Source organism: Tachypleus tridentatus, chromosome 1 (genome assembly GCF_004210375.1).
Source record: "Tachypleus tridentatus isolate NWPU-2018 chromosome 1, ASM421037v1, whole genome shotgun sequence".
In the NCBI taxonomy this organism is placed as follows: Eukaryota; Metazoa; Arthropoda; class Merostomata; order Xiphosura; family Limulidae; genus Tachypleus; species Tachypleus tridentatus.
The window spans coordinates 23,733,129-23,877,307 of record NC_134825.1 but is presented as its reverse complement, the minus strand read 5'-3'; the positions used below and the strand labels follow the sequence as shown (position 1 = coordinate 23,877,307).

The 144,179-nt window shown below is 35.2% G+C and overlaps 2 protein-coding genes across 3 annotated transcripts; both read right to left on the bottom strand.

Moving 5' to 3' along the window:
* Window positions 1-27,159: 27,159 nt before the first annotated feature.
* LOC143244543 (uncharacterized) lies at window positions 27,160-117,169 on the bottom strand. Of its 2 annotated transcripts, XM_076489431.1 has the most exons (17): window positions 116,552-117,169; window positions 71,188-71,259; window positions 60,858-60,929; window positions 59,041-59,112; window positions 57,994-58,137; window positions 57,197-57,268; window positions 56,643-56,714; window positions 52,942-53,010; window positions 52,489-52,632; window positions 50,593-50,733; window positions 45,098-45,163; window positions 44,410-44,553; window positions 43,085-43,156; window positions 39,592-39,884; window positions 36,086-36,268; window positions 34,768-35,006; window positions 27,160-32,941 (listed from the first exon to the last, which is right to left on the bottom strand). In XM_076489431.1, the coding sequence occupies exons 1-17, from the start codon at window positions 116,782-116,784 to the stop codon at window positions 31,172-31,174; spliced, it is 3,858 nt and encodes a 1,285-aa protein (XP_076345546.1). In that variant the 5' UTR covers window positions 116,785-117,169; the 3' UTR covers window positions 27,160-31,171. The 2 variants fall into 2 exon arrangements, with proteins under 2 accessions (XP_076345546.1, XP_076345557.1); XM_076489442.1 differs by lacking the exon at window positions 59,041-59,112.
* LOC143244546 (uncharacterized) lies at window positions 30,573-31,046 on the bottom strand. Its single transcript, XM_076489455.1, has one exon. The coding sequence runs from the start codon at window positions 31,044-31,046 to the stop codon at window positions 30,573-30,575; it is 474 nt and encodes a 157-aa protein (XP_076345570.1).
* Window positions 117,170-144,179: the final 27,010 nt, after the last annotated feature.

Sequence of the window (144,179 nt, the reverse complement as noted above, 5' to 3'; positions counted from 1 at the left end):
CTATAAACTGAAATCGCACATACATTAAACATGCAATATAAAAAATGGTATTTATGGTATAATAGATTGATTATGATGCACAGGTCTGAGTTCTTTGTTAAATTTATTTATGTAGTGACAACATCAGATCACAGTGTTTGTTTTCACACAATGTTATGGTGCCACAAAATTGTTGGCCCGGCATGGCCAGTTGGGTTGGGCACTCGACTTGTAATCCAAGGGTCGCGGGTTCGAGTCTCCGTTACACTAAACATGCTCGCCCTTTCAGCCATGGGGGCGTTATAATGTAACGGTCAATCCCACTATTCCTTGGTAAAACAGTAGCCCAAGAGTTGGTGGTGGGTATTTATGACTAGCTCTCTTCTGTCTAATCTTATAAGTAAAATTAATAATACTAATCATAGTTTTGTTCATAAATCTTTTAATTATTAGCAGAAAAAGTAAACAAAAAGTAAACTTGAAATGTAAATAAGAGTCCTTTTCAGGACTAACAGATGTTATACAATATATTAATTAGAGAAATGGAACTATAGAATAAGTTAATTAGCGATATTAATAAGTATTTTACATACAAAACGTCAGAAAATTTAAAATTGTGTCCTACAAGTTAAATATTGAAACTAAAACTACAGAACTAATGTATGAACAAAGTGTTTTATGCATAAAATGACGGATAATTGTTAAAGTAGATAAAGTAAATTTTTGGTTATGCTATAATATTTGCTTCGTTCAAATAATGGATAAATTAGGATAGTATGTGTAATAAAACCGACCTTTCGTAACACATTATACCAGGGGTCTCTAAACATTTTAGGACAAAGACCATGAGCTAGATCTTTTTAGGTTTCTCGGGTCAGAGAGGTCGTTGTTTAATTAAGTAAGGATGCATACATGATAAGAATACAACACTGCTAATTTATTTCTCATAGAGCACATATTGGAAATATTTAAGATGCACAATCGTCTTTTTTAGCATTAGTGACAAACATGAAACTGGTGTTTTTCTGACAAAATTACACTTAATTGAGGTTCAAAGTCAGCGCTTCCTATCATCAAAAGTGATTATAAACGCTCATCAGATAAGGATGATCTGTAACCGGATTTCATGTAATTCATCTTTGAAAATGTTTTTTCACAGAAATAGTTAGCGTCAAAAACTGAAATAAATCCACGAGTAAAGTTTTTAAATGAGCATATTGATCACTTGGAAGGTATTTATACAACTTTATCAGTTTTCCTTCTATGTATTTATTTGTCCTTCATAACCATAGAAAACACTCAAATACTAAATAAAGAAACAAACATAAACAAACGCAAAATTAAAGAAGCCTTACTTATACAACAACTTAAACCCAAAATAAATAAATTATATATTCAAACATCTAACACCGCCCTCTACATTCCGACACTCAGTTACACAACCCCTTCCAAACATGTGGTCAGCTTCCGGTCAGTTACCTCTTTCTTTGTGAACCTGACGATGACCAAAGAAGGTCGAAACGTTGTTCGCTCTTCTATATAAAATATTTTCTCAACCCAAACGAGCTGTTTTTGTATATAAATTTCTCTACAAGTGGGTTTTCTCGACATCACTGATTATTAGATCAATCACTTCCATTTGAACTTCGAATGGTAGTTCATCAATAACACGACCAAATGGGTTTTGGAAGATCCTTATTTCTGTTGCATTCGCATCAAGATCAGAAAAACGCTTCTTGAACTGTAGCTAAAGGTGTACATATCGCAGATAAGAGCAGTTTTGCCTTGTAATATAAGATTTAATTAATTCAAGCACATGGTCAAGTCTATAGAAAAAGCTAATTTTCAAAGCCATTCACTGTTTGTAAGCAACGGTTGAGGGCAGTAATTTTCATTTAAGAAAATTTCAATCTCATTTCTGAGCTCAAAAAATCGCGACCTAACCTTTTCACAGCTTGTTTGTTTGTTTGTTTAAATTTTGCGCAAAGTTACTCGAGGGCTATCTGCGCTAGCCATTCCTAATTCAGCAGTGTAAGACTAGAGAGGAAGGCAGCTAGTCATCACCACCCATCGCCAACTCTTGGACTACTCTTTTACCAACGAATAGTAGGATTGATCGTAACATTATAACACCCCACGGCTGAAAGGGCGAGCATGCTTGGTGCGATCGAGATTCGAACCCGCGACCTCAGATTACGAGTCGAACTCCTTTACTCACCTGGCCGTGGCGGGCCCTTTTCATAGCTAAGCCATCGAAATGAAGTGTGGTAGGGCAAGTTGGGATATGTTGCTTCTCTTTCCCGCCAAACATTCACGGTATTGACTATGGTTGAGTCCAAGAGAGCGAATGAAGCTCACTTTTGAAACTTCACATTTCAAGACACATGACGGATCCAGACAATTTCCACATAATACATGTAGATGCTGATGAATAATGTAGTGAATAAACATAGACTTGGAACAATCCACACTTTTAACAGCTTTGTAAATTCACCCAACTGAACCTTTTCTTTCACCACGCATATTTTTACCACCATCTGTTGCAACGCACTTCAACCATTTCCATTCCAGGTTGTACTGAGTTAGTGATTTTTTGACATCTTTGAAAATGTCCTCACCCATGGTTGTTCCATGCATACTATGCACAGAAGCTAATTCTTCAATCACTTTAAAATTAATATTGACTCCTTAAATAAACAACAGCAATTGTGAAGTGTCCACAATCAAGAATCAAGAGCGATGGTAAAGCATTGGAACTCTTTGGACTTGTCTTACAGCTGAGACACAATATTGTTTTCAATGTCCTCGAATCTATGAGGAACTGTATTCGGCGAAAAACTAATAGTCTTCAATAAGTCTATTTTTTTCTGAGCACATTTCTTTGACTACTTCAGTCATACGTAACTGAATTAGCTCATCATCAGTAAATGGTTTTCCTTTCTTGTTGCATCTTCATTCTCGGATTTTTTCCTCTTAAATACAAACCGTTGTGACAGTATGTTACGTTTCAAGGTTACGAATTTATCTGAACGTCGATATCCCGTGGACTGAGAATAGTTTGTTGAGTGCTTGGTTTGGTAATGTTTACGAATGTTGTACTCTTTTAGCACTGCGATAGTTTAGTTGCATACTAAGCACAACGCTTTGTTACATGACTTAAAAACGAATTAGTCCACATTTAACTGTTCATTAAAAATGCGACATTCAAGTTAACTTTTCTCCTCTTCCCTTTTCCTGACATAATAACTATGAATAATTGTGAACTGGAATATAAAGTAAACAGCAGCATTTACTGACACACACTGAGGTACACTGGGCAGTCCTGAGAAGAAACACTCTTCTTCAAGCCACTTGGATCGACAAGTGAGATGACGTAATGCAAAGTAATATGACGTTTTCAAGCAAAGAGAAAAGTGTATCGCACCTAGATTACTCTTGCTCAATTACGTTTTGTTTGTTTTTTATATCATTAAAAGTGAAATTGGTAATGATACCATTACATCATTTTGTTATTTTGATGAACTGTTGGTGGGCCGTATCACAACTAGACTGGCATTTACTCAATTACGTTTTATTTTTGTTTTTTATAATATTAAAAATTATATTATTTCTTTAATAAATTGTTGGCTGGCCTGATAAACCGAAGTCGCGGTCCGTAATTTGGAGACCTCTACATTATACAGTGTCATTAAAATAATGATTTTACTTGTAACTTTTTTAGGAGATTTTATTAAATCTAGACTCCAATGTTTATGATGTGATGATATGTTGGGACACTTTAGACACCCTACAATGAGATCGTAATCCTAATGAAGTATCCGTTTATAAAACCACCACCTTCTCCAGCAGCACTAATCTCAGTAACACAGTTTGCTAAACACATGTAATAAAGTTATATATATAAATAAAACCTATAAACATGAGCTGAGATAATTTGAAATTTGTATTCTATGCAAGCATTTAGGAGTGTAGTAACAGTGGCTGCATATACAGACATCGTCTGCCTTTGTAAACACACTCAATATGTCTAGTAAGACCATCCGACTAGTAACACCACCAATTTATACAAACACTAACCTCAGTAACACAATTCACGTTTAGAACCTGGCCAGGTGGTTAGGGCACTCGACTCGTAATCTTAGGGTCCCCGGTTCGAATTCCCGTTACACCAAATATGCTCGCCCTTTCAACCGTGGGCGCGTTATAATGTGTCAGTCAGTCCCACTATTCGTTGGTAAAAGAGTAGCCCAAGAGTTGGTGGTGAGTGGAGATGACTAGCTGCCTTTCCTCTGTTTTTGCACTGCTAAATTAGGAACGGCTAGCGCAGATAACCCTTGAGTAGCTTTGCGCGAAATTCAAAACAAACTAAACCTTTAGAACCTTACTTACACTGTCCGCCTTGAGAATCTTGGCAACACTGTGCACCTAAATAACTTTTTTAACACCATCCGCCTTGAGAATCTTGGCAACACTTTGCACCTAAATAACCTTTTTAACACCATCAGCCTTCGTAAAACATACGTAATACAATTAAATGTAAAAATGGAAACTATAAACATATGCTGAGACAAGCTGTAATGTAATCAGTATGCCGTCCTATCTGGACTTTAGTAACACCATCTGCCTATGGAAACACTTTCCACCTTTATAAAGCACGCACACAACACACCTAGTGAGTCCATACCTTTATATAACCTTAGTAATTCCATTCATTTCCAGATCCTTGATAAACGACCTTCCTCATGAACTTTGATAGCAGAATCCCAGATTTGGTATTTTACTTGTAAACTGAAACTATAATTATAATAACAACTTTTTAGTACTGATAACTGTAAACGCAAAATTATGCAAATTAATTAAATTATTCATTTTCAGACTTTGAGGTTACTGGTTATTTGGCCATGTGACTACAACTCCTGCCTCATTATATAACTGGTATGTAACGCTCAGTTAGATATATATATATTACGTAATAGTTATTATGTAATCCCGGGTGTCGAGATAACTTGCATGTTAAGCAGTAGTTACATAACTTCAGGCAGCGTCCTCTGACCTCTTCTCATCTGGTGAAGCCCCTCTGAGATGCCATCCTATGGGTGCCATCATCTCACGGTAACTAATATATTTCTAACATATAACACCACCCACATTTCTGAAACAAATGAGTAATAATCAAGTAATAAAAAGAAAATTCTATGATTATTCTTTCGATTCCTAGAGTGAAACCACACTGAGCTATCTGATGTAATTTCTGACGGTATTCAAAACCTAAGATTTTAGCGTTGTAAGTCCGTTGTAAGAGTTGCTGCTGTCCCACCAGGGGATGAAACATTGTATTAAAATTTCAGTATAAATATTACCGGATCTTACTATTACTCGGTAACTGTAAATACATTTAAATTCAGTGACTGGATATTTTCCACCATACGTGTAGAATCCCAGACAATACACGGTCCGCCATTAGACAAGATATTTATAATTTAAAGATAACTTGTGATAAACAGTTTGATTTATTAATGTAAAAGACAGTTATAAGAACATTGAAAGGTTTGTTTAATTTTCTTACGTTTTTTAACCCAAAAAAAAACAGTAGTTTTCTGTTATTATGTCAAATTATATTCACCTTGCCTTCCGAGATTCGTAATTTTGTAACCATGTTAAGTGGCAAATAATTGTACATTAATATAATACGAAAACATAAGAATATAATGTTTTAAAATATTTTATGGACTTGGGGTGGCAATACTGTTTATCCTACCGGATAGTGAATCAAAGGGTTGAGGTCTGCTTTCCGTTGATACAGATTTACGCTCCCCACTTCGAAACTGTTGGTGCGTTATATGAGTGACTGTTGATTAGGGTAGTTCGAGAGCTGACTGGTTGTCCTCCTTCTTGTCTATCAGTTGAAAATTTTACGAAACAAATAAATATTATGTTACTTCGTAGTTAAAAACAACAACAACTGCAGGTAACACAGCAAAATAGGATACTGTAATTTAGCATTACGTTTTTACTATCAGAAAAACACCTCTGAAAAAGTGATTATATCTTCACCATGTTTTTCTTACAAAACACAACACTGGTAGCGAAAACCGGTTCTTAATGTCATAAGAGCAGTGATTTATAGCTGAGTCAGTAGTGGGCTGTCGGCCCAGAAGGAATTTTCCAGAAACAATAAGTAAAACATAAATAACAAATAATCCTTTACTATTTATTTCTTGTGGTTTTAAAGGCCCGGCATGGCCTAGCGCGTAAGGCGTGCGATTCGTAATCCGAGGGTCGCGGGTTCGCGCCCCCGTCGCGCTAAACATGCTCGCCCTCCCAGCCGTGGGGGTGTATAATGTGACGGTCAATCCCATTACTCGTTGGTAAAAGAGTAGCCCAAGAGTTGGCGGTGGGTGGTGTTGACTAGCTGCCTTCCCTCTAGTTTTACACTGCTAAATTAGGGACGGCTAGCACAGATAGCCCTCGAGTAGCTTTGTGCGAAATTCCCAAACAAACAAATTCTTGTGGTTTTAAATCGCTTTTGCAATTTTCGTCTTAAATCATGTATAAATATTTCTTTACATATTCTGAGATACAAGTTTAAAGTGTGAGCTTTTAGTGTCTTATGGTTTTTACAAAGTTTTACACTCATGAAATTTCACGTTGGTGTCTAAATCCTTCAAAGTGTTTTGTTATAGTTTTAAGAATTTTATTGTCACAACTAAACGAAAATAAAAAGAAGTGAAGGAAGTGATTTGATTAAATTATATAAAAAATTCCGGAGGGAAAATTTACAACAGATTTTATGTACTTTTTATTGCTATTTCTTTTAGATATGCAACCATCCACAAGAATCAAAACCAAGGAATGTAGAAAACAAGAATTATCTTTAACGATCGAAAGCAGTTGTTATATTGGGAAATATAAAATAGCTAAGATGCTGGTGTTTTTTAACTGTGAAGTTATGGCCTACTTGTGTTCTTTTTGCTGAAGGAAATCAAGTTCTGGATTTTTAGCGTTGTTCTAAATTCGAAGGCTTATTACTGGTTTTATGAAGAACAATTGTTTGTTTGTTTGTTTTCGAATATCGCGCTAAGCAACACGGAGGCTATCTGCCCTAGCCGTCCCTAATTTAGCAGTGTCAGACTAGAGGGAAGGCAGCTATTTAACATCACCCACCACCAACTCTTTGGCTACTATTTTACCAATGAGTGGTGGAATTGACCTTCACTTCATAACGTGCCCACGGCTGAAAGGGCGAGCATATTTAGTGCGATGGGGAGTCAAGCGTCTTAACCACCTAGCCATGCTGGGCCTCAAGAAAACGTGTTAGCTTTCAAACCGTTATAGACTTGCTGTTGTTATAGGTCAAATTATTATATATATATATATATACTGAGAAGGCACCGAAAACGCAACAACGTACATAAAGTTGAACAATTTTAATACGTTAGGTTAAACATAAGTTTTGTATGTACAGATCATGAAATCATCATGTCTTTGCCCTACACAATATTTGATTATAAACTGCACACAAACAGGTTAATCAGGATTGCAACGTCCAGAACACTAGTAATGGATATGTCCTCCATTCGCCGCCAGAAGAACCTGGATCCTGCGTGGCATAGATGTCACCAGATTGTCAGTTTGCCTCTGAGGGATGATGTCCCACATAGCTAGAAGTGCTGCACATAGTTCAGCGACAGAGCTGGGGTGAGGATCCTGATAATGGATGCCCTGATCCAGAATGTCCCAGAAATGCTCAATGAAATTCATATAGGGTGAATGTGGAGGCCAGTCTAGAACATTCACATTGTTCTCATTCAAATAATTTGTACACACCTTTACCGTGTGCGGACATGCATTGTCATGCATGAGGGTGCACCCGAAAGTGTGCCGCGACCCTGACTGGTGTCATTCTTGTCATTAGCATCCCGTCCGCCTGATCTCTGCTTTCTCGAGTCAGCCGTGGCATCTTTCTTTATGGTGAAATTAAACATTTAAAACCCGCCAGCATTTTACAGGTTGAAGGAATAGTGTGTACTGCATACAAAGGTTTTTCCATACTTTCAGATTATGTACAATAGCAAGGGATGGGCAAGTTTTGACCGGTTTAAATACTGACACGTGATTACGCTGATTAAAATGATCTGAACTACTGAAATGTTTTCAGAAAATACTCATGATTAAAACTCAGGCGTGTTTACACCGTTATTGCTCAACCTGTTTAAAACAACTCATTTTATTACTTGTTGCGTTTTTAATGTCGCTTAGTATATATATATATATATATCATAGTTTTTTGATACCAAAAACTATCTCTTTCTAATGGGAACAAAAGGAGTTAGGCACAGTTAAAAGACATTCTTTAACCACTGTAGTTATGTTGTTTAGACGTTATGCGTAACTTTTTGAATCTTGTGAGCTATTTTTCTTGTCGGATTTTACAAGTTATGAATTCTGTGTAGATCTTGAGAATTATGTCACTTCTTTGAATATAAGCTATGTCTTCTTGCAGTCAGTGCAGTATGTATGTTAATTCTTAGTGTAACAAATACGTCTTCTTGGAGTCAGTGCAGTATGTATGTTAATTCTTAGTGTAACAAATGCGTTATTTTATTTTTACATTCGAATGTGTTTGCGCTCCATATGATCTTCATATCTATCGTGTCTTGTCTGATCTAAATGTCGTGCAAAGCTACACGAGGGCTATCTTCGCTAGCCGTCTCTAATTTCGCAGTGTAAAACTGGAGGGAAGACATCTAGTTATCACCACCCACCGCCAACTCTTTTACCAACGAATAGTGAGATTAAGAGTAACATTATAACGTCCCTACGTCTGAAAGGGAGAGCATGTTTGGTACGATGGGGATTCGAAACCGCGACCCTCAGATTTCGTGTCAAGCGCCCTAACTTACTGGCCATGCCAAGCCGCTCATTTATGTATCACAAACATGAAATGTATTGTTTGTTAGTTTTAAAACAGCCATATCGCGCTGTCTTGTGTATTCACTGTGTGTCTCGGCATGGCCAAGCGTGTTAAGGCGTGCGACTCGTAATCTGAGGGTCGCGGGTTCGCATCCAGGTCGCGCCAAACGTGCTCGCCCTTTCAGCCATGGGGGCGTTATAATGTTACGGTTAATCCCACTATTCGTTGGGAAAAAAAGAGTAGCCCAAGAGTTGGCGGTGGGTGGTGATGACTAGCTGCCTTCCCTCTAGTCTTACACTGTTAAATTAGAGACGTCTAGCACAGATAGCCCTTGAGTAGCTTTGTGCGAAATTCCAAAACAAACAAAACTGTATTCACCGCAAGGAATCGAATCCTTAATTTTAGCCGTGTAACTCTGTAGATTTACCGCTGTTTTCCGGGTGATATGAAATGTGTCAACGCTTAGATTTTCGTCAAAACAAACGATATCGAAATAATTTATTTTCCTTAAGCATTGTTATTATTCATTGAATATTTCCAGATAAACCGTCGTCAAAATATCTCATTTGATATAACCTGATAAAACCACTTGTTTTTGTAAAGTTACATACCCTTACTTCTCTTATTATCAAATAAAAGTAAAACGTTCATTTCAATTAAGCTATTCTTTTCAGTCAAGCCATCTAAAAGATGGCGTATTTTAATGGATAAATACGTTATTTTTCTGCTTCCTTTTTAAAGTTAATTCGATGTTTCTTTGTTTTGAATTTCGCGCAAAGAAACTCGAAGGCTATCTGCGCTAGCCGTCCCTAATTTAGCAATGTAAGACTAGAGGGAAGGCAACTAGTCATCACCACTCACCGCCAACGCATGGGCTACTCTTTTACAAATTAATAGTGGGATTGCCCGCGCCTAATACCGCCCCCACGGCTGAAAGGGCGACCGGGATTCGAATCCACGACCCGCGGATTACGAGTCGAACGCCTTAACACGCTTGGCCATGGCGGGCCTAAGTTAATTTGAATTAAATAGAAGACTAAATAACATATGTATAGGAATCTGAGTTGATTTTGTTTGTTGTTTTTTTTCAATTAAAGCGAAACCACTTACAGGCTATTTGAAAAAATTTAACGAACACTTAAGACTGCAATTACTATTGTGGTAAACATGTTGAGAAATAAATTGTGCCAGTCCATCCTTGGAATGTAATGGTCTACGTCATCTTTCATTGAATCTTTATTTTTGTATAATGATGTTGGCGCCAGAGAGTCGACTTTGTATGTTGAAAGGATTTATATAATATTCATTACCGTATCTTTCCCTTTAAATGTTCAACAGTAATGAAAATGGTAAATTCAAAATGCATATGAATGGTTTCCTGAAGAATAATTGCGCATCGCATTTCGTACGGTTTATTTGTATTGTTTGTTTGCTTGTCTTCGAATTTTCTTGCAAGCTAAGCATTGGTTGTCTAAGCATATCCATTACTAATGTTGTACTGTACAGGGAAGTCAGTTACAAAATAGCATTCACCGTCTACTCTTGTATCATCAGACAGTGGGATATTATAGTCACTCTGACAGCGCACACAAAGCTTCAAACCATGAAGGCCCAAAGTAGCTAGGGCGTTCGACTCATGATCTGAAAGTTGCGGGTTCGAATCCTCGTCACACCAAACATGCTCGCCCTCTCAGAAGTGGGGACGTTATAACGTACGGTCAATTCCACTATTCGTTGGTAAAAGAGTAGCCCAAGAGTTGGCGGTGGATAGTGATGACTGGCTGCCTTCCCTCTACTCTTACACTGCTAAATAGCCCTCGTGTAGTTTTGTACGAAATTCAATAACAATCAAACAAACAATGAAAAACGAGGTTTTGAGGCGATAGGACTCAAACACTTAACTTCATGTGTCTGTCCGGGCCTATTAATTTCTATATATTTTGTAATATATTTTTGAACGTATTGTATTAATGTGGAATGATCTTCATTAAATAAAAGAAGGAAATTGGCTTTAAATGTATCTCAGAACGGCTGGTATGGGTATTAACACTTTTATTTATAAGCAGAGAACAGCGTTTCGACCTTCCTAGGTCATTTTCAGGTTGAGAAAGAGAGAGTATTTGAATGTGACCGTGGAGTGGCACATGTTTTAGGGACGAGAGTATAAACGGGTAGGGGTTGTAGGGGACGTTGCAGTTGGATGGTAGATTTCTAACTGGTATAGGTATAAAGGTGTTCATTTATATTGGTTTAATTTTGGTTTTAGTTGTATAAGTAGGGCTTATTTGATTTTACGTTTGTTACAATTGTTTCCCAACTTAGTATCTGAGTGTTTACTATGATTATGTCGTGTTTATTTGATTTGCAGTGTTGAAAAACGTGTGAAGGTGTCTTTTTGTGTTCTATGGATCTAGTTTCCATTGTTCTGCTTGTTTCTGCAATATAAAAGCCGTGGCAGTTGTTGCATTATATTTTATAAATTATGTTGTTATGTTTGTCAGTGTAATTTTTACATAATATGGACTTTAGTTGTGTACTTGGTTTTTGAATAAATTTGATGTTTACTGGAATGTTGTGTTTTGTGATAAGTTTTCTCCAAATGTTGGTTATTTTTTCGCTGATGTCAGGAACATATGGTATGTAGCAGTGTAAGGTTTTGTGGTTTGTTGTATCTTGGGGTTTATTGTTATTTGTTTGTTGTTATTCTAGGTGTGTGCGTATAATATTTTGCACAGTTTTTGGAGGAAATTTGTTGATGTTAATGAAATGTTGTTTTATTTTGTTAATTCATTGTTAATTTTATCAGGTGAGCATAGTTTTGTGGTTGTGTTTATTTGGTTTATTAATATGTTGAGTTTTTGTTTTGTTTCATGTGCTGAGTCTCATGAAATGTATAATCCAGTATGTCTGATTTTTCTGTGGATTTCTGTTTTGAATTGTGTATCGATTCTTGTGATCTTGAGGTTAAGAAATGCTGTTTGGTTAGTTTTATCCTGTTCACAAGTGAACTTAATGTTGGGCTGTATTGAGTTAACATGATTGAAAAAAACTAAGTGTGTGTTCTGTTGATGTGAATCCAGCAATTGTATCATCAACATACCTGTACCAGTATAGTGGTTGGTGTAAGGTTCAATTGACCGCTTGTGTTTTAATCTGTGTCATAAAAATATTGGCTAGAACTGGTAACACGGGATTGCCCACACTTAAGCCAATTATGTGTAGGTTGTTTTGGTTTTTGAACATGAAGATGGTGGTGAATCCTATCAGGACTGATAATTGGTTTCTGGGGTTGTGTATCAATGGGATGGGTCTTGGATATAAAGTTCTAAAGCTGTCTTGCAGACTTGAGTCGTTCGAACTTCTGTGAAGAGGGAGATTACATCAAAACTGCCATTAATGCTTTATGATTTAGTTGATTAAGAATATATTTAAAATTAAAAAAGTCTTTGAAAACGGAGCCGGCTGATGTCAGATATTTTGAAAATGCTAATGCTATATATTTACCAAAGTAGTAGTTAAATGATTCATAGATCGCCATTATGGGTCGTAGTGGACAATGGAGTTTGCGAGGTTTGGGGGTGCCTTATTGTTATGGTGTGCGTGAATCTGTCTTTCGAAGGTAAGAATAAATGTTTTCTGAGACTGTGTTGGTTTTTTTTTCCATTTGTAGTACTATTTTGTTTAGTTGGTTTTCTTAAATTTGTTTGTACCTGACAAGATATTCATTTTTTGAAAGTATTTATTTGTGTTCATCACAACTATAATATTGCCTTTTTCTGCTTTTATAATTTTGATGTTGTTGTCTTGTTTAAAGTTGTTTATATAATTAATAGCTTTTCTTTTGACAACGTTTTAGTTTTCTTTTCTATGAAATTATGTTGATGGTTTTGCGTGAAATTTTTTTGAAAACGTTGTTTAAGATACCGTTTTGAGGTGTTTCGGCGAAATAGATGTTTTCAGTTCTACTTGGAAAGATAGGTTGTTGGTTGTCGGTGAAATTGTTGTTGAAATTGTCTTCTTTCTGGTGATTGTTTTCCGTTGTTTTGTTGGTGTTTTCAGCTTGTGTAGAGTGAATCACCAGGCGCTTAGCTGGGTCTTCCAGGAAAGCTTTCATTTCAATAGATAAAATATTTATAGGTGTTATTGTGAAGTCCTTTGTTGAGTAGATTTATCTTTTCATTGCTTAATTTTCGGTCAGGTCTGTGAATTACGAGATTTGTTGGGGATTCATCGTGTTGGCGTCGAAATTTTGTTGTTGGCACCTCATCAATATCAATAAATTTCCTCAATAAACCGTACAAAAATTATATGCAAACACCTAGACCAATAACAAACAAATAACAATAATTCCCGAGTTAAACCAAACTACAAAACCTTACGCCGCTGTACACCCCACATCAGTGAAAAAATAACTAATATTTAGAAAATTTATCATAAAATACAACATTCCAGTAAACACCAAATTTATTCAAATACCACGTACAAAAGTCCATACTATATAAAAATTACACTGACAAACACAACACCAACACAATTAATAAAATACTACATAACAACTGCCACGACTTGTATATTGGAGAAACAAGCAGAAAATGGAAACTAGATTCAAAGAACAAATAAAAACCTTCACACGTTTTTTGAACAGTTCAAATCAAATAAGTATAACATAACCATAGAAAACACCTAGATACTAAGTAGGGAAAGAACTATAAACAAACGCAAAATCAAAGAGGCCCTCTTATTCAACAACTGGCCCGGCATGGCCAGGTGGGTTAAGGCATTCGACTCGTAATCTGAGGATCGCGGGTTCGGATCCCAGTCGCACCAAACAACCGTGCCCTTTCAGCTGTGTGGATGTCATGATGTGCGGTCAATCTCACTATTCGTTGGTAAAAGGAGTAGCCTAAGAGTTGGTGGTGAGTGGTGATAGCTAGTTGCCTTTTGCTAGTCATACACTGCAAAATTAGGGACTGCTAGCGCAGATAACCCACGAGTAGCTTTGCGCGAAAATAAAAAAAACAAAGCAAATACAACAACTAAAACCAAAATTAAACCAATATAAAGGAATACCTTTATAAATTAATAACGTCACATCCAACTGCAACGCCCCTACAATCCCTACCTGTTTTTACTCTCTACCTTAATATTACGTCCGGCAACGGTCAGTTGCAAACTCTCTCTTTGTGTGTGTGTTTTTTGTAGTAAATCCACATCGGGCTATCTGCTGAGTCCACCGAGGGGAATCGAATCCCTGATTTTAGCGTTGTAAATCCTTAGACTTACCGTTGTATCAGCGGGGGAACCTCTCTTTTTAATAATCTGAAAATGACCTAGGAAGTTCGAAGCGTTGTTCTCTTCTTATCAATAAAAGTGTTAATACTCATACCAGCCGTTCTGAGATATATTTTTATTTGAAATGGTTTTTCGTCATCAAGAATCAAGAAATTAGCTTAATCAATTGTGTTACAGAAGATGTCTAGATTTTACTTAAAATATTAGCCCAAGGCTGAAATTATCTTTGGTGAAAAACTTAAGTTATTTTAATTTTACACTCTGGAAAAGAAAGCTGATTAAAATAGTCGCTTTGGTTACATTTCAAGATTAAACAAGAAGGAATTCTAATTAGCTGCCACACTTTAAATTCTTTTAGGCAGGATTTGACTAAATTAATTTATGATACCTTATTTTTGTCTATTTTATTATTTATAATTTTGGCCTCGCATGGCCAAGCGTGTTAAGGCGTGCGACTCATTATCTGAGGATCGCGGGTTCGGATCCCAGTCGCACCAAACAACCTTGCCCTTTCAGCCGTGGGGGCGTTATAATCCTACGGTCAGTCCCACTATTCGTTGGTAAAAGAGTAGCCCAAGAATTGGTGGTGAGTGGTGATGACTAGCTGCCTTCTCTCTAGTCTTACACTGCTAAATTAGGGACGGCTAGCACAGATGGCCCTCTAGTAGCTTTGTACGAAATTCAAAAAACAAACAAACAATTTATAATTTTGTACGTTAACAACACCAAGTGTGTGGCTCATGTACATCCGATTTTATTACTTTCTACCAGACTCCCCTAAAATTGAAATTAATTTAGGCAGGACTAGAGTAAATTAATTTTTAAAACCTTAGGCGTAGTCAAGCACATCAATCGAAAGGGTGTGATCTCCTGAATCTAAAATTGTAGTTAGATCTCAAATCGGTCAAGAGATGATGGAGTTATGAGCTACAAGTTTGAGCTTGAAAACAAACAACAACTTTGAGGCGTCTGTGAACCGTTTTGTCTAGTCGAAAAAAGAAACAATTAACTATGCCCACGGTTAGCCACCGAGGCCCGGCATGGCCAAGCGTATTAAGGCATTCGACTCGTAAACCGAGGGTCGAGGGTTCGAATTCCGGTCGCACCAAACATGCACGCCCTTTCAGCCGTGGAGGCGTTATAATGTTACGATCAATCCCACTATTCGTTGGTAAAAAGAGTAGCCCTAGAGTTGGCGGTGGGTGGTGATGACTAGCTGCCTTCCCTCTAGTTTTACACTGCTAAATTAGGGACGGCTAGCACAGATAACCCTTGCGTAGCTTTGCACGAAATTCAACACAAACAAACAAACAAAGTTAGCCACCGAGTTAACTCTTCAAGCCAGAACTTTGTTCCCGGTGGAAGAGTGCCAAGTTTATGAATTTACAACGTTAAAATGTGGGGTTCGATTCTTCGTGGTGAAAACAGCAACTAGCCCAACATAGTTTTGTTCTAACACAAACAAACAAAGACACCAAGATTAAAGTTTATTTAAAGAAATGAACTTTTTTACAGCCATTAAATATCTCGTGAAGAAGAGATGCTTTTTTAAAATATGAACTCTTTGATTATAGATTAAGTCTAACTTCAAATGGAAAATTTTTAATTATTAATTTTGTTACGAAAATAATATCTCAAGAATGTCAAAGACTGAATTTTTTTGGCCAATTCTGTGTAACATCCTTTTTAAATTCCTAGATAAAACTAATCGGTGGAGGTCTATTCTGGAATGAAGAAGTGTCCAGGTATTCAAGTACATAGAGAAATTCGTTCAATTTTCGGCAAAAGGCGAACTTTGTTACAATTACTATACAATACAGAAAGATAATGTTCACTTGTGTTAAAAAATAGGGAAATAGGGAGTATTGTGAAATAATAATTATCTTCGAGATTTTTAAACAATAGAGAAATGTGTAATGTAGTTTTAGTGAAACTCGCATTCAATGCACATTCATGTAGATCAATTTATTTTCTTTTTTTTTGAGGTTTTCAGTCCTGGTGGTTCGGTGGTGAGTCCACAGCTTACACCGTTATATTTCGTGTTTCGATACCCGCAGTGGTGAAAGCACCGCTCGATCTGTAGGTTTGGGCTTTATAACAAACAAACAAAGTTTGTTTGTTTTGAATTTCGCACAAAGCTACTAGAGGGCTATCTGTGCTAGCCGTCCCTAATTTAGCAGTGTAAGACTAGAAGGAAGGCAGCTAGTCATCACCACCCACCGCCAACTCTTGGGCTACTCTTTTACCAAAGACTAGTGGGATTGACTGTTACATTATAACACCCCCACGGCTGAAAGGACGAGCATGTTTGGTGCGACCGTGATTCGAACCCGCGAACCCTCAGATTACGAGTCGAACGCCTTAACAAACAAAGTCTGTTATTTGTTGAGTGCAGAAAAATTACAATTGTTTGCAGAAAGATTCATTTTGATCTGATAGCTTTTAAAAACTATTAATGATTCTGAAGCGCTATTTATAAAAGTAATGAAATGTAAAACTTCAAATGAGTAATGCAGTTTTTCAACAGTTTCTAGTTACTTGGTTAGATTAGATTAGTGAATAGTAGTGCTGATACAGTTAACAGCTGTTTATTTACATTAGGATTAACATTATCTTGATGTTTTTAACCTGTTCACTGCCGTAGACGAGATAACTCGTCCAAGCCGATCGGTAATACAGTGCCACGGACGAGTTAATTCGTTCTAAATAATACCTAATTTCAACGCTAGATGTCAGCACCATACACGCATTTGACCTACTTATAAATTGTTTTACTTTCGATCGAAAAATGGCGTCACGAAAAAAGTTACAAAATGAAGAAGCATTAGAGTTGTATTGTAGCAGCTGAAATACTTGGCAGTCAACAGGTTAATGCATAAGAAATTCCGTATGACACAACCATAAAGTTTTTCTCAGCTAAACATTCTTGTTTCAATCGATTATCTAACTTGCTGACCTTCTCTTCCAGTAATTGCATGTAATGCAAGTACCCTGTAATATTTATTAACTAGGAATACACGTGTTTCATTTAAAATATCCCAGCTTTTAATTACGGTATTATTGTTTCGCCTCTAAATTTTGTAAACATAAAATACCAGCAATATCCGTTAGATGCCGCCACATAAGAAACACAACCTTTTTATTCATATGAATATAATAGTACTGTGTGTTGTATATTCATGTAATTACGTCGAAGAGGGTAGACGGATTTTCACCAAATTGTTTAGGGAGGTCCATTAGCACCATGCAAGGGTATATAAACATTTTCCGTTTCGAATTTTCGTGCTTTTTTTTTGTGTTTTGTTTTACCACTGCTTCAGTCCCGGTTGATTGACATTCGTCAAATTTATCACGAATTCGTGTTTGGTCCATGCGAATATATATCCAAATTTAGCACTTTTTTTGTTTTTGTTATAATTGGACACAAGGAGAAATAGCTTTTCATGTGCTAAGATAATATATCCAAATTCAGCACTTTTGTTTTTTTTTTTATAATTACACACAAGAAGAAATAGCTTTTCATGTGCTAAGATAATTTTTCATTAATTATAAATTTACATAATTTCCGTCAAAAAACAGGTTCAGTTTGTTTGTTTTTTAACTTCGCGCAAAGCTAAACGAGGGCTTTCTACGCTAGTCGTTCCTAATTTAGCAGTGTAAGACTAAAAGGAAGGCAGCTATTTAACATCACCCACCGCCAACTCTTTGGCTACTCTTTTACCAACGAATAGTGGAATTGACCTTCACTTTATAACGTGCCCATGGCTGAAAGAGCGAGGATGTTTGGTGTGACAGGGATTCGAACCCGCACCTTCAGATTACGAGTCGAGTGCCTTAATTCATCTGGCTATGCCGGGCCAAAAATTGAGAGAAAAGACATCTTAATAAGTTCGTGAAAACACTTTTTAGTGTTGTGTTTTGGTATCAATACTTATAACTGTTACGCAGTTCTTAAAATACTAAATTGAAATTGGAATAATAACAATAATTTCATTCAAGGATATGAAAATTAATATTGCATTCTATTTGAAAATGACTAGCAGTGCTATTATTTTCTTTTTTTTTCCAGAGATTCATACATTTGAAATGTCCACTACAATCTCTCAATTTCTATTACACTCAAAATTAACACTTTTATAATAGCCTCATAAAACACTGTAAGGCAATCAAAGCTAAACTTCAGAAATTAAAATGTTAAAGTTAACGTAGTTAAGTGGAACAAATAGTTAAAAGCTTATAGATAAGATAGTTATAAAAATATACTGTCGTGCAGTGGTTCACAATCACTTTTCGTCTGAGGTTCCCTTGATGTAAATAAAAACGTTTGAGGCTCTCTGACTCCCGTAACTTTAACGTGGAGATTTAAAAATGGTGCACTAGTAAAAAAACAAACAAACAATAGCATCTCCTTTCAATGTACTATATAATTCAAAATATTATTTTTCGGCTTATTCTTTACTATTTAGAATTAAAATTAATTTAACATCTTTATTTTTGGGCCCCTTTGGCCCGGTATGGCCAAGCGTGTTAAGACGTTCGACTCCTAATCCGAGGGTTGCGGGATGGAGTCCCGGTCGCACCAAACATGCTCGCCCTTTCAGCCGTGAGGGCGTTATAATGTGACGGTCAATCCCACTATTCGTTGGTAAAAGAGTAGCCCAATAGGTGGCGGTGGGTGTTATAATGTGACGGTCAATTCCACTATTCGTTGGTAAAAGAGCAGCTCGTCATCACCACCCACTTTCCCTCTAAATTAGAGGCAGCACAGACAGCCCTTGAGTAGCTCTGCGCGAAATTCAAAACAATTCGGCCACCTTTCGGCAGTCCCCCAGAAAAAAAATTACGCACCATGAAATCCTCGACTGTTACTTTGGAAAACACTGATCTTGTGGATACAAGAACTAACAGGGCATCGGTTATTCTATACGGTATTAAACAAATTAAAGATTTATTTATTTATTTTATTTTATTTTACTTTTGATAAGTCGAAATTCGATTCCTTTGTGTTGTATTATTCTCCAACAACAGTGTACTTGTGTCCAAATTCAACTTGATTTTTCAAATGAAATTCTTTTCAGTGTGATAACATTAAATATACGTAGCTGCTGCACTCAAGTAAAACTGTCTCATTATTGGTGTACAGATATAAAATGGCTCGTGCCTTATACACCAATAATGAAACAGAAGACATTGACAACTTCGTGTTCAGAATTTTGCAGTGTTACGTACTGACTCAAAGGACTTTGAATAAAGTTGATCCTCTACGGAGAATTCATGTAAACCAATGATATTCTATTGATTTCTCTCATATCGATTGGACCAGCAAGGGAATAGTGGTTTAGTGAGGTTAACGGCCTATTAGCAGTTCTTGTTGTTGTCAATAAATCTTTTTTATTCCCAATTTCAAGTAAAATACATTTATGTTGCTACTTCTGTCATACAGCAATTTCTTTTTTCGCGTTTGTAAGAATAACTTGAGTTATAATTTCTTGTATGTGGTTCAGGCTATCATCGGTTAACACGAGCTGAGGTCTTTTCTATCGTATGTTTTTAACTCGAACAGTGCATAGTTTATAGTTAATTGAAAATCATACAAATTGGTTAATCTTGGTTGAAATAACTGTTTATTAATCATAATATATTGTCATATTAGTAGAGATATAATTCGTAAAAATACCATTTTATATTAGTAAAAACATTTTTGAAAAATCTGGAAGAAATGTTTTCTTTCATAATAGCTCGAATTTTCCATTGCAAACTTTTTAACCTGCTGTGGTTAACACTTGGTATCAAAATAACAGTTTAAAACGTTCAGTTAATGAGTTTCTTTGAGGTTTAGTATTTTTGTAGTGTATAATGAACTTACATTTAATCTATATTTCTTCATTCTTTCTTAATACTTTTTGTAACTGACACTTTCCTTTAATAGGAGACCAAAGACATTACCTTGGTTGTTTTGGAATTTCGCGCAAAGCTACACGAGGACTATCTGCGCTAGCAGTCTCTAATTTAACAGTGTAAGACTAGAGGGAAGGTAGGTGCTTATCACCACCCACCGCTAACTTTTAGGCTACTCTTTTACCAACGAATAGTGGGATTGACCGTAACTTTGTAACGCCCCGACCGCTGAAAGGGCAAGCATGTTTGTTATGAAAGGGATTTGAATCCGCGACCCTCAGATTACGAGTCGAGTGCCTTGATCACGTAATACAACAGTGGTCTTAAGGCCGATTAATACAAGTATTACCGACTTATATGTATCTAAACTTTCGTTTGTTGACTTAAGCTTCATGTCTTGAGACGTAAACTTGTTTTATTTGGTAAAATTCTATTCAAAGCCCATATGTACATTATTTGGAATCTTTGAAATGGGTAGAAAAATAGGTTTTCTAGCACCTATAGACGCAGTCTATTATCAAATGGCTATTTTTTTTACAACACTTAAAAGCAGATACCAATCATATTCTAAACGTATAGAAATTATTTCGAAGAAGAAAAGCGAGAAATGGACATCAGTGTTGACCGAGTTTGTGTTTTACTTACAGCAAAGTCACATCGGTCGATCTGCTAAGTCCACTGAGAGGAATCAAACCCTTGATTTTAGCCTTGTAAATCTGTAGAGTTTGCCGCTGTACTAATGGGGAACGACTAGATTGCGAACCATTATTTAAATAAATGCAAACCAGAATACTTGATATGATTTTTACTAGCAACAACATCTACTGATACAGGACAACAACATCTATTGATATACAGTCATACCTTTTAATATAAGTTTCGATCATCATGTTTATTACCATCAACGTCATCAATAATGCAGTGCAATTATTGTTAAATTCTCGATTCTATTCACCATGAATTCTAAATAGATGTTAGTGTATCCAAAATGTTTTACGGAATAACAGTAGGGTTTATAAATAATATTTATTGAAACTAATGGTATTTTATTTATGAAACACAAATTCATGTTACCCTTTTACAGTTTCTCAGTTATTTTAATTTCTTTATAGTTTAACATTAATTTCGGTTTTTTCTGTTCACAATTTGTCAATGACGTCGGTATTTTCAATTTCGCACAAAGCTACTCGAGGGCTATTTGCACTAGCCGTCTCTAATTTAGCAGTGTAAGACTAGAGAGAAGGCAGCTTGTTGTCAACACCCACCGCCAACTCTTGGGCTTCTAATTTACCAAAGAATAGTGGGATTGACCGTCAAATTATAACGACTCCACGGCTGAAAATGGGGGACATGTTTGGTGCGATGGGGATTCGAACCCGCGATCCTCAGATTACGAGTCACGCGCCCTAATCACCTGGCCATGGCTTTGTGAAACTATTTTCTGGTAATTTTTATTATAATTCCTAACTTACCACCAGGGGTATCTTCACGAAATGTGAAATAACTTAATAAGCATTACAAGTACGTTGTACTTAAAAACATCAGAATATGTAATTAAGTATTTTTAATAAAGATTTATCTATGAACTCACTAAAGCAAATTGACTCAAATTCTGTCTAGTTTTAATACAATTTAAGAATAAAAATATATTTCTCAGACATACGAAAATCAACAGAAAGATGCGTCATGTGCTTGACACGTTTGTTTATTATATATATATTATATTTAATTATTTCCTTTCAAAATTATGTAATTAAACCTTAGATAACATAAGACTTCATTTCATAAACTACCTTTTTACAACAAATTACAGTTTAGATAAATACGCACTCTGACCCCTCTATGTACATGATTTAATTGAAATCTGATACCTTCATAACCCATACAATGTGTAACAATGAGCTAATTGTTGCATAAAGCCACAAAAAATAATTTTGTTAAAGCCATGAAGAAACACCTAAATAATTGAGACTCGTAAGAGGAAATACCCAGAATTTTACATCAAACATGGACCGTATACATCTTATAGTTTACACATCTAGGAACTGTACGGTGTAAATTTTATTCAATGATTTTTTGCGTTTAGAATAATATTACTTTCAAGAGACGTTGAAATAACCTCAGTGGCTCAGCGGTACGTCTGCGGATTTATAACGCTAAAAACCGGGTTTCGATACCAGTGGTGGGCGGAGCACAGATAGCCCATTGTGTAGCTTTGTGCTTAATTTAAAACAACAACAAGAGACGTTAATATAATTATTAGCAAATATTATGCTTTTACTATTCTTTTCAAAAATCTAGCTCAGAATCTTCGTATATTATGAGCAGAATTTTATAAAACAAGGCTGTAGCCTATACCCGAAAGGTTATAAGCTGAAAACTATTATCTGAGAGAGAAAAAAACGTTTGTGTGTGGATGCTTGTAACTAGCGAACCTAATGAGTCGATTTTTTACTAAACCTAAGATACGTTTTTAAGGTCTTATAGAAGTAACATAGAATAGGAGTTGGCAGTAGAATCTGACTCCTGTTCCACTCCTTTGGAGCTTTCGCGTGCGTTTAACGTGTATGTCAGCTAGGACGTTTTTATTATGAAGGGTTTGGTAATTATATATTTTTTATAAAATTACACCTGAAAGTTATCTTACAAAAATTCCAGAAATATAGACCTAACTTAGTCTAATGGAGGCCCGGCATGACCAAGTGTGTTAAGGCGTTCAACTCGTAATCTATGGGTCGCGGGTTCGGATCCCGGTCACACCAAACATGCTCGCCCTTTCAACCGTGGAAGCGTTATAATGTGACGGTCAATCCCACTATTCGTTGGTAAAATAGTAGCCCAAGAGTTGGCGGCGGGTGGTGATGACTAGTTGGTTTCCCTCTAGTCTTACACTGCTAAATTAGGGACGGCTAGCGCAGATAGTCCTCGAGTAGTTTTGCGCAAAATTCAAAACAAACAAACTTAGCCTAATGGTTCGTATCCCGTTGCAACAAAATCGCACTCAACTCTTTGCATGAGCGGTGATCAAATCCAACTTTTCAATTTGAATAGCCTAATAGATAGTAGTAAATGTTATTGACGAGCTGTCTTCCGTATAAAATATAAGTACATAATTATAAAGTGTTGTGCCCAAACAACTCTTGTGAATATCTGAATGAAATAAGCAAAACCAAAAATAAAAGTTAACACATTTAGGTCCACATACCCACTGCCCACATTACAATTTATCCATACACCACACACACATATATGTATATATTTACGTGAAATTTTATACAATAAAATGGGTTATTTGTACTATGAATTATTTCTGAAACTTAAATAAACGCTTTGAAAGTAGAAAAACTACGAGATCTCTCAGTATTTTGCCAAGAAATCTGAAGACTTATAACACTAAAGATCAAATTTCGATACTTTTGATAGGTAGAGTACAGGTTGCACATCGTATAGCTTTGCGCTTAAACAACAAACAAGTAAAAACAAAGAAACTGTAGGAAAATTCGTATTTATAATAAGCTCTTTTTTCCGGAAGAAAAATATTGATTCAAACGTGTAAACAGCTTTAAGACTTTTTGATCTGCAATGTTACAAAAATGAAGGTTATTTTATTTTAACCTCTGTTACAAGGACGAAAGGTTATTTTAACCTCTGTTACAAGAACGAAAGGTTACTTTATTTTTACCTCTGTTACAAGAACTAATGGTTATTTTAATCTCTGTTACAAGAACAAAATGTTATTTTATTTTAACCTCTGTTACAAGAAGTAATGGTTATTTTATCCTTTGTTACAAGGACGAAAGGTTATTTTATTTTAACCTCTGTTACAAGAAGTAAAGGTTATTTTAACACCTGTTACAAGAAGTAATGATTATTTTAACCTCTGTTACAAAGAAGAAAGATTATTTTATTTTAACTTTACCCTGTTACAAGAAATAATGGTTATATTATTTGAAATTCTGGTATCGTTTCAGTGTCATTGATTACGGAATTATGATCCCAGATAAACCTTTCAGATGGAATTCTTATATCATTCAAAATCAACGTTCATATTTTTATTTTCTATATAACTTTGATATATTACTTGGCTGACTGCAGAAGAAGCTTGACAGAGTTATATTAATCACTGGCTGCAGCTGTTCATTTTTCACCAGAAAAATGTGTTTTTTTTATTTGTATGTTTTTTTTAAGACAATAATTTATTGGGTTCTCATGAGGAAATTTCACCTTATGTCTTTATTCGTAAAAACTTTTGATGGTAGAGTTAACAATTCGGTTTTCTTTTTGTCTTTCAGACTCTCAGGAATGAACGGGTTTTGCGACAATTGCAGTCAAGTCGAAGCTCATCAAGAAACGTTAACTAAATCCGCTAGGGGAAAATTAAAGCACGCGCGCACACACCCAAAAGTAATGATTGTTGGTATATAGTTAATTTATTTTTACTTCCATTTGCATTATTGTAAGCTTCTTTAAAATGAATATATCATTGTTGTTTTCAATATCCTTCCATTTAGCATGTATCTATTAAAATGTAGTTTTTTAAAGAAATGAGCATTCTTTATATCCCGTATAGAAGGCAGAGAGTTTATTTTGAATTTCGTTCAAAGCTACTCGAGGGCTATCTGCGCTAACCGTCCCTAATTTAGCAGTGTAAGACGAGAGGAAAGGCAGCTAGTTATCACCACCCACTGCCAACTCTTGGGCTATTTTTTTACCGACGAATAGTGGGATTGACCGTCAAATTATAACGCCCCCATGGCTGAAAGGGCGAGCATTACGAGTCGAACGCCTTAACATGCTTGGCCATGCCGGGCCCGAAGGCAGAGAGAGAAAAATTAATGTTTGTTAGTAACAAATATAATTAAATACAGTTTCTAAGTTTTTGAATGTCGAGAGTTTTAAACTTTGAGTGTGTTATTAAATTGCATTTGAATCACGTACATATTAAAACATACTATGTAATTGCTAGAAATGACATAATGAAAGTTTCAGATCAGTCAGAAATACTGACCTTATTTGTTTAATTATATATTAAGTTGTGCTGTAACGTACCTTCTGTGGTACTACAGGGTTTGAATCTTGAATTTTTTCGTAATAAGCCTTTAAACTTATCGCTGAACCACTAGGAGCTTAAATTACGTGACGTGCATAAAATAATGAAAATTGAGCTGAGAGTCATCCAATAGCTAGTGACTTTTGTTATAATTAAAACTTGCTTATATCTGTTAATGTTTGTTCCTTATAAAACGACCTTGCATGGCCAGGTGGTTAAGGCACTCGACTCGTTATCTGACGGTCGCGGGTTAGAACCTCCGTCACACCAAATATGCTCGCCCTTTCAGCTGTGCGGGCATTATAATATGACGGTCAATCCCACTATTCGTTGGTAAAAGAGTAGCTTAAGAGTTGACGATGGGTGGTGATCGCTAGCTGCCTTCCCTCTAATCCTACACTACTAAATTAAGGGCACCTAGCGCAGATAGCCCTCGTGTAGCTTTGCACGAAATTAAAAACAAACAAACAAACAAGTGTTATTTCTAAACTGAAAGGCAGGGACATTCACAGGAAAACAAGTCTATCCATAGGAAATGCTGTTAAGAATTTAAAAGATATGTCTTCGTCAATTTCTCTAGAGTTTTTCTTCAAGCTATCATAATATTCGCCAATATATTTCGAAATCTTTGTAAAATATACTTTGAATCAATAGATTAATATTTGTAATTTCTCTAATTCGTACTTTGGCTTTATAATGTTTTTTTTTATTCAATAAAATATATAATTATATATATATACAAAATAAAATAATAAATATTTTACTCTTAAAGTTATTATGAGTAAAATTTCTTTTCTATTTGTATGGTGGTTGTTATGTGAGATTCTGTAAAATTTAATTATAATGCTTGACCTTCATTAAGTTTTGTATATATCTTTAATTATTAGAACTGAAACAGAAACTTTTATAAGGGTTACAAGGGTTTCTATTTCAGTTTATTAAGACTTTTTGGACCTACGTGTTTTTAGCACATCTTTAATCATTAGGTTAGTGAATTTTCTAAACTTATTCTATACACGATTTACCGTTCACAGGTAGAAAAGCAGTAAATTTAGAACGCTAAAATCCGAGCTTTGATTCCCTGCAGTAGTCACATCAAACTACTTTGAAACAAAGAAATATTCGATTTACTAATTGACTACTAAATTAAATCTGTCTATAACTTTATAGAGTTTAGGTTAGATGGTTCTTAAGTCAATATTAATTTTTTTGAAATATAATTTTGCGCGAAAGTAAATAATGTAAACCGTGTTAAACTTTAATTTACATTATTTTAGTTTCTATTCAATCCCATTCTGTTTCTAACGATCTCTTACCCAGCAATTTTGTAAAACGTTTCCTATAGATGAATGATTTAAAGAAAAAGTGAAAATTAGCTCCAATATTAACTTGACTTATCAATTGTTTGTTTGTTTTTAATTTCGCGCAAAGCTACTCGAGGGTTATCTGCGCTAGCCGTCCCTAATTTAGCAGTGTAAGACTAGAGAGAATGCAGCTAGTTATCACCACTCACCGCCAACTCTTGGGCTACTCTTTTACCAACGAATAGTGGGACTGATTGACACATTATAACGCGCCCACGGTTGAAAGGGCGAGCATATTTGGTGAGACGGTGGATCGAATCTACGACTCTCAGATTACGAATCGAACGCCTTAACCTACCTGGCCATGCCGGGGCCTGACTTATCAAAGGAAAGTGTGAACAATCCAACGCACCTAATAATCTTGATTTCATTACTAAATATAAATAGAGTCGATCAGTTGTAAAGTTCGCGATTTCTGAAATCTTTCTTTGTTTATTATATTTAGAAAATACATAAAACTTGGTTCTGCAGAAACTTTTGTCAGAATTCCATTACATATCTGAAGACGGTTCTTGTTTTGTTTTCTCAAATAAAAATAGAAAAAAACTGTTTTTCAAGAATAACTGTGATCATGAAACGTGTTTTTTACTAAATATATATATATATACATACGTTGTTTAACAGAAATTCGAGGAGAAAAAACAGCAACACAAACCAATATGGAGACAACTGAATTTAATTAAACTACGTACAACACACACAAGTGTTACAATTACATAGTACTGAAAGCACTGTCAACACATTTGGCACGTGACTTTGCTGTAACGCTATATGTATATTTACGATTTTAAGTACTAAAACATATATATATATATGTACAAATATTTTGTAAATCACATAAAAAAGCATAATTCTGAGTCGCTTATCTTGAAGTCCAGAATATGTAAGTGAAAGTAATAAATAAAAAGTTCTCTTATCATTGTTATGTGTGTCTGATAATATAATTTATAGTATTACAAATGCATACCGCGTGTTTATACAGCTTTATAGTGAGACTAATTTAATAACGTATAAACAAGGCCGGCACATTTCGAACCAGCCAATCACAGATGAGTAAAAGTTTTATTATGACGTTTCATCAGTATTTAGTCTAAAAATAACTGAGGTTTTATTGAACTGCTAATAAGTAATCTGATTCAAAATTCTGAATATTTTTAAATGCAATACTTCAAATTTTATAACTTTTTTGTTACTATGTCAGAAAACGAATCTTTTATAATTATACTGCTTAAAAGTTAAGCGTTTTCGTAAAAAAAATTAAGTGAACATATTAATAAATAAATATATTCTCTAAAATATTTTTACATTTGCTATTAATATGTAGGATTTTGTAAATGATTTGATTTTATGTGTACACTTATTAGCCTTATCAAAGTTATAAGACTTTTTATTGTTTCAACCTTTTGTCACAATTATGTACATGATGGAAGCGTATACGTATTTTATATTTATGGAAGCCACTAAAGTTAACTGCCTCCATCCATAGTTTTGAGCTACTGACCAAAGGAATGAAAAACTGGTCAGCAGCACTGTGTCACTGACCATGGATTGGTCGCGCTTATAACTCATACATAGCATGTGAGAAACATATAATGTAAATAACATGATAATTAAAGTAAGGTGAATAACACTTAATATGTAAGTCATTTACAGAGTACAGATTATCTTATTGGATGTGAAAAGTTACAAAAAGAAATTTTGAAGCAATAAAGTTTGCCATTTATATTTCAAGGTAAAAACCAGCATGACAAACATTACATCCTAAAAAAGTTGTCAGATATGGTTATGTTATGTTTTTTTTCGAAATACCACAACTTAAATATAATGCAAATTAGAAAATAATTAGCATTTTTTTAAAGATATAAAAGAATATGAGAGATTAAATGTTCAGCAGTCGTTGATAACAGTCATAGAGATGTTTTAATTTTGACTTTAACTGCTTACAGAAGTTCGAACCTTGCTACCTGGTAGACTATAAAGTTATCTGAGGAAATTTTAACTCTGAATGTTAAAATGAAAAAACAGCCACACAGTTTATCTTCGTATACAGCCATTACTTCACTACATATAATTATTCCTTCAAAACTCTCTTAAGAAAATGATATTTTAAACTGTAACGAAGAGAAAGCAGTACAATATCTCTGCATACTTTCCAAAAACGTCAAATGTATCCAGAACATGCAGAATTTATGATCGCTTTTTTTTTGTCAAAGGGAAGGAGCAAGTTATGTTTAGTTTATAGAAATATGTACCGTAGGCGTAGCTTAACCTTGAACTATGAAGTCTGCATACTTAAGTCGTTAACATTAAAAACATTTCACAAAATGTCAACAGAATTGTGTAATTCATGTTGACGTTTTTTCTCTCTCTTACCGTATCTCTTTCACAAATGAGTCGGTATGTTCTTGAAGTGAGTCAGAGGTACACGAAAACTGACCCTTACATATTATATAAACGTTACTATCAGGGTTGTTTCTCTGTGGAAAGACAACTGTTAGCTTATGAGACAAATATTAAAACATGTTATTATCTGGACTGTGTTTTGGAGGAGGGGTAGACAGCTTTTGAGTGCTCATGAGATACGCATTAATTAAGTGTTACTGCCTGTTTTGTTTTGTTTTTGCAATGAAGCAACCGTTTGTTCGTTCGTGAACAAACAGCAAACGTTACTATCTGGATAGGTTTGTTTTTCTTTTGTGGGACAACATTTTCATTGCTTGTGAGACACACACATAGTAAACGTTACTGTCTGGATAGGTTTGTTTTTTTTTTGTGGGACAACATTTTCATTGCTTGTGAGACACACACATAGCAAACGTTACTATCTGGATAGGTTTGTTTTTCTTTTGTGGGACAACATTTTCATTGCTTATGAGACACACACATAGTAAACGTTACTGTCTGGATAGGTTTGTTTTTTTTTGTGGGACAGCATTTTCATTGCTTATGAAACACACACACATAGCAAACGTTACTGTCTGGATAGGTTTGTTTTTTTTTTGTGGGACAACATTTTCATTGCTTAAGAGACACACACATAGTAAACGCTACTATCTGGATTGGTTCTTTTTTGTGAGGAGGCAGCTGTTTGATTATTCATGAGTGGTTTGTTTGAGATGTAACATTTTTTTTTGTATTTTAATCATTAAACATTTTTGTAACATCACTATACATATATACAGCACATTTTTAGAATGTAATTCAAATTATTAAAGTAATGTATAGATATTATAATTTCATAATATTAGTACAAACTTGACTAGGTTATACTCTAGGTAACAAGCAGAAGAGAAAAGACAAAGGGATAAAACACGTATTTTGGACATCCACCTGCGATTTTGTTGTCCTGTAGAGGTGGTAAGGCAGCCGTTAAAATATTATCAAAACCTGTTTTTAACCAAGTCTTATAACTTTCTTATTTCCTGTTTAATTATGCTTTTAGCCACTGGCGCTTATTCCATTTTTTTCAACCTCTTTGTCCCAGTATTTACGTGTAAAAAGTGGTATTCGCCACCCTACTAGCAAGTTCATCTCGCCACTGCAGCATGTATTTCATGTATACACAGATCTATGAATATGGGTAAGTCTACTTATTTCGACTTTAATCCTCGATGGTTTTCTGTCAAAATAAAAAAAAAAAGCTTGGCTAATTGACATTAAACAATAATGGTAAAAATTATGACCAGTTGAAAATTAATGTTCGTAAATTTGCAGTTCTTAAGAAAAAAACATAGCATACATTTCGTTAGACTCTAACAGTTAGAACAATGTAAACTTTGGGAAGTGAACTGTTTGCTACCAAACCAACCATAATATATATCACTTTGAATGAAAAGTTTGGGGTTTCTTATTTGTTTACGAATAAAAAAAAGATCCTAGAAATTTGAGCTACTGATAATTCCTTCTGTGTTTTCACTGAGAAATGATAGAATATTTTCAAATTTAATATAAATAAAATTGTGGAGTGAAGTGGAAACTTAAGGATAGAAATTACTAACACAACAACATTTCGCATTTTCCACACTTATCACATTTCATATTATCACTGCACGGAGCAGTAAAGTACAGTGTTATTCTACTCTTTATGTTGGACTGGGGGAACCTTTTCGTTAACAGTCACTGCCTTTGAGTTATCTGGTTGAAAGATGGAGTTTGTCAATTTGACTTCAGCTACGGCCTGCTGTGTGATAGACTGATCACGCGCCCCACGTTTTACTTCGCTGTTGTCATCATAACCATCAGGCATCCAGTCGAGCCTGTGAGATACCCGAAGCAGTTCCCTCGGGGATGATGATTTCAATTCAGTGGAATAGCCAGGGGAATGTTGATGAGTTATGACGTCACTGTTGGAACATGGCAAGTTACTGGTTGAACTTGGCCTCATACGACAGTGGTTTCCTGCGCTTTGTTTTTGTATTTTCCGGTTGTTTTGGTTTGACAGAGATCTGAGTAAAGCTGGAAGACTTTTCAAGGATAGTTTCTTCAGACAGTTGTCAGAAACAACTTTCCGGCTGGGGGACAAGTTATTGTTCAATCGAATACTGGTCATGCTTTGAGATTTGTTGTTGTAAACGTTGTCTGTACTAACACTGAGATGGAATGGATCATAGACGTTGTCAGTGCTCACATGAAGCTTTCCCTGCCTTTGTCGTAAGTTTCTGCTACAACTTTCTTTTAGACACTGATACATACCATCTCTTTCATCAGCTTGGTCTTTATCGCTTGTTGAGTTCTGGTTGATAGCAATTTGTGGTTGAACTGTATCATTTTGCTTTGCTCCTCATGAGTAGACGAATCGGGAACGGATGTATCATTGGTATTTGACGAGTCTACCTTTTGATCCCCTGTAGATTGATCACTAGACACAATGACATGATCATCTTTATAATTAGAAAGTTCACTACTGTCTTCATGGCTAGTTTCTGCTAATCTGTTATAAAAGCAATTAAATTTCTCCTCGAGTTCTTTGCTTTTGAAGGTTAGAGGTGGACTTCTGTCTCTTCTAGAACAGCTGGGACATAAGGCGTCTTGTCGTAATGTAGAAAATGGAGTAGACTTTTGAATGCCTCTTATGTCAAACCCTTTGACTGTTTGCCGCTGACTACATGTTTCATCTATAGCTACTTGGCGGCAAAGTCGAGGTTTATCTCGAGAAATGTTAACCGTTCCTCGCATTAAACGAGCTGATGGCTCTCCAGTGATTGGTGGTTTTTCGCGCACACCCGCTAAGGGCCGACTTGACTGACCCGTCTCCGTTGGTCTCGCACGTTCTCGTAAGGTGGAGAGCATTGGACGAGGATTTGAGGAATCACTACTTACGCTGGATCGTGACATCCGGAACGTGGAGGTAGACGTAGAATCCTGACGACTACAGGAATCCTGGGAAAGCTTTCGCGTTATGTTTGAATGTCCTACTCGTTCCAGTAAACGTAATGGTATATTGCCTTGTCTCCAGCTATCTGATCGGGAAGAAAAGTTTTCACTGGATATACTTGACGCTCGCTTCGTTCCATATTGTATTTTTTTCTGAATCTGTGCTATAGCGTAAGTGTAGTCGTTGCTTTCTGGCTCTTCAGACTGGTCATGACACATGAAGTACCTCACGGCCAACCTCTTCCACTGACTCCTCCTATCTAACAACCTAGCTCCATCAGCAACCTTATGTGCGCCACAGTAACAAGGTGGAATATCACTTCCAGCGCTTTTCCTCTCAACGGCAGAATTTGTGTTAGCTGGTGTGAGTCTGTTAGAGAAGTTGGAGCTGTGACGACATCGGCCAATCCCACGAGTCACCCGAGACTCTTCTATTCTTTTGCAGATCAACACGCAGTCTTTCTTAAACTGTTTGGTAAAGATGGCGTAAAGAAATGGATTGGCACAGCTATTGAGTGGTAGAATAAATACCGTAAAAACTTTAGCTTGCTCTAGGGAAATAAGATTCAGTCCAGAGACAGCTGTTAAAGAGAAGAATGCTATTGGAGCCCAACAGATAAAATCAGTAAAGACAAGAAGAGCCATTCGTTTAGCAATTCTTGAATCGTTAGAATTCCAAGCTTGCGATCCTCTGATGGCGCAGTACATCTTCAAGTAGCAGCCCATCAAGATAAGAAAGGCCACACCATTGATAAGGATTAGAAATACAACGTAACCCAAGGATACCATTGGTTCAGTGTCAAAAGGAAGACAGACGGCGAATTTTCTGTAATCACTCACTCCAAATAAAGGCAGTAACGCCATGATGAGAGCAAATATCCATCCGCAGATCATGATGTAGCCAGCGTGTTTGAGAGAAAGTCGTTTGTTGAGGTGCATGGTATGTGTGATCGCATAGTTCCGTTCCAACGTGATCACGGACAAGGTGTATACTGATAGTTCGGTGCTCAACACTCCGAGAAATCCAGCTATTGGACAGCCTAGTGATGTCTGCCAGGCTATGGCATATACCTGTATAAGAAAACAAAAAGATTATTTCCTGATGTGCTGATTGTACTACGTTATTTATTTCTGAGGTTGTATTACTTAGTTATAAATAATAAAACAGATGTTTTGTTGAGCTTTTGACCCATTATTTTTCATTCGATTTAGCATATTAAATTTAGTTACCAAATTTATCAATGGTAGTTTGAACGATTAGGCTAAAAATCAAAATTTGTAAGCCGAATAACAATTTTTATAAGCTTTTTAAATTATTTCCCATAACATGTGTTTCTTTGATTTATTAAGACAGTATGTTTTATAAGATTTAATGTACACATTTTAGAAAGCATTTATTTTAATACGAAATATATTCTTAGAAAACTGAAAATGTTAGTTTTGTTTCTTAAACTGTCAGTTGTGGTAGAGTTGTATGACTAGTCTGTTATTTTATATAACTATTTTACTTGATTGCTGCATATAGCACATAGCTATACGAAAACTGTATGAGCTAGTCTTCCCTAATTGAATTGTGATAGGCCAGAGGTTAGGAAGCTAGTTAACACCACCTACTGTCAACTCTGTATACTGTTGTTAGACCAATCAGTAGGTCTTAACTGTCACTTTTATAACTCATTGAAGCTGCAGTATGCTGAGCTTTACGTACATATATATTTACTTGTTGCAGTAATAAGAAGCGAATCACAGAATTTCAGCTCCACAATTGGGCACGTTAGTCACGGGTCACGCTCAACCTTTATTATTTGTAAACTATTTCTTTGTTTGTAGTTAAGCACAACATTACGCAATGAACTATCTGTGCTCTGTCTACTAGAGGTATCAAAACTCGGTTTATAGAGTCGTATGTCTGCATACACATTGCTGTATCATTATGGTAATCTTCAAACTAATGAACTTATTACTATAATAACCAATTGTTACGAGTGAGTTTTTGTAAACAGTTATATTTAAAAGGCAATTTGTATATATACAATAAAAGGATAATATTCTGTGAAAACATAAAGATGCTGAATATACCTCAGTTGTTTACGAAAACATCTCTTTAAAAAAGGACGGGTACATATTTGAGGACATTCTAGCTTATCTGAGACACTAACGTAAATATATTTAGAAACTCCGGTGTACTTTTGTGCCTCCTTTTCAGAACTAGTAATTATTAAATATCTAATGGAGGTGTAAAAAATTCTTAAAGTTGTTTTGTCAGTTCAGTTGGTTTGCTCCTTTTTCCTTTCATCGAACGTGGACAGACGACGAATTTTTGATATGAACAAGTAAAATATAAACGATATATACTGATACAACTACCTAGCTATTCACTTATATCTCTAAAACTTCATACCACGTGATTATACACAATCTCTCTTATAGGATCTCTTTAGTTTTATATTTACCAGTATATTTTGGCCCACCGTGTCATAACTAGTCACAATTTGTAGATGTATAAGATACAACGATCAAAGAGTACCAGTATCATAGTGTTGAAGTAATTTAACGATCAGTACAAGAACAGCCAACTCGATAGTACCTCGTAAAGATTATGTGTAATTGTTGCAATGAAATATGAAAACAAAACTATTAAATATCATTAAAACTACTTGAAATATACAATTCCGTTTTATAAGAATATATTACGATAGTTTGATTTTAGATTAAAAAGAAAAAAATATTAGATTACAATATTCAGGTGGCACAGAGTATGTCTGCAGACTCACACTACTAGAAACCGCGTTTCGATAACACCTTATGGACAGAGCGCAGATAGCTTTGTGCTTGATTCCATTCAAAATAAATATCATTCAATTTTTCTGATAAATGTAGCTGGAAATACTACTCACCTGGAATTCACCAAGAGTAGAAGCATCTACAACTGCCAGAACTCCAAGATAAATACCCATGAAGAAGTCAGCTATTGCCAGGTTGCAAACCAGGAATCTAGGAACATCCATTTTGCTGCGACCAAACAGAAGAACAGTGACAACGACACCATTTCCGAGCATGGCCAATAGAAATACAATCCAAACGCCGCATCGTAATGTCCACCAATCAAAGAGGTCTTCACATGGCATAAAGGGATCTGTAAGAAACGGAAAAAAAAACAAAACACCAGGGCTATATTGTTATTGGCATAACACTTACTGTTTTACTAATAAGCTGAAACACGACTTGTATACATATTGGTTTATTGTTTTCTGTCATATATTTTACAGTAAACCAGAATCTTCAACAATTTGGCTTACTTATTTGGTGCTCCCCATTGGCATAGCGGTATGACTGTGGACTCACACCGTTTAAACCCGGGTTTCTATAATGTAATGGAAAAGGCTCAGATAATCCATTGTGTAGCCTTGTGATTAATTCTAAACAACCAAAAAAACAAAAACTTACATCCTTGTGCAAATTAATTGAAACAAGAGGAAAATTACGATTTTTTCAATTTTTTGTGTTTTATTTCTGAGAATCCAAAAATTACTCACAAATTAATACATGATATGACCGCCTTTACTTTTCAAAAGATCATTAATCCGCTTTGGCATCGAGTCCACGAGTTGACAGCAATCTTTACTAATTTTTGGATCGCGGTACCACACTCAATTAGCTTATCTTTCGTAATCTGAGGATCGCAGGTTCGCATCCCCATCGCGCCAAACATGCTCGCACTTTCAGCCGTGAGGGCGTTATAATGTTACGGTCCATCCCACTATTCGTTGGTAAAAAGAGTAGCCCAAGAGTTGGCGGTGGGTGGTGATGACTAGCTGCCTTCCCTCTGGTCTTACACTGCTAAATTAGGGACGGCTAGCGCAGATAGCCCTCGAGTAGCTTTGTGCGAAATTAAAACAAAAACAGACATGAGATTATAATACACGCTTATATTTACTTCAAAGGGAGGTTAAAACTGTCGGCTTTTATTAATAAAACATGACAGAAGTAATTTTCTATCTCAAAACGATCTCATTACTTCCATACATACAATTGTTTATATTTTTACAGTATTGAGTCTATAATAAAAAAAAATATAGGGTTTAAAAGTATCAAAGTGTAAGAGCCGTAAAACATAAATGCATTAGCGATATAGTCGTAGTAATAAAAGTAGTTATTGTGTGGTATTTGTAATAGTATTAGTTATGCATTTATTTATATTATTTTATTACACACCTGGTTTAGGTATACACTGTATTGGATAATCAGATAGTACAGATTCTTTACTATTATACACAGACTTATAATCTTCAAAGTATTCCTCTGCATACTGAGCTATGTTATTAGGGACGCTGTAATCTCGAGTTCCGGTCTTCCATAGCTCATCAGCAAACTTCTCAAACTTTGACGATAAATTTTCTGCAAGTAAAGATTAAACATTTCTTATTATTTAGAAGGCACCCTAATCTAATTCTAGTTTAATAAAACGTTCAAAATACAAATGACACTCGAAACTTGCTGGCCTTTAAGGAACTGATTTGATCGTTCTAATCCTATAAATATCACTAAGCGATAAAGTGATGTGTGTGTCTCAGCCACTTTGATCCAAGACTTTGTTGATGAAAATTATATAAAGTTTTGTGTCTACGGGTGGTGATGGCGCATAAAACAAACAACTAGTTTATACATATATTGCTGGTAAACTTATTTGAATGTTGGTTTCATTTTATTTCAACCAATATATTTATTTTCACTCTCGTGTTTATAAGTATGTATTTATATATATGTTTTTAGAAGCAGCATAAATTACCTCGGTTGGCCAACTTCGTGAGATACGGTTAGGATTAAAACCGAAAATCTGACGAATCAGTATATTTCTTTGTTCGTTTGATTTTTATTTCGCGCAAAGCTACTCGGGGGTTATTTGCGCCACCTTTCCCAAATTTATTAATATAAGACTAGATGGTTTGTTTTGAATTTCGCGCAAAGCTACACGAGGGCTATCTGCGCTAGCCGTCCCTAATTTAGCAGTGTAAGACCAGATGGAAAAACAGCTAGTTATCACCACCTATTGCCAGCTACTGGGCTACACTTTCACCAACTAATATTGGGATTGTCCGTCACATCATAACGTCCTCACAGCTAAAATGACAAGCATGTTTGGTCTAACGGGGATTCGAACCCTCGACTCCCAGTTTGCGAGTCAAGCAGCATAATCTTCTGATCATGCTAGACCAAATCAAGATTTATAAAAAAAATATTTAGTTGGACATAACTCAAATAACTGTTTTGTGTGTGTTTTTCGTTTTATTGAGTAATACATTCTCATAACGTTTTATTAATTTCCCAAAACGGCGTAAAATATACTTGTTGCTGTAATCTGTGAATACAAAGAAATCACTTGATAAGATGTTATTTGCCTTGTTTCCATTATGTTTTACTTTTTCTGTTACATCAAACGCTAGGTGCGTCACATTCCATTCACATGCAACTTTAAAAGGTCATAAATATATTGATTAGAGTAATTCCTTCTTCTTCGTTGTTTTGTAAGTTGCATGTAAGAAATTCCGAACTATAGCATCAATCATTTCTTTCTACAGGGCTGTAGCACTTAGTGGTCAGCATGATTTAAAACAAATTGAGCAGATTCCTTTGGCGGACATCTTGTCTCATTGTAAGTGATGCCTGTACCAAAATCAAGTTACCGTGAAATCGATTTTTTATAAAGTCACTGCTGTTTTTATATTTGTGTTTATTTGTATATAAATTAAACATTATGCATTTTGGAATTGGAATGACATTAATAACATTTGTTTAGCGTTTTATGTTCAAATAAACAATGAATAATTGCGCCAATATGCTAACATGAAATAACTGTACTGCAATAGCAAATGGATGTAAATTTTTGAGCACATGTTAACATAGTATAAGCTATATATATAAAATGTAAAGATATTTGCACAAAATTAGCATTATTTATGTATCTGATGCGTATTTTTAATTGCAATGTATATATACATATATATTTGATGTCAGTATAGATACAAAATTTACATTGATTATTTGTTCATAAAAACGCCACAGAGCAACATATTAAAGACTTATGAAAGTTTTTATAAAGGTCCAACAATTGGTCTTACAATAACATTATACGTTTATTTATTGAAAGTATTAAGTACGGTGAAGTTTATCACTGACGTAAACAAAGCAAAAAAATGTAAAGAAGTGACAATTTTAATTTATCTTTTTATCAAATGTGAGTCGTACTTATTAAAGGCTTGATTTTAGGTTTAAGACAAGTGAACTTATAGATATTGTCGTCCTTTATTAAAATTGTTTTGTATTGTTCTAGAAATCTATTGCTTAAAGAAGTACTATTGAATAAAGATACTAATCTGGCCACAAATGTTTTATGGGCTTCTGCTAAAAATAAAAAAAAGGCTTTCATTTTAGAGTAACTATAGTTCATCAACGACATTATGATATAGACAGCTGTCGAGTACGTTATATGAAAACGATTTTGAAGTATCATAACGTCGTTAGTGTCCACGTCGTCTCAAGTTTAACGACTGTGATCTTGACAATAGACCGGCAGCATATTACCACTTTCTAGTGGCCTTCATAATTTGTACATTGTGTAATTTCCTAATGCCAGTTTGAAAGTATAATCACGCACAAATTCAGAGGAGACGATTTGTCCGACATGTCTTCATATGGAACAACATGAATACCCATTTTATTATCCACATATTTGAGGTGCACAACGGTTGAATGAATATATGTCATAAGCAATTTCTGAAGAAGTGAATCCCGTCGATATTTCCAATGGATATCGTTTTTTATTAATGCCTAGAACACGTAGACTGCTTTTGCAACTAACTTTTGTATTCATGGATTCTTATTTGTTGCAAGTTGGTGTACTTTGCTCATCACAAATGGGATGCAATTTGTTGCAAGTCTCCTTCTGGATGGTTCTGGTACCCCAAGTTGATCCATGCATTTTTTGTTTTTTAACATGGTAAAGTACAAGGGGTATTCTTCTGGAAAAGTTAAATCCTTGATATAAAAATATCTATGCTTCGAAAAGGGCTGTTGCATTACCTTGCAAATAGAGATCAATTTTAGAAGTCATCACACTACCTACACTACGCTAAGTAGTGTTCGTTTGTTTTGGAATTTCGCTCAAAGAACTATCTCCGCTAGCCATCCCTAATTTTGCAGTGTAAGAGTAGAGGGAAGGCAGTTAGTCATCACCACCCACCACCAACTCTTGGGCTACTCTTTTACCAACGAATAGTGGGATTGATCGTAACATTATAACGCCCCACGACTGAAAGGGCGAGCATGTTTGGTGCGACGGGGATTCGAACCCGCGATCCTCAGATTACAAGTTGAACGCCTTAACCCACCTGGTAATGCCGGGCCCCTAAGTAGTGTTAACATTTAGTTCTGATATATACAGTTCCACTGTGACTTATTGACTTGCATATTCAAAATCGTTTTCATATAACATACTCGACCCTTTCTCTCTATAAACATTTCAGTTGCCACATGGACTATGTCGTTAAAGTTAACAGAGATGAACAGATTTGTTTCTTTGCTGTTAAGCACAAAGATACACATTTGAAGCATTCAGTCCTAACTGCTGATTCAGTGGGAAGTAGGTGAACAGATATCGATTAGATTATTATTTTTAAAATTATAATTAAAATTTACATAGTTGTAGAAATAGAATGTCTTACTGTAGCCTGGCCAGACATCAGTTATATTAATATTCCAGACACTCATGTCTACTTCGTCCTTGGATAGCCACACAATAGTCTCTTGTAGAGACGCGGGACTTGAAGTGGTTTTGTAAATTTTGGCCAAAAAAATACAGCAATGGTAGGAATACGATAGAGCAAGAGTGTGAATCCATGGAAACGAATCCGGAGAAGGAAAGTCTTTAAGGTTCGGGTTGTTGAAGGTTTTGAGTTGACGCAAGTTGTGTAAGCCTTTGGTTGGAAGTGTAGAAAAGTAGTTATTTCCTAGGTTTCTGCAAAAAGTAAAATAAATTCATTTATACGATCTTTTCCATGATTTAGAAACTGAGAAACCCATTCTCACTTTTACTAATACTTGAAAATGTAACAATAACGTTTGAAAACGTACAAAAACATTCATGTATACAGTATAAAATATTTAATATATTTACTATAACCGTTAATTACAAAATCGCGATGAATGTAACAAAACTGGCTCAACATGTATGAATTTGAGGTACGAATATAACTTAAAATATTTCTATTCATACAAGTTAAATATACAATTGGTTACATCATTATGAACCTTGCCTTACACTACCTTTCATTAGGATATCAGAATTAATATAATGTGGTTTTGAATACGCAATATAAGAATGCGTTTTGATCGATTGTAGCCATGTAGTGAAAGCGTACGATCTGCTACTGATTCAGGGGTGTCGCTTGAAGAGTACAGTGGCGATACTCCTATGATCGTGCTGGCCTAAAAAATTAACTGAAATCACCGTTCTGTTTATCTAACCATTTGTTGACAATATGGACATTATGGAGTTCATAGTATTGTCTTTGAATATGAATATATGAATATGTTTTGTAAACAATGGCGGAAACTCTGAACACGATGAACAAGAAAACTTAATTGTTGTCACGAGACGTTCTATACACCATTACTAGGCCTTTAACATTTTACACTATCAGAAAATTTATTTTTCCAATCATTCAATGTCTACAAGGAGTGCTCTAAGCACCACTGAAATCGTACTTTCGTGTTGGTTCTGAGAAAAAAAAATCTTAGAACCACTTATTAATTCTCATTCGATGGCTTTAGCAATGTCTTCAGCATGGCAAGGACGGGGATATTCGAACCCCGATGAATCGGTCAACTTGAAACAGCATGACGTCCGATGCACTTCAAAAGTTTTTTTTTTATCCTATCTCTCTCGGGAATTTATTGGCGGTTAGCAGTCATAGTGTTTTTTTTAAAGAACATGCGTTCCTTGTCGATTAGCTCAGCATGGTCCAGGGGGTTAAAGTGTTCGACTTGTAATTTGAGGGTCACGGGTTCGAATCCCTGTCGAACCAAATATGCTCGCCCTTTCAGCTGTTGGGACGTTATAATGTGGCGGTCAATCCCACTATTCGTTGGTGAAAGAGTAGCCCAAGAGTTGGAAGTGGATGGTGTTGACTAGCTGCCTTCCTCTATTCTTACACTGCTAAATTAGGGACGGCTAGCGCAAATAGCCCTCAAATAGCTTTGCGCGAAACTCTAAAACAAATAAATCCTTCTCGATTATCATTGATGATAGGCTGATGATAGTAGACTTGAATATAAAAGTCAACGAAACAGTCTTTGATGGTAATGTTTTTACTCAGTAGACATTCACTCTTAAACTGCTTTGACAGTTAATTGTATGTTTTTTAAATTTCGCACAAAGCTACTCGAGGGCTATCTGCGCTAGCCATCCCTAATTTAGCAGTGTAAGACTAGAGGGAAGATAGCTAGTCATCACCACTCACCGCCAACTCTTGGGCTACTCTTTTACCAACGAATAGTGGGATTGACCGCCACATTATAACGCCCCCATGGCTGAAAGGGCGAGCATGTTTGGCGCGACGGGGATGCAAACCAGCGACCCTCAGATTACGAGTCGCACGCCTTAACACGCTTGGCCATGCCGGGCCTTTGACAGTTAAAGAGATAGTGTTAATTTTACCCATTTTCTTACAGACCAACCAACTACGACAATTTATTTGGTGTAAAGGTTTCACCTGACACCTCAAGTGATCAGTGTTTTTTATACATGCAAATCATTGGAATCTTTCACAAATTAGAAATGTTTTCTATCAGTAATTATTTATTCATTTATATTATTTATCAGTAATTATTTATGTTTGGTGTAACGGGAATTCGAATCCACGACCCTTGGATTAGGAGTCGAGTGCCTTATCCACCTGGCCATGCCAGGCCTATCTTGCGAGTGTTGGTAATATATTCTAAGCAAAAATATTAGAAAAGTTCGGAACTGTGTTTTAAACCTTGGGCAGAGGATTGTATTCATGTGGACGTTTTATACAGTAATGTTTTCTTGTTTTCACTGAATCTATATTATTATTGATCTAATAGCAAAGCTACATCAAGCTTTCTTCTGAGTCCGCCGAGGAGAATCGAACCCCTGATTTTAACGTTGTAAATCCGTAGACTTACTGCTATACAGCGGGTGACAATATTATTGAAGTAAATACATTACTGGACAAAACCTAAACATAGAGAATACTGTGTAAAATTATTGTAACATGTCACTCATGATTTACTTGAGGGAAGCCTGTTGGTCAGCAGCTCCCCCAAGAATCCTTAAGTTAATCTTGTCTGATATGATAAGGAAATCTTACTGTCACTGTTGTGCTACAGCCACTGTATAAGATTTCAGAGATCTTTTTTTTACTGCAATAGGCCTTCTAAACACGAACCCTTTGAATTTACCATGTTGGCACGTCAACTGCCATTTAAAATATAATATATTTATGTCAAAGTGTTCTAATTTAGTATCAAAACAGTGTCAATACATCAGCTGTTTAGCTATGCATGGATGAAATAGCTGTAATCTAGTCCAAGAAGGAAATGTCTCACTGTAATTTTTTTGTAAAAGCATAGGTGAGTCGGATATACATTAATGGAAACTTAGACCTTCGTAAACGTGACAGTGTAGTGTCAATTGGCATACAGTTCTGTTCTAAACATAAAATTTAATATCTTATAGACTTTTTAACTTCATGAACCACGGTGGCACTTATCTCTCAGATATCCTCATAATTTATCAGTTACTATAAAGATGCAAACTTTACATTTAGTCACTTGCTGTAAATGGTTAATTTTGTTTGTTTGTTTGATTGGGAATTTCGCACAAAGCTACTCGAAGGCTATCTGTGCTAGCCGTTCCTAATTTAGCAGTGTAAGACTAGAGGGAAGGCAGCTAGTCATCACTACCCACCGCCAACTCTTGGGCTACTCTTTTAACAACGAATAGTGGGATTGACCGTAACATTATACACCCCCACGGCTGGGAGGGCGAGCATGTTTAGCGCGACGCGGGCGCGAACCCACGACCCTCGGATTACGAGTCGCACGCCTTACGCGCTAGGCCATGCCGGGCCATATAAATGGTTAAATAGGAAACATATTTGGTATAGGAAGCAAGAAATAGTTACAACTTACAGATCTCGTAACTCTGACACCGGCAGAAACGCATCATGGTCAATGTGTATGATTCGATTGTTCTTTAAATCTCTGAAACCAACAACAATTACAAAATTAAATTTTGTTAAAAACACGTTCACAATTTCAACCTGTTATCTGGTTTTATTTTCCTTTGCTCTCTCTATATATTTATATAATTATATTTTTGTTTGTTTGTTTGTTTGTTTTTTGAATTTCGCGCAAAGCTACTCGAGGGCTATCTGCGCTAGTCGTTCTTAATTTAGCAGTGTAAAACTAGAGGGAAGGCAGCTAGTCATCACCACCTACCGCTAACTCTTGGACTACTCTTTATCAACGAATAGTTGGATTGATCGTTACATTATAAGGACCCCACGGCTGAAAGAGCGAGCATGCTTGGTGTGACGGGGATTCGAACCCGAGGCCTTCGGATTACGAGTCGAATGTCTTAACCACCTAGACATAATTTTATACAAGAAACAAACTGAAACAGTTTTAGTACTTTATTTTAAGTTATATTTTAACAAATTATACTTTTATACCTTCACACAGTTCTAAAATTAATAAACAACATCGTAGGTTTAATTTTGAACTGTTTATTGCTTCTAAGTAAAACATAAATTTAGATAAAAATATTATTCAAAGAAATTTGACTGAAGAATAATCTTATTCAGTTTAGAGCCCGCCATGGCTAGGTGGGTTAAGGCGTTCGACTCGTAATCTGAGGGTCGCGCGTTCGAATCCCCGTCGCACCAAACATGTTCGTCTTCTCAACCCTAGGGGCATTATAATGTGACTGTTAATCCCACTATTCGTTGGTAAAGGAGTACCCCAAGAGTTGGCGGTGGGAAGTGATGACTAGCTGCCTTCCGTCTAGTCTTAAATTGCTAAATTAGGGACGGCTAGCGCAGATAGCCCTCGTGTAGCTTTGCGCAAAATTTTTAAAAAATCTTATCTTATACAGACAGATAATTAACGTAACTTTATAAAGTATATTTTAAAAAAGTATGAATACTCAAAGAAAATTCAGAACACAGATTTTGATTTTTCTTAGCTTTAGGTGAAAAGTAACCTCAAGAAAATAACACATTTGTACGTCTAACATGATTATATAAATAGTTCAGTAAACGTCATTGCATCAAATATTATAGGAATTACATTATTTGATTATATTGAAATATAATAACGGTTCATCAGATTTATCGTAATTGCAAAACATTCACAAATCAGATTTGAATCAGAAACTCGTTCCATTCAAAAGATATAAACAGTTATAGGCTCGAGCCTGGAATCTAATCACAAATTGTAAGTAACCATATACTTACAAAACATGAAGATTGTTCAACCCAGCAAATGCGTTCCTACCAATGCGTTCGATATGATTATCACCTAGGAAGAGGTCTATTAATTTATTTTGTTTTCTGAATGCGGATTCCTCCAGGTGCACTATGTTGTTGTAGCTTAGGTCACTAGGGGCAGAAATATAAATATATATACTATTAAATGAATTACATGATTTTCAAAACAAACCTTCAGTTTTTGTGGTTCAGTATGTGTGTTTGTAATTAAGCACAACGAGACACGATGGGCTGGCTATCTGTGCTCTGTCCACCACGAGTATTGAAACCCGGTTGCTAGCGTTATAAGGCATGTCGCTTTGCCAGTGTGAGACGTTATGGTTTAGGTATTTTTAATTAATCAAAATTCAAAGGCAGTAATAGATTGATATCGATTTACGTAATCAAACCTTTGGCGTTTAGTTCAAGCGTATATGTTTTAAATTACCTTCAATTAAGATGTTTGTTTCCGAATCTTTACAAAAAGTATATCTAGATGTTTGTGGACAAACATTTCAAGAGATAAGCACAACGGACATGAATCAGAAAATTATATATGGAATTATTTCGAAAGCTAACCAGATAATAACAATATTGGTTAACAAGATTTCAGTACGGATGACACTAAATCGTGATTGGTGTTTATCACTTACACAAAATATAAACATTTACTTACATAAGTCGAAGTTCAGTACAGTTTAGAAGTACTGGAAGCTTAAATAGCCGATTGGACTTCAGAATCCTGTGAAAACAGAGAAATTAACTTTTATATGCAAGTATATTTACAACAACAAATTTATGGGTGGCTTAGGCCACATATCTGTAATAATATATTGATCAATTTCTTAACAGACAACAACGATCTGAGATAGCGTGACGTTTCGATAACTGAAGACAGAAAACGAGATGAATCAATAATCACTACCATAGGTTGTTGGTGTCCATGAAAAATATTTCATACTATATAGAAACAAAAAATCTTTACCTTATAGCAAAAATGGCGAACGCAATATAAACAAATCAAAGAAAAATTCCCAACCTAAACACCAAGAGTATAAGAAAATAAGATTGTTATTATAAGATAATTTTTCAACGCTTGTAAGATATTTGTTTTAGAATTTCGCACAAAGCTACACGAGGGCTACCTGCGCTAGCCGTCCCTAACTTAGCAGTGTAAGACCAGAAGGAAGGCAGCTAGTCATCACCACCCACCGCCAATACTTGGGCTCCTCTTTTACCAACGAATAGTGGGACTGATCGACCATTATAACGTCCCCACGGCTGAAATGGTGAGCATGTTTTGGTATGACGGAGATTCGAACCCGCAACTCTCGGATTGCGAGTTGAGCATCTTCATTACAAGGCCATGCCGGGCTTAAGATATTTGTATCAATTACAATAATTTTCATAGATTTTAGCTTCTTATACATTATAAACAAATTTTTAACCCTTCGATTTTAAAGGAACTTTCGTTTCTACTATAGCTTTTAGTAAACTCTACTGAATTTTGGAAAGCAACTAAGTTGGGTTTATTTCAATAAGTTAAATTCATAGCTGTTTTTTTATCTGTAATTTACTGAGAATTTAGGTCATCTTTAAACATCAATTTTTACACTTGGTGAATACGAGGTAGTTCCAATGTAATTATGAGTAATTAATCAATGTTTCCTTAGAATAGTGCTATATAAAAAAAAAAATAATTTTAAATGTCTGTCACCATTGTATCCCTGATTTAGACAAAGCTTTAAAGTCGCAGTAATATAAGAAAGATAGAAAACATATAAGAACCGCAAAACTTGTGAAATCGTTAGCGCCTACAATCTATGCATCCAAATTAAATGAAAAGATGTGATCGCTTCATTCATCATTTTAAATAAAACAAATGATATAACTTTCACCAGTCTCATTCAAAACTGTCCAGAGAACAACAAGAAAGTAAATTCATCTTCCTTAATTAGAAAATGGTCAAACAGTAACGAAAAACCATTCTGGTTAAAACTCCTAATTGTACACTAAGACGAATAAAACTAAAAAGAACAAAACGAAGTGTTCTTTTCCTCATTAAGCTATCTTTACTATTTCTTATATATATATAAATACACAGACTGACCAACTTACATTCTGGTATTAAAAAACAAAAACGAACGGTTTTTCCTCAATAATATATCTCTACTTGTTTTATTTGTTTGCTTAGAATTAAGCACAAAGCTACACAATGGGCTATCTGTGTTCTGCCCACCACGGGTATCGAAACCCGGTTTTAGTGTGTAAGTACGCAGACATACCACTGTGATACTGGGGAGCATATCTTTACTTATTATGTACATAAATATCCAGACTGATCAACTTACGTTCTGGTAAACCTGACTGCCTGTGAGGGAAATGTGAAAAACGCATAAAAACGAAGGTGTCTTACCAGTGGACAAATCTGTTTGCTTATAGTATATGGCTAAGCAGTGGACAAATCTGTTTGCTTATAGTATATGGCTAAGCAGTGGACAAACCTGTTTGCTTATACTATATGTCTTATCAGTGGACAAATCTGTTTCCTTTTACTATATGGCTAAGCAGTGGACAAATCTGTTTGCTTATACTATATGGCTAAGCAGTGGACAAATCTGTTTGCTTATACTATATGTCTAAGCAGTGGACAAATCTGTTTGCTTATACTATATGGCTAAGCAGTGGACAAATCTGTTTGCTTATACTATATGTCTAAGCAGTGGACAAATCTGTTTGCTTATACTATATGGCTAAGCAGTGGACAAATCTGTTTGCTTATACTATGTCTAAGCAGTAGACAAATCTGTTTGCTCATACTATATGTCTAAGTAGTGGACAAATCTGTTTGCTTATACTATATGTCTTAGCAGTGGACAAATTTGTTTGCTTATACTATATGTCTTAGCAGTGGACAAATCTGTTTGCTTATACTATATGTCTAAGCAGTGGACAAATCTGTTTGCTTATACTATATGTCTTATCACGTTGGCTTTTAGCCAAAAAAAAAAAAAAATCAGCTGCAATTCATTCAATCAGTTCTTGTAATGGACCCAAATATACTCGAAGATCAAACATTTAGGAGAGAGTCATTGACCTCAATATTAGAATGTGTATCATCCATATCACGGGTGTGAAATTTGTACGAAATGTAAGTAGTACACCAAACAACCTTCGAATTTAAGCCTTCTTTCGGTTATGATCTGAAGTTCTACCACTCATATTAGATGAAAAAAGTGCTTCTGTTCCTTAACATTGTATCTGACAAAAATCATCTCTACATTTTTTGGGGATTATTTTCTGTATATGGTATTGGTTTGATTTCAATTAAATGAAACAAATGTACACGTGTATAGACTAGGAGTAGGCCCTAAAGGCAACGTAATTCGATATAATCTGTTCAAAGTATTTACTAACGGTTGGATAACTTGATGTCTATTTTTATCCAATCAATTGGTGTTCGTGAGTAAGAACATCGTTCAAAGCTATGAACTCTTGAGTGTTCACTGGACACTAACCGAAAACCATTGAAATGAATGAGTTTGTCTTTGGACCGTAACATGGTTCTGACTTAGGCTAACGCAGGTATTCCGGGTCCTTTTGGGTTCCTTAATTTGCTGTAAGTTTTCCTGATTAATCTAGGTTTGGGGAAGGTCAATCCAAAACTCACTAACTCCCTCTCTCGGTTGTTTTAATATCAGTGCTCTTTCAATTCTATTTTGCTTTCTGTGCAAGATAGTTTTAAGGCTATTGTATCATGTTCTCTATTTATTTTGTTCAGAACTAGAATGCAGATCTCATCCTGTCGCTATACTTTACACTAATGTCATCAGAATGGATGAAATATTAATCCAATAACAACAATGTTTAGGTTGTATGATGGGTGTAACACGTTGTTGGTTTCATATCTCATCAATGTTGAATCGTTTCAATTATTAAGCTAGAATTTAGCTTTACTCTGAGCGAGACTATTGATTAGAAGTGATATAGATGGTGGACCAGACTCAAAGATATTTGAAAAAAAAACATTTTCTTCAACAAGAGAACACATCTTTCTACAGATTCTGAAAAAGTCTATTGAGTTAACATTATGTCCACCAAAGATAGAACAGTTACAGCAAGCTTAAAGAGAAATAAAAGGAAAGAAATGGAGTTTATATAAATGCAGTCGTGTATTGTGTTCGAGAAGGATACTGTTTCTTAATATGCATTTCGCTCTAATGTGGGCCCGGCATGGCCAAGCGTGCGACTCGTAATCTGAGGGTCCCGGGTACGCATCCCCGTCGCACCAAACTTGCTCGCCCTTTCAGCCGTGAGGGCGTTATTATGTTACGGTCAATCCCACTATTTGTTGGCAAAAGAGTAGCCCAAGAGTTGGAGGTGGGTGGTGATGACTAGCTGCCTTCCATCTAGTCTTACACTGCTAAATTAGGGACGGCTAGCACAGATAGCCCTCGAGTAGCTTTGTGCGATATTCAAAAAACAAACAAACAAACAAACGCTCTAATGCTCGTTTAACTTTCCATATAGATGTTTGTAATTTTTACGTTAGAAAATTGTAAATATAAACCGATTAGTAATGTTCCAGAGAGAAACAATGATTTATTTTATTTTATAAAAGAGAGATAAATGTTTAGTTTTCGCATGGTTTAGTTGACAGAGTGGTTGGTATCTTCTGGGATTCATTTTATAATTTTTTACAAAATGCGTAAAACACGTTAAAACTCATAATTTTTGTACAATGCACTTGACGTGTAGTTTATTCAAGTGAAATATTTTTTAAGCTAGTTTGAAATAATTTGATATATCTATGTAAGATAATTTTTCGCATATATCTTCTATGCTCAGTAATATTAGGAATTACGATCTATAACCAAAGCTTTACTTTATTTGCTGTTTTACACATGTCATCCATGGGACTATGTCAAATCTCTCACCATGTACATGGTGTTGCACTTGGTCTTATTCCTGGAAGGTTTTGACTAAAAATAACCCTAACTTCTAAAGAAGTATTTTAATGTCTGTAAATCCCTCTCCAAAAAAAAAATATGTTTACTTAGAATAGAACGAACTAGTGTCTCTTCTGCAAGATAATATTTTTCTATAACCTTAGCATTTCTTTCTTTGCTATATTTGTTTGCTGTAAAGTACAGAACTACACAGTGGGCTATTTGTGATCAGTCTATCGTGTATATTGAAACCTGACTTTTAGTGTTATCAGCCTGCTGAGCAACGGGCAGCTTATTTCCTTTACCATGTGTGTTATCTTTTCATTTGGTTATCAGTAGCAAAAATAATGACAACCGAGACAAACATGAGTATATTTTTTTTTCTTTGTACTTCTTCCATTTACTTGTTCAAGGATAGCATACAGTCCAGACAATACGACGTCAGATCATAGAACTGATTCTTCCTACTATCAGAATTTATTTCTTTGTATCGTGATCCCCAACAGTTTTGGAATGTTTGAAGGCTTTATATACTATTATTGTCTTTTCTTCATTTTCTTATGTGATTAAAGCTTCGAAGTAGCAGCGTTGATGTATAACCACACTTTCACGGACTTCAACCGAATGCCATCCTGTTTACTGACTGATATACTTTTTACGAGAGAAGACGACAAGTCAAGAGTAAGCAATCTAATAACTAAAGAAAATGACATCTTTGGTTGATTTTGATGTGTTATTCTATCTTTGGTCGACATAAGGTTAGTCTGGAACATTTACTGTTGAAGAAAACAATTCTCTAATTTTTAATACAATTTACAAACTATAAACGTGTTCATAAAATTCGATAAAACGATTGATATTAGAATGTACATAGCAAATAAAATCACTACTTCAAAAACTGTATAGTAATACAGAATTACACATAATAGGATACTGTGATCGTGTCATTATTTACAATTGTAATTTAGTACATTCTATTTTATTACACATTTAAACTTATAAACGTTCATAGCAATAATATTTTGAACAATACGTCACGGTAGTTACTAAACATACAGAATGGAATTTGATGCCTATTTATTAGAAAGTTCTAGATACTTTTCGAAAATCATCATATAACAATCAATTTATAATATGTCGATTTTACATAGAAACTCAATAATTATTTATATAAGTCTTGAAAACTGGAAAAAAATATTTTCCTCCAGTTTCATGATCTTACAGGCTTTTCAAGTGTGGTGTCTGAGCACAAAGCCTACGAGGCACAAAATCCAGTAAACCCCTGTCTAAACGAAGATGTTCCAGTGAAGTTGTACCAGATAGGTTAGGGAATTCTCTGAGTTTTTGGGCTTCTCTGAGAATCCTGAAAAGTTAAAATAAACCATAAGTCGAATATTTTTATATTTTATCTTTTTTTTTTCATCATTCTTAATACAATATTATATTCTATACTATTGCATAGAGTAGTCGTATTATTACCTACTTCGGTTTCAAATTTTCTGTCAGGATAACGAAAATTTTTAACAACTGGACTGGGTGGTCATTATTAATGTTATTGTTTGGAGGTAACAACTAAACTGCACAATGGGCTATCTGTGCTTTGCCCACCACGGTTTCTAGTATTGTAAGTCCGCACATACCGCTGTGTCACTAGAGGGAAGATTGGGAAGATAAATTATTAATAGATTGAAATATCTATGAGAATTATTACACTTTAAAAAATTCAATAACTCTATGTCTAAGATGTAATAGTGAGAGGACTTACTTAGAGCCTGACTGATTCTGATCCGTTAGTTATTAGTTATCACCATTAGATTCCATCAAGGAACATAGGGCCTGCAATCGCTTGCGGATTCTTCAACAGTTATTTAAGTGAGTAGGTTGTTAGCCCACTGCACCGAGCCGTCCCTAATTTAGTAGTGTAAGACTAGAGGGAAGACATCTAGTAATCACCACCCGCCGCCAACTCTTGGGCTACTCTTTGACCAACGAATAGTGGGATTGACCGTAACATTATAACGCCCCCACGGCTGGGAGGGCGAGCATGTTTGGCGCGACGCGGGTGCGAACCTCGGAATACGAGTCGCACGCCTTACGCGTTTGGCCATGCCAGGTCGATCCGTTAACGTTTTTCAAATAATAACAATTGTCTAAACGATTTTGTTTATCAAAACAGTAGTTTCAGATCTAATATTCAGATTAACATTCAAGTACACTGTTTCATAAAATAAACCGACGTTTCACAGTGCTTGCGAGTGCACTATTTTATTTACAATAATAAAAAAATATTTATTTTAAAACTTTTTCCGTTTAAGATAAAATATAAATCATTTGATAATGTTTATCGCAAAAGTTTTGGATATTTTTAATATAGATGTTTCAGATGATTTAAAACACAAGTAATATTTATATATATATTTATAAAGAAATAATATCAAATTCTCCTTAAGTACATCAGTGTGGAAACTGGAAAATATTTTGTTGTTCTTTTTATTTTTTTTTTACAATTTGTAGGGGGCGCCAAGGGATCCACCTGCTGATACAGGGTAAATCTACAGGCTTACAATGCTACAATCAGGGGTTCGATTCTCCTCAGTGGACTCAGCAGATAGCCCGATGTGGCTTTGCTATAAGAAAACACATACACACACGCGTGCTAAACGACTTAAACACATAGGTAATAATACTAGAAAATAAACAAACGGATTTTACTCTCCAGATAATAATAAAAATAATGTTTGTTTATTTTTTTTTTTTGTTAATGATTCAAGGCTTTAGAACAAGAAATTTTGACTGAAATAAAACAAAGGTTATTATCCGTAGGGTAAATGTCGTTTTATCCTAACTTTATTGGAAAAATGAATACAAAGTTTCAACTGAAATGTTATGGATATTCATTTATTAAATAAAGGTTTAACAAGTAAAAATAACTAGTATAATTATTTCAAGAAACAATAATCTATAAATAACGTAAAAGAGACCTTTTACTGAAATTTATAATTTACAACTCAATACAAATATTTGAAACACGTGTCGAGGTAGACTTAAAGAACACAGTATTAATTCAATAATACACGAAGTCAACGTGATTCATAGCTAAAGGGCCTAGAAATCTTACAATTCTTTCAAGTCTGGGAGGTTGCTAAAAGTGCGCTGTTCCACATCGGCGATGGGGTTTTGGCCCATTTCCAATAGTGTCAGCTGTGGATTGTGTTTAAAGGAATCTTCTGGAAGGTAGGATATCTTGTTGTCTGCAAACGTTCTTAAAAGTGAAATAAAACCTGTTTTTAGATTCTATTAATCTTAGATTAAAGGATTTTGAAACACGTAATGCAACAATTTCTAAAGGTGTTACGAGTATTATTTTGTTTTTTATTAACTAATTATGTAGTTTGTACACACATTTATTATTTATCTCCCTTCTATATATATATATATACATAAAACGAACTTAAAACTTAGTTTTTCAGAAGTTCAGTCTACTTATATTCACATCATTACTTGTTAACTACACGTTATAATAGCTATTAATTACATAGGAAAATAGAATAATTAATTAATGAAAACTTACAGTTCTCGTAGATGAGGGAGTGATTTTATAGCTACAGGAAACTTTTCCAGTTTGTTGCTATTTATTTCCCTAGAAACGATTACGTTAATTACTAAATGTTTGTTCTTCGAAAAGATAAGAAAGAGATAATTTACTTCAGACTGGTAAAAAAACAGAAATAGTTTTACGCAAGTTGCACGTAAAAACACACAAAAAAAAGTTCATTGAATCCTGCAACTAATTTAACCCTCAAACGGTGGCCATCATCAACTGATGCTGCTAGCTACAACATTCGCGCTGTTTACGGGTTAACAACGATATACGTTTTATTTCAGTTACATCAGTACCTAAGTTTTTATGAAATGTTTATAGATTATCAACTAAAATACAGTCATTAAAAATACAATGGTCATAAACAAGTCAAATAATTCATTGTTCTGTTAACAATACGCCTGTATTTAGAGGTTTAACAGAGAAGCCACTCACGCCACTGTGAGATCTTTCTAGTTGGTATTTGCTATAACAGCATAGATAATAACAAAAAACTTAGCTAAAAATGAGATATTAGCGCCTGCTTAGTGGGATACAAATGATCTTGGTTGGCCAAACTGTCACACTACACACGTATATAAGCTTCCTTTTAATATTTTGTTTAAATGTTTTGAGAAAAAGGAAGTTTTGTAATTGGCCTGGGGAGTCAACGGTATAGTTTCCTAATTTAATTAATAGAACATAATATATTACGTCCTAGGTATAACATATCTAGATTATTTTGTTTGAATTTTGCGCAAAGTTAGACGAGGGCTATCTGCGCTAGCCGTTTTTAATATAGTGAGGTAGGACTAGAGGGATGGCAACTAGTCATCACCATTCACCGCCAACTCTTGGGCTACTCTTTTACCAACGAATAGTGGGATTGGCCGTAACTTTATAACGTCCCCAAGGCTAAGAGGGCGAGCATATTTTGTATGACGGGGATTCGAACCTGCAACCTTCAGCTTACGAGTCAAGTGCCTTAACCACCAGGCCATGCCCGGCCTCTGAGATTTGGTTTGATTTAAGATATAATGTTAAGCTTTTCCAAATAAAACCCTACATTGGATTTTGGCCGTCTTGTTTCCGTAAGGATCGGAAAGAGGAAGTTGTTCTAACTAGACTACACATTGGTCACAGTTTTTTAACTCATCGTTTTCTTTTATCTGGAACTGATGCACCAGTGAGTAGTTTTTGTAACACTCAGATCACAATAAGCCACAATTTACTTTCATGTCATCGTTACGATTCACAACAACGCCACCATTTTCACCATATTCTGTCCCAAGGTTTGTCCATAACATTAGACAGTGTTATTGGTGATGGTGACACTGTCCACCTTGGTAATGTTTTTAGTTTTTTAAAGGCCATTAATTTTTTTAATGCCATTTAAGTTTTTTTTATACATTACACCTTTTTAATGTGGCTCCCTTAAAAATTACAGTTCATCTAGTTTGATTTGAAATTAGAAACTGGCCGTAACATTAAATAGCTCGAAACCAGGACTGGAAAGGCCAACTTCAGGTGACTGACATTAATTTTTGTACTTACCTGTTAGTCTTCCTGGCGAGTTATGATTATTACAGTTACGCTACAGAAAGTTCTTTACAACTTGAATTACTGTAGTTTTTTCCTGACGTTGTAGACTAGACGTAAACATTGGTTTTATGCTATTTATGTTTTTTTAAAACTTTGTTTTGTTTTACCTTAATTTCCTTTTATAAAGTTTACTATATTTACTTTTAACTTTTTACCGGACGTTTGGCGCAGATTGCTCAGCTGCTTTGTGCCATAAAACACCAATCAACTATCGTTATTCTAACGCACCCGCTATTAGAAAGTGCAAAGTGCTATTTTGCAGCAACAGGACGTAAATCTTAACCAATCGTATGCAAGCAAAGGGCATGACAACTAATGTAAAATCGCATCCCCGTCGCGCCAAACATGCTCGCTCTTTCAGCCGTGGGGGCGTTATAATGTGACGGTCAATCCCACTGTTCGTTGGTAAAAAAGTAGCCCAAGAGTTGGCGGTGGGTGGTGATGACTAGCTGCCTTTCCTCTAGTCTTACACTACTAAATTAGGGACGGCTAGCGCAGATAGCCCTCGAGTAGCTTTGTGCGAAATTTAAAAAAAACAAACAAACAGCTAATGTAAATGTTTTGTGGGTCGCGGCTGGTTTCAGTAATTTCATGAAGTACTGTGGTGTTGAACTTTAATGATGTCTAAGTTATTGTAATAATTGGAAGTGGTATTATTTGTAACAGGTGTGTACACATTGATTTCCGGTTCAGGAAAAGATGGGAACAAAAATAATGAAAGGATGTAATAAAAAATAAAGGTAAAAAGATTACAAACAGCAGACAGTTAATAAAACACATTCGATAAATAGAAAAACTGAATTAGAAAAAAAATCGAAAAGTTAAAGCAAACACTGGCCATTTCACAAGTAGATATTACGTAGTAATAACTGAAAGTAAATAAGCATTAAGATAAGAACTCATCAACGTCTGTGTCCATAATGGTAATGTCAAACGGAGTAACAGCATTCATAGAAGCTACAAGAAAACACACATGTTGCGGTAAATATGACTGCTCAAGGAGCCCAAAACAATTTATAGTTGTTTTACACTTGAAGCATAAGATCCTTAAAAAAAGAAATTTGGGTGCATTGGCCAAATGTCAAAATACGGCAGATTAACTGACCCGGAAACATAAAATTATGTGTTTTTTTTTAAGAGCCCTGACCTTCCAAAAAAGATTTAAAATTGATAAATCCAACTTTTGTTTTGTATATCAGTGTGTTGGGTGCACGAAAAGGTATTTTTGTGTCAATTTCCTCTCCATTGTTGTAACGCTGGAACAACGGCAAGTCTACCAATTTACAAAGCTAAAATCAGGGGTTCGATTCCCCTAGGTGGACACAGCAGATAGCTTGATGTTGTTTTACTACAGGAAAACACACATATTGTTCTAAATATAACTGTACAAGGAGCCCAAAACAATTTTTAGTTATTTTGCCCCTGAACCGTAACATCCTTAGAAAGGCATAAAAGTGATATAATTCTCCAAAGTTTCGAGTCAATCCACTGAGAAATGAAGAGATGGCCTTTGATTGAAAGGTATTTGTAAGTAAAATTTAATAACATCATGTACCGATACGCTAAATTTATTTCTACTCAATACAGTATATCCGAAGACATATGTTACATATAACTAGTGGACACATCACTCAAGTAATAATATCATGTTAACCACGGTACGCTACCTTTACCTGTACATGATACAGCGTATCCGAAGGTATACATTATGCATAACCAGTGGACACGTCAGTCAAGTATACGTTTAGTAATCATCACACTCTCTTTTTAGAACATTTTGCTGACGACACATAGTCCACAATAATCCATTTATACGGTTCAGGTTCGAGAACTTGACCTGACAGAGCAAGTGTATTATGTAGATATTTCACACAGTTTTCCATGACATTACATGTTTCTTTCTCTGGATTACCCTGCACTAATCAACACAAGACCTTATTTCCTACAGTTCACCAGTTGCTTACCACAAAAATAAACAACAACACAAACAAGAAACGTTCTCTGAAAGATCTGTATAAAATATATTTAATAATACTCACAGAACCTTAAGAGAGTAAAGACCATGGAAAGCTTTATTTAATAATACTCACAGAACCTTAAGAGAGTAAAGACCATGGAAAGCTTTTTCTTCAATCACTTTGATGTTGTTCCTTTGAAGAATCCTGTGTGAAGAACATGGATGTATAATGAAAAATATATATACAATAATGTCTTCCGTCAGTGGCTTTGGCCAATGTGAACTCAGTGCAATAGCGTTTCGTCTACAAAGCATACATCTTATATAGAAAATATGTATTATAAAGCACAATAACATACTGGCGCCAGTTTTTAGCAAAGTTGATAAAGTGAAGGAAGTCTCAGTTCTTAGTAAATATAAAGGATTATATAACAAGATATTATAAACACGCTAATGTAATGCCATGTTTCAACTGAGTCTTCTTTAAATTTATTTTTCTTGTTCCTAAAGAAAACAAAATGAAGGAAAGTTTGTTTAGAATTTCGATAAAGCGCGAGGGAAAGAAAAATGGAAAATAAAGTTTCGATATGCAGAGCAGTACCGTTACACACATACAATTATAACTTAGTACATTATTCTGTGATATACATATCTTATAAACTGATTTACAAACGAAGATATACTTACAAGACAACCAGGTCTGTCAGATTTTCAAATGCGTAATCTGGTACTGTTTGAATTTTGTTAGCAGCTAGATTTCTATTTAAAGAGAAAGAATGACGAGTTATAAACACAAAGACGTTTCAGTTTGTCAGTATGAATAGTCTTTAAAACAAGAAAAAAATCTAATCTCAATTATCCAAGAAAATTACATGAAAATAAATATTAAACGTGTGAGAGAATTATATGACAGTTTACTAATATAATACTTAAGTATATTGATAAAGGTTCTGATATAAAATAACTAGAAAGAATAACAAAATCATTTGATTTTGATCATGACTAAAGTTTCTTTTAGATGTTCATACATTTCATGTTATCTGTCACTTAACAGAAGGTATACAGTGCAGATGTTTTAATTACACCTTTCTGTAAGGTAGAAGTTCTCGAATGTTGGTTTTGATACTGCTGTAAATTTTGCAGTTTGATTTATAGTGCAAGTCTGCTTTAATAGATGGAGAAATGACTTTCAGGGTTACGTTACTTAAATGTAAGTAAAGTTTATTGTGATATTCAATTTATGATTCAAATAAATACTTAAAATATATGTTACATAAAATGTTTAAAGTTCTTCTTTCGTCTTGACTAATACATATTTTAATATTTAAATAGATAAAAAAGCTTGCAAATGTGGTACTTTCGCAAGTGCTACCACTGGAATAAACAAACAATAATGTGATAATAACTTACAAAGCTTGCAAATGTGGTACTTTCGCTAGTACTTACTACTGAAATAAACAAAAAATAATGTGATAATAACTTACAAAGCTTGCAAATGTGGTACTTTCGCTAGTGCTACTACTGGAATTTCCATCAGAAGATTTCCGTCTAACCATAATCTTTGTAAGTTTTGTAAATTTGATAGGCTCCCTTCAGAAATATGTGAGATTTTATTATCATTAAGGTGTCTGAAAAAAAAAACAACAGAGCTTTCAAAAGCATGTAAAATAAAATTTCAATTATAATATTAATCATACAAATAATTTTATTATATTAAAAAGCTTTAAAAAAACTGGAGTTATGGCTTGACAACTTATGCCTTATTGTCCGACATGAACTCAGAACTTGGTTAAACTGTAAAGTTGTTCTGTTTTAAATTCAAGTAGGTATATTAATAATTACGACACTATAAGGAACTTTATTTATCGTGAGACAAATTCCTTTTGTAAAAATGCTGTCCTTTGCCCACCGCGGATATCGAAACCCTATTTTGAACGTTAGAACTGACGATTTGTTTGTTTGTTGTTCGCTCAAAGCTACACGAGGGCTATCAGCATTAGCCGTCCCTAATTTAGCAATGAAGCTCTATAGAGAAAGCAGATAGTCATCACTACCCACCGCCAACTCATGAGCTACTCTTTTACTAACGAATAGTTGGATTGATGGATACACATTATAACGCCCCACGGCTGAAAGGGCGAGCATGTTTGGTGGGACAGAGATTTGAATCTGCGACGCTTGGATTGCGAGTCGAGCGTTCTAACCATCTGGCCATGTTGGGCTCCGTACTGACGATGGTTTTAAGTTTTTAATGTAATTATATTCTGTCAAAAATTAAAATATTCGAAACGTATTTACAAAATCATAATTAAAACATGATTATTTATTAAATGAAACATCACTAATGTTGTGTACTTGTTCTACTAATTAGTAATTTTCTGAAGACAATAACAAGTTCAGTAAATGTTTACAGCACAAATTAATACGATACAAGCTTTCTTTACTTTCCAATATTTCAAAATGACAATCAGTAAACAACTAGTTACGTCATTCATTAAAACAACTTGTCAGTTTCATTTCATTTCACTTACAGTATTTCTAAACTTGGAACCTCACGTATAGCTTCCTCCGGTACTTTCTCAAATTCATTGTTTCGAAGAGATCTAAATATTAAATAATAATTGTAAAGCTAATTAGCTTTCTCACGCACACATTTTGCTATGTATTAATTTTGAAAGATACGATTCTCCAGGTTACGAAAGTGAATTTCAAAGTCTTCGTACACGAATCTTATAAAAACAAATGAACAAGGGTTACTTACTTCGGTAGCTAAACTAACAACTATTACTGAAAAAAGAATAAGAGAAAACCGTTATAGATAATGGGGGTTGAAAAATACTAGACTACTAGGTTTGAATTTATTTGTGACATGATAATAAACTATACGTTAATAGATAGAACTAATCTTTGTGTTACACTGCTGACAACTACTGAAATCATCTTTATCACCAATAGTAAGAACCCTCGATTTTTATTCTGTATTATTCGACCTATATTCGAGTATATAACTAGTATTAATAACATAAATGTAACTTCAATTTCTATATTTATTAAAGCAAAAAGTATGCAAAAGTACAGGAAGCTGAGAAACAAAACTAATGTTATAATCACTTGTTCATAAAATTAATGAAAAAATAATTAATTAATTGAAAGATAAATTTTTAAGCACTCATTATTTTGAGAACCACGGATTTTAGCGTTGTAAGTTCGTTCACTTACTTCTGTCCCACTAGGTGACTTATTGTTTAGCATCAAATTACACAATTGTTTGTTTGGAAGTAAGTACAAACTTACACAACGAACTATCTGTGCTCTAACCACCACGGATATGAAACCCGGTTTCTAGGGGTGTTAGTCCGCAGACATACCGCCGTACTACTGGGAGGCAAGCTACACAGTCAACTACCGTGTTTCTCCGAAAATAAGACAGGGCTTATATTAATTTTCACTCCAAAATATGACACTAGGGCTTATTTTCGGGGGATGTCTTATTTTGATATATTAAAAAAATGAAGTTAAAAAGTAAAACTATTAAATTAACCATTTAAAATAAACTATTATTAAACTATTAAACTAACTGATTAATACTTAAACAAACTAATTAACTAACTATTAAACTAATTAATAAATTAATTTTTTTTATTTCTTTCCTCTTCCTGCCACTCTTAACTAGGGCTTATTTTGAGGGTAGGGCTTATATTAAAACTTTCCCCAAAAATCACACTAGGTCTTATTTTATGGGTAGGTCTTATTATCGGAGAAACACAGTATGTGTACCATGCCTACCACAGGTATAGAAACCCGGTGTTTAGCGTTGTAAGCCTTCTAACTTATCTGATTTACTGAGGTAGGGGTGATTCAAAGTACTGGGAAGGAAAAGTAAAAATGAATGGTTAGGCTTTGTTCTGGTACACAGAAAACATCATTACAAACGGAAGGGATTGTAATTTGCCTTAAGAAGTAATTCAACAAGTTGAATAATGAAAATTATAGGAGAAACAGCTTTGTAACATATATATGCTTCGTAATTGTTTCTGAATATATATATATAAACTTTTGTTACCATTAAGGCTTCGAGAAAAGAATTGCGAATACACAAACAGAATATATAAATAACAGTTGTATTGTTCAGTGTATGAACTAGCTTATTAGATTGAAAAGCTGATATAACTAATGTTACCAACAAGAAGCTTTTAAGCACGTTACGTTTGGTAAAAATTATTCATTCAAAATGATCAGCGACTTTCACTCAGGTTATAAAGGCCCTTCTAACCTTTGAAATTGAAGAAATACGTACGTATATATATATATATATATGTAGTATTTATGTATATTTTTCAATACTTACAAAACCTTGAGGTGAAAAAGACCTTCAAAGACCTTTGGCGGGAGGTATTTCACGATATTTTTTTCCAAATTTCTGAAAAGATTATTGACAAAAAATCTCAAAATCAAAATATCACTGATTTACCTTCGTCTTTCAAAAGGAATTTTATGTTATATTTTTGGTTAAACTCAGATCCTGATTCGAAGCTTTTTACATAGCTTGTAAAACAACGAGATACCTTTACATCTTACCATGTTAACAAGTTTTTCAGAGTAAAATTAATTATCTTTGATTTCGTATATTAATTCGAACGCGAGAAGGTATTACTTGTAAACCACAGCTGAGCAACCAACATATACATATCTACGATAGCGCGAAATGTTTTTTTAAAGAAATAAACGCTGAATAAAGTAAAACTTTAAAATCGTATATGAGCAAATAAACGATACATTAACTGCCTGTTTGGAAATAAGAACCGAATATGGTAGTAGCTGCAAACGATATTTTAACAATCAAAACATACCTATCTACATTAACTCGAACGTTTAGAAACAGAAGTGAATAAGGTAATACAGTCATGTGAAACAATTAGGAGACCCTATGAAAGCCTGTGTATTTTTGTAACAATTTTGGATAAATGGATATTTAATCTCAATTGTAACAATACTGAGAGATTAGTAATATAAATAAACAATTAAAACTGAATAAAAGACTTTTAATCTTCTATGGATATTTACTCGTAATCCGAGGGTCGCGGGTTCAATTGTAACAATACTCGCCCTCCCAGCCGTGGGGAGATGTGAGTCAATCCCACTATTCGTTGGTAAAGATAGAGTTGGCGGTGGGTGGTAAACAAGTCTTACACTACTAAATTAGGGAATAAAGATAGCTTTGTGCGAAATTCCAAAAACAACAACAACAACAAGGTCTTCTGTAAATGTAATTCTACAAAAATACATATTCTAACTGAGGAAAAAGTTAGGACCCCCCACCATTTATTCCCATTTAAAATGACTCAACTCTCATACAGGTGTATCACACCAGGTGCACATGATTAGAAGATCGTTATTCAGCATTTTGAATGAGGCTTGCCCTACTTAAACCTCAGACATTTAGTTTGTTGTGCTCCTGACTGCTGAAGTGAGAGTGAGCACCATGGTGAGAACAAAAGAGCTCTCTGAGGCCTTCAGAAAGAAAATTGTAGCAGCTGATGAGTCTGGTAAGGGATTTAAAAAATCTCAAAAGATTTTGAAATCAGCCATTTCACTGTCCGGAAAATAGTCAACAAGTGGAGGGCTTTCAAAACAACTGCCAACATGTCCAGGTCTGGTCGTCCAAGCAAGTTCACCCTGAGAGCAGATTGCAAGATGCTAAAAAAGGTCTCCAAACGCCCTAACATGTCATCACAAGACCAACAGCAGGCTCTGGCTATTGTTGATGTGAAAGTGCATGCCTCTACAATCAGAAAGAGACTGCACAAGTTTAACTTGCATGGGAGGTGTGCAAGGAGGAAACCTTTGTTCTCTAAGAGAAACATCAAGGCCAGACTGAAGTTTGCCAGAGAGAATGTAGACAAAGACCAGAACTTCTGGAATAATGTTCTTTGGACAGATGAGTCCAAAATTGAATTATCTGGACACCAGAACAGAGGACATGTTTGGCGTAAACCAAATACAGCATTCTAGAAAAACAACCCCATACCAACTGTGAAGCATGGAGGTGGAAGTGTCATGGTTTGGGGCTGCTTTGCTGCAGCAGGACCTGGACAGCTCACAATCATAAAATCCACCATGAATTCTACTGTGTATCAGAGGGTGCTTGAGGAACATGTGAGTCCATCTGTAAGAAAATTAAAGCTGAAGCGGAACTGGACCCTGCAACACGACAATGACACAAAACATACTAGTAAATCCAACAAGAACTGGCTGAAAACTAAGAAATGGAATGGAATGGCTGAGTCAAAGCCCAGATCTTAATCCCATTGAAATGCTGTGGGGTGACTTGAAACGGGCTGTACATGCAAGAAACCCCTCAAACATCTTACAGCTGAAAGTGTCTCTCTGCAGTTATTTCAGCCAAAGGAGGTAACACTAGCTATTAGGGGTAGGGTGTCCTAACTTTTTCCTCAGTTAGAATATGCATTTTTGTAGCATTACATTTACAGGAGATCTTTAAAAGTCTTTTATTCAGTTTTAATTGTTCAGTTATATTCCTATAATCTCTCAGTATTGTTAAAATTGAGATGAAATATCTATATATCCAAAAATGTTAAAAATACACAGGCTTTCATTGGGTGTCCTAATTTTTCACATGACTGTAGCTACAAATTATATTTTCTGATTCTCAAGGCGGCTGCTATGGATAGTAAAATTTTAATTAAAATAAAGTACAGAACAACGTTTCAACCTTCTCAGTCCACCTTCAAGTTTTTGTTTTGTTTTTTGTTTGAATTTCGCGCAAAGCTACACGAGGGCTATCTGCGCTAGCCCCCGTCAAATTTAACTAGAGGGGGAGACAGGTAGTCATTACCACCCACCGCAAACTCTTGGGTTCCTCTTTTACCAATGAATAGTGAGATTGATTGCAATTATAACGCCACCACAGCTGAAAGGGCAAACATTTTTGCTTTGACGGGGATTCGAACCCGCGACCCTCAGATTACAAATCGAGCGTTTTAACCACGTGACCATGACGAACCTCATCTTCAGTTTAAACAGCCATCTTGAGAATACCAAACTATACATATCAAAAGCCAAATGATTCAGTAAAATCAACAGACTGAAAAAAATCAAATAAAAGAAAAACTTATTTTTAGAACCATAAGTATTGGATGTCTTCATCGATTAACATTTTCGAAGCAGCTTAACAAAGTGTTGTGATAGCATAACACATGTACATTTCTAATTTATAAAACTCTTATGCAGCGCTACTAATGTTTTCATTTGGTATTAATTAAATATATACAGCCGATTGCACTTCAGAATGCCACGAATAATTTAATTTTTTTAGACGTTTAAATTATCACTAGCATACCTACAATACCAGTTTGACACATGCAGTGAAACGCGTGTTTATATTGAGCTCTAAAACTGTCGGGAATTTCAGCTTGATTGCTTTCGAATAGTGGCATAAACATTCTGTAGAAAGGTCTTACAGAGACAAGACAGCAGTGAAAGCTAGATCGGAATGACGTTTACTCTTTTTATTCCTTCACTAGTGACTGTGTTTTTTATTTATTCGTTGCTTAATCGTAGTTCAAGAATGTTTAATTCTTTCAAAATTTAACAACGCTTGTGTATATTTCCTCTTAATGAAAACCACGTGAAATGTAAACTCCGAATATTGGATGACGTATCTCATAACAGGTTTTACAAGTACATTTAAATTATTAATATTGTAACTTACTAATTACAACGCCCCCCGCTAGTACAGCGGTATGTCTACGGATTTACAACGCTAAAATCACAGGTTCGATTCCCCTCTGTGGGCTCAGCAGATAGCCCGCTATAAGAAAAACACACACACACACACACTAGTTTTAATCCTGTTGTGTTATCATTGTTACTTTCTACTCAAAATAAGTAGATGTTAAAATTACCTTCTATGGGGAGGCCCGGCATGGCCAAGCACGTTAACGCGTGCGACTCGTAACCTGAGGGTCGAGGGTTCGCATCCCCGTCGCGCCAAACATGCTCGCCCTTTCAGCCGTGGGGGCGTTATAATGTGACGGTCAATGCCGCTATTCATTGGTAAAAGAGTAGCCCAAGAGTTGGCGGTGGGTGGTGATGACTACCTGCCTTCCCTCTAGTCTTACACTGCTAAATTAGGGACGGCTAGCACAGATAACCCTCGAGTAGCTTTGTGCGAAATTCAAAAACAACCAAACAAACAAACCTTCCATGGGGAACTCTGGAGATCAAGTGATAATATTTGAGCATGACAATTACGTGATAAGGTAGAATAAGTTTATATAATTGTATTTTATTATACTTTTTAAGGTAACTTACAATTCTACGAAAGCTCTTAACTGTTTTAATTGTGTTTGTAGTTATTGCTTTCAGACTGTAAGAAACTTAGTGATTTGAATGTTCGGTGTATGAATCCGATGAATTACAGTTCGTGACTCGATGTCGCTTCGCTGCTGTTCGTTTACTTTAAGAGTAATTGTCAAATCTTTATATTGGATCAGACAAGAATATACGAGAATAAGGCTGTTGATGCTGTAGACTAGATTTCTTTCGTCTATTTTCTCAGTTTAAAATAAGGATGGCTTGGCATAGATAGCTCTTAATTTGATTTATGCCAAATCTATAAAAATATATACTGGCTTCGATCACCACAGCATGGATTCGTGGTTAGGACACTCAAGTTGCAATCTCTCACTCACCAGTTCGAATCCCATCATCAACCATGTTCATCCTTTCAGCCATGAGGACGTTGTAATGTCACAGGCAATCCAATTATTTAATTAGACCAGTCCAAGAGTTGACGGTGGATGGCGTTAGTTAGCTCTCTTCACTGTTGTCTTCTATTTCGAGTGGGTAGTACCACGAATACTGAGTAATTTTGTGCAAAATGAAACGCACAAAAAACACTCAGCGTAGGCCTACTTTTTCGACTACGAAGCCTGAAACTAACTTGCTTGGTATAGATGCACAGATTATCTATTATCTTGGTGATGAATGTTATAAAGTAGTCCTGCGAACGAGTTTTCTTCAACGAACTTTATTTAAAAATATTCTGCGAGAGTTAAATAATTTTTAAAGTTACAAACACTAGACTATTAAAATAGTTAATAAATAATGTTGAAGGTAAGACCATCAAGAAGTTAACTACAGATATATATTATATTAATGTGTGTGTGTATATATATAAACTAATCTCGTTAAAACGTTTCGGGCAATGCTGTTCTTTAGGTATCACTAACTGAGCAGTAACCAAAAATATTCTAAATCAAAGATCCTGTGACAACGTAACAAATAAACGTGTATAGGAATGTTTACAGACACCCGAAAAAATATTTTAGAAAACTTACGTACCCCAAACAGTAGTACCTTATTTTTATTTTTTAATTATTATTTCTTCTTTACTTTGGAGATCAGTCACCTTCCCACAACTGTTTGCAGGCAGTGAAGGGTTATACAGATGTGGGACGTTACGAGCTTCAGCACCCACATTTCGCTCTCCTAATTTCTATTTTTATGTCTATTGTTTCACCTTTCTTTTGTTTCTTGATTTGAGACTTGCGAATGAAAATTAAGAGTGATAGACGGTGTACCCCTACCGCAAAGTGAGTCCTATTTACGCAGTTACCTCTAAAACCTAGGATACATTTTATATCCCACATTATAACTTGTGCTCTGGGAACTTTTTAATATTAGTGCAGCGTTTTTTGTTTTTTAATTTATTTTTCTTTGGGCTTGTTTTTAATTTATAACACACACATACCTCTCGTTATATATATGCATAGATACATCCATATATGTACAGGTATGCATGCGCGCGCATATATCACCAACTATACATTATATTTAAAATGAATAAATAGGACATAATTAACTGTACAAAACCAGTTAATTGTGAAAAAAGTAAAGCGAGAAATATTACAAAAAATATAAAGTTCATTTCGCACATTGGTGTGGAAAGTCCCGGGATTAAAATTTTTTTTGTAATTTACTGCTATGTTTGTTTCCAAGGGCAATTTTGAAAAGAATTGTATTTGAAATGGTTGAGGATATGGTTGTACAAACTGAAGTGTCGGGCCACTAGTTTATCTGTGTTACAATTTATTATATCACTAAAATGTTCTCGGGTACATTCTGCTAAGACCCGGCATGGGTAGGTGGTTGAGGCGTTTGAGTCGTAATTCGAGCGTCGCGAGTTGGAACCCCCGTCGCACCAAACATACTCGCCATTTCAGCCGTGGGGGCGTTATAATGTGACGATCAATCCCACTATTCGTTGTTAAAAGAGTAGCCCAAGAGTTGGCGGTGGACGATGATGACTAGCTGCCTTCCCTCTAGTCTTACACTTCTAAATTAGGGACAGCTAGCGCAGATAGCCCTCGTGTAGCTTTGCGCGAAATTCAAAAACAAACAACTACAAGGATAGCTACATACAATGAAATTCGTGTCTGTTGAGGTGTGTGTTTTAATGTTAGTATATATTACTTAGTTTCCTATATTCGTATCGTGAAGGTAAGAAATGATGGGTGGACTTGTAAAATGTACATTTTTAGTGGTATTAGGTACCTTTAAAATGTGAAAAGTATTTAGAATAATGTTTCTAACTTGTTTGTTAGAAGTGTTGTATCTGAGGATGGCCTGGTACAGGAAAGTTTAGAAGTTGTTTCGGTGTGAAATGAAGATGAGTTATGGTCTCCATTGAAAGAGTTGAAAATATTTTACAGAATGTTGTTGGGTAGTTACAATCAAGAAAAAAATTATTCTATTTTTGTTGAGTTGGGCGGGCATTAAAATCATCAGGTTCACTACACAGTTTATATAGCCTAATTGACTGGATTTCTGGAATGTTATTTTTATATGTATGGGGTGGTTAGAATTATTAAAGTGCAGACTCTTGTGAGTATCTGCAGGTTTATAACGAACACTGCTTGTTTTCTTATCAGAAGACATAAAAAGAAGAATATTCCAGAATGATAGTGATGAATCGAAAATGTCATGCGTGTAAGACAATGAAGGATGGAAGTTACTTACGTAATGTACAAATGTTTCTAGCTCGTGCCCGTGAAGATGCCAACATTGTCATCGATACATGTTTTGTAAACTAGGAGTAAGGGACTATCATATTGTGTAAATGTTGTTGTTGTTCTGAATTAAGCATAAAGCTACACAATGGGTTATCTATGCTCTGCCCACCACGGGTATCGAAAACCGGTTTTTTAGCGTTGTAAGTCCGCAGACATACCGCTGAGCCACTGGGGGGGGGCTGTGTAAATGTGTGTTCTTCAATATATCCAACGAAAAGGTTTGCAAAATCGGGGCCCATTTTAGTTTCAATAGCCATGTCGTTAGCCTGTTCATTGAATTCATTATTAAAATAGAACCTTCTGCATTTTAAGAACTAGTTCTGCTAAACGGATCAAAGTATTATTTGAGGGGTGAAGTTCAGGATGTTTGTTGAAAAAGGTGTCTTAAAGATATTAAACCCTCCTGCTGTGGTATCGCAGTGTATAAAGATTTGATGTCTGTAATAAATAAAAGAACTGAGTCTAGTTTGGGGTTAAACGTAACAGTGTTGAAGAGTCTAAAGTTATGATAAGTGTCGTTGGTGTAAGTGGAATCTAAATAGTTGTATATAAGTCCAGTTGGAGCACTACAAGTAGACATATTGGGTAAACCAGGGTGGTTGAGTTTATGAATTTTTTGATACAAAATAGAAAACAGCAGTTATAGAGTCAATAATTGGTGATATTACATTTCTACCAGACATAGGTAGCTCCTCAGTTTCACCCAGTTCGTTGGCAGTGTAGGTGATGACTCGAAGCAGTGTGTACCATAGTAAGTCATTCAAATAATGTGATACTTCCTGAAGGTAAACATCTTCACCTTATGCGACCACACTTCCTCTTTCATCTAATAGTCTGATATAATATCATCTCTAGAACGAATATTTTTCAAGGCTTTGTGTTATTGTTTTGATTTAGGCACAAAGCTGCTCAATGGGTTATCTGTGCTCTGCCCACCACGGTTTTTTGCGTTGTATGTCCACAGACATACCGCTGAGCCACTGGGGGCTTTGCGTTGTTTATCAGTGAGGTTGTCCTTAAAGGTTCTGTGTTTTGAAGTTAAGTTTCTTGATCTCAGTACGGCATTTGCCTGTATAATAATCAAGTGGTGTAAATAACCCACTGGAAGGGGTAAATAACCACCCACTGGAAGGGGTCCATCAGCTGAAAGTGTGTTGTAGGATCTTCAGTGGTTTTTACCATTTTTGTTGGTTCTGCTTCTGACAGATTTTATTGGTCTTACCTGACCTGTTGGTACGAAAAAAATATTGGATGATAAATAAATAGCTCACAGTTACGTTTTAAGAAAAAAATCACTCATGCGTGATCAGATGGGGGCAAATTTAAGTCCTGTATTTAAGCGCTAACCCTTTTGCATTTGACATGTTAAGGTCAGGTGAAATAGTTAGGACGTTAGTTTTACTGGATTTTTTTAAACATGTTATCTTCTGTTAACGGTGGCTGCAAATTATTTGGATACACAATTCTAAGAGTTTTTGTTTTGTGTTCCTTTTGTCATGAACAACAAAATAATAGTTTTAAGAATATTTTTTGTAATATGCACTTGTTTTTCGGTTCTCATATGTGCTGGTTCATACAGTTTCCGAGGATATTAACTTAAATCTTCGGACTTTATATCACGGTTGAACGAAAACATTTAATAATATCTTTCAAAAGAGTAACTGATGTTTTATATAGACTGTAGTTAACAGTTAGCAAATATTTAAGGTCTTTGTGGCGTAAGAAATTTTAATTTGCAACCTTTAGTAATTACGAGTTCCTTTAAAAACGTGAAAGTGAAAATTATATGGTTTCAGTGCCTAGTTTTGGAAAATGTGGAATGAAACAAAAGAGTACCGGTTTCAAAGATGAGAGACGTTTGGAATGTAGTGGTTCCATTATTTCGGAACGGTGTTTAATGTTGACCTATTTTATATTAGGCATAGTGTTAGGGAGAGGTATATATATGTGTATATATATATATTTGAGAGAAAATGATTACATTTTAATGAAGTTAAATAGTAAAATAATTAAATCAAAGGTAAGAATTGTTTGTTTGTTTTTGAATATCGCGCAAAGCTACACGAGGGCTATCTGCGCTCGCCGTCCCTAATTTTGCAGTGTAAGACTTGAGAGAAGGAAGCTAGTCATCACCACCCACGCATAAGGAAAGACAGCGTTAAAAACAGCAAGTCGAAAAATTTGATTAATTACATAATTTGTTATTTTAATGCAAAAACAAGCCGAAACAAAATAAAACAAAAAACACCATTCAACTGAAAATATCCCAGGGTATACGCTACAATGTGGGATTATAAAATGTGCCCTAGGTTGTGGAGGTGACTGAAAAAGTAGGGCTTACATAGCAGTGGGGATACACCGTATATCAGTCTTAACCTTCATTCGCCAGTCTCACATAAAAATAAAGAATAACAACAGATACAGAATTAGAAATAGAAATTCCTTTCACCTTCCCACAGCTGTCTGCAGGCAGTGAAGGGTGATACAGAAGGTGAAGGTCCACCTTTCGAAAGCGCTCGGGTTATAGGGTTTCTATTTCATTTTTATCAAGACTTCTTGGATCTATGTGTTTCAGAGCATCACGAATAATTTCGCTCTAACATACTAGAGGGCTACTTGCGCTGGCCATCCCTAATTTAGAAGTTGTAGACGAAAGAAAAGACAGCTAGTCAATAACTTCTACCACCAACTCTTAGATTACTCTTTAACAACTATAAATAGGGAATGAGCCTTCCCCAATGGCACAGCGGTATGTTTGCTGACTTACAACGCTATAAACTTGGTTTCAATGCCTAGGTTGGGCAAAGCACAGATAACCCATTGCGTAGCTCTGTGTCTAATTACAAAGAACTTGAATTGTCGTCACGTTAAAAAGCCTCGATGACTAAAAGGACAATCATTTTCAGGGATGCGATTCAAAAATCCTCAGCTCGTGGGGTGTGAGTGAAGGGCCCTAATCACCAGGCTATGGAAGATCTGATTTTGAAGTTTTTGCAATAAATATTTACAAAATCTCTGCAATTACGTATCAAAACTGAGCCTTGTGGTGGATTGAAACGTCTCTTAGTGTCTCAGCCTTAAGACTGAGGGTTTATAACGCTTATATTCGGGATATGATACCTGCAATGAATACAATCAGATAGTTAATTGTTTAATTTCTTTGATTAAACGAAATAATTAAGCAAAGCAACATAAACATTGAAAACACATGCATTAAAAAATTGCGCATTAAACGTTTTGGTGATGTAATACGACACATCAGTGAAGGGAATATTGGAAGTAATCTTGGCTTTGTGCCAACAGTTTTTATGCTCTAAGAGGAGCCTTTATCGGCAACATTTGAAAGAACGTAAAACGTGTTTCTGATCACATATAACTAAAATGCATCTGGCAGTTTAATCAGTTGGTTGTACATGTGTGTGTTATGAATCTGTAAAATCAATGTACGTAAAGTTAAGTATATGATAAACTTTGATTAGTATTTGTAGTTACAAGTAACAACAACAAAAACTTTCACGGGAATACACACTGATACCATGGTGAGATGTGCAACGAAATCTATGAATATAAATTCATACTCACAAGTCTTCTAAAAGCGGAAGATGACGAAATGCGAAGTTTGGTAGTTCACTAATGTAGTTGGAGCTGAGATCCCTGAAACGAAACAAAATCATGAACAAGTAGGAAAATGGAAACCAGATTCAAAGAACATAAAAAGTCACCTTCGCACGTTTTTGAACACTGCAAGTCAAATAAACACAACATAACCACAGGAAACACACAGATACTGAGTAGGGAAACAAATACAAACAAACGTGAAGTCAAATAATCCCTATTTATACAAGAATTCAAACCAAAATTAAGCCTATACTAAGGAACACATTTATATGCATATATTAATTAATAACGTAACATTTAATTGCAACGCTCCCTATAATCTAGCACCCGTTTATACAGTCGTCCATAAGACGTGCCCAGCAACGAGCAGTTGCAAACTCTCTTTGTTTTAACTTGAAAATGTTTTTGTTTGTTTCTTTGGAATTAAGTACAAGACTACACAATGGGCTATCTGTGCCTACAACGGGTATCGAAACCCGGTTTTTAGTGGTGTGGGTCTGCAGACATACATACCGCTGCTGCAGTGGGGAGCTACCTGAAGTAGACCTAAGAAGGTCGAATCGTTGTCTGTACTTCATTTTAATTAAAGTTTTAATATCCATACCAGCTGTCTTTAAAATACGTCAAACAAAACCATTTTTCAAAGTTACAGAGAGCTGGCGAAACATGAGATACTATACATTTGAAGAAGGAATTAATCGTTCAAACTTAAGATAATGCACGCTTTTTTTAACTTGTTTTTCCGACTTTCAAATAAGGCGTAATTAAAAATAACATTTCAATCTCCCGCAGCACACTTCCCATTCGGCCTTTCGTTTACACCAAAACTCATTAACTGGGCTGGACTATGAGAGATAAATGGTATTCTGAAACCTTTTTATATATATACATCACAAAGATTTCAAAGTTATGGTTTAGAAAGAAACTAGACCAAACTTTAAAAACCCATACGCCTAAACTTTATAATATAAGTCACATAGACTACTTCTCCATCTGTTAGTGTTTAAATAATAATCTTAGACGGAAGAAATATTAAAAATGGAAAGTTCAAAATTTATCTTTTAATTGTAATGACTTCTCCTTTGTAGTTCTGATTTAGTTGGTTACTGATTTTAATGCAAGTTTCTTTCTATCTTCTATATAATATGCTGGTGATGTTTCTGTAACCCTAAATTATGCGAAACTGGAAGGGTGTGTACGTGTGTTTTTCTTACAGCAAAGCCACAGTGGGTTATCTGCTAAGTCCATTAAGGGGAATCGGACCCCTGATTTTAGCGTTGTAAATCCATAGACTTACCGCTGCACCAGAGGGTGACAAAACTGAATGTACTTGCGCTTTCCGTGTAAATCTGCGATAACTACGTTCTAATTAAAATTGATTTACGTAGTTATAAAAAAGTTCTAATTATTAATAAATGCTCATGTTCCTGAGTTCCAAACGAATTCGTATATTAATCAGCTAAATTAGTTCTAAGTATCAGTTACGATTCCAACTATAAACAAGTTACAAGTATGAGATAACAACTCATATAAATGTATTATCACCATAAACAGTTATCCAGACAATAAAGGAAACTTCCGGTTTGAAAGCATCAATGTTGTTATAAACAGAAATACAATTAGTTAATCCTTAACTAAACAATTCTAAATGTTTGTTTTCATGTTGTTCTTTTCTGACTTGCTAAACCATCTAACTGTAAAATGTTTTAAGATTGGATTCGATATCTAAGAGCAGAAACTAAGCAACTAAAAGTATTATCTAAAAGTTAATATTTGTATTCAGTTTAGTTGGATAGTTTTTAGTTTCTAATCACAGAAAATACACTTTGGTTAATACTTTTCGCAGATATACAGAATACACTATAGTTCAGACGTGCAATACATTGATAGGTAAATAATTAAAAAATGAACATGCATAGGAAACGAATTGTTATTATTTTAGAATGAGACGACTTTCCTTATGACAACCTCAAGCTCACTTAAAGTGATTTTCAGGACTATAACTTTCAGAAATATTATTAAAATGTTGATAATACTGAATGAAACATTGTAAACTATTCGTTACCAAAGTTTCTCATGAAGAAGAAGGGGTATAGATGTAAAAATCATCTTCTTGATGAAGATGAAGATCAAAATCCTGCCTCATTTGATACACAAAGTGCGATTTTTTTTAGTGTAAAAAGATAATTTTACCTTTGAAAACTTGAATATTTTCGAACGAAAACAACTTACGTAAGGATGAAAACAATTGTTTCAAAGTAATCTAAAACAGCACAGTATTCTGTTGAATAACTGTTTATTATAATTATTCTGCATGACAGTGTTAAAAGAATACCCTGAAAATTCCTATATTATATGATGAAAAGTTCTCTGATTAGAGCTATCATTAATATCTGATGATAGGAAGTTCATAATGTCGAAAAATATGTAGTTTCAAGAAGTTTTGATATAAAATGATAAAAACAAAACGAAAGGTGGACCTTTTTCTTTTAACAGTAAACAGTTTACCCTAAAAGGAACGGTCCTCCCTCCGAAAGCGCTATGGATATAAGGTATTTATCGTTTTAAATCATCCGAAACGGTTTTTAGTTACGGCTGCGTACTACAGGCTCAACAGTGAGGAAATGTTCACCGTTCAGACAGACCAACAAGTGCAACTAATATTGCAAATAAAACCATCTCACTGGTCTTTGTTACATTTGTGTAGAAATTTTATCACAGCTGCTGAATATTTTCCATCATTGCATAACATTGTTAGAATATTAACCTTTCTTGCATATATACACTGCTGGCCCAAAATATTAAGGCCAATGAACGTAAAGAAGAAATATGCATTTTTCGTTGTTCGACTCGATCACTTATTTGAGTAGAGCTTCGAAAGATGACAATAAGAAAAGAGAAAATAAAAAAAAAACTCTTTTAGCATTTCATATGAAAAATGTGAACATTATGAAATTAGCCTAAATACTAGCTGGTCAAAAGTTTAAGACCATACTAAAACGAAACGTTAATCGGTAAACACGTAACGAAATTTAGTCATGTGTGTACAAGTACAAGCATTAGCGTTGTCAACATCTCCCACTGACATCTCCTGTGTTACATTGGGTAAAAACATGGCAAAGGCTAAAAAGGTGACAGAGTTTGAACGGGCCATGTTGAGATTGGGCAAAGTAAAACTGCTGTTGCAAATTTCTTAAAAGGCCCTGAAGGATACGGAACGAGAATTTCAAGTGGTCAGCCCAAGAAAATTTCGCCTGCGTTGAACAGGAGGATTCGACGGACTGTCCGTCACCAGCCGATCGTCGAAACAGATTAAGGTCCTTACGGACGCAGAATACAGCTCAAGAACAATAAGACGGCATCTACGAGAGAAAAGCTTTAAAAACTGTAAACGTCTTCAATGGCCACGCCTCCTTCAACACCACGAAACAGCTCGGTTAAACTTTGCTGAGAAGCACCAAACATGGGATGTGGAGAAGTGGAAGAAGGTTTTGCTCTCTGATGAGAAAAAATTTAACCTGGATGGTCCAGATGGCTTCCAATATTACTGGCACGATAAGATATCCCACCGGAGAAATTTTCTACACGATACAGCGGATGAGGTTCCATCGTGATCTGGGGTGCTTTCTCCTTCCATGGAACAATGGAGCTTCAGGTTATACAGGGGCGTCAAACAGCAGCTGGCTACATTGGCATGTTGGAGAGAACATCTTTATTGACTGAAGGCCTCGATTGTGTGGAAATGACTGGATCTTTCAGCAGGACAACGCTGCAATCCACAATGCCCGCAGGACAAAGGACTTTTTCATGGCGAATAACATGATTCTTTTGGACCATTCAGCATGTTCGTCCGAACTGAACTCCACTGAAAATGTTTGGGAATGGATGGCAAGGGAAGTCTATAGAAATGGACGACAATTTCAAACACTGCATGATCTTCGTGAAGCCATCTTCACTACTTGGAATAACATTTCAGCCAGCCTTCTGCCAACGCTTATATCAACCACGTCAAAGCAAATGTTTGAAGTAATTCGCAATGACGGCCGTGGAACTCGCTACTGAGACCTCTTGTTGGGCATTTCCTACCCTGTTTAGGACTTCTTTTTTAGTATGGTCTTAAACTTTTGACCAGCTAATATTTAGGCTAATTTCATAGTGTTCACATTTTCCCTATTAAATGATAAAAAGGTTTTTTTAATTTTTCACTTTTCTTATTTTCATCTTTCGAAGCTCTACTCAAATAAGTGGTTGAGTTTAACAACGCAAAATGCATATTTTTACTCTATGTTCATTGGCCTTAAGTTTTGGCCAGCAATGTGTATATATATATATATACCTGCGGTTTGGGAACAATTTAGATAATTTTTGGTTTTAAATGTTTCACTTATTATTGTCAACAGTTTTTCACTTGACATATTTTGTATATAATCCATAAGAATAATTGTTTTCAGGATCTGATTTTGATGTTAACCTTCAATAACCTCAGTACCATTTTCTCAGTTTAGGCCAACAACATGCCTTACCATACCACTAATTATTATTTCCATGCTAAACCCATTTAGTTTGCTCGAATCGTAATCCAAGTGTAGCGGATTCGAATCCACGTTACACCAAACATGCTCGCCTTTTCAGCCATGGGGCGTTATAATAATCCCACTATTCGTTAGTAAACGAGTAGCCCAACAGTTGACGGTGGGTGGTAATGATTAGCTGTCTTCCCTCTAGTCTTACACTGCTGAATTAGGGACAACTAGCGCAGATAACCCTCGTGTAGCTTTGCGCGTAATTCAAAACAAGCCAAATCTTTCATAAGTAGTAACTCGTCCAAGATTGTAGCCAAACATGTCATATACTCTTACGCCTTCTAAAAGGGGTCGATGCTTGGATGTGACTTTTCTATGTCGCAACTAAGGAGGTCCTATATCTTTTCCTTGTGTTTTGTACGAACAACTGGACAAATTTTCATAAAATCTAATAAGTACTGTCATGAATATACTATTGATGAGTGACATTTGGAATTAGGGGTTCGAATCGTACCTCGTATATCATCCTCGAAAGTTCCCATGTCGTTTCCTAGCATTGAACGTACACATTAGCTCTAATATTAATAATGAAGCTTAAAATAAGTAAGCCAGTTTTTGTTTTTATATTATATTCTTTTTCTGATTACAGACGTCTTTCATCTTACCAGTTTATCATAAAAAACTAGATACTGTTATCTCACCGTCTGACTTTACTTTAGCGTAGTTTTCTACTTCAGCTTCTGCCAAGTAGTATTATATTATTAAAAAGAACAACACTTAACCCACTTGTTTTTGTTCAAATAAAAAAACAAACTTAGAAACAAATTGCACTATTTTAGGTAATATTTGATTTTAACTTTAGACATTTGACTGATATATGGCCAGAGGAACATTTGACGTCACTTGTAAGTGCATTAGGTAATGTTAAGAGCCTTTCTGTAAGTTCAGAAAATAATTTGATGGTTTCTATAACACAGGCTGGACTATACGATTTTATGACTGATTTAGTGAATCTGTTAGAGTTTATTATTTAGTTAGCGAAGCTGCTTGTCTCTTTGTCCATTAGCTCAGTTTTAGGAATAATGTATTCGTGTTTGATTTAGAAGCAAAATAACAAAATAGTGCCATATACACGAGAGAAGTAAGAAAGTAGGTGAAATAGCTTTTACTCTAAAGTTAGGGCTACCATCATACATTATTTCAGCTAATTTATAAAACTTTTAAATGAAGAAATAAAGTGCTTTCTCTATCCCTAACTGGAATTATCTTAACTTTTTCTCTTTGGTTAAAGTAACAAAAGATGTTGTTGTTTTTGAATTAAGTACAAAGCTACACAATGAGCTATCTGTGCTCTGCTAACCACGGGTATCGAAACCCGGATTTTAGCGTTATAAATCCGCAGATAAACCGCTGAGCCACTAGGGGGCGTATCAAAAAGAAATTGCCAACTATTATGATAGTAATTTGTTTTGACCACAAATTAAGTAACTACTTTAATACTGAAGCGATTTTAAACCTAAGATTTCAGGTCATCACATAAGTGTTTTCCAATTTTTTAAAACAAATATTTTGTATACAATGTACAATATTGTATATACGTATATACAATTCCATATACGTATGTTCATTTGACGTGTAAACCTAGACAAAATATTTTTTTTTCTAACTATGGTCAAGTTTAATTTTTGAAAACTATATTTGAACTTATTATTAATAAAATATCTATATCAAATAAAAATGTAAAATTCATAGATAAATTAATTGAAATGCGCAACTTTTTCTTTGCTTTTTTCTGTAATAACTGCTTTTATTTGTAGCAAATGCAACAGAGAACCAAGCGACGAAACACAGTATATTATAAAGTGATGTCCGCTTTCTAAGTTATCTATTTCAAACATTTCTCAATGAGTACGTTTCAACTTCATTTTTGACGAATTACAAAATCATATTTGTGACAAAGAGCATCGTCCACCAAGATGGGCGAAATTATTTACTTTTTTTGCAATCAAAGTAGTAAGCGACATAACAGTTTCAAGAATGACCTGGAAGATTAAGACATTCGACTAGCAATCTGAGAGTCGCGGGTTCGAATCCTTATCTCCACTTCTTTGTCTGGAAGCGTTATAATTTGACAGTCAATACAACTATTTATTGGTAAAAGAATATCCCAAGAGTGGGTGTTGTTGACTAGCTGCTTTTCCTCTAATCTAAGTTAGGAACGACTAGCACACATAACTATTGAATGTTTTTGTGCGAAATTCAAAATCTAGTCCATATCCAAATTTCATTGTCCAAAAATATATATATAAACACACACGTAACATGTCAATATGATATGGACTCAATTTTTGGTTCGTTTAAACATATTAATACAATAATTCGTGATTTTAAAACTTCTCTTCATTAGAATGTATTTTATAATATGTTTCTTTTTTGAACTGTGTTTCATCTCCCTCAGCTATCCCCACCCCCAATGACGCAATGGTATTTCTGCGGACTTAAGCTACTAGAATCCTGGCTTCGATACTCGTGGTGGGCAGAGCACAGACATCCCACTGTGTAGCTTTGCACTTAACTACAAATTGATAAAAAAAATTATTTCTTAAAATTTCAAATTTGGCGTCTCCCTCTCAGCCGTGGGAGCGTTATAATGTTACAGTCAATCCCATTATTCATAGGTAAAAGAGAACACGAAGAGTTGGCAGTGGGTAGTGATGACTAGCTGCCTTTCCTCTAGTCTTACACTGCTAAATTAGGGACGGATAGTGCAGATAGCCCTCGTGTAGCTTAGCGCGAAATTCAAAAATAATAAAACAAAGTTAGCGTATCTGACGATATGTTGCACACACTTGACTATATAAAACGACTGAGTAAAATTGTGTGGCTTATTAGTTTTCATGGGAGTTTGGATGCATACGAAGTGTGATATTTATTAATAATATTTGTTTAGTTTAACAATACCTTATAAAAAATTAAATTTTAATCTTATGTGCTGAATGTCTTATGCGAGATACAGAATTTAATAAAGTTTTAATATTTTGTGTTGTTATTATTGTTGTTTGGGCTAAGTAACTGATAAGCTTCTTTCTTGTGTTCCTTGATGGGTCAGCTGTAAATGTGCGAAAGTAAAACGCTAAAACATGGTAGGCCTAATTCCTCGCAATGGACACGGCAAATAACTTAATATGTTTTTGTTCTAAAACACCCAAAAAGTCACCACGTGCTTTTTTTTTACCTTGAAAAGCAATAATAAAATATCCATGAACGATTATACATCAGCTTGAGGCAAGCAATATCTATCATTTTAAAAATCGTTCTGTTTTATCGTTCTAAGAGTTCAACTTTGACTCCTCAGAGCCTGAAAACGGTCTAAAGATAATTAATTTCTCACAATAGCCTTTTAAAACTCTTTACTCAAATAAAATCCAATAACAATGAAAAGTTTTACGTATAAACGCGATATGTTCAGGAATCAGTAGAATTGGCTGGTATCGTAACTCAACAAAGATTAAATAATAAAATACAAGTACTATGACTTTATTGTATATTGTTCATCGCCAAAATACTACAAATTCCGTAACAATAGGAAATCCCATTGTTTATTGTTGTGTGTGTTTTTTTTGTAGTTAAACACATAGATCTACATTGGGCTATCTGTACGGTCTTGTTGAAGAGAAACCTACTTGAAAAACAAACGTATGTCAGAACAGCTAGTAGGGGTATTAACACTTTTACTAATAAAGCAGAGAACAACGTTTCGACCTCCTTAGGTCATCTTCAGGTTAACAAAAAGAGTTTGCAACCAAACGTTGACGTTAACCTGAAGATGGTGTAAGATGGTCGAAACGTTGTTCTCTGCTTATCAATAAAAGTGTTAATACCCGTACCAGCCATTCTGAGATGCATTTTTCTTTTTTGCGCTTTCAACCACGGGAATCGAAATCCGGTTTCTAGCTTCGTAAGTCCGCCGACATACCACTGTGTCTTGTTTGTTTTTTGTTTATGAAATTCGCACAAAGCTACTCGAGGGCTATCTGTGCTAGCCGTCCCTAATTTAGCAGTGTAAGACTAGAGGGAAGGCAGCTAGTCATCATCACCCACCGCCAACTCTTGGGCTACTCTTTTACCAACGAATAGTGGGATTAGCGAGCATGTTTGGCGCGATGGGGATGCGAACCCGCGACCCTCAGATTACGAGTCGCACGCCTTAACACGCTTGGCCATGCCGGACCACCACTGTGTCACTGAGGGAAGAGGATAGCGTTAAACCTTGCAAAAGTCTTGTAATTTTACAATATTTCATCACATTGTATAGTATTTAGTAGATTGTGTATGTCATTGAAACAATTTCTTCCTGATCGTGATTTCTACCAGTCTTTTTAAAAGATGTACAAGACATTTCCCATAAATCGATGGTTGTTTTAAATCTAGAGTCACAGTTTTAATTCTAATTTAAACTAGAATGAAATAGCAGAGCAATAAATCGACAAAAAATAAGAAATTCAAATTTCATATAATTCCTAAGAACATTGAACTTCTGGAATTGTGGTGCTACTTTCAACACCACTTTGTTGTAGATGATACTGTACGTGTACATTGATTACCCTTTAACTTTTAACGCTGTAGCTATTTGTGTCATAAATTCACCCATACCAGTATAAACTAAAAATAATTTCTTTTTATGACTACAATCAATAGTATGTAGGGTTCGAACCGTATTTGGTTCTTAATCGCAACATATTTCCCTTTTCTCTCTCTCGATTTGTTGGTTTTGTCTCACATATCTCGGTCTCTCTTTTTCTTTTTTACATGGCCAAGTGTTAAGAGCCCTCGACTCGCAATCCTAGGGTTATAATGTTTCAATGAATCTCACTATTCTTTGGTACAAGAGTAGCCCAAGATTTGGCGATGGGTAGTAATGACTATTGTCTTACACTTCTAAATTAGGAATGACTAGCACAGATAGCCCTCGTGTGGCTTTGCGCGAAATTCAAAACAACAAACACTCTACCTCTTTCTTTTTTTTTATCGTTGGTCGCCTTGTCTACTGTATATGTTTCTCTGAACCACGTCACACACATCTGTTTTTCCTTATATCGGATTAAAACGTTTCAGCTTAATATGGGCTCTTTTTTTAGCTTCCCAAACCGAGGAACTCACTGTTCCAATAATTCTTTAACCACTTACTGCAGTAATCCCTTAATCCTTGAGGAACAGACTCAAAGTGGACTTCTTTTATATCTTAATCAGTCCCAGTCTCTTCTTACACTGACATGGTATTAAAGCTTGTTTCTGTTTTCTCTGGTCAACCCGGTTCGAATTTATGCGTTACAATGAAATATTTCACACAATTTAACTTGTATGTGCATTATAAGAGCGACACTTTAGCCACATTAAGAGTGAGTTATCTACATACCTAATCCAAAAATCCGGTTCAGACTTTGGTCTTTTGCTTAATTTAGTACATCAGTAATTTCAAATGCAGGATTTTTATCTTTTAAAATTATCTTTTAAACATGTAATAATATATTATGCTGGAACTTCGATGAATAATACCATATATAAATTCACCTAATGTGTAAACGTATTGGTTTGTTTGTCAACGGACTCTTCCCACAGTTTTACAGTTAGCAAAAAAAAACAACAATTAAAAGAACAAACCAAACAGATGGATTCGGATAGGCCTTGAGGCTTCATTATCTATATTACGTAGTCTTTATACCAAGGGGACTTAAAGTTATAAGAAGGTCAGCCATGCACGATGTAAATTTAAGAATAGGTTTGCAGTGTCGCTGAACTCGAATGTGGCAGTGAGATGTTTACATTTTTGGTTGTTCTCGGAGCCAGGGGGAATCCAATTTTGAGACTATGTTCATACTCTCAATCACAAGCTGACAGGACCAAATTTGGCACACGTACTCAGGTATAACGGAAGGGCGTCCAGTCTGAGCTTGTTTTAGTGTACGTATTCTTGGAGTAGGTACAGTAGCAGCTGGAGATAATGGAGGAACTTGGTACAGGAGTCTGTGAACTTTGAACCCTGCACCAGAGCGAGAGTCTCTTTTTTTGCTAGTTACATTAAGATCTACAAGCTGGTCTTTCTTATTTACGACGTTTTTTAACCATCACTTCACATTACAACAACTTTCTACTATAAATTTATATTTGCTTCTCTAAAAAAACACTTACAAGCTATAAATTAAACTTTTCATAGGATGAGGTACCTATACTCGATATATTGGGTCTTAAAGCTTTTTTATAGTGCTATATATACTCAAAAATACACGAGTTTGACCTGTAGTTTTAGATAGAGGCCATTGGTGACCTCATCAAAACGTTTTAATTACGACTGAAAAATGGTGAATTCAATTTATTTTATTTTACCTTTTCAATAAACGTCAATCATTCCACTCGCTTTTAAATATATTCAGTTTTTTATTATTAAACTGTATGGCTTTCATAATCTCATACCAGTTGTATACGTTTTGTAAACCATTATTAGTAACTTATCAACTGTATGAGTTAATGACACATTTTATTCGTTTCTAAAATACTCTTCAAAACCTACACAACAGGTATCTGCGTATAGCTATACCCAGTTTTCAAGTGATAGATATTAGATAAAGCAACTAGTAAACAGCACCTACCACAAACGTTTCAGCTACTCTTGTCTGACACAAAAGTGGGATTTCACCGCCACTCTTATAGAGCAAACAGAGCCCCAATGTGGAACGCATTTTAGTTGCATAGGGACGCGAACCATGTATTCTCAAATCCACAATCTTGGCATACCTGATTCTATAAATCATTTCACAATAAAACTAACAACTATGCGGATTTGAAAGAAATAATTATGTATCCATTTTTATTTGTAAGTTCGGAAAGTTTATAAGGCTTAGGTTAATTATAAATTTGTACTCTGAACTAATTATGCAAATTAATTTTGATCAGTACAGATATTAATAATAATGTTACTTCAAGTGACTTTATCTTAATTAATTTAAAAATTAAAATCAACAATATCCTTTGAAAAAACCTACAGACTTTTCTAAGCACTAATTTACAGGAAAATATTTTATAAAAAAAAGATATTTAACATAGTTTAAAATTTTGGAAATACCAGATGTCGCTATAACGTATAATCTAGTAAAGTTTCTTGATAACCCTGTTTAATTAGGGTGCATAAGACACAATACACAAATGGACTACGTATATTAAACCACTGAAATCACTTCCTATTGTCACAATATAGAATCCCTATTTAAAGCGGTCTGTTAAAGGGTGTCACAGTTAACCAAAAGATTACAAGACACTCAAACACTGAAAATTTTTAGTACTGTCACTATGTAGAATCTAGAAAGCTTTTAAAGTGTGTTGTTAGAGGGTAAGTGTCGAAATTCACCACCCTCTTGTTGTTGTTATTTTTTTGAATTAAGCACAAAGCTACACAATGGGCTATCAGTGCTCTGCCCACCACGGGTATCGAAACCCGCTTTTTGGCGATGTAAATTCGCAGACATACCGCTGAGCCACTGAGGGTTTGTTTGTTTGTTTTTTGGAATTTCGCACAAAGCTACTCGAGAGCTATCTGTGCTAGCCGTCCTTAATTTAGCAGTGTAAGACTAGAGGAAATGCAGCTAGTCATCACCACCCACGCCAACTCTTGGGCTACTCTTTTACCAACGAATAGTGAGATTGACCGTCACATTATTACGTCCCCACGGCTGAAATGGCGAGCATGTTTGGTGCGACAGGGATGCGAACCCGCGACCCGCAGATTACGAGTCGCACGCCTTAACGCGCTTGGCCATGCCGGGTCCCCCACTGAGGGGGAACCCCACGAGGTTAATGGAAAAATAAAATGGCCACTTAGCTGCCACATTCACCCCCTTATAATTTCCACGGAAAGTTTTTTCTTAACCTCACTTATACTTTCACTCATTAACACTGTGACGTTGCTATCATTTATTAGTGATTGCTTTGAACTTTTTAGATTGAAGAATGTAATGAGATATATTTTATTTATTAAATATAAAAAGACAAGAAACGTATTCAATAATGCTCTTCTTACGTCATCATAGTACAATCAAAAGATTTATTTAAAATATTTCATGCTATAGTTTCTACTGATGAAGATATAGAGTTAAACCCAGGATTCACTAATCTTCTCTAGAATGAAAGGTTTTCTCGTTCAATTATATTTAACCCTTCACAACAAATAACACTTTGCATATCAAAAACAATAATCTAAAAATACTTTAGATGTATCATCACATTCTTAGCCTGAAGGTTTTCACACTGTGCCAGTTCCGGGTGTTAAATAGCTTGCAGCACATAATTCATTTTGATGGATTATAATTGTTACTGGACTATAAGGTCTCTCAAAGCGCAATAGAAACGTAGATGATAAATCATGAGAGAAAGAACTCAGTAATGAGCAAACTTATTCATCATTAATTTATACTATCACACACACTATAACACTTTTTACGTGTGCTGGAAATAACTGGATATAAAAGCTTAATGATGTTTCTAAATGTGGCTATAAGCGTTCTCCTTACGACAAAGATGACAAACACACTGATATTATTTCATTTGCTGTTCTCTGGACTAACCTCATCAATTTAGGTAGTACTCAAAAAAGTATGTCATCGTATTTTACTCTTGTATATTGTGTATTGAAATAAAAACAAGAAAGAATCTTCAACAGCCCCGGCACTTGAAATTGCTTTAAGCAGAATTAAAGTAAATTAACTTTGAGGCCTCTGGTATGGCCAGATACATCAGTCGAAAGTTTATATGCAAAAACGGCTCGTTTGGGTTGAGAAAATATTTTACATAGAAGAGCGAACAACGTTTCGACCTTCTTCGGTCATCGTCAGGTTCACAAAGAAAGAGGTAACTGACCGGAAGCTGACCACATGTTTAAAAGGGGTTGTGTAACTGAGTGTTGGAATGTAGAGGGCGGTGTTAGATGTTTGAATATATAATTTTATTTATTTTATTATATTAATATAGGTATAAAGGCGTTCCTTTATATTGGTTTATTTTGGGTTTAAGTTGTCGTATAAGTAAGGCTTCTTTAATTTTGCGTTTGTTTATGTTTGTTTCTTTATTTAGTATTTGAGTGTTTTCTATGGTTATGTTGTGTTTATTTGACTTGCAGTGTTCGAAAACGTGTGAAGGTGACTCTTTATGTTCTTTGAATTTGGTTTCCATTTTTCTACTTGTTTCTCCAATATAGAAGTCGTGGCAGTTATCACATTGTATTTTATAAATAATGTTGGTGTGGTGTTTGTAAGTGTAGTTTTTACACAGTATAGACCTCAGTTTTGTGCCTGGTTTTTGAATAAATTTGGTATTAACTGGAATGTCATATTTTGTTACTAATTTTTGCCAAATGTTGGTTATTTGTTTGCTGATGTCAGGAATATATGGTATACAGCAGTATATGGTTTCGTGATTTTTTTATTCGTGAGATATATTTACTTTAGTTGGTTGATTTTGCTTTCTGTCTAGGTGTGTGCGTATAATGTTTTCTACGGTTTGTGGAGGAAACTTATTGATGTTGATGAAGTATTGTTTTATTTTGTCTAATTCATCGTTAATTTTATCTGGTGAGCATAGTTTTATGGTTGTGTTTATTTGGTTTCTTAGTATGTTGAGTGTTTGTTTTGTTCAATGTTCTGAGTCCCAAAGAATGTATAGTCCAGTATGGGTGATTTGTCGGTGGATTTCTGTTTTGAATTGTGTGTCGGTTCTTGTAATTTTGAGGTTCAGAAATGATATTTGATTGCTTTCTTCCTGTTCGTGCAGGAATTGTTTCGTGCAATGGGTTTCGAACCCGTGTCCCTCAGTTTATGAGCCTAGCGCCCTATCCACCTGGCCATGCCAAGCCTATCTTGCCAGTGTAGGTAATATATTTGAGAGGTCGTTATTGTAAAACGAAAACAATGTCAAGTGATTCATTTTTATATATCTTTGAATTTTCTTGTAATAACCATATTAGTTTTTCTTATTTTGTGTGCAGAACATAAAAGTTGAATCCTTCAGAATATTTGTTTTGGTCTTTGATATAATATGAACATTAAAATGGTATAAAATAATGTTGGTCCATCTCGGCTGTCCCACCCTTTAAGCCAAACTAAAACTATTAAATGAAATAATTAAAGTCAGCCCCAATCATTGATATAATTATCAAACTTTACTTTAAACTCACCCAAACGTACTGTCACCACAATACGGCGTGTAGCATGGAGAGAAACATAAATAAATTATTTTTTACACACAATATATAAATGTGAATTTTCGATTTTTAAGCATATCTGTTTGTTTTGAATTTCGCGCAAGGCTACTTGAGGGTTATCTGTGCTAGCCGTCCCTAATTTAGCAGTGTAAGACTAGAGGGAAGGCAGCTAGTCATCACCACCCACCGCCAACTCTTGGGCTACTCTTTTACTAACAAATAGTGGGATTAACCGTCACATTATAACGCCCCCACGGCTGAAAGGGCGCGCATGTTGGGTGCGATCGGGATTCGAACCCAAGACCCTCGGATTACGAGTCGAACGCCTTAACACGCTTGGCCATGCATATCTACGAGATTCCATAAGCTTAGTGTGACGTACAGAAATTGTTCTGTAATGTCAACCGTATGAAGGATAAATAGCCTCCGGTAGTCTTTAATTACAGAGGTGTAGTAGTTTTAAACTTATAGCATTGGTTTGAACTTCACTGACTGACAATAACTGTGTTGTTTTTAATTTGTTATTTTATTAATAATAACCGCAACGCACAGGTTTCAAACAAGACCTCTCTGAACGAAATTAGTTTAAAATTCAAGAATTCCTTATAAGGTTATTACTGTGACCGCGATGAGCCACACATTAAGAATGGTAGGAGACCTTAGAACGTTCTCTAGTTACTTGCATAACCGGTTTTCATCTGTTACCTGGTGGTTAACAGAATTAGCCAACAACATTTGAATGATTTTTCAGTTGTAAGTTATCTTTCTTTAGTTTTACATCTGTTCTGGCACAAAACTTTCATTTTGTTTATTTGTTTTCGTCACGCGCGATCTGAATCCACTCATGGTTGATCGTATTAGATTACTCGATACTCAGTAATGAAATCAGTTAATATATTTTTAGTAATATCCATGAATAAGTGTGTATTTTCTCATTTTTGTTCCTTTCGGTACATACAAAAGACTGTATAGATTCTCCATAACCAAAAAAACCATCCCACCACACCTATCACATACAATCACGTCAGTCAGAGGTATTTGTTCAAATAACTCACCATCCATTATATCAACATCCAAGGTCCACTTGCCTCCGAGAAAGACAAGATTTAAGACACCATTCAGTAAACTAATAACCAGTTATAAGTGAAACATTATTGTCTGGAACTCGCAGACGTTAAATCCTTGGCTACTCAGATATAAGAATAGATACATCAAATAAACGAGACGTCAATAACCCCGTTGTAAAAACCATGCTTGTCTCTGAGCGAAATACGAATAAAAATTGCAAATGGATGCACAGTAATTGATATTTTTCAGAATAATAACATGTACATAACACTGTGTGCATGTACTGTTCACCATCTAAGCTTGTAGACATGGAATTACTGAACAATATTTATTATCATATTACAAACTCGATAATTTTAAGTTATTTTAATGGTAAAACACAAAATTTGTATGAAAGATAATGAATACAGAAAGAAGATTTTTAATCTCTTAGTCGGTACCTATAGCACTTTATTAAACGAGCTAGCTGGAGTTCCAGTCTACTGGATGGATTGGTTTAGCTTGTTTTGAATTTCGAGCAAAGCTAAACAGGGGCTATCTTCGTCCCTAATTTGGCAGTGCAAAACTAGAGGGAAAGCAGCTAGTCATCACCACCCCCTGCTAACTATTGGGCTACTCTTTTACTAACGAATAGTGACTGTCACATTATAATACCCCCACGGTTGAAATGGCGAGCATGTTTGGTGCGACGGAGATTCGAATCCGCGACCCTAAGATTACGAGTTGAGTGCCTTAACCACCTGGACTTACTGGGCCTATACTGGATGAACGTTATGTAAAAATTCATGATTAATGAAAGGTTAACTTGGACATGAAACGTTGTTACCTTACATGTAATTGTGATAAAACGCCCGTAAAAACTGCAAAACACAAAATGTGAAACACCACGTTTATGTGTATCTCTGTATGGACCCAATAAATCTTCATGCTAAATTTAGCAAAGATCTAGTGGTTAAAAAAAAAACGTGTTTTATAACTGCAAAACGCAAAATACAAACACGGAAAATTTTAAGCATTCCCGTGTAGACTAAATAACCTTCGTACTAATTTTGGTGAATATCCAACTGCACTCTACAAGGTAATTACTTGGACATACAACAGAAGTACAACTATATTTATATGGATAGTAGTTACATGGACACACAAAAGAGCTACTTTTATATTTATATAGATGCAACTGTAACTTATACATGGTATGCAAATCGATAGTGGTGAGATATCAGATCTTTGCTTAAGTTAATTTAATATGCGTTTAAAATTTATACAGTTTAACGTAGAACCAGATACGGATAGTGTCCTCTTACTGATTTGGTGTGTCTTTAGTATCAACCTCATTGAACAAAAACTTAACTATCAGAAAGTAAACTGAAACAACTTTGGATCAGTATCAGATCAACTATTACCTAAAACAATTACTTATACCGCCGAGAATTGATCAGAAAAAAATATATATTGTCAAACAATAACTGAGTGATTGTTAATGCCGCCAAACAACCAGTACGAATATACAAACGTCTAACAATAAACCAGACCTGTCAGCCACACACACACACAGAACTATTAAAACTGATTAAACAGTGACACTAATTACGCAAACAATATATGTTAAACAGAGATAAACAAGCAAGACGTAAATAACTGCACTACGAAACAAGATAATAATAGAAATAAAGTAAGGATAACGTTATCGGTTCTTCTCCCACCTCAGCGAAAAAACAAACAGTACCAAAGGACCAAACCAATTCTGAGCTCATCTAAAAAAGTTCACAAACAAAGAAATATAATTATAAATACCCATCACTAGATAACAACAACATTGTAACGCATACGAACAAAAACAAAGCAAAAGTCTTCAAACAATATTCACATAACACGTTCGAAACTAATCATGAACCAGACGTGAATACAGACTTTTTACAGTGACTTAAATAAATTCGTAACAAACAACATAATGATGGTCAAATTACTATCTCCAACAAATACAAACAACACTGAAACTCTAAATAATGACAAAGACAATTATAAACAACAAAGAACAAAGTTTCAGAAGAAGATGGCATATAATCTATGTGCCTTTAAAAAAGTTACTCCAAGACTGTTTGAATATCTTACAGCTCTTTTTAATTTTCTCAAAACTCTGGATACATCCCAATTTTTTTGGAAGCAAGCAAATGTCTTAATGTTCCATAAAGATGGAAAGCCAGCCAATAAACTGAATAGCTACCGTCCAATCAATCTAATCAGCTACATAGGCAAAATTCTGGAACGAATACACAGTAACAGAAGCTACAACTCTTTGGAGATAGCGTTAAAACTACCTGAAGGAAAAAATAAATTCAGGAAATTCAGGCAACCTATTACTCAGATTAACTGAAACCATTGTAGCCAGCTTTAACAAAAGAGGAATGCATTGTTGCATGTTTTATCGAGAAAGCATTCAACAGTGTGACTCGTAACGGTATTAGGTTCCGGATGTCAGAAATGGCACTGCTGCGTGGTTTTTATTTGCTGACTATCAAACCTTTAAGACACCAGAAAATGCAGAACCAATGTTGAAGAAACCTTGTTGGAGTCTTTTATTTCTGAGGCAGGTGCTTATTATGCATGTTAACAATATGCCTCTTAAAAGATCCAAGTCACAAGTACTCGTTACAATTCAGGGACGATGTGACAGCTTGGAAAGTGTTCGTACTCCATCTATGGCAGCCATAAATCTACAACTTTAGTTGAATAGAATAATTTCAAAAATATTGCGTGAAATAAATGTCCCAAGTGTTCGACGAGTATGTTTTACCAGAATTAACGAATCATTAAAAAAAGATCCATCATCATTGTACCTGAAAGGAGTTTTCTTCAGATTACGACATCAGCAAAGTTTCTAGGACTAAAACATGATTCTGAATTAACGTGGATTAAACACTTAAACAATATCAATTAAACACTTAAACAATATCAATTAAACACTTAAATAATATCAATTAAACACTAAACAATATCAAATCAAACGTTTGGCAACACACGAACTATGTCAGGAGGCTGACAGGTAAAAGTAGTAAAGCGGTAACTGAAACCATAATAAAAATTCACAAATCATACATACGTCCAGTGATCGAATATGCACTATTTTGTGTGGATTAACATTGAACCTAAAAAAGTTACAACTAAATTACAAACACTACATAATTTAATTCTTACAACACCATAAAGGGTACCAGGATCAATATCCTCATGTTTCGCGCACAGTTACTCAAACGTTGGAAGGTTAACCGATAGACTTCTACGTAACTCGCTAAATTATTTCGCGAAACTTTGGCTCAAGGATACTTACCGTGCGATTTGTTTGTTTTAGAATTTTGCGCAAAGCTTTACGAGGGCTACTCTGATAGTATTAAAAGGGTATATTTGTCAATGCTTTGGTAGAAACTTGAAATCGATGACAACACGTATTTTGAGCTGTTTACAAAACAAAATGTCGATCGTTACAAGAATGATTTAAGCAAAAGTATTAATATTACAATGATTACTCACATGAATACGACCTTGTAAGGGGTCAGAATGATTGATTGACTAATTGTTTTACATTAAGCATAAAACCAGACAATGAGCTATCTGTGCTCTTCTCTCCATGGGCGTCAAAACTCGGTTTTTAGCGGTTTGAATCCACCAGGGATCGGGGGTCAGAGTGAGTGCATGGGCTAGCTAAGCTCTGAGATTCTTGTAGTAGTTAAACTAATATTAAATAAAAATTATTTACCATGTGCTTGGAGAGGGGGTTTATACGACTTGAAGCTCGATGCCGACAAAAGATTAGATTATTTTCGTCACTGGTTTGCAATGTTGAAAGTTTGCCCATTTGGAGTTGACGTTTACAGGCATTCAGTTATTTATTTCAATCCCTTTAGTGGTACAGCGGTATGTTTCAGGACTCACACAACTAAAAACCGGGTTTGCATACTCGTGTAGGAAGAGCACAGATTGCATAATTTTTTTACTTAATTCTCCAGAAGTAATTTTCTATTTATACAGATTATTCTTATTAAGTCTTAGTTTTTCGTCGATTGTTTTTGTTTCTTTTTTTTTAATTTTACTTTATACATTATGCTGTCAGCGAAACTCCACACACACACACACACACACACACTCACATCATCAATCAAACTCAATTGTCCTTCATCTATTTGATCTTTTTCCTTCCTTTACGTATCTTATTTTTCTTTCTAGCTGTATTCAGCTCTTTTATCATTGATTACTTTCATTCTACCCTGTTTTTTTCTCCATGTATGAGTGTTTTTAGTCAGTGTAAGAGAATATAGCTTCAATATTTTGACAGTGTTGATTGCAGTTCTTAATGCCTTGTCAAACTTATTTTTCGACATTCTAAACCACAAAATAAAGTATGACGCTTTAAGCTTGTTTTATTCAACACAGCATCGTGGAGGAGATTGTTATAAGTTTAAAATGTATATCTGATGCTAACTTTTATTGTTTGTTTTTCAATTTCGCGCAAAGCTACGCAAGGGCTATCTGCGCTAGCCGTCCCTAATTTATCAGTGTAAGACTAGAGGGAAGGCAGCTAGTCATCACCACCCACTGCCAACTCTTGGGCTACTCTTTTATCAACGAATAGTGGGCTTGGCCGTCATATTATAACGCCCCCACGGTTAAAAGGGCGAAAGTTTTTGGTGCGATCTGGATTCGAACCCACGACCATCAGGTTGCGAGTCGAACGCCTTAACCCACCTGGCCATGACAGGCCTAGAAGATGATGGAAAGCGATGAATTTGGAATGATGAGTACATGTAATCAGCAAAAAATATATATAAAGAAATTTCAGTTAGAATGCATCAGTTAAGAATATTGTTACTCAAACCAAAGACCATTCTATTTGGACGTATGAATCGTGAGTTTATATTTATTCCGAAGAAAGAGTATTACGGTTGAGCGTATGAATCCAGAATTTCGTTATTCCAAGCAATGAGGCTCAGATATTTAAAGTTGGAATGAAGCAAATAATAATAACAATTGAATACGTTAAGTTTCTGAGGTGATCCAAAGCAGTTCTTTAATTTAACTGTAATTCAAAACTATAAGCTTGTGATATTGATATTGAAAATTCATCACACGGTAGACTAAGGTAGTGACATTAAAATGGTGAATATGGGATGGTAGCACAAAGTGGTAATCGATTAGGATGGTAAAGTGGGTGTCAGTGGTTGAAAACGATGAACCTAGAAACCTGAATGTATGAAACAAGAATTTGAAATTAGTTAATTAGAGGTATTAACATGTAACTTTAGCACACGATAGGCCATAGTTTGAAAACGTTATGATTAATAAACTATATATAATATATTAAGAAATGAAAAGGCTTAACAACACCTTCTTGATAACGAGAAACCCACTTGAAATAAAAATATATCTCAGAACGGCTGGTATGGGTATTAACACTTTTACTGATAAGAAGAGAACAATGTTTCGACCTTCCTAGGTCATCTTCAGGTTAAGAAAGAGAGAGTGTTTGAATGTGACCGTGAAATGGGCACATGTCTTAGGGACGAGAGAATAAACAGGTACCGGATTCTAGAGGACGTTGTAGGGGGATGTTAGTATATTAATTAGTATAGGTATAAAGATGTTTCTTTGTATTGGTATAATTTTGGTTTTAGTTGCTGTATAAGTAAGACTTCTTTGATTTTACGTTTGTTTATATTTGTTTCCCAGCTTACTATCTGCCTGGCATGGCCAGGTGGGTTAAGGCGTTCGACTCGTAATCTGAGGATCGCGGGTTCGAATCCCCGTCGCACCAAAGTTGTTCGTACTTTCAGCCGTGGGGGCGTTATAATGTTACCGTCAATCCTTCTATTCGTTGGTAAAAGAGTAGCCCAAGAGTTCGCGGTGGATATTGATGACCAGCTGCCTTCCCTCTCGTATTACACTGCTATATTAGGGACGGCTACCACAGATAACCTTCGAGTAGCTTTGCGCGAAATTAGAAAAACAAACAAACTTAATATCTGGGTGTTTTCTATGGTTATGTTGTATTTATTTGTTCAAAAATGTGTTAAGATGTTTTTTTGAGTTATTTGTTTCTGGTTTCCTTTTTTATGCTTGTTTCTCTAATATAGAAGTCGTGGCAGTAATCACATTGTAATTTATAAATTATGTTGGTGTTGTGTTTGTCAGTATAGTTTTTACATGGTATGGACTTTAATTTTGTACCTGGTTTTTCAAGAAATTTCATGTATACTGGAATGTGTTTTGTTATAAGTTTTTTTTCAAATGTTGATTATTTTTTCGCTGATTGTGGGAACATATGGTATGCAGCAGTGTAAGGGTTTGTAGTTTGTTGTATTTTGAGATTTATTGTTGTTTGTGTGTTGTTGGTCTAGGTGTATGTGTATAATTTTTTCAACGGTTTTTGGAGGAAATTTGTTGATGTTGATGAAGTGTTGTTTTATTTTGTTGATTTCATTGTTAATTTTATCAGGTGAACATAGTTTTGTGGCTGTGTTTATTTGGTTTCCTGATGTGTTAAGTTTTATGTGCTGAGTCCCAGGGAATGTATAATCCAGTATGGGTGATTTTTCTGTGGATTTCTGTTTTGAATTGTGTATCAGTTCTTGTGATAATTTTTTTATCATCAAAGTCGACTTATGAATCATTTAACTACAACTTCGGGAAATATATAGCGTGGACATTTTCTAAATATGTAACATCAGCTGGCTCCTTTTGCAAAGACTCTATTAACTTTAAATCTATTCTTAATCAATTAAACCATAAAGCCTTAATGGCCGGTTTTGATGTAATCTCTCTCTTAACAGAAGAGGCCTGGCATGGCCAAGCGCGTAAGGCGTGCGACTCGTAATCCGAGGGTCGCGGGTTCGCGCCCGCGTCGCGCTAAACATGATCGCCCTCCCAGCCGTGGGGGCGTATAATTTGACGGTCAATCCCACTATTCGTTGGTAAAAGAGTAGCCCAAGAGTTGACGGTGGGTGGTGATGACTAGCTGCCTTCCTTCTAGTCTTACACTGCTAAATTAGGGACGGCTAGCACAGATAGCCCTCGACTAGCTTTGTGCGAAATTCCAAAACAAACAACCAAACTTAACAGAAGTTCCAACAACTGAAGCCTGCAAGCTAGCTTTAGAACTTTATATAAGAACCCAACTTATTCATACACATCTCTTAGCAACCCCTTATATAATTCACTAACACCAAAACTAACTTTATGTTCAATAACTAAAACTAACTACAAATAAATTGACTAAGTATGGGGAATCTCGTGTCACTAGTTCTAACCAACATTTTCATGACACAGATTGAATCACAAGCGATCAATTCAGCCTTACACCCACCACTATACTGGTACATGTATGTTGATGATACAATTCCTGGATTCACATCTACTGAACACACACTTAGCTTTTGCAAACACGTTAATTCAATACACCTCAACATTAAGTTTACCTGTGAACAGGAAAAAAACTAACCAAATAACATTTCTTAAACTCAAGATAACTAGAACCGATACACAATTCAAAACAGAAATCCAGAAAAATCACCCGTATTGGATTATACAATTCCTAGAACTCAGTACATAAAACGAAACAAAAACTTAACACATTAGGAAACCAAATAAACATAGCCGAAAAACTATGTTCACCTGATAAAATTAACAATGAAATCAACAAAATAAAACAACACTTCATCAACATCAACAAATTTCCTCCAAAAACCATGGAAAAAATTGTACGCACACACCTAAACCAGTAACAAACAAACAATAGTAAATCCCAAGATACAACAAACTACAAAACCTTACACTGCTGCATACCATATGTTCCTGACATCAGCGAAAAAATAATCAACATTTGGAAAAAACTTATAACAAAACACAACATTCCAGTAAACACCAAATTTATTCAAAAACCAGGTACAAAATTAAAGTCCATACCATGTAAAAATTACACTGACACACACAACACCAACATAATTTATAAAATATAACGCAACAACTACCACGACTTCTATATACGAGAAACAACCATAAAAATGGAAACTTTATTCATAGAAAAAAAAAACACCTTTACATGTTTACGAACACTGCAAATCAAATAAACACAATATAACCATAGAAAACTCCCAGATATTAAGTAGTGAAGCAGATATAAACACGCAAAATCAAAGAAGCTCTACTTATACAGCAACTAAAACCAAAATTAAACCAATACAAAGGAACACCTTTATACCTGTACTAATTAATAACCTAACATTCACCTGCAACGCCCCCTACAATCCGATACCGTTCTGAGATATATTTTTAACAACACCTTCATCGTTAACTTGTTGAAACATTCGAAATTATAAGGTTTATTTGGCATAATAATTCTGATTATGGGTTTCAAATCATTTTTGTTCTGGAGCTTGAAATAAACAAAATTATCATGCTAATATTTTATTTGTGTGATGAATATTTATGTCTTCTATGTCGAGATTTACCTTCTTAACCATTAAATCAATATTGCAATGTTGTGTCCCTATAGAATTTTCTGTTCACCGCACCAAACATGTTTAGTATATTAGAAACGTTTCTTGGCTAGCTGTATATAATATTTGAAATGGAACCACTAAGAATTGTGATAAATTGTGGCGTCAGTACAGTAGTAAGAGTCGAGCGACTTTTATTGAATTCAGTACTGAATGGTGTCGACTTCTTTCGCGATGATTTAAGCTCGCTTAAAGCTCTACTCGACCCAACAAAATCTGAGCCGACAGACCTGAAATTCTCGTCATCAGTGACTTATGATGATTGGTCAAGAACAGCCGTTGCGGAATCCCTGCCGATGGGCTATAAGCCTTTCAGTACCAGATGTGGTTATGATGGTATGAGATTTGTTCATGTCTGAAACACGTCAAAGCGTTCTCTCGTTTTTTACTGTCAGGCTCTGTTTGGAATTAATGGATATATTAGGAAAGCCAGCATCATCTTAAGCAGAATGGTCAACAAAAAGAAAACTATTATAATATTCCATACCTTTTATATTAAACCTAAGCTATTCGTGAACTTTCGCATATATAGCTAAAATGAAAGTTAAGTATTCGAACTTTGCTTTATAGTCGGCATTATGGAAATATTTGTCTCACGTCTGTCTGTTTTAAGCACGTAATTACACAATTTACTGACACCTATATTTTATCATTCAGAAAAATTTAATTTAATTATGTTTAAAATACTTTTTTGTACTTAACGTATTAATTTCCGCTATAAGGTGTTGGAAAGGGCCCGGCATAGCCAAGTATGTTAAGGCGTTCGACTCGTAATTCGAGAATCGCGGGTTCGAATCCCGGTCGCACCAAGCGTAATCGCTCTTTCAACGGTGGGGGTGTTATAATGTGACGGTCAATTCCACTATTCATTGGTAAAAGTGTAGCACAAGAGTTAATGGTGAGTGGTTATGACTAGCTGCCTTCCCTCTAGTCTTAGACTGCTAAATTATGGATTACTAGCGCAGAGAGCCTTCTTGCAGTTTTGCGCGAAATTTAAAAACAAACGAACAAACCTAAGCTTAAGTACAAAAGATTCTGAGATACTACTAATTTCAGTATTACTTTATTCCAATTATGGGAAAATACACTGCTGGCCAAAATCTTAAGGCCAATGAACATAAAGAAAAAATATGCAATTTGTGTTGTTAGACTCAACCACTTATTTAAGTAAAGCTTCGAAAGATGAAAAGTAAAAATAAAAACATTTTTAGCATTTAATAGGGAAAATGTAATCACCATCAAATTAGCCTAGATATTAGCTGGTCAAAAGTTTAAGTCCATACCAAAAAAGAAGTCCTAAACAGGGTAGGAAATGCACAACAAGAGGTCTCAGTAGCGAGTTGCACGGCCGTCATTACGAATTACTTCAAACATTTGCTTTGACGTGGTTCATATAAGCGTTTGCAGAAGGCTGGCTGGAATGTTATTCCAAGTAGTGAAGATGGCTTCACGAAGATAATGCAGTGTTTGGAATTGTCGTCCATTTCTATAGACTTCCCTTGCCATCCATTCCCAAACATTTTCAATGGGGTTCAGTTCGGACGAACGTGCTGAATGGTCCAAAAGAATCATGTTATTCGCCATGAAAAAGTCCTTTGTCCTGCGGGCACTGTGGATTGCAGCGTTGTCCTACTTAAAGATCCAGTCATTTCCACACAAGCGAGGGCCTTCAGTCAATAAGGATGCTCTCTCCAACATGCCTATGTAGCCAGCTGCTGTATGATGCCCCTGTATAACCTGAAGCTCCATTATTCCATGGAAGAAGAAAGCACACCAGATCATGATGGAACCTCCTCCACTGTGTTGATAGAAAATGTCTCCGGTGGGATATCATTATCGTGCCAGTAATATTGAAAGCCATCTGAACCATCTAGGTTAAATATTTTCTCAGCAGAGAACAAAACCTTTTTCCACTTTTCTTCTTCCTATGTTTGGGGCTTTTCAGCAAAGTTTAACCGAGCTGTTTCGTGGTGTGAAAGGAGGCGTGGCCTTTTAAGACGTTTACAGTTTTTAAAGCTGTTCTCTCGTAGATGTCGTCTTATTGTTCTTGAGCTGTATTCTGCGTCCGTGAGGTCCTTAATCTGTTTCGACGATCGGCTGGTGTCTTGCCGGACAACCCGTCGAATTCTCCTGCTCAATGCCGGCGAAATTTTCTTGGGCCGACCACTTGAAATTCGTTCTATATCCTTCAGAGTCTTTTAAGAAATTTTCAACAGGAATTTTACTACACCTAATCTCACCAGCGATGGCACGTTGAGAGAAATCTTGCTTTTGCGGCTCGACAATTCTGTCACGCCCATACTCTGTCAACGTTTTAGCCTTTACCATGTTTTTACCCAATGTAACACAGGAGATGTCAGTGGTAGATGTTGACAATGCTAATGCTTGAACACAAATGGCTAAATTTCGTTACGTGTTTACCGATTAACGCTTTGTTTCAGTATGGTCTTAAACTTTTGACCAGCTAGTATTTAGGCTAATTTCATAGTGTTCACATTTTCCCAATTAAATGCTAAAAACGTTTTTATTTTTATTTTCTCTTTTCTTATTTTCATCTTTTAAAGCTCTACTCAAATAAGTGGTTGAGTCTAACAAAGCTAAATGCATATTTTTTCTTTATGTTCATTGGCCTTAAGCTTTTGGCCGATTGTTCGTAAAATAAGTAGAAATAAGACGATTACTCATAAAAGGTACATATCTAGTGTGGTGGTTGTTGGGTTCTAGAATTATTTATTTTTCATGCTCAGTATTATGTCGAATTTTTGGAGGTAGTTTTTGCTTTACTTAATGTTCTGCCTTTAGCGCGGGAAGATTCAGTTTTAGAGGAGATTGGTTTGGTTTGGTTTGTTTTGCATTACGCGCAAAGTTTTACGAGGGTTATCTGCGCTAGCCTTCCTTAATTTAGCTGTGTAAGACTAGAGGAAAGGCAGCTAGTCGTCACCACCCACCGCCAACTCTTGTGCTACTCTTTTACCAACGAATAGTGGGGTTGGTGGTCATATTATAACGCCCCCACGGCTGAAAGGGCGAGCTTGTTTGATGCGTCGGTGATTGGAACCTGCGACTCTCAAACCACGAGTCGAACGTCTTGACCCGACTGGCCATGCCGGGCCTAAAGAAAACTAGTTTGTTTAATTCCAACTAGTTATTATTTTTAGTTTTTCAGACGTTTTATTTTCTCGTAGTCTAAGGTTTATATCTTATGTTTTCATATTCCATAAATTTTGCAGTGTATTTTAATATTTTAAGATTATTATACTGTTGTTTTTTTTGCTTTCAACTTCAAAAATAACCTCATAATTCGTTTGAACAAATTATTATTAGTGAATATTGTTTGTTAATCACTCTTGTATAACCTAACTACTTAATATCAAATCAAGTTATTCATTCAACTGTTTTATTTATCCTTAAATAAAATATCGTATCAAAGTTTGTGTATCCTGTTCAGTCATGCTTAAAGTTGTTGCACTAAAAATTGTTTATCTCTGTCTAGTAACCCGCTTGATGTAACGTTAATGAGCTGATAAACGTTTTACAGTAAATGACACAATGACCGAAGAACGGAAGTCATCCAAACATTCCAAACTAAATGAATTCAAATTCTATCTCGCAGTGAAAAGCTTCACAGGTTTTTAAATGATTTTAATTTTAATTGGTTATAAAATAACATTTAGTTCACCTTAAACATCATTGGATATAACGAATTAATTGAGCAGTTTAAAATGCAAAACAAAAGTAAATAAACCTTTAAATAGGTCTGCGGAGGGAAATAGGTTAGAATGAACATTAGAATGGCGTAATATTAATAATACTTGGAAACGTATTTATTTGCACAACGTTTCGGGGAAAACAATCTTTTCAAGTGAATTCAAGCCACAGATTTTGAAGCTTTAACGCACCAAAGAAAAGCCGTTCTGTTCGAAACGTAGTGGAAGTAACTATACACATAAAATAATAATGCCGTTTCTACTTAGACGTTTCAGAAAACACAGTGTGTGAAGTATTTGTACATTCACGCAACTGTTTACACCACTTTCAACTCTGAATAGTTTTAGTGTAAAGTGCGGAAGAATACTCTTTCTAAATATGTTGTTGTTTAGAAGAAAAAAAACCGTTAAAATCAAAAGAAACTCCTCGAGCGAACACTGAGTTGTGGTAGTTTTATTTCGGTTATTTGTGTAAGACTGTATAAAAACTTTCTGTGCTGAATAACCTTATATTGAATAGATCAAGGAAAGGCTGACAGTTAACAGCACACACCGCCAACCTTTATTTTACTCTAATTGAATAGAAAGATTCTACTGCTACTTTTTTAGCCTACTTACAGCCCGAAAATGCATCTTGGACTTTGGGGAAAGTGACTCAAACCATGAATTCATAGAATCACACTAGTCATTAGATCAAATGTTCGGCTCGAGTTACTGGGAATAGACTAAGACGTTGTTCAGTACTAAAGATTGCTATAAAAATATTGGATCAAACTTGTGTTTTGAGGTGAACCTGTGTAGACGCCACTACCTTCAATAAAGTAACTGAACTTTTGTATAATGATTGTAAGTTATAAGAAATAAAACAATAGACAGAAAACATTCAGTCTCCGTATAATATTGTGAAACTCTTCTTGGTTATTTTCTTTGCTCATTTTTGTCTAAGAAAATAAAGAAAATTGCTCAGCGAAAACAAAGACTGAAAGCTAATATATTCAGTTTTTCTTTTTACATAAAAATCTTCTGACATTTAAAAACTGCCTTCGATAACACAAAACAGTATTAAGTTATAGTGAAGTAAGACTTGGAAATAAAATCTTAGAAGCGTGTTCATATGAACACCTTAACTTAGCAAACGTTCAAAGTCTTAACGCGAAGAAAAATCAAATGGAACACTATACCTTCATCATTCGACTCCAGTATCATATTAGTTATTGGTAAATAATTTCTTCACATGCAGGCATCTTATAAAAAACACCTGAAAAAACTGTGAAGTCCACATATAATTATGTTTACCTAAAGGCTGCTAATTGGTAGCTCTTACTATCAGAATTATTATTATTATTATTACTATTTCTACAGTTCGTGACATGTATATTGCAATGTTCTATTTCCCCGCATGAATTATATATTTGTTCGTTTGTCTAGTCATCCGTATTTCCAGCTGTCGTTGTTGTTTTGAATTAAGCACAAGCTACACAATGGGCGATCTGTGTTCTGCCCACCACGTGTATCGAAACCCCGTTTTTAGCGTTGTAAGTCCACAGACATACCGCTAAGCCACTGGGGGGCATATCCAGCTCTCAACAAATACAGTAATCAATAGTTTAAAATTCTGAAAGAAAATTACTTTCATTTATTTGCATCACAATAAACGTCTATTTTAGTTTATTTATATTTTAAACATATTTACTCTAACGTTTACTGAGTTTCGACTAACATGAATATAAAAATATATAATCAAAAACTACTTGACGTGATTAATTAGCATTCCATCCTACTTGCATAGTTTCAATGTGTAATCGACCATAACCATACGAAAGAAGTTCACGCTACAGTAACTTTTATTTCCTGGCTAGGTGTGTTTGATGTAGCAAACTTAACTAACAACCTGCTCAAAATATCTGGGGCTTTGACTGGAATACTGTTTACAACAATGTCGAAATGAATTTGTCGCCAATTTAAAGAACGTCTGAGCTCTTTTAATAGTTTTTTTTCAAAAAAATATATCACAAAATCTGACAGCGTTAAAGGATAGAATGAAATATAATTCATTTTATCTTATGTGCGTAAGCAAAGTAAGAAACTGAAAAATAAAAACAAATGTTATTTTGACTCTGAGCTAGCATAAAATAATTTCAGGATACGAACCAATTACTTCAAGAACAAAATTCTCTAGGCTAACAACTTATCCATTTTCGTATTCAACTGGCTTGGTCTACTAAAAATATAACAAAAAAAACATATATGTTTACAAAGAAAACACGGTTTGTAAAAAAGCACATGGATCCCATACGTTTCGTTATACCTGCAAACTTTTATCAATTTTACCCTAAGAAGTGCGTCTATACTATAGTGTTTAAGTTATTGGTTATCACTTAAGGATCTGCTGGTTAGAATATAAATAAATAACGAACACAGTTAAGGGGCAAATCTACGAATTTACAACGCTAAATTGGTGGGCTCAGCAGATAGCCAGATGTGGCTTTGCTATAAGAAAACACACACAAAAGTGGATATAGTAAAACCTTTATGTAGTTGTTAAAACGCTTCTGTCAAGGGAACTGTCCACTTTTTCTTTATCCATGATTTGTAATAATCTATATATATTTTAGTACGTTACATGCAGTGGTCACTAAAGAGAGACATTTCTGAAGAAAAGATTTCTAGAAGCTGATTAAAACGATTTATATAAAACAAAGGAGAAGAAGTGAATGAGTGAAACATTTAATATAAGCGTATGTGATGAAAATAATTCTGATAATTTATGTTGTTAATTACGAATGAGTGCATATGGAGAAAAACATAACATAGCATATATAGGAGAAACAAATTAATTACTGTAGAGATAGATTCTAGCGTTAAGGCGTGCGCTTCATAATCATGCTCGCCCTAGCTGTGAGGGCGTTATAATGTGACGGTCAATCCCACTTTCGTTAGTAGCCCAAGAGTTGGCGGTGGGTGGTGATGACTAGCTGCTCTAGTCTTACACTGCTAAATTAGGGACGGCTAGCACAGATAGCCCTCGAGTAGCTTTGTGCGAAATTCCAAAACAAACAACAACAACAGAGATAGATTCCAGTGTCATAATGGTAATAAAATATCCTGGCATTCTAACAGCGGTGGTGATAAATTTATTCGCCAGACTTAATTTATTGATATATTTCATAAGTGAATGACATTAAAAGAACGTCGTTATGTACTACATTACTGGAATCAGGATCGTAACTTTCAATTTCATTTCTTTAATCACTAGCATTCGAGTTTCGTACAGTTATGTTACCATCATGACCTCAGGATACAAATTTTAAAAGATAAATTCCGCTTTCAACTCCTGATAATCTGTTTTGAAATAAGCAATCTTTATTCTAATACTTTTTGTTGTTGTTTCCTTAGAAGCAACAACCCTGATACAACTCCTTGTAGACAGATAATAGTGATCTTAGGGTATTTTAATTTTGTGTTTTGTTTTTTTAATACAGGTTAAATCTGATATTACAATGAATTTTCGCATTATGAACATGTTGATTAAATGATAAATTCTGAAAAACTTAAGATTAGGTATATCCGTCCTTAATACTGAATTAGAGACGAGGGAGAGTAGATATGTACCAATACTATCCGTCACATAGATTTGTCCAAGACTTTGACTGTCACTTTTATAACGCATTCGAAGCTGAAAATGTAGCATATGTTTAGCGACATCAGATATAGAGCCTTGGATCCTTCGGTCTAAAGACCAGCACCCTGATGATTAGATCACGTTGTGCTTTATATATTTATGAAAAAATACATTATTTTATTATATTTCTAGATGTTAATTGTATTTAAGGAGAGAAATAAGAAAATCTAAACATTTTTTAAATGCAAGTTTTTGCATAGTTTTCCCTTCAAGTCGTATTATTTGATACGAATAAGTTTTAGTAGATACTTTTTTAGATGCTTGTTTGTTTGCAATTAACCATACAGCTATACAATGTGTTATCCTTGATGTGCCCACCCCGACTATCGAAACTCGGTTCTTCGTCATATGTCGGCTTTCGGCTACCCTACCGGGGAAATTTTAAAGATGAATAATTTTTATAGACGTTATTATCTTTCATTTTATTTCTTCTGTTTATTTATTGGTGTTTATGGTAAATTTATTAAGGCTTTCTGCCGTTCATCGTAGTCCTGAACTACTCACCAAAGAGAACACAACAAATCACTACGTCCTCCACTAGTACAGCGGTATGTCTCCGGATTTACAACGCTAAAATCAGGGGTTCGATTCCTCTCGGTGAGCTGAGCAGATAGCCCTTTGTGGCTTTGCTATATGAAAAAACACAAACGCACACACAAGTCACTACCACCTGTTATCCCTGCGCTGAAGAATCGATTTTTATTTTTTATAACACACTCACACCACGAACTGCGGGAATACTTTGTGATACCGCAAAGACTCGAACCAGGATTGTGAGCACAGAAATCCATAATTCTACCACAGGGCTAACCTGCGCTCTTAAGTTAAAAAAAAAAAAAAGAGGTAAACGGATTACGTAGTATAGGTGGCCAGTTATGTTTCGAACATATTGAACGTCTTCTACAGTGTTTGAACTGGATACATTATCATGTTTTTAACCACATCTGATTGAGAGTCGAGACAAAGTCAAAGTCTACAATATGCTTTGCACTTTCTAAATTAAAAAAGTAACCTTTATTCGGTTAAAAATAGCCGGTTGTGCTGATTAATCAATACATTTTTCTGGTCACTAGCTCAAAAGTAGGGAAAACAATGTCTGTACTTTTGTGTCTCTACGCTGGCCGCTTACCTTATAGATGTTCATGCTCAATGACCTTATAAATATAGTATAACTTATTTGTACAAGTTAACTTCTATTTTTGTACTAGTATTGCTGTAATTAGATAATACCCAATACTATTTGGTTAAATTTTCCCTTAGTTTCGACATTGTATTTGGTCAAATATCTTCCTCCACTAATGGAGATTTTTTTAAAATGAAGTAGGCTAAATTATTTTTAGGTGCTCCATCGTTCTTTAAGGTTGAAAATGAGGTTTAGAAGACTGAACTGATATTCCATTAAACACGTGAAAAAGTTCTAAGATTAATTTGGTAAACAAAACTTATGCTAATACTTCACCATATATATCCTGACTATTAAGAAATAATAAGTTTAGGTTTGGTTTGTTTTGAATTTCGCACAAAGCTACACGAGGGCTATCTTCGCTATCGTCCCTCATTTTGCAGTGTAAGACTAGAGGAATGGCAGCTAGTCATCACTACCCACCGCTAATTCTTGGGCTACTCTTTTACCAATGAATACTGGGATTGACCGTACGTTATACCGTCCCTCAGGCTGAAAGGGCGAGCATGTTTTGTGTGATGGGGACTCGAACCCGCGATCCTCAGATTATGAGCAGAGTGTCTTAACCACCTTGCCATGCCGGGCCCAGTGTAAAAGTGGCGTAGTTATACAATATCGATATAAACTTTTATATGGAACGAATCTCTTTCTGCGTAACGGTTGGTTGTAAATAAAAGTCACTTAAATACTCAGCGACAAATTTGAGTCTCGTAAGGCTAAATTATGAGGCTCGATTCCTTGTGGTGGCGACAACATAAATAATCCGTTGTGTAACTTTGTTCTAACAACAACTCGAGTGGTTCAGTAATACATCTCAGGACTTACAGCAGTGAAATACAAAACATGAAACCCTGCGATAGCACATATTACAGCTTTGTACTAAACAACAAAGTATACGCAACGAGATAAAGTTATTTAGGCCATTTTGTATACACCCACCACAACTATTTCACAAGATACAATGATCATTTCTCACGCATGAAATGTCGATTAGGCAATCACCTCTGAGGGTGGGGCAACAGGCCAACATGCTATTATAATTGCTTTGTCTCATTTATAGTGGTTACCTGAATTTTTTGCCCTTCTTACATTCTAAGAAACGCAGTCATATAAGTTTAAAGCCTAAAACGTCGACAGATTTCTCAAGCTCTTTTTACTTTATTAACTCCAAATTATTACACAGTTACAGCTCCCGTAGACTCTTTTAACCCTTTAATAGAGAAGAAACGTGCGCTTTCTCTGAAAGCTCACCTAACGATGCAAAGAAATTGGGGTAACAAAAGCTTGTGTTGTCGAAAAACTTCATCATTTAGATTAAAGAAATTTCCAAGCAACTTATAGATTAATTTATTCCATATCCAGTCATCATTCTCCTCTTTTAAAATATGTTCTAAGCCTCTTACAAAATAAGAAACGATCAAGACGTTCTTATATCCAAGACTTGTGTGTTTTAAGATAATTATTACTTTCTTCTAGAAACACTGAAACTTGCTCATTAATTAGTAAAAAAAAAAAAAAAAACGTTCCGCTTTGCTGTGCTAGTCTTTTTGAATCAAAACATTTATCAACGTGATATTAACTGGAAGATGGCTGGTAAAATGTCTCCAGGGCGTATTAAAATTTGATAAGGGGGACCCAACTTTTAAGAAAAGAAAGTTTTTGAGACGGCTTGAGTGTGTAATGAACGAACTTTATTATAAACGAATGGCGTTTCGACAATATTTTCTAGTCCTCATTTTGCCTAAGGATAGCAAAATCTTGTCAAAGTCAAGACGTCTTGAAACTTTTATTACAGGACGTATGTTCTACATTTGACTCTAACAGCTAAACACCAGATGCATCATCACTGTGACAACGCGATGAGCGGTGGTCGACCCCTTCACTATTCCAGAAAACTTGGTGACTGGCCAATGACGGATACACCTTTTAAAGGTGCGTGGCCTTCTCTTTATCCGCTGACGCATAACCCACCATTCTGGGCCAAGAAAAGGCGTATCCCCTTCAACGAATTTAAAGTATTTTATAAAAAAAGACTCAATTATAGGGTTACTCAATTTTTACTTAATCGGTTTGTGAAAATGGCTCTTATTCATCGAGGACGTTAGTGACTGATAAATAAAAATAGAATCGTTCTAAATTAAGAAACTGTTTCAGGAGTTATTGTTTAGTTTAAGAAATTTTGCATTTATTAAGCATTAAGGCTTACGTTCAACGGTAACAAATAACCACATTAAACAATAAATATTTAATAATCCATGGAGAGAGAGACAGAACATAAAGGGAAGCGTAGCCCATGAGTAAAAGAAACAAAAGTCGGAATAGCTATGTTTAGCAGTTCCTGGGTTTATTATAGCATGTGTTGTTGCTTATAATAAAAGACGAGAATTATTAACACCGTTTTAATACTTACTCATATTGACCCTTTATCAGGAAACGATCTTAGTTAGGTCAGGCATCGCCAGGTGGTTAAGTCACACCAGACATTCTCATTCTTTTAGCCGTGGGGACGTTATAAAGTGACGATCAATCCCACTGTTCATTGGTAAAAGAGTAGCCCAAGAGTTGGCGATGGGTGTTGATGACTAGCTGTTTTATCTCTAGTCTTACACTGCTAAATGAGAGATGGTTAGCGCAGATAGCCCTCGTGTAGCTTTCCGCAAAATTCAAACCAAGCCTATATTAAGAGAGGATGCGTAACTTGTAAGATATAGATTTTACATACATGATATATTGTATCCACACAATGTAGCAACTAGAAATAATGTAACAATATTTCTTTGTTAAGTTTCATACAACGTCTGCATACAAAACGGACGGTCACTTATTCTTCTTCAGTAAACACGTAATGAAATATTTTACTGAGCCGTTGATCTTTTATAGTTTTCTTTTCTAAGGTAAACATCCTAGTTGGTTAGGTACATCCATACTTCCAGTTCCATATTTCTAAAGTGAACATCTTAGTGGGTTAGGCACATCCATACTTCCAGTTCCATATTTCTACTTTAACCACTGCATATCTTATAAGATTAAGAGGGCCCGGCATGACCAGGTGATTAACGCACTCGACTCTTAATCTAAGGTTCGTGAGTTCGAATCCCCGTTACATCAAACATGCTCACCATTTTAGCATCGGGTACGTTATAGTTTCGCGATCAATCCCACTAAGATGTTAAAAGAGTTGGCGGTAGGTGGTGATGACTAGCTGCCTTCCCTCTAGTCTTACACTGCTAAATTAGGGACGGTCAGCACAGATAGCCCTCGTGTAGCTTTGCGCGAATTTCAAAAACAAAATAAATTTATCTTAGTTTTCAGAAAGTAACAACAACAAAAAGCTTTGCCAATCATTGTAATTCACTGCTAACCCAAGAATACAGTTTGGATGTGATCTTTAAATCGTGTAAGATTAAATGAACATAACCATTTTGTTTTTTTCTTATGTAAGCTACAGCAGCTCTTCGGTTTCTCCATTTACCACAGATTTATGACGAAGTTTATCCAACTTTAGTGAATTACAGAAGTCGTTTTTAACAGTAAGAGACACAATTGAATTAGTTTCACTTAAGCAACCAGTTTTAACCTCATCTAGTAGAACGCCAAAGTTAGGTAAACGTCAAAGATAGACATTTGACTTAAGTGAGCATTTCCTGATTACTATGCTATGATCAGACTTTCAAATATGGATTAAACTACTTAACAGCCACTGACTTATGATGCTCAAAATCAGAACATAACTTTTTGTTTTAAATCTTGCCTTCGAACATAAGTCAAATAACGAAGATGGAAAACAAAAACGTATAGCAAACTGAGCACAAAGACAACTTGAAAGAACATAAAAAATAAGAAATGATAATACTCGAAACAAAGAAAGAGATTATTATGTTACGGAAGTGGAAAATGTAAAGAAATGAAGCAATACGTATAGGAAAGATAAAGGAGCAACCGGATGCATATTGGTTAACTTACGAAGAGTTGGCATAATAATAAAAGTAAAGATTCGGATAAGTGAAGCCGTCTGTGAGAGTGAAAAACAAAGTGCATTCCACTGATTATGTCGACAATGCTCAAGTGTTAATGTATCTGATTGTTTGACACATTTTACTGGTCTTTTCTATCTTGTGTAAAGTTTAATAAGTGGTAAATTCAAATCAAGGGTGTTTGTATTTAATTAGGCACACTGCTGCTCAACGGGCTGACTGTACTGTCCCCACAACTGGTATCGAAACCTGGTTTTTAACATTATAAGCCGACAGATTTACCGTTGTGCCACTAAGGCATATAAAGAGTGCACTTAGGCCCGACATGGTCAAATGGTTAGAGCGCTCGAATCTGAGGGTCGCGGGCTCGAATCTCGGTCACATCAAATATGGGACGTATAATGTGATGGTCAATCCCGCTTTTCGTTGGTAAAAGAGTAGCCCAAGAGTTGGTGGTGAGTGGTGACGACTAGCTACCTTCCCTCTAGTCCTACACTGCAAAATTAGGGACGCTAGCGCAGATAGCCCTCGTGTAGCTTCGCACGAAATTCGAAAACAAACAAACAAGTGTATTTATGGAGGCTGGTGACTGGCATAACGAAACTTAAATCGAAAGATCAAAGGTTCGAAAGACGATATATCGATGAACTATAAGCTGTGATGATGTTATAATTCCGGAAGTAAATCCTTTTATTCGTTTAAGAGTAGCCGCCTAGGTGTTTAGCGCTTCGAACTGTTTGAGCTCTGTCTATTTATCAAATATAGCTGTGTCTGAACCATGGGGCCTCTGACCTGGCTGTTCAGCCTATAAGTCGTGTAAAAGCGTAAACTTGGAACGTTACCAGAAAGTAAATGTAATAGTTTTAAAATAAAATAAACCTTCATGCTAGTTGAAAAAACAACAACAACAAATTACAAGATGCGTTTCATCCACACGTGCAGTTACATTATGTTTTTCGAAGTGAATAATTAATGGTATCATAGGATAAAACTGTAATTTTGCAATGCTTTTGAAAACTCACACACACACACACACTTTACTTAATAAACAGAAAAAAAAACCTAAAAATGTAATTTATATTTTCCTTTATTTATGATATTCGAAGTAATTGAGAGTGAACTGTATAACACAATATGATCGGTTTAGTAGAACAGTTGTTACACAAAATCTACTAAGTTTCTTCTAACAAGTAGAAAAGCAAATTATTGTAATGTTTTATTTAATCTAATTATCTCCGAAATATTTCTTGTCTTTACACAAAATATGAAAAGACGATATTTGTAACATATATCAGCTCTTATTAAGTATTAAAGTGAAGTTTTATTAAAACAGAAAGGAATATCTTTTATCTTCTAAATCAGGGGTTCTCAGACCTTCTTAGAACAATATATCCTATGAAATTCCACATCCTTATTGAAAACGCCCATTCATTAACTCTGTGAATACTCAGTAAAATTAAAATATTACAATAATACTGGAGAACCCCTTCTCCAGCCATCATAGTGTTACAATTATTATTGAATATACTGTGTATACTAAAGTCGCTCGTTCATAATTGCTTGTAATATGCATGTACAAAATGTTAGCAATAAAATATTCGTATTAACTTTTACATATAATAACATATATGTCGCATAATATAAATACATGTAGCATAATATATATATATATATATAGCATAATATAAATATATGTAGGATAATATACAAATATGTAGCATAATATAAATATATGTAGGATAATACACATATATGTAGCATAATATATATATATGTAGCGTAATATAAATATCTGTAGCATAATATATATATATGTAGCATAATCTCTTAAGGTAATTTAATACAGTGTAATAATCAGAATTTTTTGTTTCACACTCATAACGAGGACCTTCTAATGAGTTTTAACACACGTAACACTGCATTTGTACCAAATATTGAGTCTAAGGTTAACTTGAGCTATTAATTTACATCTAAACTAAGACATCACATCGGAAAACTGTAAAAACTATAATGTCTTTCTAGGCCGGCTTAACATTGAGAGTTGCTTACATGATTTAAGTAACCAGTCAGTCCTTTATAAGCGATGGCGTCCAACAATGATGGACAAACGATTCAGCTGCAGCACGAGATGTTATTAGACGCAAAGTAGAAAGAAAGAAATGTATTTATATCCTAGATAACTGCTAAAAGTACTCACATGGAAATGAAATGAACCTTATTCTTGCATCTGCAGATAAAAAATAAACCAAGAATAGAGATCCATCACTTAAGATTAAACGTTTTAGGAAACATGTGGAAAGAAATGAATTAAACTAAGCCTACTTTAAGTAACTAAACTGTTCTACACCCACTTATGTAAGGCAGCTGCAGCTAAATCACCTCATATCAGCTCCGTCTAACTAGAATAGGCTGCTTGAAAATGCTGGTAAGTACATCTTCTAGAAACGTGACTATACAGGGGAAACAAGTCTGTTTAAAACAGCAATAAAAGAGCGTACTTAACGCCACAGCCCAAGAGCCGTGATAGCCCTTATGATTGATCGCACATTGTATTTATTAAGCAAGAATTCCTGATAATAGCAGTAGCTTAGCTACTAAGTATTTTCACTATTATTAAGAATAAATACATGTCATGAAGCTAATTTGTAAAAATTAAGTATGATGTAGGGATAGTAATACAAAAAAAAAAAAGTTACAGAAATAAGGTAGAGACGGATACACGAAACCGAACAAAAATCTGCATAAGAAGCTAATAAGTACTGAGTCAGTCTTATAAGCTTATGGTCATTAGCCACTGTAAACCTGAAAAGCACTATTCATTTGAAATTATTTTATTAAAACGTGAATTAATGCAACTGACAGGAACTCAACACTTAGTTATAGATAAAAATTAGGCCCCGGCATAGCCAAGCGTCTTACGGCGTTCGACTCGTAGTTCAAGGGTCGCGGGTTTGAATCCCGGTCGCACCAAACATGCTCGCCTTTCCATCCGTGGGGGCGTTATAACGTGACGGTCAATCCCTACTATTCGTTGGTAAAAGAATAGCTCAAGAGTTGGCGGTGGGTGGTGATGACTAACTGCCTTCCCTCTAGTCTTACACTGCTAAATTAGGGACGGCTAGCACAGATAGCCCTCGAATAGCTTTGCACGAAATTCAAAAACCAAAAGATAAAATTATTTTTTGAAATATTTGGATTTTTAAACAATGACTTTCGTGTGGTTTTCTGTGTTTATTCTTACCTTATTTCTGAACATTTTGACATTGTTATCCTAAATAATATTTAATTGTTGTATTTCTTATCACTTGTTTATCCTTTTCTTTAAACAATCTCATTCAAGTAAGTTGATAAATGAACATTTGTTTTATTTTCATATTTCAATGGTAATATATATTGTTAATACCATATCAGGTTTGTTGGTTTCTCATGCCCTCATACATTGGTATTATACCATAAAGTTGGATAAAATAGATCATTAATTATCACTGGTCATAATGTTGTCTTCTGGGGACTTAATGATGAAGAACCTATAATAAGAAAGTAACGTATGAAAATGTATAACCGTATGATCCCTATATATTCGTGTTAGCATTCTGTTTTTGGCACTGCCGTCCCTATATGATTTAAAATTTAGAAATGTTTTTATTACTTCTTTTGTGACGGTTTTCCCCTTATGAATGTCAATGTATTTTATAAATATATGAAATAAAATTTATTATTATGTACATTGATTTTCTTACTACTTCACTTCATACATAATACAGAGGTTGACTCCCTAAAGGCAACGATTGTATAGTGTACAAAGCATTGAGTATTCTACATGTTACATCACCTAAAGTTCATCTGTTATTGGCTGGTAATTTCTATTTTACCCAGTAAGGAAGCTTTTTTAAAGGAACTGAATTTCTGTACGAAAGCTAACTTCAAAGAATAATGATAACATTGTTTATATTAGAATTATGTTTTTAAGTTTACGCTAGTCAATATCTGTTTCAAAGCTCTCTTAGAATTCTTTCTATCGCATCACAGCCAATGAGAAAGTTTCACACATTTTTTTTTTCTAGAGGGAAAATAAAAAATAAAAATGAACACTTTTACTTGTTCCCAGTTCTACACTTTAGCAAATCTTTTCGATCGTAAACTATTGATTCGAAAATGGCAATTAGTTGCTTAAATAAGGCTAAAACTCAACTTTAGCAGTTATTTGTAAGCACTGTTGTAGACCAATAGATTTTCTCGGCCCATCTCTACGTACTAAGCACTACAGTACTGTTTTCTTTCTAGCTGAGGTTCGTTCAGACACCCATTTCTTTTCGTGAATAAATAATTAATCCTGAATATATATGCAATATAAACTATTAAACTATAATTAACAAGTTGCACCTCTCACTATGTGCGCGTACTTACAACGTTAGAAACTGTGTTTCTATACCCATGGTGGGCAGAACAGAGAGAGTCTAATGTGTAACTTTCTGCTTAAATTGAGACAAACAAGCAGAAGGTGTACAATGTTTATAATTACGATTATTGGCGTAATGCCAAATGTTCTCGCATACAAACAATCCTTTAGTTCTGACTTTACTTGAGAGATAACAACCTATATTTTACCTTATTAATACAACATTAAGGATGGAACAATGCCATCTATTAGATAATAATAATAAATACCCATTTTGAATAAATGTTATTAACTGCTTCTTTATATGGGTTACAGATTGTAAGCAAGTTTAACACCTTTATTCAAGGATAGTTCCACATTGTTACTCCAGTATGAGTTATATAACCCCTTCTCAGAGTATATCACTGAATTGATCAGAGACTGACAAATTTATGATATCTTTGGTTAAAAAAGAAACATACCGAGGTTCTATATTAAGAAACACTAGGAAATTTCCCCTCAACATAGTTTTATTTTATTTCTGTAAATTTTTGGCTCTGCCTCTAACTGGAGCCTCTAACAGGCAAGATGTTAGTGATATGCTAGCCTAGGGTTTCTTAATATAGGATATGAATAAATTCCACGAAATGACTCAAAAGTCACGTTTAGCGTGATTGTTAGAAACGTTTTAATGAACGACAAATTGGACAATTTGATGTTTTTTATTTGCATATAATCACTTGAGAAAATGACGAACTGGACCTAATATACTTTCCACTATAGTTTGCTGTTACACTGTTTTTGTTTCGTCCGTTAAGATAGAAATAATCTTCGAAACGCCCGGCCTGGCTAGGTGGTTAGAGCGCTCGATTCGTAACTTAAGGATCGCGGATTCAAATCTCAAATTTGATTTTAATATTAAAAGGAATGTAATCTCATTGAATTTGCAATGCGAACAAATAAGAATTAGCAGCGCCATCACACTGCATAACTCACAGAACTATATCAAACTTAATGAATTATATTTACTTGAAGCTGTTTTTTTTTTTTTTGTTTTTTTTTAATTTCGCACAAAGCTACTCGAGAGCTATCTGTGCTAGCCGTCCCTAATTTAGTAGTGTAAGACTAGATGGAAGGCAGCTAGTCATCACCACCCACTGAAAACTCTTGGGCTACTCTTTTACCAACGAATAGTGCGATTGACCGTTACGTTATAACGCTCCCACGGCTGAAAGGGCGAGCATGTTTGGCGCGATGTGGATGCGAACCCGCGACCCTCAGATTACGAGTCGCACGCCTTAACACGCTTGGCCATCCTAGGCCTTACTTGAAGCAGTTTACATTTTTTTAAAGCCGAATCCGAATTTAAAATCACAATTGTAAAATATATAACAATGATGACAGTGATGAGAAACCCTGACCAACTACACAGTTAAATACTGAGTTGTTTTAACGTTGCTTTATGTGTACCTATTTGTTTTACGGTTACGTAAAAAAAAGTTATCCATCATAAACATTTTAGTATGATTTGCTACTTATGACTGTGCATTGTATATACTTCTATGTTCAAACATGTTGTGCAGAAACACACACACTGGGGAAGCCCGGCGTGGTCAGGTTGTTCGGGTGCTTAACTCCTAATCTGAAGGTCGCGGGTTCAAATCCCCGTCTGCCCAAATATACTCGCTCTTTCAGTCGTACGGGCGTTATAATGTGACGGTCAACCCCATTATTCGTTGGTAAAAGGGTAGCCCAAGAATTGACGGTGGGTGGTGATGACTAGCTGCCTTCCCACTGGTCTTACATTACTAAATTGGGGACGGCTAGCGTAGATAGCCCTCGAGTAGCTTTGCGCGAATTTAAAAAAAACATACACACACTGATTTATTAAGATACTATAGTCTGTACACGTATATTTAATAATATGGGATAGATAGTGTAATAAGGTCCGCCGCTAAGTGAAAGGAGTTACTATTGTTAGATATCATCTAAATAAGATGATCATGTAACGTGTTTGAAATAATAACGTAGTTGAAACATTTTGTTAAAATCAAACAGAAATGTATTGTTACATTTGAAGACCAGCTGTCAAATTGACGACTCACTTATAGAAATCCTATGTTCACTACAACTATTCGTGTTATTAAGTTTTGAGATTTTTACACTGCAATGTTATGTTTTTAGTTGTGAACATTTGTTTGATAATTCTTTACCTAAAACATATTTATATCTAGCTTCAATTAACCCTTTAAAATGGTTTATTCGTAATCGTTAACTTAAACAATTCGACTAGAAGCGTTTTCATAATTCTACAGGATACAAATTAAAACAAATGTAAACCCAATGCTGGTTCAGTAATTCTGAGTGACAGAAGACCAGCAAAAACACTAGTAGAGTGAATATTATAATTAATATATAGCTAATTACAACAAGTTATACCAAAATATTTGAAGTTTTTGGATAAATTATACCTTATTATTATTGTTATTATTATAATTTCTGTTTTTTTTATTCGTAAAATTGCAAATAGATAATCTATTGAAAATTTGCAATAGTTTTATTACTACCTTAAAACTATTGTTTGAACACGGAATGGTTACGTTATCAAAGTTATTAACCGTTATAAAATCGAGAGCACATAATGAGAGAAAGAAGTTTTAAACTGGTCCGCACCAGCCGTATTTCTCAGTAAATCCTCAATACTTATCATTTCAAATCAGCACTACAATGTTAGTGGTTTGTGATTCGCCCAAATATATCTGGATTAAAACATCATGATGTTATAATAATTCAATGAGTCGCATTAACTAATCACAGCTTATTTGTGTTGTGTATTTGCGACGAAAAAGTAATCCTGTATATATTTACACACGCATACACATATTTTTGTCATAATGTGACAAGGTTCAATTTTCTTGTACTTGTTTCTGTGTGTGTGTTTTTTTATAGCAAAGCAATACCATGCTATCTGCTGAGTCCACTGAGGGAAATCGAGCCCCTGATTTTAGCATTATAAATCCGTAGACTTACGGCTGTACCAAAGGGGGGACATATTTCTTCCCTCTCTTTTTTTTCCTTCAATTCTTGGGACCGGGATGGCCAAGCGTGTTAAGGCTTTCGATTCGTAATCCGACGGTCGCGGGTTCGAATCCCGGTCGCATCAAACATTCTCGCCCTTTCAGCTGCGGGGGCGTTATAATGTGACGGTCAATCCCACTATTCGTTGGTAAAAGAGTAGCCCAAGAGTTGGCGGTGGGTGGTGATGACTAGCTGCCTTCTTTCTAGTCTTACACCGCTAAATCAGGGACGGTTAGCGCAGATAACCCTCGAGTAGCTTGGCGCAAAATTCAAAACAAGCAAACAAACCTTTAATTCTTGTACAATGTATTTAATATACGTGCTAATGTGCTATCCTTTTGTTCATTCCACTCAAACTGTAACTCTTATTACACGTTTTTTTATGAACAAAATTTGTACGATTTGTTGTTGTTGTTCTTTTAAATTAAGCACAAAGCTACACAACGGGCTATCTGTGCTCTGCCCACCAGGGGTATCGAAACCCGGTTTTTAGCGTTATAAGTCCGCAGACATACCGCTGAGCCACTGGGGGTAATTTGTACGATGAAAAATCTCAATTTTAAACAGCTGTTTAATTTAAACAATTGTTTTATACTTCCACCTTGTTATTTTGAACACACACATATAGATGTTAATCTCTTTCTTAAAGTTCGTTTTTCTTTTCGTTCACCGAAATGAAGAATATTTCACTGACAATATTAGAGTTCAGTGACCGATAAATGATGCTATCTTGGCAGACTGGTCTAAAAAAAAACCCTTTAATCGATTGTTCATGAAACCATTAATTTATATCAATTTCTTCTGAAACAATCGAAGAATTCAATCAATTAAAACTTGAAGGTTGCTGAAATATATTGTTTATGATATAAAATCAAGTGACAACGATAATAATATCCACCTCAACACCAAGTAAACTATAAACATAGAAAAAATCTCCACTTACAGTGTAATAACCTCTGAATTTGTGATCGGAGGAAGTGAAGGTAGCCTTAACTCGGAGCAGTCAACTCTTAGGAGTTTTGCAGGTTTCACGCAGATACATTCGCTCGGACAAAAGATCTCACTTTCCGCGGTAAGGGTTAGGTTTGTTTCACTCGATAAAGTTATTGTGAAGAATATAAGGATTACGTTAACGAAATAATTGGCGACGATTCCCGAAGGGTTAAAAAACGGCATGACAAATGACTTTTTACACCAGGGTCGTATGAAACACCAGAGAATGTCCTTACGTTATTGTATTATCTACAAGACACGAAAGAGATCCTGCGATGGTGGTCCTTAAGCATCTTGCCTTGTTCGGGAGATATTCGCTTTAAATGAGGGTGTTAGGTCGAGCATCTCATAGGAAGATAAGCGCCTTATCTCGTGAAAGTGAAGCGAAGCTTTGATCAAGCAGTAAAGTATCAACAGTAGGTTGGAAATATATTTCTTTTCTCCATTTTACTGTGGGATTTTCTAATTAGAGAATTTCAACGCTGAGTGTTGTTTTTTTTTAATCATAAGAAACGAGCAGCATTTCCTGCTACTACACGCAGAATTCATTCTAACGACAACACGGTCCGCGACAGAACGCGTTCGCAACGCGGCGCAAGTTGCTTATTTCTCTGTGACGTCATTATTTAATCCGGTCAGCGTCTCAGTTTCGATCTAAGCTGCCTGAAGTAATCTATGTTAGAGAGAATAACCATTAAAAAGTAAAGTTACAAATCTGGCTTGACAGTACGTGTCTGATGCTTATAAAAACAAACAAACTGTACTACATTTAAATCAAACGTTTACAATTGAGCTAATAATTAACAAGAAAGAAAACAGCTTATAAACTTACCTTTAAAGTTTTCACAATTACTTGGACACATTAATAGACATTACTTTACGAACTACTGATGATCGTTTGGAGTCTTTGATGGAGATGTAATTAAACAATATAAGTCAATGATTTAGCTGATACTGAGTGTGACGTTGATTCGTTCGTGTCGTGTAAAATGATATTCTGAAACATTAACATGCTACTAAAAAAATTGTACAACGGTTCATCAGAACAAACTATTAGCTTCACGTGCTTGTGGCGAAACAGAAATCAAGCGATGTGATTCAGTGACAAAACAATATCTTAGAATATGTTCACATTTAGTTGAAAATTAATTATGAAATATGCTCTTATGTCAACTAGAGTATAAAGCTGGTTTATTCGAAGCGAATAGTTTTAGTTTTGTTCAATGCAAAGCCACACGATTCTTACGATCAATAATGAAAATGGAAGTCGATTGTAAATACAAAAAAAAAAAAAAAAAATAAATAAATAAGTATAGCACCAAATCAATGATTAGTTAATGGGTTCAATAAAACAGAAAAAAAAGGAACTAATAATAACAAAATAACCAAAAGAAAAAAAAAAAAGTCCCGGCATGGCCAGGTGGTTAAAGTACTCGACTCGTAATCCGAGGGTCGCAGGTTCGAATCCCTGTCACACCAAACATACTCGCTCTTTCAACCGTTGGGATGTTATAATGTTACGGTCAATCCCACTATTCGTTGGTAAAAGAGAAGCCCAAGAGTTGGCGGTGGGTAATGATGACTAGCTGCCTTTCCTCTAGTCTTACACTGTAAATTTAGGGACGGCTAACGCAGGGAGACCTCGTGTAGCTTTGCGCGAAATCTAAAAGAAACCAAACAAAAGGAAATATGCGGCTGATGAACACTAACTAACAAGTCGCGAATAAAGAGAAAGTTCTAGAAGTGGCATCGCATTTTTAGAAAGAAAATCGCACTGAAGAAGACAGTAAAACCAGAAATCATCTGGTTTTGTTTTTTTCCTGTTTTACATAAAATTTACTCCTATTATTAACTCCTTTAATCTATAATAAATTATTTTAACGTCAATGTGTAAAATATTATGACACTCTGCAATGTTTAATGTTACTTATGTTTATTTTATTCTTTGTTACGTACGTTATTCACAACTGATATTCGTTTACTGACATTGTAAGTATCATATTAAAATATGTAGCATTTGGTAAGACATTGACTGTTAAAATGTTTTCTAAAAATACGTTTTTCAAATAGGACAGGCAAACTTAAATTTATTATTGTGTGGGAGACAAATATATACTTTTGTAAAATCACACCATAGTTTTCTTACTATAGTGAGTTGGTATGTCCTCTTAAACCTAATATCAAAGTTATTTTATTACTTTACGTTGGTGATATAAAATTCAAATCGGATTCTTGATGTTGGGTGAAAGAAAACGTGAAACGGATATTATTAAATGGAGCTTAAATTTATTAAATGGAGCTTAAACTCTTATTCTACCATTTGGTTGATTAGAATCAACTATGCATTAATATGACAACGCATTACATTAAACCATCGCTATTACGAACAAAAAAGTATTTGTAGTCTTAAAAAATATAATTATAAATTAGGCTTTCGTATTAAATAAAATTATCTTTCTTTTCGGACTAAACTTTTAATAGTTTATTAATATGGCAGCTCCCTCCCGTGGCTCAGCGGTATGTCTGCGGACCTACAACGCTAAAAACCGGGTTTTAATACCGGTAGTGGGCAGAGCACAGAAAGCCCATTGAGTAGCTTTGTGCTTAATTCAAAAACAACAACAGCAATATGGCTGAATTTAACGCATATTTAAATTCTTTATTAATTAGTTTAATCCTAATGGCGAAAGTTTTAATCTGCTTCTGGTTGTAAGAGACACATAATTGATCGCAGCACTAATTGTCATGTAATGAATCATATAATTTCTTTTCTTGGCAAGATGTTAGTGGAACAAAACGTGTTTGTTTGTAGTTCAGCACAAAGCTGCACGAGGAGCTAGCTGTTCGTGTTCTGTCCACCACGGAAATAGAAACGCTGTGTCTAGGATTGTAAGTCCGAAAACATATTTCTGCGCCACTGGAGAACAAAGAAACAGTGAGACATTGAAATAGTGAAATATTTATCACTTTGTTTCCCTTTATAGTAAGACCGGTAACCACTTAGCAGTAACGAAGAATTTTTAACGACTTCAGTTACTTACTCGAGTGTATAATATATCTTACAACACATGGTCATTTTTATATTTTGTTTTAACAGTTTTATTTCTCGCTTGTTTTTTTTTTTTTTAAGTACACTGAAGTTTGCTTACTTAAATTATTATCTTGTTTTCATGCGTTATTGATTTACCCACAAATATTTATATACCATTGTGATTACTCTGACCCAGACGTGACGTAGTGATTATCGTGCCGGACTATGGATCGAAGTGTTCGAGGTTTGAGATGTTAGGATGTTGCAAAGCGGCCGCCTTCCATCTGGTTAGTAATTCAAAACTAAGAGAACCACCGCTGTATCTGAACCATGGATGTAGCTGAATTAGCGCTTGTTCTACTCTTGGACAAGTGCTGTAAAGATAAAACGTTCAGTTCTTCAGTGACTTTTCTTATTATTTCACACTTTTTATTTAAATATATAACGTTAATAATTTATGTTTCTACGATTTTAAAATTTGAAATAAAGCATACAGGTCGTTTTACATTATTGTTTGTTTTGGAATTTCGCGCAAAGCTACTCGAGGGCTGTCTGCACTCGCCGTCCCTAATATAGCAGTGTAAGACTAGAGGGAAGGCAGCTAGTCATCACCACCTACCGCCAACTCTTGGGCTACTCTTTTACCAACGAATAGTGGAATTGACTTTAACATTATAACGCCCCGACGGCTGATAGGGCGAGCATGTTTGGTGCGACCGGGATTCGAATTAGCGACCCTTGGATTACGAGTCGAACGCCTTAACACGCTTGGCCATGCCGAGCCTCGTTTTATATTAAACAAATCAGCTTATATTGGACAAACAATCACAAATAAATGTCAGCGATGGGAGCACTTTCAACATATTTCAGCTTTCATCATGCATCTTGAACTAGATGATAAAAATGTTTTACATGTGAAACAAAGTGTTTGTTGAACTTGGGGCGTAATGGTGGCGAAAACAAAATAAACGGCGATGATAAGTAATGAATAAATATTTACTGTGAAATACGTATCAATGTTATAGGTGTAACTGACAACTTTGAACTGACAGTTTTGATTTCATTCCTTTAAGCAACACGCTGAATCATTTTTTTCGCACCATAGGTGTTTTTGATTAAATATTATGACTCTTCATCATTACACGCCAACAAAAAGCAAAGCAAATATGGAATGGCACTCAGTACTAACCAACATTAGCTTTAGGATTGCAACCTCATTATTCGGAATAAACATTTACTTTAGAGAACCAACTAGTTTCTTTAAAATATATGGTTGTAGTTTTTCCTCTCTAAAACAGTGTTAATAACTTCCTTTATAGTAACGTCATGGAATTTAGATCTACAGTTTCTTGTCATCACCCGCATGTAAATGGCACAAGCATCATTATTTATGTTAATTGCTTAAGCTAATATCATATGACGCCAAGTGCTCTTTAATTAGAATAATTTCGTATAAATTTAGTAAATTTGTGCTAAACGTTGGCAATGAATAATCAAGACACACAACAGTGTGTTGTGCGGCCAAAACAACTTACTGCAGGATTCACTGTGTGTTATTAACAGACGTAATATTTAGCATATTTCAACTTCTGTATCTTATAATGAGGTAATCGAAATTAAAAAAAATTTCAGTGACTATGCGTTGTGTTATCTTTATATCACGTACCAAATTTCAAAGCAATGCATTAAAATATACCTGATACATAAAATTTATAATTTTGATTCAGTTTCTATCTTTATTTTTTGCCTTCGCACCAAAAGTACAGAAAATGTATTTGTATAGAAAAATACCTAACTTTTATGTATTTTATTTAAAATTGGGTACACTAATATATCTTTTCAACCTACAATTAGGAGTCTCATTTGGTGCAAGTAAAAACCACACGTGCAGAGGTTTTTAACGAAAACCGCTGAAATTTAACGAAACTACGCAAGCCTACGCAAAAAGACGCGCGAATTACCGATCTAACATTTGCACTACAGCTTCGCCTGAGAGTAAAAATGGACTATTTTAACTTTTTTGTCATTCGGATTAAATACGATTGACTTATCACAGAAAAACAATAAGGTGAAAGGACGTGCAGATGTATAAGTATTGGTTAGGCCAAACAAGCTAGATTAGCAGTTCCTAGCTCAGGTTTTCAAAAGTAAGAGGCAAAGAATTTAAATCAAAGTTGGAGATGTTATATCTCAGGTATTTGTTAAGGGATTTCCTGGTATGTGAAATAAGCGTCCTGTAGGGAGCATCCTCTGAAAACAAATGATTGTTTTCTTTACCAATATTTCAGTTACGGAAGATTGAATATTGCTAAACTGTCACTCCTCTCACTGTTTTGCAGCAGATTGTTTCGGGCAAACGACACACTACCGTGCGTCTTGATAAATAGCCCCCCGCTGGTACAGCGGTGTGTCTCCGGATTTACAACGGTAAAATCAGGGGTTCGATTATTCTCGGTGGGCTTAGCAGATAGCCCAATGTGGCTCTGCTATAAGAAAACACACACACACAAACACACGCATATTGATAAATAATATTATTTAATGATATACTCTTCAAAACAGGGAATCCAAAAGGGATATTTTTGTTATTTTAAAGAGAAATATATATAATAACTTTACAAGCTCAGAGTATGTGATGTTACACGTGTTAAGGCACTGATTGTCAGACCAAAATGACAGTAAAAGTTGTGCACTTTGAAAACGTAGGAAAACATCGGATTTTTCGCCAAAACGCATGCGTGTCCAATATATTTGTTTGAGAGATCTGCATGTTCTGCAAGTGCAACATGTGCAAAATCCCTATAAAAGTGACGGGTTCTCGGTTTCCATAGCTCAGTGTTAAGCCACCGACACGCAATACAGTTACGCCAAGACTGAGTGAAAAACAACGCAACAACGCCATTGGTTGCTCAGAAGCAGGCGAATCTCGATCAGATGTTGCCAGAGCTGTGAATGTCCACCCAAGCACCATCACAAGGCTATGGAATCGTTACCAACAACATGGATCAACTCGTGACCGTCAACGATCTGGCAGACCTCGTGTGACCACGCCCGCACAAGATCGCAACATCCGGTTACGTCACCTTCGGGATAGGACCACCACTGCGACGTCTACTGCCTCAACCATACCAGGACTGCGTAGGATTTCCGATCAGACCGTACGCAACCGTGTAGGAGATGCAGGAATCCGACCTCGACGTCCAGTCAGAGACGTCATCCCCAACCAGCAACATCGTCAAGCACGGCTGCAGTGGACTCGGACACATCGGGTATGGCCTCATCGACGATGGAGGCATGTTTGGTTCAGCGATGAATCACGTTTTATGCTTCGTAGGCAGGATGGAAGGACCCGTGTTTACCGTCGCCGAGGTGAACGTTTTGCAGCAAACTGTGTGCAGGATGTTGACAGATTTGGTGGTGGCAGTGTCATGATGTGGGCTGCCATCGCCTACAATGCCAGAACATACCTTTTGCACATTTGAGGGAATCTTACGGCTCAACGATACGTCGACGAGATTCTTAGGCCCCATGTGCAACCCATCATGGTGAACGTCAACGACGTTTTTCAACATGACATTGCCCGTCCTCACACAGCCCGACTCACCACTGTCTTCTTGAGACACCACAACATCAACGTTCTTCCCTGGTCCTCCAGATCACCAGATTTAAACCCCATCGAACATCTTTGGGACGAGTTGGACCGACGTCTGCAACGGCGACAACCTCAACCGCAGACTCTACCTCAGCTTGCAGCAGCTTTGCAGGCTGAGTGGACAGCCATTCCACAGGATGTGATTCGTCATCTCATCGCTTCCATGGGCATGAGATGCCAAGCAGTTATTGATGCTCACGGGGGGCATACTCGTTATTGACGTTGAGTGACGTTAAACTTCACCTAGTGAGCGTGGACTTCGCCTTTGCAGACTTTGGATGTTCAGCAGTGAATATGCAAAGTTTCACACATGTCAAACAGAACTACCCGGAATAAACTTGTTAACAATTTGTCTCATATTTTGCCTTTTGCGTTTCTTTTTTTGAAGAGTATATATTTGTATAGTTTTATACACATTTAGATTCAGGACTAGGAATTTTTACACCTAGCGTTAGTATAAAAGATAAAACAAATTTTGAGGTCCAGCTGGCGACGTGGACAAATATTTGCGATGCAAGTAAAGAAATGAGCGTTGAAGTGAAACTGACGCCAACATAATGATTATATTACTCCTGTACGTTATATCTTAAACTCTAAGCCTTTTTCTATAATTCTATTTCTATCATTTATTTAGAACATCTGTATTTGAACTGCTCGTCTCTTTTTGTTTGTTTTTTGAATTTCGCACAAAGCTACTCGAGGGCTATCTGTGCTAGCCGTCCCTAATTTAGCAGTATAAGACTAGAGAGAAAGCAACTAGTCATCACTACTCACCGCCAACTCTTGGGCTATTCTTTAACGAATGAATAGTGGGATTGATCGTAACATTATAACGCCTCCACGACTGAAAGGGCGAGCTTGTTTGGCGCGACGGGGATGCGAACTTACGACCGGCAGATTACGAGTCGCACGCCTTAACACGCTTGGCCATACTGGGCCCAGCTACTCGTCACAGTATATTTATATTCTGTGATTTTTCAAACAAGTTCTAAGCTGTTGTTCTTAAAGAAATAACTAAATTTTCAGTTTTCTAATCGTTGAAAAAATATTTATGTTTCATATCCATCAACACTTATTTTTTTGCTTCTATCAAGATTGAATAACCAGTTTAATTCTTTACTTCTCTAGTTGTTCAATTCAGCTAAGATTAAAAAAAGAACAAGTTTATAATTGAAGGAGAGTATAATAAGTCAACTTAGGATTAAAATCTGTAACCACAAAAAATACTTTGTTGTACATCATCATCTGCTCTGCTTTCTGAAATAAACTTCTTTAAAATTATAACATTGCAGTCTCTCTACTCTTCGACAGTTACACTAAATGTGTTTTATTCAATTTTAGTTGATTATGTTCTTTATTTTTGTGTTTAGCCATGTGGTGGTGAATCCAGTTTACTTATTTGTGCAGGAAGTGTATGAAAGCTTACACATCACGAGCGATCATATTTCTAGGTCGGCTTGGTATGACCACGTGGTTAGGAGACTCATATTTCGAGGGTCGCTGGTTCGAATCCCCGTTACACCAAACATTCTCGTCTTTTAATGTGACGGTTAATCCCACTATTCGTTGGTAAAAGAGCAATTCAAGAGTTGGCGGTGAGTGGTGATGACTAACTGCCTTCCCTCTAGTTTTACACTGAAAACTTAATGACGGCTAGCGCTAATAGTGCTCGTGTAACTTTGTGCGAAATTTAAGCCAATCTTAAGTCTAAACAAATATTTTATCCTAAAGGCAGATTTCAACACCTGAAAAAGTTTTGAATCTTCGCTGTTTCTTAGTATAAGGGCCCGGCATGGCCTAGCACGTTAAGGCGTGCGTTTCGTAATCTGAGGGTCGCGGGTTCGCGCCCGAGTCGCCCCAAACATGCTCGCCCTCGCAACCGTGGGGGCGTTATAATGTGACGGTCAATCCCACTATTCGTTGGTAAAAGAGTAGTCCAAGAGTTGGCGGTGGGTGGTGATGACTAGCTGCCTTCCCTCTAGTCTTACACTGCTAAATTAGGGACGGCTAGCACAGATAGCTCTCGAGTAGCTTTGTGCGAAATTTCAAAAATCAATCAATCAATTCTTAGTATAATTAATGGTAACCGATAACCGTTCTGTTCGCCCTGTTAATGAAAACTTAGACAAAATGAGTTAACAAACGTGAATATATTCCAGAAGATCTTGGTGCGTGATAAATACATAGCTTCACATCTATTTTTATATTATCTGAAAATATGAATTATATTCTTGTTTGACTGAAAGATAAATAAAATAATGTTTTTTTAGTCAAACAACTTTTAGTTACATTCTACTGTAACTAAAAAAACAGTAAAGGTGTCGCCTCATAAGGTATACATGACACTAGTTTAAACATTTCTGGTTAAATTTTCGTTCTCTCGTGGCCCGGCTCAGCCAAGCTTATTAAGGCTTTCGACTTATAATCCGGGGGTCGCGGGTTCGAATCCAGGTTGCACCATACATGCTCGCCCTCCCAGCCATGAAAGCGTTATAATGTGACAGTCAATCTCACTATTCGTTGGAAAAGAGTAGCCCAAAAGTTGGCGGTGGGTGGTGATGACTAGCTGTCTTCCATCTAGTCTCACCCTGCTAAATTAGGGACGGCTAGCACAGATAGCCCTCGAGTAGTTTTGTGCGAAATTCAAAAAACAAACAAACAAATGTACTGTCGTGACGTCAGTAAAATCTGCGCATGGCATGAATCACGAGAAAAATCATACACTCTGTATGCTATAACAGAGCATGACATATGAACTTCAAAAGAAAAGATAAACTCGTTATTTAAAGCGTTCTACTCTAATCTGAGGGTCGCGAGTTCGAGTCTCCGTCGCACTAGACATGCTCGCCCTTTCAGCCGTGGGAGCGTTATTATGTTTCGGTCAATCCCACTATTCGTTGGTAAAAGAGTAGCCCAAGAGTTGGCGGTGGGTGGTGATGACTAGCTGCCTTCTCTCTACTCTTACACTGCTAAATTAGGGAGAGGGACAGCGCTGATAGTCTTCAAGTAGCTTTGCGCGAAACGCGAAATTTAAAAAAAAAACAATCGTTCTTTCGTTTCTCATGATAATTTTAGTAAAATCTGGTGCAACTCTAGATCCGATATTAAACAGATCCCTTCTCTTAAGAATGAAATGAAAAACTTTCCGGTAAATTACGAATCTGTCTGTTTCATACGTAGTTTATTCAGTTTTTTACGAATCTTCAATTCTTTGATTCAGTTTTTTTAAAGATGTTTTTCCTTTTTTGTTTGTACTTTTCCTTATTATGTGTGTGTGTGTTTTCTTATAGCAAAGCCAGATCAAGCTATCTGCTGAGCCCACCGAGAGGAATCGAACCCCTTATTTTAGCGTTGTAAATCCGTAGACTTACCGTTGTACTAGTGGGGACTCCTTGTTATGCTGTTTGTTTGTTTTGAATTTCGCGAAAGCTACTCGAGGGTTATCTGCGCTAGCCGTCCCTAATTTAGCAGTGTAAGAATGGAGGGAAGGCAGCTGGTCATCACCACCCACCGCCATCTCTTGGACTATTCTTTTACCAACGAAAGGTGGGATTGATCGTCACATTATAACGACCCCACGGCTGAAAGGGCGAGCATGTTTGGTGCAACCGGGATTTGAACCCGCGATCCTCGGATTACAAGTAGCACGCCTTAACACGCTTGGCCATGCCGGGTTCCCTATTATGCACGAATCAATTTAATCTTTCGAGTTCTGCCACAATATCTAGGTAATAGAAACAATGGTATATACCGTAAATGTATTCAACATTTTTTAGTCACATTGTGACAGCTCTTGTGTTAGGGACAAAGAAAATCACTCATGGCATAATTAGAACAAACAACTTCTTGATAGATTAATATCGTAACAGCTTCTGCAGAATTCAAAATCGTTTTAATTCCACGAGCAAAGAGCGTTTTCTATCGAATTGGTCTTCCTTCCCCCTCCAGAAATCTTAGAAGTTCAAATAAAGGAAGAAAAATGACAAACACAGCAACCTGTTTATAATAAAATCATATCTCAATATTAAGTACCATAAAGACCTTGTCACTAGAAATTCAACATTACACTATTATAATAGTTTGTACTATAAATTACCTTACGTGAAATTTAGTTAGAAGTTCTTAAAAATAGTCTTTGTTTGTTTGTTCTCAAATTTCGGGCAAAGCTACACAATGGCTATCTGCGCTAGCCGTCCCTAATTTAGCAGTGTAAGACTAGAGGGAAGCCAGTCAGCCATCACCACCTACCATCAACTCTTGGGCTACTCTTTTCAATGAATAGTGGGATTGACCGTCACATATCGCGCACTCACGGCTGAAAGGGCGAGAATGTTTGGAGCGATGGGGATTCAAACCCGCGACCCTCAGATTACGAGTCGAGCGCCGGACTGTTACTCTCTACGGCTAATTTCAACGAATCGTTCTTTAATTTGAACGTAATAAACTTAACTAGAATTATATGTTTCGCTTTATATCAAAATATTTCTATTTTAAAAATATTGTAAAAGTTAATGAACGTTCGAACTCTTTTAACAAATGTTACGTTCCAACAACGTTTTTACTATTCACGAAAGCGTGAAGATAAACATACATTCATTTTTATATTTTACACATTTGTAAACGTTTAAGTTTTATATTAACTTCATTATCTCTGACAAGAAAAACATAAATCTTCATATTAAAGAAAAATAGTTGTAATTTATCACGAGTCTAACATAAATTAGTAAAGTAATTGTTGTACTTAACCTAAATGTTACCATCAATGAATATTATAGTATCCGTATATTTCACTTATACATTTCGAAAATTGACTGTGGTATTTAACTTCAATCTTATCAACAACAAACATTATACTGACATATTTTACTTTTACAATTAGAAAGGCAGTTATTTATTTGACGTTAAAACTAATTTTTGCTTTAAAACAGCTCTGGAAAACACATATTTTTGTAGAAATAGTAGTTGTTTTCCAAACGTATAATTTGGCTAATTGTTTTAGTATCCATTTTGCTTTTCATACAGATGTATGCAATCAACATATTTGGAAAACCAAACGAATAACTTGCACACTTTAAGGTAAGAATCAAAACGATATTCAGTTAAAAATACACATTTTACTTGTTAAATGTTCATATAATCGATGCTTTTATATATTTAAATTGCTATACAAAAGGCAAGATATTCGTTTGTTACGGATATTTAGTTTACAGCTATCAATCAGATATTACTAACACAATCTACGCTCTTAAACCTACGTTCGTATCACTTTGTTTTAAATAGAGTAGGCCCGGCATGGTCAGGTGGGTTATGGCGTTGAAGTCGTTATTCGAGGGTCGTGGGTTCGAATCCCCGTCACACCAAACATGCTCGCCCTTTCACCCGTGGGACGTTATAATGTGACGATCAATCCCACTATTTATTGGTAAAAGAGTAGCTCAAGAGTTGCCGGTGGGTGGTGATCAGAAGTTAGCTGGCTTTCCTCTAGTTTTACATTACTAAATTAGAGACGGCTAGCCCAGACATCCCTCGTGAAGCTTTGGACGAAATAAAAAAAAATAAAATAGATTAAGGCTATTTGGAACAGCAAAAACACTTTTGACGTCGATTTGTTTCATTGTTATTATCAAAGTGCTGTTAAGATCCTGAGGCATTTTCGACTAACCCTCTGAAAAAGATCTCTCCAGACCGTATGTTTTCACCTCTCAAATTCTCAAGATATGAAGAATTTCACACATGCTCGCTAGGACTGAAGTCTAGAGAGGAATAACGTTTTATAACGTGCTATTAAAATCTTTGTTTAAACCAGTCAACGGTTGTAAAAGTCGCTATACATGATTCGACGTGATTTCACATCTTGTGAAGCGTGAAAAACGGCTACTGTGTGTTAAATGTATATATAAGTTCCTATAATTCTAACCCCTAAATGTTGGAATTTGGTATTGAGTCTGCAGGAAATTCGTTCGGTCAGCCCCCTCTTCTGCAAAAAAAAAAAAAAAATGTGTTGACCAATTTAATCTGGAGTGGGCGTAACGTAATCGTCCTTTAGGGTGAAGTCATGTCTATTTGCACACGCATACAGTAGCATGAATGGTCATAAGGTGTGATCTTGGTTGATGTGAGTGTGGGTTTAATGGCACCGTTATACAGGATATAGAGGTCTGTTATGTCCGTTACTGATTTTTCCTGACCACACCTTCCTTTTAACGCCCCATATAAATTACTTTCACGTGGGATAACGTGGCTTGACCTGGTCACAAATTTTCTTCATATTTGCATATGTCTTTCATGAGGCTGCAATGGCAAGCATAACTGTTCGACTAAAAAGTATCGCTGTACAAGTCGTTGGTCTATTGAATAAGTTTGTGATGTAATTGCAGACATGCTTTGTTTGTGCTTTGTTATAATTAGAATTTCTCTCGTTATGAACTGGCATTCAGACAAACATTCTGAAGTCATTTGACATTTTCCTTTTTACATCATACTTGTTTGTAATTCTTTGAGAAATGTATAATTTTTCTTTACTTTTTGTTTTATGGTTTCGTTTGTCTGTAGTTAAGCACAAAGCTGCACAAAGGGCTATCTGTGATTTGTCCACCACAGGTATCGAAACCAGGTTTCTAGCGTTGTAAGTCTTCAGACATAATGCTGTGTCACAGGGGGTGATTGGTTTTTTTTTTAGGTTAATTTTACGTTTATATTTTATCTATATACATATAAGTATTTGTGAAAATTAAACTCAAATATTTTGGCCCCAGATATGAGGGCTGACCCCCGCATAATAACTGAATGTGTTCGTTGTGTAACTAGATCAAATATATTTTTCGTACGCTTCTGCTCCTATGTTTTATAAATATTCTTAATATAAGTACATTAATTGTGTGTGTGTTTTATTAAACATTTCGAGCAATGCCACTTTTAAATGCTTATATTCAATTCAACATGCCTCCCAGTGTCTATGTCTGTGGCCTTACAATGCCAAAACCAGGTTTCGATACTCGTGGTGAGCAGAGCACACATAGCTCATTGTGTTGCTTTGTGCTTAATTCAAAACAACAACAACAATTCATCATGTGTGTTTATGTTCCAACTGCGCCGATGCGATAACAATTTCTTCAATTAACTCAACCTTACGTTTGTCAAACGAAACCACCTCATTTCCTAAAGGGTTGACATCTAATAGGAGGCGAAAATTATATATAAATCTATGCGTGTATTTAGAAAAAAAAATGGTTGAAGACTACAAAAGCAAAAACTGAATAACGTAAATCAATGGCTAGAAGTGAAATAAGATAACCACAATTCAATGAAATGGGTGTTTGTAAAATAGAAATGTTGAGTGGGTAATAAAGAAAAATGTTGCGCTGAAAATATAAGAAAAGATTGAAGTGAGTTTAAAAAAGAGACAAAAGAAGTAACTAAAGAAAACATAAAAATATGAAGTGATAGAACCAAACGAAGCATGAAACAAGGTGATAAGAAACAAATAAAAGAAGTAAATAAACAGATAAGAATTCGAACTAAGGATCATGAGAAGATGTTATGAGTAAATAGTGAAATGAAGTGAGAACATGTTGTATAAGAAACAAATGACTAAATATGCGAGCTAGGAAATAAGGCTTTATATGTAGAAAGCACGCTATAGAATTAAACGAGAAAAATATAAAAACGCATTCTATGGAAATAAAAATAAAATTACCAACAAACACACACACACATATGTAGCTACTACACGGGGAAAATTCGTTACTATTTTTAGATGTATTTATTTAATCTGTGTTGATAGCCTTAACCTAATATTGCAGTTCTAAAAAATTCGAAAACGAAGGTTGAAATTATAAACAGAATGAAAAATAGCGAAGTGAATTACATGCTCAAATTACAATGTAGATTGATAATTATGTTAGACAATGGAATACCTGCTCTGTGGACGTTAGAGGAAACTTACCGCGGACCCAGAGAGGTTAAGTAAGAAAGTCATAGAGAAGTTAGAGTTTAGCCCTTTATGTCAAAGAACATAGAGCAAAATAAACGTAAAGTTTACAAAGCAAACTTAAATTCAAATGCACAAAACTCATAGAACAGAAAAAAATTAAAATCACTGGAACAAAATGTATAGAAGAGACAGAAATGTAGGAATGATTAGAAAACAGTTTGGGGGATAGAGCAAGGTTTCAGATAACACATGATCACCAAACGCATCAGTTTTATTGTTAAGTAGAATATCGTAAGGAAAACTCAGGTAAAAAATTATATTCACAACTTAGAAAACATATAAAATATGTGTTTGGGTTTTCTTATAGCAAAGCCACATCGGGCTATCTGCTGAACCCACCGAGAGGAATAGAACGTCTGATTTTAGCGTTGTAAATCCGTAGACTTACCGCTGTACTAGCGTGAGGCACATACAAAATGAAATGAAGATAAGTATAAAACAGGAGTAAGATATACATGTTAGAATACAGATGAAAATTAGGTTTGTAAGTAATTAAAAAGGAAAACGACAAATACAACGTATAGATTAAACCACAAAGATAATTTTTAAACCTATGAAAATAAAATGCATATGGTTTATAAGGCACAAAACTAAAATAGAATGATACCATCAAATGCTATTTAATGTAAATAGAAGTTTAAAACGTATACAAAAATAAATAAATTGACTTAAAATAAAAACAGAAGAAAGGGTAAAATATTTAAAAAATTATAACCTTGCGCGTTTCATATTTAAATGATTATAGTTTTAGGTAATTTACTTTAAATTCTAAGAAAGGAAAGCTTTATTCAGAGGGTCTTGTCGTGTATATTCTTAGGGTCTTATGAGTTATGTATATTCTCAGGACCCTATGATTATTAGATCAAACTAGTTATGTGTACTCTCAGATTCTAAGTGTTATTTGTGTTCTTAAGATTTCAATGATCTTGTATGCTCTCAGGTTCGAACGTGTTATGTATATTTTCATTAAATACACAGGTTATGTATGTTGTTTCAAATCTTAAGTTTTTTATCTTTGAATTTGTATGTTCTCAGGCTCAGAACCTATGAGAACAGCAGTCAAACGTCCAAATAAGGATAAAACAGCGATATGGTCACATAATAATAATAAAATTTCTGGAATTAATCATAATTAAATCTTCATCAAAAATATTATTAATGTAGTCCATTTACGGAATGAAGCTTAACAAAAAGATAATGATACGATATTTCTAGTTGCTACATTGTGTGGATACAATATATCATCTCAGAATCTGACCTATGTAACATCTAGATCTTGAAAGTTACGCATCCTGTCTTAATATTGTGAGTTATGCATAAATGGAAATATGGAACTGGAAGTATGGATGTACCTAACCCACTAGGCTGTTCACTTTAGAAATATGGAACTGGAAGTATGGATGTGCCAAACCCACTAGGATGTTCACTTTAGAAATATGGAACTGGAAGTATGGATGTACCTAACTCACTAGGATGTTCACTTTAGAAATATGGAACTGGAAATATGGATGTGCTTAACCCACTAGGATGTTCACTTTAGAAATATGGAACTAGAAATATGGGTGTGCCTAACCCACTAGGATGTTCACTTTAGAAATATGGATGTGCCAAACCCACTAGGATGTTCACTTTAGAAATATGGAACTGGAAGTATGGATGTACGTAACCCACTAGGATGATCACTTTAGAAATATGGAACTGGAAGTATGGATGTACCTAACCCACTAGGATGTTCACTTTAGAAAAAAGTATAAAAGATCAACAGCTCAGTAAAATATTTCATTACGTGTTTACTGAAGAAGAATAAGTGACCATCCGTTTTGTCTACAGACGTCGTATAACATAAGCGGTATTTACAAGACAAGATAAAGATGCATTCTTAAGACGGCTGGTATGGGTATTAAAACTTTAATTAAAATAAAGTACGAAATAACGTTTCGACCATCTTAGGTCATCAAAGAGAGTTTGAAACTGACCGTTGCCGGACACATGTCTCAGGAATGAGTGTATAACCGGTTCCGGATTGTAGGGGACATTAAAGTTAGATTTATTGTTGTTGTTGTTGTTTTGAATTAAACCCAAAGCTACACAATAAGCTATCTGTACTCTGCCTACCACGGGTACCGAACCCCGGATTTTAGCGTTGTAAGTCCGCAGGCATACCGCTGAGCCATTGGGGGGCTTGCAGTTAGATTTTAGTCTATTTATTAGTGTTGGTACACAGGTGTTCCTTTATATTGGTTTAATTTCGGTTTTATTTTCTGTATAAGTAGGGCTTTTTTTGATTTTGCGTTCGTTTATATTTGCTTCACTACTTAGTATCTGGGTGTTTTCTATGGTCATGTTGTGTTTATTGGATTTGCAGTGTTCGTAAACATGTGAAGGTTTTTTTCTTCTATGGATCTAGTTTCCATTTGTATGGTTGTTTCTCCAATATAAAAGTCGTGGCAGTTGTTGCATAGTATTTTATGAATTATGTTGGTGTTATGTTTGCCAATTTAATTTTTACATAGTATGGACTTTAGTTTTGTACCTGGATTTTAAATAAATTTGATGTTTACTGAAGTGTTTTGTTATAAGACTTTTCCAAATGTTGGTTATTTTTTCGCTGATTGTGGGAACACATGGTATGCATTAGTATAAGGTTTTGTAGTTTGTTGTATCTTGGGATTTATTGTTGTTTGTGTGTTGTTGGTCTAGGTGTATGTGTATAATTTTTTCCACGGTTTTGGAGGAAATTTGTTGATGTTGATGAAGTGTTGTTTTATTTTGTTGATTTCATCGTTAATTTTATCAGGTGAACATAGTTTTGTGGCTGTGTTTATTTGGTTTATTAATATGTTGAGTTTTTGTTTTGTTTCATGTGCTGAGTTCCAGATAATGTATAATCCACTATGGGTGATTTTTCTGTGGATTTCTGTTTTGAATTGTGTGTCAGTTCTTGTGATCTTGAGGTTAAGAAATGTTATTTGGTTAGTTTTTTCCTGTTCACGAGTGAACTTAATGTTGGGCTATATCGAGTTAATGTGATTGAGAAAGCTAAGTGTGTGTTCTGTTGATGTGAATGCAGCAATTATATCATCAACGTTCCTGTTCCAGTATAGTGGTGAATGTAAGGCTGAATTGATCGCTTGTGATTCAATGTGTGTCATGAAAATGTTGGTTAGAACTGGTGACACATACTTAGTCCATTTATTTGTAGGTTGTTTTATTTATTGAACATAAAGTTAGTTTTTGTGGTAATGAATTGTATAAGTTGCTGAAAATTGCCTAATCTTGAATGGTTTTTAATTTTCCAGGGTAAAAAACATTTTGTGTATAATCGTTTCTCTTCATTGTTGTTGTTCCACAAATTTCAATTATTCAACAATTATCTTTCACGTTTCAGCTCTTCTTGCCCCCTTGGTTGATATAACTAGGGGTGTTGTCCCATTGGTTGATATAACTAGGGGTGTCCTCCTTAGTGGGTTTTCTTAGCTGGGCTCACATTCACTTTAATCACTGTAGTTATGTTGTTTAGACGTTACGCGTAACTTCTTGAATCTTGTGAGTTACTTATATTGTCGGGTTTTACAAGTTAGGAATTCTATGTAGATCTTACGAATTACGTCACTTCTTCGGACTTATAAGTTATGTCTTCTTGAGGTCAGTACAGTGTACATATTCATCCTTCTTGAGGTCAGTACAGTGTACATATTCATTCTTCTTGAGGTCAGTACAGTGTATATATTCATTCTTCTTATAATAAATACTTTTTGTCTTTTTTTTACATTGGAACGTGTCTGTGTTCCCTGTTATCCTCAGTGTCTGATTTAATCTACACGCTAGTCGTCCCTAATTTAGCAGTGTAAGACTAGAGGGAAGGTAACTAGTCATCACCACCCACCGCTAACTCTTGGGCTACTCTTTACTAACAAATAGTGGGATTGACCGTCACATTATAACGCCCCCACGGCTGAAAGGGCGAGCATGTTTGGCGCGACCGGGATGCGAACCCGCGAACCTCAGATTATGAGTCGCACGCCTTAACCCACCTGGCCATTCCGGGCCTTAACATTTTATATTATCAAAACTATAATTTAAGGGTTCTTAAAAAAATTAAAAAAATTGTTAGCATTTTTTTGTTCGACTATGTAAAGTCATACCTCGTATTAACCAAACTATGACTATGTATGAAATTAATCTTTAAGAAACTTATAAATAGTTAGTCTAACTTTTCATCACTGATACAGGATGCAATAATCATATATGTGAGGAATCAGATAAATATTATTAGTATGTTTGCTACTTTACATTTTAAGTAGTATGACAAACCATAAGAAAACTAGGAGAAGATGCTAAGGTTCATCAAGTGTTTCTTCTCGTAGTTCCAATGACATATAAAACTTTAAATATTGGAAAAGTCCAGCGAACAAACAAATCTCGAAATAAATCACAAAATGTAATTGTAATATATATATTTTTAACGTGATCAGTTATTGGTTTCTTTGTATTACTGATATGGTGTTCGTGCGTCACATGTCAATGCAGCGTTAGGGTTCAGTGTGCCTGAGGGTTATTTAGCCTGATGGATGGAAACGTCATACTGTATCTCAGTGAGAAATTACAGTAGTAATAGTCACCCCTCCTTCTTAAACGATAACGAGATCTAATCTCTGAGTCCAGCTTTATCAAGATTTAATCTCAGAAATTAAGTGCGTTAAAAACCAGGAGTATTTAACCTCGATGCAATCAACGATTCGGTAAGAATTTCTTAATATTTATTTATAAAATAATTACTGAGATGTACCGAAGATATGCCCTTAGTTACCGATTCTCATCTCAACAGCTTAGGGGCGCATTTTAAACAAGCTGTGTTACGTTGTTTCTTTGCTGCACTATCCGGAAGAGCACATATAGTTATATAAATAACTAATCTCAAACGTGTAAGACGGTTTTTTTTTTGTGTGTGCTCTTTTTTAAGTGAACAAGAAAAGGATTTTTACTAATGGCTGAAAACATGCTTGTGATTTTGCGACTGACATCTGTCTTGTAGACATTACTAAAGTTACTTAAAAAAATGCCAGTAGCAAGTAACAACGAGAACTACTGAAGTCTCAAGGGTAAATATTCGACTAAATTGTTAAAAGACACACGTTTCAAAAATATCCCGCATGGCCAGGTATTTAGGGCGTTCGACTCTTAATCTAAGGGTTGCGAGTTCGGATACCCGTCACACCAAACATGCTCGCCCTTTAAAGCCGTGTGGGCGTTATAATGTTACGGTCAATCCCACTATTCGTTGGTGTGTTTGTGTTTTTCTTTTAGCAAAGCCACAACGGGCTATCTGCTGAGCCCACCGCTGGGAATCGAACCCCTAATTTTAGAGTTGTAAATCCGTAGACTTACCGCTGTACTAGCGGGGGGGCTATTCGTTGGTAAAAGAGTAGCCTAAGAGTTGGCGGTGGATGATGATTACTAGTTTCCTAATTTTATTATTTGGTTGTAAAGAGCAACCCAAGAGTTGGAGGTCAGTGTCAGCGGTCGGATGGTCAGTAGTTTAGAACGAGAGAGCGATGATAGCCTTAAGCAAACCAAAACCAAACAAACTGTACGACCTTTCAGCATACGTTCAAATCTACTCTCGTTACAAACATACCATAAACAAAATAAACATACTTGAACAAATATTTCGAAAAATTAATTAAATGTACCTAATATATTCTATACTAATTATAAAAAGCGAAATTGACAGTTTTTTTTTAAAGCGTGATACACATGCGTGTCTTGAAAGAACAGCAAAGAGAGATTTATTTTTATCTACACTTTAAAGAGCTAAAATCAATAAACCATAGGAACACATCATTTTGGTTTGTTTGTTTTTTCGAATAAAAATAGCTTTCTAGTGGCTCAGGTAACCCTTCAGACATACGTAGCTAACATTCGTTTTACTGTATCCGTGAGAGACAGAATAGACAGCCCCGTTTATAGCTTCGTGCTTAAGTAAAATTCCAAACATATTTAATAAGGAGTTTGGACTATTTAAGATTAGAATTGAAAATATAAGACCCTAAAAGATTCCTTCATAACCTACCTAGAATCATGAGCTTACCTGTGATATCTGAGTAAGGTAAACGACTAAAGATGAAATTATTCAAAAGGTTGAAAAGCTGAAAGATTTTAAGACTTATATACTGATGTAACAGTCCAATTACCGACGAATAACTTGAACATTTTTCCTAATTCGAGAAAACAGTTTAGGTAAAACTGATTTGTATAAAGGAAATGAAACTAGTATATGGTAATTTATAACTCAGGATTTTGTTTGTTTGGAATTAAGCAAAAAGCTACACAATGGGCTATTTGTCCTATGCCTACTATGGGTATCGAAACCCGGTTTCCAGCGATGGAAATCAGCATGCTGTTGTGACTTTTTGGGGGCAAAAATGATTAATTTGTGTGTGTTTCCCTAAATCAAAGTCACGTCGGGCTATCTGCTGTGTTCACCGAGGGTCATCGAACCCCTGATTTTAGCGTTGTAAATCTGAAGACTTACCGCTGTCCAATCTTGGAACAAATTCAAGAAGTAATGTCTTTCACTACTCTGCGGACTTACAATGCTAAAAACCGGGTTTCGATATCCGTGGTGGGCAGAGCACAGATAGCCCATTGTGTAGATTTGTGCTTAATTCAAAACAACAACTTTCATTACTATTATACAAGTTTTTATCACCTTTGAGTAGATATTTTGACATAAAACTAGCTCTTTATTTAATAGTCTGTTTTATTTGTATTTATTTCATATTGTAGGATATTTTCGTGTGAATTTTTAATTTCGTTTTTATATACTGTAACTTGACTCTTAATATGAAATTTTTTATCATATTGTTTTATTTGTCATATTTAGGATCTTTAATTTAAAGTTATATTTTTCTTGGTATTTGGTGTATAAGTGTATAAGTAAAATAAGCTTTTGCTTGTTTGTAATTAAGAACAGAGTTACATAGAGGACTGACTGTACTCTGTCCATCACGGGTATCGAAACCCAGTTTTTAGCGTTATACATCCTGCAGACACACCGCCATGCCACTGCAGAGTAGCTGTTTTACATAGATGAAAGTAACATTTACTAATTTCTTGAAAGTATGAAGATTATTGTAACTTGTTTTCGCATTTTAAAGTTAAGGATGGTGTGAGGTATCACAATATGGATGCTTCCCATATGTTTCTGACCTCCTTTAGTTAATATATAATATTTAACATTTTTGAAAATATTCAGAATGAAATGTGTTCTTAATACATAAAGTCCGTCAATAGAACCAATAAATTCTTCTCACCACAGTTACCCATGGGACCGGTGTATTCAGTTAGAATATCACAAGTGCTTTTTGTCAGAATTGTCGTAACACAGCACGTGCTGTACATAAAGTTACAACGATCTTTTTTTTTCTAGCATATAATCTGATCTTCTGCCCCAGGGATACAACATCTGTAGTGAAAGTGATCATCAGTTATGTGCGAGGCACCTGTACCTTTAACCTGTTGACTGCAAAGTATTTCAGCTGCTACGGCAACTCCGAACCAAGTTCAAAATACAATTCTTATGCTTCTTCATTTTGTAACCTTTTTCGTGACGCCATTTTGGATCGAAAGTGAAACAATATGTAAGTAGGTCAAATGCATGTATGATGCTGACATCTAGCGTTAAAGTTAGGTATTATTGAGAACGAATTATCTCGTCCGTACCACTGTGTTACCGATCGGCTTGGACGAGTTATCTCGTCTACGGCACTGAACAGGTTGAAAGAATACCATTGTTATTCTTTCAATATAGTCCCGTATATTGTCACTTTTGGATTAGGTATCAGACAATAACCGAGAATAGGACAATTGAAGACAGAAATACACAGAAATATGCAAAAATTAACAAGTACGTGTATATCTTTGAAAATGGAACACAAATACACTTGTACTATAAACCGATGATTTTATTTGTGAATACTGAAATTGACATTATCTTGCTGTGTGTCACATTGTACCCAATCTCTTTATTTGTTTCAGGCTCAGTTTAGGTTTAAAGACTTCAGAATTTGCTCTATAAAGCATTTACTGGCGAACTTCCATTTATTCTACTTCTAATACTCTATTACTCAAAAGTCATCAAGTGAGCCACAGAATATCACAGAATTAATTATCAACAGTCCTTTTTGTAAAGTAGAATGACCTAATTTTATTAGTACTAAATATCAAATTTATTAAGTTAATATGCTGTGAATCTTAAGCCTTAATTTTGTATTCAACTTGTTAAAGTTTGATTTGGTATTTGTGGATTTCGAGCAAAGCTACACGAGGACTGTCTGCATTAGCAGTCACTAATTTAGTAGTGTTAAGATTAGACGCAAGGAAGTTAGTCATCACCACCCTTCGTCAACTTTAGGGCTGCTCTATCACCGAAAAATAGTAGGTTTGACTGTAACATTATAACGCCCCCACTGCTGTAAGTACGGGCATGTTTGTTGGCACTGAGGATTCGAACCCACGACTCTCAACGGGCCCAGTTAAGAACTTAACTAATAAACTAAATTTCATTGCCAAAAAGAAACGAATAAAAAAGAACAGAATGCAACGTAAGAAACTGAAAGTATTAAAAATAAACGTTATCCTTGATAATTGTTGATTAATTTTCTTCTGTGACATATCAGTTATCTCCAAGTTAATGTATTTAAGCATTATGTTTACATGTTTTCATTCATAGAAGTAAAATAAATGTCATAAGAAACATCTTTAAGTGTTGAAAAGTAAACAATTAATTAATGAAGTCAACTTCAAACTCAGGTGATAAAAAATATTTTGTTTTCTTTACCTCGCATTATGATATATTAAGAAAAGGTGAGCGAACAAAAAATATATCATTAACTCGTATGAAATAAATGATAAATCTTAGACTTGATGGGTTGTCGTTAATTTCTAGTTGTATATTGTATACTGATTACTAATAATGTCAGACGTAAAGAGTATAAAAACTAATATCTGTGTGGTTACACCCTCCCTCTAGTGGCTCATGTCATAAGTTATTCTTACTTTCGAGTAGACCTGATAATTTACAACTTGCCATTTGGAATAACTATTTATCATTTTGTGCTTATTACATTGTTTATTCTGTTATATTTTATATCAATTGAAAAAAAAATTAATAGAGGTTTTTCTACCTATTTTTTACTGATCTATTTAATTTAACTTGTTATTTTAAATTCTCTGCTCACCTACGTATGTTTATAACTCCATTAAAAGTTATAATGTGTAGTAAGTACTTGTTTTTAAGTATACAACGTCTTGTGCCTCGAACAAAATTAACAAGATACTAATTTGTGACGATAGTTTTGACTAATGTAATAACTCATAATGGTCGTTCACAGTCCTTAGGGAAGTGCAGTCACCAGAAGTAATGTGAAAAATATCATGGCTCGCTCAAACCACGTGATGCATGAAAATCTAAGTATCTTCAGTGTCAGGCGTTGTGAAGTTTCTTTAGTGGAATAACAATTACTATAACATTAACAAAGCGACGAAACTATAATGTTGTTATGGCTTGAGTTTTGTCTCATTTGGTAAAAATAGTATTAACTCTATGTGTTTCAACATAACTATCTTTTTTATTTTTGCTTTATTTTGATAAAACTTAAAACTTTTCGATTTAAGAAATTATTTAAAAAGTTATAATTACTACACAGACAATTCTTCATAAACTGATATATTTTTTATACGATTAACTCTAACTGTTGTAAAAATCAAAACGGAAATTATAAATGTATGAAATATGGCTATGTTATTTACTTTTGCAGTGAGTGAGAAGTCTCTCTTAATATATTCTTCAAATATCATTCAAATTTGGGTTTAATAAGTTGTTTTATTTTCTTTTTACTCATTCAAAATATTTAAAATCTCTTTTATTCTTTAACCAGCAGCCCCGACATGATTGGTTGGATAGGATGCTTGACTCGCAATCTGTGTTCGAATTCCCATCACACCAAACATGCTTGCCTTTATAACCTGGGAATCATTATAAGGTACTGATGAATCCTCTTATTCATTGGTATGAGAGCAGTTTAAGAGTTGACAGTGGATGGTGGTAATCAGCTGTCTTTCCTCTAGTCTTACACTGATAAATTAGGGAGGTTGGAGCTCGTGCAAATAGCCTTTGTGTAGTTTTGGGCGAAATTAGAAACAAACTTAAAACAACACAATTACAGTATCCCATCAGATGAAACATCCGTGTGTGAGCTTGGATATTACATTAGCTATCATAATAATGATCCACCCATATAGACAAATTGAAAAATACGCTTTTCTACAGATTGGTTGTAACCAAATCAAGTCACCTTCAGTCCTCATCATACATATACTAATCCAAGTCCTGGTATTTTCACGAGACAAAAATTGCAACACTTGAAACCAGGTAGAGATTTTGAGAAAGATATTTTCTAAATAATAGGAACATCTTGAAAACTTTTACAATAATATTTGTTACACTCAAAGTCCACAACAAAACTAAATTTTTCACCTACAATATTCCCAAGAATATTGTATTAAAACGTTTGCACTCGTGCTTTAAAATTACTAATCTTTTATCACAAGAGAAATCTATGATAGAATTTCCTTTTGAGGAGAAATTAGCGATGAAAAGGAAGATATTTTTTGCTAACAGTTAAACACAAAGGTAAAAAGAAACTATTTGTAGCTGCACCCACTACATGTATCAAAACCTAGTTTCCAGTGTTATAAGCCTTCCGACTTACGTTGTGTCACTGCTAAATAAAAGTTATGGATTCCTGGGATTCTGTGCAAATGTTAAGCCATAAATGAGATTTTGTGTAAAATAAATCACCTCAAATTTCTGTATACCAGAAATTTTAGCATTAAAATATCTTTAAATGAGATTTACCTATGTGCACACGGATATGTTTCAGTAGCTATACGTCAAATTGCATATCCAGAGAGTAATTTATAGAACACCAAGACACTTATGGATTAGCTCATGTTTTCAAGCAACTGCCAATATGGCTTAAAAATTATGGTCATGTAATAGACCGAAATATGTCCAGCACGAAAGAGGCAAACAGTACTGATTAGACTTGTCTCAAACTTGATTGGTGGCTGGAAATGTATGTTAAACCATGTTTAGAGGACAAAAAAATCATACAATGAATTTATTAAATGATGTAGATCTATGGAACAGAGAACAGTTCGACTGAAGGAATACTTAATGTTATCCAATAAAGTATGGATGAATCGTAGGGCTGGCTGCTCAGACAAACAACAGAATCCAAAACCACACCCCAATCCAGTTAGAAAAACACTCTTATTTATGAAGATAAGATCATGATTACAAAAACACATATTAAAAATCTTTCACTGTACAAGCTATTGTTATGAAACTGTGCATAACTTTTAACATCAATAACAATACAAGAAACAAAATGTACAATTTAAGAAAATCAAGAGACAAACATTCACAATCCTCTAACAAGATCTTGATAGCACTGGCTCTTTCTTAAGAAAATAACTGATGACACAGTCATCATATCATTGTTATTCGACCACACAGTTTCTGATCCCCAATACAACTCCAATACATTTTTCGTTTGTTTAAACGTACACTTGGAAATTGTTGACTCAAAAATAAGCATGTTTATAGAAAACATTAAACGAAAGGTAATAAATCATTCAGATGATCGTTCTGTGAGAAAGATTGATGTTATGGAAACACCGCTGCAGGACAGTGGGTAAGAAACAAAGGAAAGTGCATAATGCAAACTTGTCGGGGAACATTCAGTCTTCAGTCCTGGTGTGTAGAACTTATTCACGACTTCCAAAAACACAAACGTAAATGATCTTCTGTAAGTGTCACATTAAACTGTGGCTGTAACTTGAAAAACGTATCTTCTCACAAAAAACGTATTATTGAAGACTTTACTTTTAAATTGCGCAATGAAATAAAAATAAACTGTTTGTGGGAAAGACAATGTGTAAATTTTGTAAAAATCAGTACTTCTTTTGGTTTTATATAAATGTATATTACCACATATTTACAGTTTATCTTATAGTTCGTAATAACAATGAAAATATTAATACCAAAACCTAAACCCTACAATAAATAGTGACTAAATACAAAATAATGATTTTGTATTTTTTTATTGTTTCATTTTATATTGTACACATGTTCTTTGTACTTGCTAAGACTGTATCTCACTTCTAGGCTAATACTGTGGAAAACAATAATATGTTGTAGCTATAAATGTTTTGTGTCAGAATGAGTTTTATTTCATATATGTATATTTTTGTGCAGTAATTATAGTTTAGTTTGTCATCAAAGTGATTTGGTTCCAAAACAAAGAAGTGTGTTTGTTATCGCTAAATAGTAAAAGTAGTTAGAAAGGGAATTCTTAAACAACTGACTAGATTTTGTGATATGAATTCCAAATGTGACTGTCATATCCTTCATTCGTAATCCAGAAGTACAGACTTGAAATAACGATAAAACACATACTCGAACGATAAACGTAACTACATCTACATTCGAGATAATGGCTCTAAAATTTAACTTTATACATAGAAGTAATTGTGCAATAATAATAAAATACCAACGTAACTACAGTTGTGGCTAGACAGCAAACTCTATGAAACAGGTTTAAGGCCCTTGTAATATTAGCTTTCGCTGTATAGAAAGTCTACCAATAATATTTAAAAATATATATTTTTTCTTATAACTACAAGAAATGGTAAATGGAGGTATACCAAACATTATGATGAACAATATTTTATAACCACACCACTGGTAAACAAAGTGTCTACTAAATATTCTTGTGAACAGCCCCTGCAAATACACCCTTCACTAAATATTGGGTCTCAGTTAAGTGATTTGT

Coding starts and splice junctions, on each gene's coding strand:
- LOC143244546 (XM_076489455.1), bottom strand. CDS start 31,046: ATGACCAGTATTCGATTGAACAATAACTTGTCCCCCAGCCGGAAAGTT.
- LOC143244543 (XM_076489431.1), bottom strand. CDS start 116,784: ATGCCGTTTTTTAACCCTTCGGGAATCGTCGCCAATTATTTCGTTAAC. Junction 56,715..57,196: donor CTGACAGACCTGGTTGTCTT/GTAAGTATATCT, acceptor TTCTTCACACAG/GATTCTTCAAAGGAACAACA. Junction 39,885..43,084: donor GTGTCAGAGTTACGAGATCT/GTAAGTTGTAAC, acceptor TACTTTTTGCAG/AAACCTAGGAAATAACTACT.